The sequence below is a fragment of the Amblyomma mixtum genome, chromosome 3 (assembly GCF_055824585.1).
Source record: "Amblyomma mixtum isolate Tamu chromosome 3, ASM5582458v1, whole genome shotgun sequence".
In the NCBI taxonomy this organism is placed as follows: domain Eukaryota; kingdom Metazoa; phylum Arthropoda; class Arachnida; order Ixodida; family Ixodidae; genus Amblyomma; species Amblyomma mixtum.
In genome coordinates, this window is record NC_143014.1 from 106392948 (window position 1) to 106514623 (window position 121676).

Genomic DNA, 121676 nt, shown 5'->3' on the forward strand with positions numbered 1-121676 from the left:
TTTACATGCGTGAGTGTTAGGGTGCCTCGATGCCAGCGCCGCCTGGCATCGAGGCACCCTAGTGAGTGTGGGACCGCGGCGCCATCCTTGGGGACAGCGCGGAAGCAGTTTTTCCGCCAAAAGCCCCCTCTTGCTATACTCCTGCTCTAAGCGGCCCTCTCTCTTAGAGAGTCTCGTTAAATCTCGTACGGTGCCCGGATGCTCTCGTTTCAGCTCCCGGATGTGTGGAATTCAGGGCCCGGATGCTCGGGCTCGGCGTGACGTCACCACACTGCCGACAACAGGAGCTAAAAGCATTTCATGCTTAAAAACTGAGAACGAAAGGGCGAAAGACGCGACTTCTTGCACTGAAATACACAGCAGGCACCCGACTTCCGGGACAAGCCGTCCAACTTCCTGTGGCTTCACTCGCGCTCGTCTCGGTATAGTTTCGAAAAGCGGGAATGCGGCATCCAGCCACCTAGTGGAGATAAGTGCTATGAATTTGTTGTTGATAAACCTTTATTTTCCATCAGAATGGAGGCCCCCTACTCCCTACCTCCGGCACGCAGGCCGAGGGGCAGGGGCCGGGACCTCCGCAACTAGAGACAGGCAAGGAGCTTCTGGCTCCTCGCGGCAGCTATCGCCAGATGGACCGCTTTCTTCTGCACGACGGGGTCCGTGCTTTGCAGAAGGGTTTCCCAGGCCTCTCTACTATGAACGTGCAAGCAGCATCATTGAAGTCGCGCGATTTTTAAACTAGTTCAAGCGCGCCTGCTCCGGTTTCGTTTTGCAAAAGTGCAAGCCTTGTACAACACGACTTCTTGGCTGGCTTTGTAAAGCAGCAATATGGTGCTCCCCATAGATTAGAGAAGATTTGGCCGTAGTTTAAATGAAATAATGACTGTTCATTTTTCAAAGGATGAGATAGTAACTTCATGGCATCAGAATGGTAAACCTAAAGGTCGAGCCCCATAAGCAGCATTTCAGCGCATACGCATGCAACGACTTTTTTTTCAGTAAAACGACGCGATTTCCTGGGGCTGGTTAATGGCAATACTTATTGCGATTTGCTGCTCGAAAATTCTTCACGTGGTTCGAGATTTTGGCGGCTGTTGGTGGCGACAGCACACAGCTGGCTGTAATTTGCTGGAGACGCCAAGGCTAGCAGACGACCAGGCCTGCACTCGACTATTCATTTTGGAAGCAGCCAGTGCCAAGCTGCACTTGAACTGATGATGCACGCTCGCGGCACCGCCGCGAGCGTGCAGCCAAATCGGAGAGACCCTGAGCAACCACTGCCGCCAGACAAAAGCTGCGGTGTGCACAGATCTAGTATCCGAAAAAGAAAGAAAGACCACACCTTGGTTTTGTGTGTGCGCGTATTCACAGAAAGAAACCACGCGCAGAACCAGTAGTTCGGGAGCCAACAGCTAGAGTTCAACCCTCACGTCCTGCTCGTGTTCAAGTGAGCACACTGCGGTTTGGCCTTTTCCAGTGAAATGAAGTATTTGAAGAATCATACAAAACATTTTCGGTCAAAACTGCGGCTACGTTACTGTAGTTGGTTTGTACGTGTTACCGATTCACACCTCAAGAAATCTTGATAGTAATGAAGTGAAATTTCCTCCAAGGTTGTACAAAGACGGTGGGCCAGCCCAGCCCAACGTAAACTATAGCAACGGGCATTGTTCTGACACTGACCACCTGACACACCTAACTATAGCTGTCCAGACCGGTCAAATTATAGTTTTTATTCAGATTTATCGCCGAAGCAGATTGCCAGGAGACTAGATAACGTTTTGTCACTTCTGTTCTTGTAACTTTATCACGAAAAGCTCTGCACAGGACACCAGCGTAGACGCTTCACGACTCATCCATCTTTGAAACAAAGAATAATCTGGGACGCTACTCACGCGCGACATGATACGTTCCGCATTGCCCTGCTCCGCGTTCGAACCCAGCCGCGACGGCTGGATTTCGATGGAGGCGAAGTGCAAACAAGCACGTATGCTGTGCGTTATCAGCACGTGCATAAAGAGCATGTATAAAGACTGCTAGGCAGTCGAAATCAATCCCAATCCCTCCCCTACGACTTCTCCCATCGCCCTGTGCTGCATTTGTACGTGAAATTCGATTAACCATCACGGTTGAAACAAATCAATGAAAAAAAAAATGGCTGCTTCTTCGGCATATTCTGAAGGGGTTCTGCATGCCCAGCAATTAAATTGCTGCGAAGCTTGTACTGTTTGTTTGTTCATTTTGTTAATGCTCAAAGCTGTCGGCACTCTGCTTTATCACTTTGTGACGCGAGATTCGATTAAGTTTACCTCGAATGACTGCAGCCGCGCTCAGCTGCTTCTACGTAGTAATTGATTGCCGTAGTTACCTCCGGCGTGTTATCTCTAAACTTCTTTGACCTGTGAGCCCACTTGATGTAACCTCCACCGCTGGGTTGGTCAATTCTTTGTGGGCGGAAGTAGGCCCAACGAAGAGTTTCTTTTTGGAAGCCTTTGGATGCATTCCTGAGTAACGGACTGCTGTCACCTCTACGTTGCAGGATATTTAAGTATGGCCTGTGCAGCTGCTCTTAAAATTTGTAGGATTAGCATTAACGTACACAAGAGATGGAAGTATGTTCTGTGCAAGTGTGAAAACATACATTCATTCCAGTTTTTCGTTCGGCCTGCAATGACCGCGTCGTCTTTTTTAGCTCATAATTTAGTACTGGGAATAACTGAGCAATCATCCCCATCGATCATTCTTCATATTTTCTTCAGCTCCGATTCTTCTTTATCCCCAAGATGCGTCTTTCTTGCAGCATGCTATTATCCACTCGATCCAGGAACTCTGCGCGCACACACGTAATGATAGTAAATGGCTTCATGAAGAAGGGGCCTGTTGAATGGCATCGAATGGGCCCCTTATACTGCCCAATGCGAATAGAGAAAGAAAAGAAACAGCGCGCAGGGGCCCTTTATATCCATGTTCGGATGCCCAAGAAATGGAGATGGTGTATATGATTTTAATGGTCGGCGGGCACAGCGCCAGTACCCCGTGCAGCCGTCACGCGCCAATGCCCGCGTCGTCGTCTTCCCGGATAGCATTGTGTCAAAACCCTTACTATATTCGTTGTTGCACAGGACGCTAAATGCTTGCATTAACAAAAGAAAGCGTGCGCAGAGGCTTAATAACTAATATATTTGTTTGCTATTACTGAGTTACCAAATAAAAAAGGAGGAAATTGGCATTTTGTCACAAGGCATTCGATGTGAATCTAAGCTTCGGGCGCGCTGTTTCAAAGGCGCTTGAAAACCGCACCCCAAGGCGACACCTTTCATACGCCTTGCTGTTTCCGCCGGTCTGTTGGCCATATATGAATGATCCAAACCGCATTATGAAAAATATCTGACAATGCCAGGCGAATCTCGCGCCAGAGAAATGCATTCGATCCAGCACAGGAGGGAAGTGAAACATCCTCACAAAGCCGACGCGAGGGATCCTTCGGGGTACCGCAACCATCGGCAGCAAACAGCAACTCAACTGCATTAAAGCGAAGGCATTGATTTTTTAGTGAACCTCAGTGTACAATTATAACGCAAAGGAGAGAAGCCGATATATCCTCGGTGTTCGGCGCGCGGTCGGTTCGTTGCTAGGCGACGCGTTCAAAGCTTCCCCAGTCAACCGAAGCGACGTCGGGGTTTACGATGGCTAACGCCGAGAAGCAGCCTGTTCCGGGGACCAGCGGTGCGTCTGTCGCAAAAGGCGATGGCTCCAAGTCGACGCCGAGGGACAGCGAGCAGGAGCTCAGTTCGGTGCGTTCTCGGGCAAAGAAAGGTGGGTGCCATGAATATATGCGCACCCGCTGCACCCAGACTCATACGCGAGGCATGATTGCTTCGACTGAAGCGTTGCGTCCGCACAGTGTTTGTCCGCCTACGCCAATTTAAGAGACCCGTTGGTGACTCTCCTCTCCTATATTTCAAGAGCTCATGTGCATTTACTTCATGGGTACGCAAATTCACGCTTCATCACGCGCTATTTGGCGCGTGATGAAGTGAAACCTGGGCGAATATATGACCACGGAATAAGGCATAGTAATATCACACCATCATTTACAGTCAACAAAAACACAATAAAGGCCCTCTTGAAGAAATTTTCGCCCTTTTCCTCCAATTTAGACAAAAATTACTGTGCTTGAAAAGTAATTGCGCTCACCATGATGTCTGACATTCTTTCTATGCTATTTTTCGTCATCCGATAAACACGATCATATCCATGCGGAGGGCTTTTCTCATGGGCTAGAATTTTACTCTACTAGGCATCGATTATGCATATCTCGCGCGCTGAACGGCTCCCACGACTCGCGCTTCTGTCTGTAAATGCGCCACGTGCTTTAGTCACATTCCCGCAACATGAGCGATAACGAAGCTGAAACACCGTGCGTGTGCTCTAAGCAACTATGCACCTACACAAGCCCAGGTGACCTGTGGGAAATGTGCGGTTGTGGTGGTGGGAAGGAACCAGTGATCGTGGATGGCGTATGAGAGAAGTTTAATGAGCGTCGGCAGCCTGGTATTCTGAATCAGGGTTTTAATGAAAGCGAGCTCTGAAACGAAAGAAGGGAATGTTGATGCACCTACAGCGTCAAATTAAATGCGAACAGAATAATAACTGACCCAGGTAGAACCGAAACGTTAAAACAATGTCACTTTTTTGTTTTGGTACAACGTTAATGCAGTGTTCGTAATTTCCTTTTTTTTTCTAACGCTTGTAAAACATAGTACAAATGAACTTTGGAATAGCATTTTCTTAACTTCAATTAAGCATTTTAACAACAAGTGTGCAACTTTCGCTAAAATGGTAACGTAACCCTTCAAATCAGACCCGTCAGTGGTGACTCGCCGCAACTTCAATCAACACTCAGCAAGAATCAAGGGACGGGAAACGAGGACGAGACGCATACAATGCACGACAACAAATACATGCAACTCGCACTCCATTTTTTTTTCTATTGAAGCAACTCACGCACTCACCTTCTAAGGAATACCGTGGCTTCAAGCGTATACATGCCCGTCGTGAAAGGTGCCATACGTGATAGTAATGAATGGGCAGCATGCAAAGTTTAAAACGAAATTTTTGGGTTGTGCATGCGATATATGGCTGGAATAATCTCAGATGCTTAAATGTAAACTATGCTAGTTGAAATACATCATTATTGCAGAAGCAATGGAAAAAGTTATTTGACACAATGCATGAAAGTGATGGCAATGTTGTTTTATGGTTATATGGATTGGATTGTGAAGATTTAACGTCCCGAGTCCGCCGCGGAGGCTCAGTGGTTACGGCGCTCGGTTGCTGACCTGAAAGAGGCGGGTTCGATCCCAGCCGCGGAGGCAGAATTTCGATGGAGGCTAAATTCTAGAGGCCCGTGTACTGTACGATGTCAGTGCACCCCCAATCGGTCACAACTTCCGGAGCCCTTCACTACGGTGTCCCTGGTAGCCTGAGTCGCTTTGGGACGTTAAACCCCAGTATACTATGAACTACAATAAAACTTGGGTTGGGCCTATAGTTGGTACATGATGTTGTGAAGGTGTAGGTCGTGCAACCACGGGACGAACCACGAAGAAAGACACAGAGACACACACAAGCGCTTGTGTGTGTCTCTGTGTCTTTCTTCGTGGTTCGTCCCGTGGTTGCGCAACCTACACCTTCACATCAAATACTATGAACTAATTTAACGTCTCGAAGATACCCAGGCTATAGGGACGCCATAGCGAAGGGCTCCGGATTTTTGCATATACAACGATAAAATGGTAACTATAATACAACATTACAAATTTTAATCAAATCATAGCCGTAAAATAACCCGCCGCGGTGGCTCAGTGGCTTTGGCATTCGGCTGCTGATTCAGCTGCTATGAACATTACAATAACATTAAAATTTGTAAAAATTTCGTCTCCATCGAAATACGGCCACCGCGGACGGGTTCGAATCCGCGATCTTGGGATCAGCAGCCGAATGCCAAAGCCACTGTGTCATTTATGGTTATGATTTGAAAATTGTAATAAAATTAAAATTTGTAATGTATTATAGTTTGACATTAAAATACGTTTACTGCAGAATAATGTTTAGTCCAACGTTAAACTAACGTTTACCACGCAATATATAATTTTATTTGTGAATTTTGGCATTACCGCCTAACGTTCTAATGCAACATGTTACTGCAACTTGCACAACAAATTTATGACTTGTAGCAACATAGCATAGTTGGCGAGTTGGCATTGCATATTTAAGGAACGAAACAGCGCAACTAAAACGAAGGACCAAGCGCGTGTTCGCAGGACCAGCGCGTGTTCCTGTCTCTCTTTTTCTTGGTCCTTCGTTTTAGTTGCGCTGTTTCGTTCCTTAAAAATTTATGACATTACTCGAATGCTCGCTGCTACCTGGGGAGGCACGAACACAAGAACACTGAAATATTAGCTGCTGGAGAAATTCAGGCAGAGTCAGTTACCACTTCAGTGAAGCTTCTTTGTTAAAAAAAAAAAAAAGCCCGCTCAGTTCTTTTTCTTGCCCTCCGCATGACAGCAGGGAAAGGGGGTGAGGGAAAGCCGGAGAGCGGAGGATTCCGAGAATTCGGGAAGGGTCAACGACCTTGGTTTAGGTCCCCTCCGGGAGTCGTACCTCCTTGTGCACGTGCACGAGGGCGGCGACGAGTCATCATAGAGGTTGGTACACATGGTAGCACACGAAAAAATGCGGCCCATTGCGACGAAAATCGCAGCCGCTATTTCACATGCTAACGATTTCAGTCGGTGAGGCGCGAGCGGCTCTTCACAGGCAAGAAATGCTTTGGTGAAATAAAGTGCCACACACACTGTGCGTCTATTTTATAATCGTCAGTAATTCTGTTGAGCTGCCGTGCACTTTTAAGCTCGATAAAACATTTTAGGGTTTTCTGCGCTCGTTAACAGCTAAGCAATTACGAGCAGCCAGCCTTCCTTGAAATCCTAATGGTTGACGGCTGGGCCATTCGCAACGATCGCGCCGACGGTGCGGAAATGCGACCAACTCGTTGGAAGTCTGTCGCAAAGGGTTTGCGGCGACACTGATGAGTCGTTCTGTCGCAAAACGTCGGAAATCGCGCAGCTCTTCGGCTACAATCGCATCATATCTGCGGCTCCACCGCTCAAAGCGTAGAATGTCAAGGGCGGCCCTCTTTGATGGCCTAAAGCGCGGTTGACAAGACAGTGCCCCGCTAGCTGCAGACATGAAAAATGGCCATTCGCTAGCACAAGTCAATCACCAGATGACATGTTCATGGAATGGACACGCGATAGAAATGTTTTACTAGAGTATGTGTCCATCCGTATATAGTGCATGCAGACAGTTTGTGAGTGACGGCACCGGAATAGATTTCCTTGAAACTGTGATTACCAGATTAGCTCTTCGAGGCTGCAACAAGCCGGATCCGTGCGAAAGCGAGAGTGTTCACCAAACTCGCGGGAGGAAAGGGTAATACTATGAAATCTCGACAGTGGAGAGTGTAAATATTTGTACAGTGTTAATCGAGGTGATTTATCTTATTTCCCTAATCCTTAATTGGCTTTGTTTTCCTTTCCGCAATCCTTTATTGGTTATGTTTTTCTTCCCCAATGATTTATTGGGTGAATGTTTGTGAATTTACAAAATTAGTTGTTGTTCCCTCCAAGAAGGAGACATAGGGTTTAAAACAAGTTGTTTTGTCGGAACCAATGGCTAATTCACGCCTTACGTTCTCTTATTTTTCTCTCGACTGCGAAAAGCCTCTTCATCATACTTAGCATAAGTATATGAAACATGAAGATAAGTCAACGAGCGTGTCTAGCTAGCTTGGGTAGTCTGTGGTGGCGCCATCTTTGGAAAGTGAGGTGTTGTGCAGCGATATATATGCGCTACACCACATCATGCAGGTGGCGAAGCAGAGCCAGCTACTAACATTGTTTTGTTACGTCGAGGCCATAGCTGGGACCATGCCGTCCACTGCTGCCTTCCCTGCAACATCCTGAATGGGGCATTTACCGCGCCTTTCTTTTCCTCACAACCTCGTCCTCCTCGCCACGCACACTATTGGTATGGTGTAAGGAGGTGCTTCCAAAAGGCTAGCACATAGTTCTGTGTCACCCTATCGATATAAACCGAATGCAGTCGATGCAGGTTCAGGTGCGAATGCAGGCGCAGACAGAGTGTGCTGCATTCCTGGGACGCGCGAACAAGTTTTGCGCGGCCAAAGAAATAGTAGATGCAGCCATGCAGTCAACTTCCGCCCTTTCAGAGGGTAGACGTGCAGGATCCTTTTTACGGTTACCCGCCGTCCCTCTTTGGGAGGCACCTTGTGACAAGCCAAGACATGCACACTGTTGAATTGTTTCTACAATGGCGTCATCACTTCTAGCAAGCGGTGTTGTAGACGGGGCAGCAGGCGCTTTTCTGCGCTTTAACTTTTCTTTCTTTCTTGCAGCTCCGGAACACCAGTCCATAGACCGCAAGAACTGGCTCATCCACATGCACTTCGTCCGACGGGAGTTTGACATCTGCAAGGCACTCATTAAAGAAATGCTAGCTGAGACGAAGGGATACTGCGAATATGCTCTCTACATACAAGGTACACTTTGGTCTATAGTAAGTTGACTTAAGTGGAACTTTAAAAGAAAGTCCTCCTTAAGTAAGTGAAACTGTGTTCCAGGTACAGAATCAATGAAACATGCAAAACAATGTACCGGTGCAAATAAAAAGTTCTGTGCGGAACAGTTTCACACACGAGTATCTGGAACACCGTTCCGGCCATATTCTAAAGAGTATTACATGGAACCGTCGTTCTGTACGCACCGCCCTAGGCTTTGTTACGTCCGTCCTCCAAAGGAGAACTTTCTGCACGTGCTTTTCGACAGTTTCCTTATTCTTGTTGAGTTTTGCTGACTATAGCTGTCATATGCTGATTGCTGTCTTGGAACGGTAAAAATATGAAACGAACGCTGTGCACAGTGCCTGTGTTTTTGTTTTTTTTTTATTCTCAAGTGCAATAGTTTGCCACCTTCCTTTCGTGCACTCTAAACACAACTTAGCCTGATGAGAGTTAAAGGGGAGTAAGCTGTCCTGTAGTGCACTCCCTTTTAGGGGAAGGGTATGCTGCGCCCAAGTCCCGCAGTAGATTTCCATCACTGGATATACGTAATGCTTACTTTTGGCAACGAAGGCGTATTCCCAGCGCAAAACAGAGTAACTTGACGCAGTTAGCAATGGGAAGAGGCTTTTGAATGCGGCACCGGAGGTCTTGAGGTCAGCAAATAGAGGAGACTGAAACCGCGGTTAAAATCCTGGTAACTGCTAGAACTTCGCATGTTTTGAAGAGGGAATTTGTTTCCGTTGCCAACCGTAAGTATTCCGCATTTTTAGTAACGTAAACTTACCCCAGGGCTTGGAAATCTACGCCCGCCCCTAAAAGGAAGTGCGCTAAAGTACAGCTTACTCCATTTTCCCTCCTATATATAGGTTAATTCGTGCTTAGAGTGCGTCTGATAAGCTGTGCACGCGCGCGTCCTGCCGTGTATAGTTGAAGCCCCCGCACTTCCAGAGTGCGTAAAAGCGTCTCTCAGTGTGACGCGGCATCTTTATCACGCGCAGCTCTGATACTCCGCCACGAAGGAAACATCAGCGAATCGCTCGAAGTCTTCCAGTCGTGCGCTCTTCTCAACGGGGACCCCTCGATCCTGAAGCAAGTGGCCAGATCTCTGTAAGAACACACCTCACACTGTGCGCATTCTCCGAGGAGCCGACATCCATGATGTTGGCGACAACAGTCGGTCATCGGGGAAATTTCCACTCCATTCAATGAACTTGTCTTTCAGACAGCACGATAAGCGCGAGTGAAGTTTGCCACGATGTGCGTGTTTACCGTGTCAGTGTTCGCGGTAAAGGATGCTTGTTTGAATTCTCTCTCGTCCCTCCTTTCGACACAGGGTCACAGCCGATACTGAAGCACTGGGGATCAGGCGGCTTGGGGGTAGGAGTGGATAATTCCGCGAAACCGGGAGGAAACAATAGAGAGGTTTAGCACACCTGAGACGTACTGGCGGGGACATGTACTGGTTTTGCGTACAGAAGCTGGGCATGCGCAGTGGCAAGCACGTGGCCGGAGGACCACTGCGCGTGCGCAACAGGCGTATTAAAACCTGTATACGTTTCCGCTGGTACGTCGCTGGTATGCTAAATCTCTCTTGTCCACGTCCCCTCTGCAGCACTGCGAGGAAGTAACGAGTCGTCTCAAGCTGCGCCGCGCCCTTTTGTCCCAAGTCCACGACGCCGCAGCTCGAGGCAGGAGGAGTCTTGCTGCGATTCTTCCTATGCTCACTAGTGACAATTGTGAATTTGTTCTTGGGAAGGCAGAGCGGCCTCTATGGGCACAGTTTCGGCCGAATAATCAAGCTTAAAAGCCAAACAGCAGTTCTGCCACCACGCGGGGAAGCAGACGCGTATTAATAAAGTCTCCCTGCAGACTGTGCGTATATTTGCCTCCCGCACAGTGAATTGCATGGCAAAGATCAGTCGAGGGACGTTTCCATTGCGCCGGCGCTGCTCCTTCTCGGTGCAGTCGGCCCAGTTGCATCTGGAACTTAAAAAGAGGACACCCTACTCGTGTTAAAGTGCGCGCGGTCACGAGGAACATCTAGCGGATTACAAACGAGCGAACGCTCTGTCGGAAACCGAGGCATCGTTTACCGCTCTCTCCAACTAAATACTTCCTTGTCAGTCTAGTGCGTTAAGTGAATCCCCCATGAGGAAACAACAAGGAAATAATCTAATCAACAATTTTGAGGACGCAGTGTAACCTTTCTTTGTAGTCGCATGGCAGTGCCGTTGTTAGGAGTTCCTGCATGGGCTGTCTGTGTGTGCAAGTCGATGTGGGTTTTGTGGAGTGCACGGATTGTCCCACATTGTACCCCTGTTGTTCCAAGCAGCACGCCCCGGTGTAAGCCTACGTTTAGACGTGAAGAAATGCATCCGAGGGATTTAGCCTAGTGGAGAATACCGGATTACCGGACGCCTCCTGCGCACGCGCAGTGGCAAAGGTTAGGTGAGGCCAGGTGAGGTTAGGTGAGGCCACTGCGCGTGCGCAGGAGGTGTCCGGTAATCCGGTATACGTCTAGCTAGTGCATCTCCGTTATGCTAACTCTCTCTATTTCTGTGTAGTTACGATAATATTATAGCTGTTTTTTTATTTTTATTTTTTGAGGGCACACTCGAGGAAATCCGCTGACCGCACCAAGCGGTCGGCCTCGACTGCTCCAGTTTCCACGTTCGAAATTCGAGTACATATCTGAGTGTTTATTGACAGTGAAAACACTTCTTATGTCACGACTGCATGCAGTCGTGTACGCACTGTGGAGAAGCCGAGCAGCATAAAATACGAACAAACGATTGAGTTGTGAATGGCAAAGTTTTGCAGCGCAGAAACAAAATCCGCACCATATTTAAAATACTCAGCGACCGTACTGCTTCATTTTTTGGAGACCTTGGAAAAGGTCTAACATCTGCAAAATATCAAGTGCATACATCACAGTTGTACCCGCACTACTTTTACAGGTTTCTACTGGGACGACACAAGGCAGCGGCTGATATTTACGAAGAATGTATTAAAATGAAGGGGAAATGTTGGGTGAATATATTTACTTCTGGCGCACTTATTTTCCATCATGCAGGATCCTATGTTAATCAATTGTCTATAGTTTTAATTTCTAAACACGGATGAAATTGACGTAACAGCACAATAACCTCTCGCTTTTAACCTTATATTCAGAGAGCGAAAGCAGCGAAACAACTGGTCAGCACACTGCCTACTCAATAACTGGACCATCGAGTAGTTCGCGTAGCGCCACGTCAATTGACTACTTCATACCATCTACGCGAGCCAGCGTTACGGTTTTTCTCTGTTTTTTTTTTTTTTAGCTCTGTTAGAACGGGACATGTTTGTCTTTTCTTTTCCTGCATTGCCTCAAGCAAGCCGTTCTCCTGTCTGATATCGGTAGAATGTGGTCCAGAACAGAACAATGAATGTATTTCACTGCATTTCTCTTGTTTTCTTTTTCTTCTTCAACGAATGTAGGACATACTACACTACCTTGGACTCTGCTATACGAAGCTCAAGGATTACGAACAGGTAAATGTGCTTTAATGTTCTTGATATATGCAACGTTATATCAAGTGGGATCAAATAAAAAATCACCAGGACATCTAATCACCTTAGGTGTTGGCAATGTGATATCATGATAAGATGTAGACGTCTTACCGAAAGTGACATCATTTCCGGCTTAGTGACGTCGCTTCCCTCCAGTCGGTGGGTGAACTTTATTATAGACTTTCCCAGTATTACCTAGCAGGCGGCACTGTACTTTCTCCATGCACTTAATCCACCATGAAGAAGCGCAGGAATGACTTGAAGGCGAGGTTTCGTACTTGGTTCGACTATACTGCCGGGCATGAAACGTGCATTCAGCCGTAACAATACGACTCTTCTCGCGGCAAACCTCGAAGAAATGCTGTGAAAGTTTCCATAGCAGCCTAACACTCATATTAAATTTATTGAAGTGAGAACCGCGCTATTAAAATTACTTTATCTCTGCGCTGAGGAGAGCACCGCGGCGCACAGTGCCGCAGCTGGAGATTCAGAGACAGAATCCACGTTTTCGACACGACACTGGCTGAGCCAGATAAGAAACCTCGTCTTCCCAGCATTCCCGCGGTGGATGTATACGGCTCTTTAAGTAACTAGCATAGACGGTGGCGCCAGCTTTCCCTCAGTATTGAGAAACTCGATCAATTTTATGACTTACAACACACTGTTTTTCCGATGCGGCTTTTAATGCTATCGCATTAAGAATGTATAAGCAAACATAAAACTGCTATTGTTCCTTCCTTTGCTCTTTTTTTTTTCGGTTTTCTTGCACACTTAGGCAAGGCAGCGCTTTTCGGAAGCTCTGCAGCAGAGTTCACGCGACGAGACCTTCATCGCTCTCGGAGAGTTGCACATCGCCAACGACGACATGAAGTCGGCCATCAACGTCTTCCGAAAGGCCGTTGAGTAAGTGCTTACGCTCTTACCAAACGGCGCAAGTCCAGACGGCTGACTCGCTGGAAATGCCAATGTTTTTTTTTCTTTGTATTAGACATGCGGAGATGTCGCACCAAGCCATTCTCTTTTTATCAAATATAATTCATGTCCAGTACTCGACTTTTCTTTCCCTCCATATTTTTGTTTTCTTTTTGAAAGCTTTCTGCACTTACTTTCTTGATTGCATGGATTGAGACAGAAGCACGGCAGAATTGCAGACTGCCTTTCTCTTGCTAGCACAGAGTTTTGCTGCTCGAAGTCTACGCAGTGCACACTGCAGGAGCGATGGCACATTTTCCTTTCATTCTTCGAAGCATGCCCTCGTATCGTAAGGAATGCGCGGTCGCTATTCTTGAAGGTTTGTCGCAAGACATGGATGGCACTTTTAGCACCCATCACTCGTCATTCGCAAGACGCGCAGGAAACGTGGCTCGTGGAAAGCGCTGTCAAAAGCTTCGGATTGTCCCTACTTCCATGCGAAGCACTGCCCTCAGCTCTTTGCGGGTAATTAAAGAGCGCATTAAGGGCCGCTAATTTTCCCTGAACCCTCTTTTTCACCCCCAACGCGCATACACACCACGCAGGGCGCACGAAAGCCGGCTGCACTCGGTGTCAAAAATTTATGAAGAAACGCGAGTCTTGTCCGAGAACTCCTGTCAGCTTCAAGCTTTACTGGGTGCCGTAAAGTTTCGACTTTGGGTGTACGTGTGTTCCAAAGACACCAGAGAGGCGCCTATGGACGAACTTATGAGCCATGCGTTAACTGCTGCTCTCACAGCGCAGTGCGCAAAATGCGCGTGAGAAAGTCTAATCTGCAACCTCCTGGTGGTGAATTTCCGCCGAGCTTATACGTCTGCTTCCTACCCGGCGGCCACGCCCTTCCGCAGTTCACGGTTGGCTGCCTGACATCCGGAAACAACCATAACTTAACCGCTACCAGACGACAACAAAGCGCACACAACCAAACGCGACCCGCCCCGATTGTTCAGTGGCTATCGCTTTCGGCCACAGGGCGCGGCGCATCGAATTCGAACCCGGCCGCGGCGGTAGCGTTTAGGCAAAAAAAGCTCGTGTAATAAGATTTTGGGGCATGTTAAAGAATCTGAAGCGGTCGAAGTTATTGCGAAGCCCTATCTGTGCGGCTGCGGCACGTAAAATTTCTAGGGCGTTTTCTCTCATTGTTGCCTATGAGCTTATAGCTACGAGTCAAGAAATTCCGGCTCAACCGAAATAAAACGCGATACGCATCGCCTATCCGACTTTACTAGTTTTGAAAAGCGGGGTTGTTTCTTTTTAGTGCGAAAACAGTACTTCACTATCAATACTGAAAAAGCCGATGTCTGTCTAAAGACTCTCAGATATGCCTGCACACATAAAATATTGCCGCGACTGGGATTCGAACCCACGGCGGCGCGAACAGATCAGCTTCGCTGGCCACTGCATATCTCCGCAGCCGATCACACCTCGGGTTAAACTGCCACACACTCTCGCGCTGTGCATTGCACATCGTCTTCTTCACCACCTTCCATCTGGGCGAAAAAGTCACGAAAGGGAAGGAAATGCACATAACTGGCTCCCTGGGTCAGTGGACACCTCAATCATGCTTTGAGCTACGTGGCGTCAGTGTCAGAAAAATGTGCACTGCTTGCGTTTGCGTTGACAACGTTTCGGCGGAAACGCGGCACTGGAGCAATAGGCCGCCGGTGTTCGATGGGTTCATTGGCGTTGGCGCTGACAATGTTGTATTCTCCGCTGGTTTTGTGGAAAGGAAAGACGCATAACTGGCTCCCAGGGTCAGTGAACACCTCAATGCGCTTTCAGGCACGTGGCGGTGGTGTCCACCTGCAAAAAACTGCTTTCGCACAATATTTGGTACTTAGCAATGCTACACCGCCAGGAATTTTTTTCTCGGCACAGGCTGTTGTCGGCGCGTCTATACGCGAACTTTATGCAATCATTTGAGTGAAAAGCCAAACACCCACGTTTCTCACGTTTCTCTGACTGTTATCTTTGGGTTGTTTTCCTGTGTTTCTGTACGGGACATAAGGATTTGAGCTATTGTTCACGTTCACAAAGGAGGAGCCTTTGAACTCGCAAAGAATAAGACTTGCTGTTCTGAGCAGCAAATGAACTGCGCAGGCACGGAGCGAGCAGCAAAAAAAAAAAAAAAAGTTCCTGGGCTCCTTATCTCTACTCCTGCTGGCCATGTAGATAATGGGCCATGGGAATAACACTGGCTTTTACGCATGCGAAATATTCTGTGGTATTGCTACACCAATATACAGGCCTGTGTTTAAAATAAAGCTTTAAAGTTTTCAGGAGGACACAGGGGCGCAATAAAAGACACGGACATAGAAGTAGACAGGGACGAGCGCTTTGGACGTTGCCTCAACCAGCGCCTTCTGGAGCATAAGAACTCTTTAAAGAAGACAGGCTCCCATCTCCCGGACCATTGCCAAGAATGCACTAAGAAGACTAAGGTCGCCTGTTTTCCCCGCTTATCGGACTGTAGAGTATTGTTGAGAAGCCGCGATCAGATTGAACGGGAACTGGTGGAAGCCTATTTCATCAGAAAAAAAGGAGATAACTGCATCAGTGATTCATCTGTGATACTTCGCCGATCTGAAATGGTTTTCTTAGATAGATTTCTGTAATCGCCTACCTTTGGATTTCTTTTGGTGTTATCTGGTACCCACGTGCTTGTGATTCGCACAGTGGCGCTTGGGTAAAGCGAAGGTATTTAACGGTCTAGGTCCAATAAAGCCTGAGCGCTCGTCCCTGTCTACTTCTATGTCCGTGTCTTTCATTGAGCCCCTGTGTCCTCCTGAAAAGCTATGAACCAACACGCCCAAATACAAGTACTTCAAAGCTTTAAAGATTTCTTAAAATTAAGCAATGAGTGGTGAGTGAAATCGACCTCTGCACATAAGTTAAGCGGCTGGGAGGGCACACAATTTAAGTGACATGGTAATGGTCACTTAACGTTTTAGACTGTGTGGCTGGCGTGAATATTTATACTGAAAACATAGAGGCGCTCGCATTTATATACTACTCTATTTGGCAGAATTCTTATAGAGCAGCGTGTTTCGGAGATATTTTCCCCAAAGTTTCCACTAATTTCGCGTAACTTCGAAAGCAAGTTAGTGGCAGTCGACGCGAAACTCCTCCCTAGAGTGATGCAGCTGCTGCCTCGGGCTTCCATTTCGATTGCCGGAAGTGAAAGGGAAACCGATATCAGCTTCACCCTCCATGGCTTCACCGATCACTCTCGCCGTTGGCAGGCGAAACGCCGCGTAACGCCGGTAGGAGTTTCGCGCCGATCCTCAGCGCCTTGCATGCTCACTTACGTGGATCTAGAATAAAATTTAGACGTGAATATCTTGGAACACACTCATGCTAGGAGAATTCTACAAAATGGAATTGCGGAATACGACTGCCTCTTAGTTTCCATTATAAACATGCTCGTTTACTCAAGCAACTAAAGAGTTAATTAATTGTTATCACACTTTGTGTCCTCGTGGTCGCATAACTTATGGGCACAGGTGTATTTAATTCACTCACCGCTCAGTGCCAAATTTGAAGAAATCTGTAAAGCTTAATTTTGAACGCCCTGTATTTCGCCACACTGTGCAGAGCATGCCCGAAGTCAATTAACTTGCAAGTATCAGCGTATCTTTACGACCTCAAAAGTGTCTGTGCTATGAGCTCATGAATTTTTTGAAGCTGGAAGAATTTCGGGGACATGTCAGTGAGGATTGTTTTTAAAAAAAAAGTAAAAGAAATAGGGCGTGCACCACTGAAAGCCAGTAAGAGTCAAAACTAGTACTGCGGCCATTCATTGAACGAAAAGCTATACTAGGACGACTGACCAGTATTCGTTTCTGTCTTGTTCCCAGGAACAATCCCGACAGCGCTGAGCTCAACACGAAACTGGGACTCCTATATATGCAGGTGAGACGAAATGCTCAGCTCTTTCACGGCTGGAAGCCGCAATACAGAAGTCCAACAACTCGGATCATGATCTGAGTGCGAGTCCGGACTCACTAACGACTAAGATCATGGCCTGAAATGAGCCTGAGTGAGTCTACTTATGAGTGAGTCAACTTATGAGTGAGTCCGCCGACCTATGCCTATGTGGGTAGAAGTGCCTATGTGGGTAGAAGTGCCAAAATACTGCGGTCTAATCCGAGCTTGCCTAGATTACCCCACTGCACGAATGCATGTCTGGTGTTCAATGTTTTGGTCTCATGCATACACAAGGAACAACACTAGGAAGGTTGTCACTAAAGAAAACTTAATGCAGTCCTCGTTACGTCATAAGCGCTCACGTGGCAGCAGCGATGACGTAGCGTGTACGACACTGCTTCGAGGGCTCATCTGGGGCCGTATCATCTGTAACAGTCCATTTCCTTTCCATTCCATTTGGTCCTCTGTCATTGGTCGCTTTTGCCATTGACTTATGAGTGTTAGTGTATACGTCACGCCCGTCGTGAGCTTGATGCCATTCACTTGCATAAACGCGTCTCGAACTCGTGTCACACTGGCGGACCGACGCCGACGACCACGAATTACTAAGCACGAAGACACGTTCGACACGCCAGACGAGCTTTATCGCCGCTAATTCAGTCTGGGCAGATACACTGGGCGTCGTTTGTGCGACGAACTGGCGCAGCGTGGTCCGTGTGACTCGGCCGGATGCGACGGCTAGTTAGCGGCGGCGCAGTGGTACAGGCTTGCTGTGTCTGTGATTGGCCGTTCGCTTTCCTACCTGCTGTTGCTTTCGTCACATTGAGGTCTCGGCCTAATGAAACTGAAAATAGAATGAATCATTACAGAGCGTCTCTGCGCAAGTATTTGTTTTCAATTTCATTGACTTTCCAATAGCGTCCCGCGCTCCAGGTGAGGTCGGTCTGGCGGATGCAGCGAGGACAATAGCGTTGGCACAAGCATAATTACAGACATTTTATGCCAGCTTATGCAAAAACTAGCGCGAACGCTGCGAACGCTTGCTCGAACTCAATCACTGAGATCGCGAAGACACTCCGCCTGCAAGTTCTAGGCGTATAAAAATCTCCAAAGTTTTCAAGGAGTCTCTCTCTTTATTCATCTCGTAGAATAATGAACTTTTATAAGCGCAAAAAACTTTATCTCTCGTATGGCGTATTTTATATAAACCTTTGCTTTCCTCCTGGCGCTTTCGCTGCGTACGAAATTAGCGCGTTTTCAGCAGCGCTGTTGCGTTTCATGTCCCTCTAATTGCCAGCTGTTACGTGAGCACGTGCCCTTTGCATAAGTTTCTACTACCCGCATGCCTGTATGCCAAGTGAAAAGGGGGGAAGGATAGGGTATATGCTGCTGAAGCAGCCGTCGACGTCGTTTCGGCGGACGTGGCGATGCGGGTCTTTCAATCCTTCCTCTCGCATCTCTTTCAACTCTGCTCTTTCTGCACGCAGCAGTGATTGTGGCCCAGCTGGCGCCAGTCGACAGGCCCGTTCACTTTCCTCTTCATTCTGCCTTCAGTCACGACAGCGATAGGTGAAAGGAGCAGCAGCGTCGTGTGCTCGCGTCAGCGCAAACAGCCTCGGCGCGCCGCGTTGCCACTGCCCATACGGGCACGTGTGTTAGAATCCCACCCAAAGCCTGCGCCTTCCCGCGTGTGTTTTATTTTGTCCAGTTTTCTGGTTGTGCGGGCGGACGGGCGGACGGGCGGACAAATAGAGATGAAAATGTAGCCGTTAAGCGCATCCCTGCATTAATAATCACGTTCTGCTAAGTCATTGTCCTCTTCTCAAGAACCTACGTGTGAGATGGTTCTCGGGCTGATCTGAAATAGCTTGTGGACATAATTTTCCGCCGCACCTTAGGTTTTTCTTTTTCTCTGTAAACAACGAAAGCAGCAAAGAAGGAACTGATGACTGTTTTACAAATATGTTTGAGCATAGCTCTGTGCAGCTCAATGCGCCATGTGGGTCTGTACGCAATTGCGCGCATGCACAGATTGTGGCAGTGAAAAATTGCTGCTCGCGGTTAATCGCCTAAATTTCTCGAATAGGCAGTGTAATAATCGTGCAATCAAGTAACAATTTCTCCGAAGCTGCACTCGACGTTGGAAACCTAAAAAAAAATGACAGAATTACCCTAAATGGCTGTGTGCAAGTATGCGCTGCCAAGATGGTGGTTTTAATGAGGATTATTTACCGAGCTCACTACATAACGTTAAAAACCCCTCAGTTGCAGTATGGATAGTGCTAAATTAGTATGGAACCAAGAAACACCCTCTCAAAAAAGCTGCGATAATGCCATATACATAATTGTGCGCGCAGTGTATGAACAGGTCTGACAGATACAAGCTAAAAACCTGGGACCAATACTGCTAGCATAGACAGCGGTGCACATGCAGAACAATCACTTTACGAAATCGTCTCAACTTGTTTTTCCAGTACTATTTCAATTTTTACACGCGCAACATTCTTTCGCAGGTAAGTTACGTGGAACTAAATAAATAAATAGTGTTATGAGTGTGTGTCAATTGAAAAGGGGATAGGGTGGAGGCGAAGGAAAATACAATCTCCATGGGGAGGGTGAAGGCTTCCTTTTAGGTCCCTATAAAGTCGCGCTAACGAAGATCCAGTTAAGTGAGTGATCGTCAGCACCTACCTATGGGCAGCCATACGGCTACAGAGAAAAGCTATGCAGCTTTCGCAGAAGCTTAGTAGTTGAAGAAAACTTTCCTTCTAGCCCTGTGCTGGATTCCGCGTGGCTAGCAGGCCCCGGTTATCTTAACTGGTAGACCGACCGCCCCGCGCATGCGGTGACCCCCGGTTCGAGCCCGAACAGAAATCATTTTCTGCAACCATAAATTTTCTAAGATTAGCAATATAGCTTTCCTTCTGTAGTTGTATGGCTGCCCTCAGGTGGATGCTAATAAGTAATTACTCCCTAAACTGAAACCTACTCCACCTTAGGGGATTCTCTCAAATACTTTGAGATAACGACGGTCCAAAAACTGCGGAGGCATGCTTCTTACGTGATGCTGCAATGAAACCGAAAGTCCTGACCGCACCATTGGCGCGCTTAACGTAGCAAACATCGGTTACCGTGAAAATGCGAACGTGAATCACATCTTCGCGGGTTGGAAGCTGGGACCGAATGCTGTCATAGTATTTTCCCAATTCATTATTTCCTCTTTGCCATCCGTCAACCCCACCTATAATACAGCAGTCGATGAGTGGTATTGCTTGCCAGTAATATCAGTTGATGATGGCCCGAAAGGCGAGTTCGATCCCGTTCGCGGCGGCTGAATTTCGATGGAGGCGAGATTCTAGAGGCCCGTGTACTGTGCGATGTCAGTGCACGTTAAAGAACCCCAGGTGGTTGAAAATTCCGGAGCCCTTCACTACGGCGTTCCTCATAGCCTGAGTCGCTTTGGGACATTAAATCCCAATAAACCAACCAATAAACAAACCAGGTATATCAGTTGTGACGTCACAGGCGATAGCTACCAGTGGTATAGAGAGGGACAGAAAATAAATCGAGAGAAGGACTGTTAGAAAGTGCGGTCTCTGTTTGCTGTATATAGGTGGCACTGTAAGCAGGAAATAAATTTCTGTGACCCCCAATAATGAAATAGCGCTGGAAGAGTAATAAAGACTGAGCTCCATGTACGCGAAAAAGTAAGCGACGCGACGAGGCGGCGCGGCGACGACGGCTGGCTGTCGCTCCTTCGCCCCCCGGCCAAGCTCCATGCATAGCGACAACGCGAACGCGAAACGGAGACGGCGATCAGTGTTGCTGGCATAATACAGCGCAAAGCTGTTTGCGTTTATAACAAGAGTCACATTATTTGCAAGGATTACAATTTTGGGCAGAAAAATGTCAACTAAAACGTGTTTACAACTTTGTCATTGTATGTCATTGCATGTCATTTTATGTTATTGTCACGGGCGCCGCCATGTTGCCTGAACGTGGGGCGCACACCTGTTTGAACCTCGCGCGCTCTCTGACCTCAAACGACGCATACTCGCTAAGCCTAGCAGCACAGTAAACACAAGCAATCTGAAAATTTGGGGTGTTTTATCGCTAAAATTTTGTGGTTGACGCAAGTTCAGAGAAAGCGAAAGCTTCGTGAGCATTTAGTTTGCCCTGAACGTGGGGCACAGCGTAGCGACAACGACGAATCGGTGGTGAAGCAAGACTTCCGGCCAGAGCCAGCGCCATCTTTGCCAGAGCCGGCAAGAGGCTCGGTAGTGACGTACGCTGCCAGGTTAGCTGTTATTGGCTAATCGCGTTGGCAACTTCCGGGCGACGAGCGAAATTTTCTGTGAGTGCAGATCCGAGCGACAGGACAAGCGACACGGGTATTTCGCTTCGCGCGACGGTGCCGCTCGTCGCTTGCCGCTGTCGCGTTCGCGTTCGCGTGAGTTTTCGCGTACATGGAGTTCAGCCTTAACGCGTTCCTGTTGAGTTTGGCATCACAATATTCGACGCATGCCAGGAGAGTAACAGAACGCTGATAACTAATAAGCCAAGGCCAGAACTCCGTTTGTTCGGAAACTAAAAAGCAATCTCCCTCCCTCCCTCTTTCTTTCTTTCTTTCTTTCTTTCTTTCTTTCTTTCTTTCTTTCTTTCTTTCTTTCTTTCTTTCTTTCTTTCTTTCTTTCTTTCACTGAAATGAATTTAAGCGCACAAGAACACGTACACAAGAGGAGGAAACACACAGGACTAGCGTATTGGAGAAGCTGCTCAAGACAAGCGTCAAAGCCAGATTCGCGATCGCTCTATTGTGCTTCTTGGTTTTCCTCAGATCGGCCCATGCGTGCCAGTCGAGGAGCACTGGCCACAGCTGATATTGATGAGGAGTCTTTCTTTCTTTCTTTCTTTCTTTCTTTCTTTCTTTCTTTCTTTCTTTCTTTCTTTCTTTCTTTCTTTCTTTCTTTCTTTCTTTCCTCCTTTGTGTTCTCCTATTCCTTGTCCTTCTATGTGACTCCTCATCAATATCAGCTGTGGCCAGTGCTCGTCGACTGGCATCATGCATGGGCCGGTCTGAGGAAAACCAAGAAGCACAATAGAGCGTTCGCGAATCTGGCTTTGACGCCTGTCTTGAGCAGCTTCTCCAATACGCCAGTCCCAGTCCCGCCTTCATTATGGCCATGGTTAGAGATCGAAAGTACAGGGGTACCGACTTCGGACTGGTAATTTCTCCCTCAGCGTGTAAGCATCGGCCAATGAACTGCGAACTAGTTTCCTTCAGATGTTACCCACTGGTCAGTGCTGAAAAAAATATCTGTGGAAAAGCATTCAGGGAGAGATCACTACAGCAGCCGTTCGTGAACGTATTTAGTATATGTGAACAGGCAGGCACGAAGAATACAAGGGGCTTGATTTAAAGACACGTGCACTCACGGTCGCATGCACTCGCGAAGGAAGCAAGCAGTCTGAATCCCTAGGGGAGCATATATGCTCCCCCCCCCCCCCCATTCTTCTATAGGGGAATTCCCCTATAAGGGAATGTGTTTATATTTTCAATGTCGTGTTGTTGTTAGGGGAGGCAATTTAGACAGGAGAAGAAAAGACAACCACATGCTGGTGGCAGCCATACACTCTAAACACGGTAACCTTTGGGTAACCTTTGTAAAGGTGCACATTTTCACATTGAAGTATACCTATAATTTAAAGGTTACAGAATGTAACCTTTCCACTTATAACCTTTGTAAAAGTTACAAATGGTAAAGGTTACTTCTTTTTACGCATAGGTTACGCGACTTTTTTAGCGCTGTAAACTTTACAAAGGTATACATCATTGAGCTAGCCATAGGTTACGTGCTCCAAAATGTGTGACCTTTGTAACCCACAATGACTGGCCTAAAAATGGCAAAAATGTCGCTGCAACTTGCTGAAGGTGATGAAATACAGAGCTCTGCTGGATTTCAATTTGAATGGAACAAAAATTGGCCAAACAAGAGAATGGTTTAGAAAGGAGAAAAATGACAAACATCGGCATATGAGAGGCAAAATTTTGATTCACTGCAACATCTTCAAGACTAGAAAAAATACAAAACAACAAAACTTCCCAAATATTGTCTACATTGAAGAAAAACTAAGGAATGTAACAGATGCAGGTATGTTCAAGGCACCATTTTTGCAAAGATTTTGCAAAAAAAAATCACAATAAATGGGCATGCAAGGCACTAAAATATGGGCCCATATTACAGTATTCCTGTTGGCATGCGAAACAGAACCACGTTGAACAAGCAACTCAATAAAGCATGCTCAGATGAAGTCTCGCTTCGAATAGAGCTTGGCTACAGCATATCCCTCTTATTGCAATGTAAATAAGAAAATAGGCACTGTAATTGTAGTACCAAAAAGAACAAAATAAAAGCTCTATTATTCACGACCAAGTGCCAAGTCAACTTGACATTGTGTAAGGGATATATCAGACAAAAAATATGAATGGCAAAAATATCAGAGAAGGCAATATTTTGATCACACATTTTACCACACTTCTTAAAAGAAAAATTAAAATGACTGTACAATATGAGATCAAGAAAGGTGGTCCAAGCAGTGCAGATAAAATAAGTTCTTTTAAAACTTGCGGCCACATACAAACGCAAACAACAATCAATCGATTTAAACATCTTGGCTAAACAGCAACCAGAGATATACATATACCTAACAGCTTTCACAGGTACATAACATCAGCAAATTCAGCACAACTTGCCTAGATCATATGCACAAAAGCCCTTTGTGACTCCTCCAGTCACTTTATTAACAAAGATGCAGAAGGACATGACCAATAACTTGTAACATTAACAGTGCTATAAGCCTGACAACACTCGCATAAGTACATCAACTTCCAATACACTGTAGCGCAGCAAAAGACGAGGACACAAGAGACGAGAGACGAACACCACGAGCGCTAACTTCCAACAAATTTTATTCTCCTCAAGCATCGCATTTATACGCCAGATAACAGTAATCACACGTGCGAACAGTATCAATTTCTTAGAAAAACGAGCTCTTTATCTGAGAGGAGACTGGAAGGTGTGCTTACACACGAGCATCCTGGCCTATTTATTTTTTCGGCTGCAATGATTTCGCGCGTTATCCTTTCTCTGTTTTTCCCTATTACCAGACCTTTATCAAAGAAAGGCTTACAGGTTTTCGACTTGCATGCGAGAATGTGGTCAACCAGCGATCCGCCTTGCCCGTTTCTGACGTTGCGAGCGTTGAACGAGCGCCTAATGGAACACGCTCTCAGATAAAGAGCTCGTTTTTCTAAGAAATTGATACTGTTCGCACGTGTGATTACTGTTATCTGGCGTTTAAATGTGATGCTTCATGAGAATAAAATTTGTTCGAAGTTAGCGCTGGTGGTGTTCGTCTCTCGTCTCTTGCTGCGCTACAGTGTATTGGAACTATGTACCAACAAGCCCAAAAAGTCACGCTACATCAACTTGTGTAATGCGGTTAAAAAAAAAACTTGCTCAGTTTAGATGTAGAAAATATACTTCAACATATTAGAAAGTGAATAATTGAAACACATTTCTTTCCAAGAAATTAGAACAAATTATTCTTTTTCAAGAGCATGAACAAGCTCTTAAGTCGGTTCGTCAGTAGTCCACGTGGCACTACAAAGTGTCTGGCAGGGCAATATTCTGCAGCAGGATGAGTATGGCGGAAAATGCCGGTGGATAGTTGAGGCATTTTATGTAATATGTCACCAGGCAGAAGATGAGGGCACGCTCTAGGTTGCCGTTGCTGATCGAGATCACTTTTTGATACTTCCAGCGTAAACACTCAGCGCAGGTATATACATGAGGTGCAGTCACTTGCAACTCTTCCGGCAGTGGGATCTGTGGAATGTTAAATTAGAGCCATGTGCATCGATTGAAATGAAATTTTAAGTCTGTATTGTTTATGATAGTCTGATGCGTCATGTAAAATTTCGCACCTGAAACCGGCGTAGTTTTTCTGCAAACGAATTTTGAAGACAAGCGCTCCTCGACGCGAGCGGCACCCACTGATCGAGCAACTTCTACAGGCCACCCTGTTCTGTGACGTCACTGGCGGGGCGGCGTGTCAAGCTGGTTGGGCGCGAAAACTGAAAATTGTTTTTTAGGAAAGTAAATGACGCAGTAATGGACACCCCAACCGCGACGTAAGGGAGGAGTGAAAGAAGAAAGGAAGAAAGCGGTCCGTAGTGGAGCTCTCCGGAATTATTTCGACCACCTGTGCAATTTCGCGCCATCTCAACGTGCCTGATATGATGTGTACGCCAGAGTGATGGGTCACGGCAACTTCTGTTGTGCTGTGGGGTGCACAAATTCTTGATCTGTGACAACGGGCGTGATCTAGCGTAGGTTTCCTAGCGATAAGAACCTTCGCGACAAGTTGGTGAGAGCTGTCCGCCGTGTAAACTGGTCTCCGAGGAAGCATTCCAGCTTGTGCTCGGAACATTTCGCGCCAGATTGCTATGAAGACAGCGTATACTTCAAAGAGATCTTTGAACTCGCTAAGGCTTCGTTCAACTGGCGCTTGAAGGCATATTCTGTGTCAACGTTATTCTAGTACAACCGTCTATCGCAGCGGCGAGCTGAACGAAGCGCGGCCGTCAAGAAGAAGCGGTATGTTGGATTGTAGAACTGTAGCTGGCGTGAACTCACTTCCAAAAGCTCGCCGTCGAGATAAAACTTCGCAGAGAGGACTGTTGGGGATGCATGCCCCTGTAAGGACGTTGTGCACAGCGGCAACGTTCCGGCAGCAGATTCTTTCATCAGGCTGGGTCGGCCGGCACTGGCCACACGAACAGCTGTCGCCGGGAGCATCTCATTAACTTTTGTTCTGACGACTCTGTCACAAACGCATGCACGAGAAATGACTCAAGTAATCACTTCTCCGAGTTCAGACCGTTTCCGTGCTGCAGGTGACGCGGCATGTGGTGTGACTCAGCTGGCTCGCGCGATGGTGGATCATACCTAAAAGGCGACTCGTCCAGTCCAAAATCGTCGAATGAGTCGTCTTCTAAAGACACGCTGGTCTCGGAAAAGCTGTCCTCCGGGCTTTCAGTCATGTCGACAGCGCGGCTCAGGGTAGTTGTGATATCTTCGGGGACTTCACAGCGCGGCGAACCCGCTCGTGACGTCACAGTCTATACCGCACGAAGGCACCTCCCCGGTTTCGGTTTTGCGGTTTCGGTTTCGAGTTTTGCGTTTTTTGCTGTTTAAAAATTATTTTACGGTTGCTTTTGAAAACCTTGTATCGTACACATTACAGGAGGTTCTTAGGAACACAAAACAGCCATTAACTAAAAATGGCTGAAAAATCGCCGGAGTTGCCCTTTAAAGCATGGCTGATATTCTCACCAGAGTGAAACATGGTATACAAAGAACACCGCAGTGCCTACCGCATCGCAGCGCCGCTGCTGCGATTGCTGCGCTGTTGCTTCCGCAGTTCACTCAGGATGGCCATTGGTCAAACCACAGCCAATTTTTTAATGAGCCCATTTGTATTGCCGAAATCGTAGGGCGCACCGATCAATTGATAATCAATGAAACGACGTGCAAAGTTCCAAAATTCAGATTCAAAACAAAAGTACCGCTTCATAGTGAAAATAGCGCGGGAAAACGAGACGAGCAAAGAAAGACACAACACATCGTCTCGTTTTCCCGCGCTGTTTTCAATATATGAATCAATACTGTTAGAGATGAGCACAAATACCAAACTGGCACAAATACCAGACCTACATCACACGTTCTATGCAGATGACATCACACTTTGGGTAACCAAAGGATGCGAAGGCTACATAGAAGACACACTCCAAGCAGCAGTGGACATCATTGAGGCATGCGCATGGGAATCCGGCCTCACTTGTTCTGAGCAAAAATCTGAACTCTTCGTGATCCGTCGTAAACAAAGAGGTAGGCGTACCACGACATCCCCCCCGCAAATAAACGTCTATGTTAATGGACGATCTGTCACAGAGGTACAGACCATGAGAATACTGGGGTTGTATTTACAAACAAATGGAAAGAATACTGACACACTCACTAAGCTAAAACGCACGGTAGAAGCGACGGCGCGATTAATCCGCCGCATAGCTAGCCGCAGACAAGGGGTGAGGGAAAGAGATTTATGCCGCCTAGTGCAGGCCTTTGCGCTAAGCAGGATACTCTATGCCACCCCTTATCTCAAATTTTCGAAAGCAGAAAAGGACAAATTGGATAGCATGATACGGCAGGCCTATAAGGCTGCGTTAGGACTCCCACTAAATGCCTCAACCGAAAGGCTTATGAGGTTAGGAATACGTAACACCTACAATGAACTGAAAGAAGCCCATTTAATAGCTCAAACAGCGCGATTAGCCAATTCCAGAACTGGCAGGAGTATTCTTACCAGGCTCGGAATTAACTTTCAACCTACGAATAACGATGCTAAAGTAGACTTACCCCGCGACTATAGGACGGCCCTACTAATCAAACCACTCCCCAAAAACATGCACCCCTTACACCATGAGGGTAGAAGACAAGCACGAGCCAAAGCCTTACATAAGAAATACAGACAGTGCGCTGCAACACTTTATGTAGATGCGGCAGAATACAAAAATACCAATGCCTTTGCAATTGTGGTTGTGAACGAGAATGGTGACCACATCGTCTCGGCGACAATCAAAACGAAATCCTCTGAAACGGCAGAAGAGGCGGCTATAGCCCTCGCCTAGCACATACCCAAGGGAGCATCATCCTCAGCGATTCCAAAATGGGTATCAATAATTTCGCTAAAGGGCGAATTACAAACACCTCCCTTAGAATCCTTAACGCAACCAAATTCTCATCAAATTATTCCGAATTGATGGGTCCCAGCCCATTCGGGGAATCCGGGGAACGAGGCAGCCCACAATAAAGCCCGAGGTTTCGTCGACCGGGCAGTGGATGAGTCTGGCTCCCTGAATTTCACGAATGACTCAATGATCACATATCATGATCTCACCAATCATTTTAAATTAGAGAGGAGAATTTTCCCCCCTCCAGACAAAAGACTTACTAAAGAACAAGAGGTTACGTGGCGTCGTCTACAGACGAGATCGATACGCACCCCATCACTCCTCGCGCACATTTATCCAGATCTTTACAACCCAAACTGCAAACACTGTGGCCAACGTGCTACCTACGATCACATCCTGTGGGACTGCAAAATAGAGCCACCTCCGGGTGATCTATAGTTACAGCTCCTTCTCTCGAGCGGTGGGAGACCGTGCTGGCTAGCTCTGACCCCAGAACGCAAGTTTTGGCGGTGGAGTGGGCTGACAAAGTCGTCGAGGGCTATGTACTCTCGACCACTTAACGCGACCTCTTGCCAAGCTCTTCCCGGCGAATAAAATGTTTTACAATCAATCAATCAAAAAAATGAGCAAAACGGGAGGGGGAGCGAGTAAGAACACTCGTCGCTAACACAAATTTGTGAGAATAAAAAACGGATATATTGCAGTTACAACCTAATTCTTGTTAGCGCACTTCAATAGGGCTCACACTGTCTTACGCACGTCAGCTCAGATCGCTCGCGCACCACACACCCTGCGCTGCGCTTCCCGTCGCCAACGCTGATGAGTCGACGCGGCGCACTCGCGAAAAACAACCATCACAAACACAAACGTCATCCAGACGGCGCCGGGAAGAGAGGAAAGAGGATAGGCATGCAATGCGGTAGGCACTGGGACCGACCGGCGCACCGAGCCAGATTCACGTGATCGCTACTCGACTCGAGGAGACGACTGCCGCCGCCTCGACGAGAGTATAGCGCTGATGTGGAATTGCGTCATAAGATAGCTTACGATACCAACTCGCCCAAATCGCATCCTTAATTAAAAAAGTACCGGCGTGCGTTTTAAGCGTGCTCTCTTGTACGTATACAAAAAAAAAAAAACGCGCGCACACGCATGCAAACGATCAAGAATTAGCGCTGGATTTCCCCCGCATTATCGCACCTGACGACCCCAAATGACGTACGGCAACAATAGTCTAAAACCAATATTCTGGATAACCAAACTTATTGGCACGAAACCCCGCGCAATAGGTGAATGAGGCACTCAAACTACTGAACCAGATTTCGCTTCGACGTGCACTCAACGAGGCTTAGAAATGAAGCTGCTTTGGCAAACAAAGAAAATACGCACGTTGACAAGCATGAAATAAATGACTTCGCAGGTCGTTACTGTGCATATGGTAAAAAAAAATTACCGACGATTACGTTACTTCCTAATGCGAAATTTGAGCCCAGCAAATAAGCTGTTTCACCTTTTCGATAGTGAGTCAACCCCAGCTGCGGAGTTGGTTTCAGGGACAACGCCGCCGATGCCGACACAAACAATATGATACCCTCGCTTCCGCAGCGCTAAGAACCAGGTCTAGCCGTGGGAAGGTGGTCACGTATTCGTCGACGTGCCGGGGCCTACGTGAAATAATCGGCGCGTCGGCAACTGAAGAGCACCCTATCCGCCACACAAGAACAGGGGGGGGGGGGGGACCCTTTCCTCCTCTTTCTGCATGGCGGCGACGGTGTTCTATGCAGTCACGTTATCTTAACTCTCTAGCGGCGTCAGCGGCATCCAGCGGTATCAGTCGGTCGCTGCTAGCGCTGGGGGGATGAAAGGGGGGCGGAGCTGGTTACGAAGCCGACGACAACGCCGACGACGACGCGAAACCCAGGAACGGACGCCAAAGAGCTGCGCTCTAAAAAAAGGACACTCACCCAAGTCCGTTATTCTTCCATGAACCCCTGGAACGTGATTGCAGTAGTCGCAAAGAATAGCGCTGGGCGCGGAGCTGTCCGCCGAGCACACAATACAGTCACATTGAGGTTCGTTGCAGCTGCCGCGCAGCGTACCCCACAGGTCCCTGCTGCTTAGCGACATTACCCCAAACAAACCACTGCAGAAACGCCACCAAAAGACGGCGTGGTTCACGAACAGTTCCAACTCTCGGTTCCAAGAACAAAGCAGCCTCCGCAACGCTGCAACGTCCGAGCCTTCTCGCCGTCCAGACTTGCTGGCGTGCCTGCCGGCGTGCAACGATGCCAAGCGTTTTGAAACAGAAGCGCCGCTTTTCATTGGGTGAAGCGCCGGCCGTCTGCGCATGCGCGTCTCACGCATACTGGAGCGGCCGTCATGCCATATTTTGAGTAGTTCTTTGCAAATTAGTCGTTTCTTATAGGCGCCGCCGTTCGTACCGTGAGCGCATTATGTTTTGATTTGTGATACATATTTGCCACCTGAAATGATACATTGGAGGCGTATGCAGAGAGCCACATGAAGGGAAGTCGAATCGCGCACTCGGTGGCCTGCAAATGCGGTTACGTCCGCTGTCTCCTTCCCAGGTGCTGCCCTTCCATATGTCTACTTTTTTATCTTAATTGCGACCGTTGTTATCGCGTATCGGTTCGAGGAAGATGAGAAATAGGCTCTATCTGAGTCATCGAGAAATTACATGCAATTTGAAATATTTGTTTATTGACGTTTATTCGCGCAATAAAATCGGTACAGACCATGCTTAGAGAAGTAGCACGTTGGGTTTCTTTGCAAAGCTCATGGATAGGAATCGAACATTCAAGATGTGTTCTCATATATATTCAGCCGCAAAATACTGAATTTGCATTGCATTCGCAGCCTCCTTTGGTAAATGTGAAGACAGATATCTGATAACGCGCGATTCAATGTGGCTGCGACCCAAAACAGCAGTATCGGTCTCATGCGATAGCTTACGTTGATGTCTCCGGCATATTAAAGCATCTCCTTTGCGGTCGAAACCGCAGCCCCATTGCATCCGAAAAGCACATTCCCGCACGTAAAGCAGCATACGTCCTCTATATGTACATATCTCCTGGCTTGACGACGCATATAGGTTACCGTGCTGACCAAAAGTTACTGCGCAAAGGTTACTTGGCAATTTTTTCACCGTAACCTTTGAAACGGTTGACTTCTGGCCGTTGTAACCTTTGGGCTCCACAAAAATAAAGAAAACGTAATGAAAACATAAAAAAACATCAATTGTAACCTTTGTGACAAAAGTTACTCACGTCCAAAAGTTACTTTATAGGTTACTGTGTTTAGAGTGTACAGACGATCTCCACATATGTCGCGTGCGATGCTCTACCAACTGAACTAGGCGGCAGTTGTTTCGCTTTGAACTTTCGAAAGTATATGTGTGATTTGTAGCCTGAGCTTTCAGAGTGTTCATCAGCGCTTCAGCAAACCACAGCTGCGGACGGGGTATACGTCGTGCTATGCCCTTGCAATGTACTTGAATGCGGAAAGCAGCATGAGTGCGATGCTGTTATGCTGCCAGTAGCACAATAATAGTAGTAATAATATCAAGTCGTTATGAGGAAAGGGAAGGCGCAGTAACTGTTTCCACCGACAGAACTGAGGCATTATGCTATAAGCTCATAGGATTCATAGGAGAGTGATAAAAGATAGCCTCTTGTCGTCCTTATAAGGAGGACTGAGTCGTTTGTGTAGCGATGAATCCAAAAACAGCCGGAGGAAGAAACGTTGAGAGATGTCGACTTCCACAGAAAACGACGTGAAAAGGCGTTGTGGCGCGGAGCAAAAATAAATGGAAGAAAAACAGCCCTCGCTTTCGTGGACTTCTTGGTGCTTTGTTTTTCGGTTAGTCAGCGTACGGTTTGTGCCCAATTCTCTGTAAAATAAAATTATACACATCATTTGCCCCTCAAGGGTGTCTAATAATGGGCTAGTTGGGAGTTCGGCAACCAGTACTCGCATTTCGTTTTCACACAAAAATGCCGCCGCCGCGTCCCGCGCTCATCAGGCTACCGCTGCCTAGGACTGTCACCTGCCATTCCACTCGGGGCTGAAACGATTGCTGAAATATAATGAATGCTGAAACGGTGTTTGTGCTGCGGCTGGTCTCGTAAAATGGCATCATGGCTTCGCCTCCGGCCAGCAGTGCTCACGTATTTGCCGTCCACAGTGCAACATGTACCCGAAGGCGTTCGAGCGGCTGGGCGCCGCCCTGGCCAGCGACCCGAGCTACGCACCGGCTGTGCTGGCCGCCGGTAGCATCATGCAGACATACGGTGACTACGACGTGGCGCTGACCAAGTACCGCGCTGTCGCCTCGGTGCCCGACGAAAGCCCCGCGCTCTGGAACAATGTCGGCATGTGCTTCTTTGGCAAGAAGAAGTACGTCGCGGTAAGCGCGCTGTTTGTCCTTCTCTCACTCGCTCGTGACGACATGTTACATATTTTCTTCTGGTGCTGCAAAGAAGGGAGCGGATTGTGCCTTATTTGAAACTAGGCAGATACTTTGGCAAGCTGCGCTATAGGTACCTTCGTTGTTATGTTTTATTAAAGGTGAACACAATTATAACTTGCGAGATTATGTACGTTACCACCAGATATACGTGTTCTCTTTCCATTGCTTGCATGCATTAATGTCGGCGTCCTTTCGTTTAAAACACGTTTCATCAGAAGCCTTCATTTTTGATGCCGGAAGTCTTCCTGCCTTGTTAGCCAGCGGCACCCATGCGGTGATGTTGTCTTTGACTCTTTGCTACAGAGCACCAGAAAATCGTCAGCGCCTACTCAAGTTTCAGTTAACAGATGACTATTTTATTTTTCTTATTTGAATTACGCAGCACAAAAAAAATGTATTTTTCTTAAACAGGGCGTGACCCTTGGCAATGTCAGAGCCAAAGAGCAAAGCGGCGCACGCCATGCTACATCATCATCCTCATCATCAGCCTGACTACGCCCACTGCAGATCAAAGGCCTCTACCATGTCTCTTCAGTTAACCCTGCCCTTTGCCAGCTGCGGCCACCATATTCCCGCAAATTTCTTAATCTCATCCGCCCACCTAACTTCCTGTCGCCCCCTGGTATGCTTGCCTTCTCTTGGAATTCACTCCGTTACCCTTAAGAACCAGCGGTTATCATTCCTTCGCATTACATGCCCTGCCCAAGCCCATTTTCTTCCTCATGATTTCGACTAGGATGCCATTAACCCGCGTTTGTTCCCTTACCCACTCCTCCCGCTTCCGATCTCTTAACTTTACACCTAACATTTTTCTATCCATAGCTCGCTGCGTTGTTCTTAACTCAATGTAAAGAAGCATGCGTTACAGGCTATCAGCTGCCTGAAGCGAGCCAACTACCTGAGCCCCATGGACTGGCAGATCCTACACAACCTGGGCCTGGTGCACCTGACCATGGAGCAGTACGCGTCCGCCTACCACTTCTTCAACGCCGCCGTCCACTTCAACCCCCGCCACGGACAGCTTTTCATGCTACTCGCAAGTAGGCCACCACTGCGGCTATAATGACCTCCAAACTCACCATGCGTGGATTCATCATTTGGGATCGGACAGGCATCCCTGCGGCGTTAAGTACAATTATACTGCAGGCGGCTATAGCTTCATGTGAACTAGGAACGTAATAAAAATAGAGATCATCTGCTCAGGCGCGAATAGCAATAGAAAACGCACGATGGAATGCTGCGTCAAATGATAGCAGCCACAGATGTTTTGAAGCGAAAAGCTTCACTACGTGGGTCAGAGCCGAGCTTCGCGTGAGCCGAACTGGTGAGTTATGCGCACGCGCGAAACCAAGTGACGTCACGCGCCGCGCAGGTGGTCGCTCCTCGCCGCTGCCGCAGCCGTCGCCTCCGCCGACTCCGTCGCCCGACCTTTCGGGGCAGCCACGTGCTACTGGGCATGTGCGTCGCCTCCTCGCTGTCGCTACAACTGCGCGCTTCGCCTCCTAGCCCACCGTTTCACCTTTCGTTGCAGCCGCGTGTTGCGGTGTTGCCCGCGTCGCAGCCGGCAACCCTCCACTCCGCATTCCTGCGGGCAGTTTTAACCGCGCCGATTTCCCTCCCCTTTTCCGCCTCCGTAGAGGCAGTGTGTGGACGGCCGAACACCTCCACCGTTATCGTGGTGCTCCCAGTGCATTGTGCGCGAAATGCGACAGCCATGACGCTAAACCAAGCATAACTGAAGCTTTTCGCTTGTATATCCAGGCTTAACCAGAGCTATGCCACTGCCTAATTTTTGTTTCTTTTGCCTTGTATGAAGGACATGCACGTTTAAAAGTACGACATCCTTCAGGGACATTTTTACCTTCAGCTTAGCACGAAGCATCGCGTACGCTACTCACCAGAGGAGCTTCCATGCTCTCTGTTCGTGCCGGTGGCGTAAACCGCTGTGTCATCTAAGAGGCTGCCCGCTCAAAAGCGCGCCAACTGGATCGGTGGTGGCAACTGTCCGGATTACAGGGAACTGTACACATTCTGTGCTTCAAGTCGAGTCGACTGGACCGGACTCGGCATTTGCGGGAGGAGGAAATTATATAGCACGGGGAGCTAGCTGTGTCCGGTTCTGTGTGCACAGTCGGAGCTTGTCTCCGGGGTTTGGTGTTTGACTAGCGCTGCATGTAAATTTGTAGAACGACTAATATCTGCCTTTACTTTGAGTAGTTCGCTTCTTGTGTGGAGGCATGGCGAATCGCCAGGTGCTTGTTGCGCCGGGATTAGACAGTGCGCTCGAGGATTTCTGCGAAATACTATGGTTTCTTTCTCTCTTCCTTCCTTTTTTTTTTTCATTTTCGTCCAGCATATATGAGCTACATGTCAGCCAAGAACATTTTTTTGCATTTCATTTCGAGTAACATTTTGTTTTTCTGCTTTTAATGATTGACAGGATGCAGGCGGTCTCTCCATTGGTGTGCTGTCAAATGAGAACAAGAATATATATATATATATATATATATATATATATAAACACAACGAGTGTTTACTCTGCAGCGTTCGCTATAGGATTCCGCCCTTCAGAAACTCATTTCGTGCAAATGTAACACATAAATATTAAGTTTTTTTTCTGAATGTTTGTTACAAGGGCACGTTTTTAATTGGGTTTTGCAGTTGCGTTGCGGAACCTCCAGGACACGGACAACGCGAAGCGGGCATACGAAAGGGCCATGGCTCTGGACGAGTACGTCGTTTCAACTGGCGTTTTGCTACATCCTTGCTCCCATTTCCTCAGTGCCGAAACATGCAGTGCCTCTCTGTCACTGCATCTTGCTGTCAGTTTTATAGGCTACCTTACGAGACACTCTTGTATACACAAAACTGAGAGTAAAACAAAACTCCAAGAATTTTTGCTGCGTCCTGCGCTTCATGAGGTGGATAGGCTATAGCTGGCTAGTTCTGTGTTCTATTGAGGTTAGTTCTCGGACACGTCAAATACTCTATAGTGTGCTGCTTCACCGAGCCAGCTTTGCTAACTGTAGCCGCAAGCTGGCGTAATCTAACACTTATCTGATCTTGAACAAGCGCACGGGGTTCTCGCCGCCGTGTCACGACCAGAGAAGCGTAGCTTTTCTGTAAGCCGAGCACGTCAGACCTGGACAGAATTGATGCACCGCAGGCACTGGTCTCCCTGTCTGCTCCTGAGCTCAGCAGGACACGCCGAGCTTTCACTGCAGATGCGTCGTAAGCCGATGTAGCCCGGTATTCCTCCGAGGTTAACCGAACGCATCGGATTACTGCCGCCGCTGCGTCGAGACATACCGTGCTTGGCCAACTTGGCCTTTCCCAGCACTTAGCTGGAGCCGAACCGACTGCCGCAAACCCAGCACCAAGGCCTTAAGCTTGACCAGCCAACATGAAATGGTGCTTTATTCTCTAGTGACAGACCACCATGCGCTCTCACTCTCCATCCTACACCGCTTGTCTCCTCCTACACCACCTGCACCTATCCTTATACACCGCACCGCACCACCTCACCCGCCACCGTCACAGAGTTTGTGCCTTGCTAGGCCACCTTCACGTTAACGCCGCCGTATTGAGAAAATGTAATTCGAAGCTATCACTGTAGCAAAAAAAGAGAGAAAAGAACTAATCGTGCACGCCGACACTAGCTCCTTACGCCGAAATACCACCAATACACGTTTGAGCTGGTAAACTCAGCATCAGTAGAGGTGACATACACAGAAAAAATAAAGACGATGTTAAACTTTGCTGTAAACCAGTGCGATTGCGCACTCAACCGTTCAGAATGTCTCTTTTTCCACCCCTGCCTTCGTAATTCAAGTTCATGTAATATCTGCAGCTGCCACCAGTGTGAGGTATAGATGTTTCGACAGCATACTAATTCGAGTACGATTGACTCCGCCCTGCTTCCCCCGCCTTTGTTCACGCAGGGAACCCCTGGTGTGCCTGAACTACGCAGTGCTGATGCACGACTTGGGCGACCACAAGGCTGCGGCCAGGCTGCTCGCACAGTTCGAAGAACGGTGCCTCAAGCAGCAGCAGAACTCTGGAGTCGAAATTGACGCGGCGGTGAGTGCGCCACTCACAGTGTGCATACCCGCAGGTAATGAGTGCATGTCATGCGCGCGCACGCAATGTTCACTGACGCCCACCTCCCAATCTCACTGAAGAATAGTACGGAAAAGCTAGCTCCTTCCGACGCGCCGAGCGATGTTCGCACGAGCAACAGTCTAAATGTTCTCGAACGCAGCCTAAAGAGCGTGCGTGCGTGCGTGCGTGTGCGAGCGTGCTAAGTCCTAGCTCAACCTTATGTCGGGAAAGCTCCACGCGGGACCTAAATGTAGCTTTTGTAGCTAGAAGTGAGGAGTCTTCTGGGCTAGAGAAAAATCTATTTAAAGAAAAACGTAGGCTCTTTTTTCATCTCAATGTTGTCCATCTGGATTTGTGGATGATAGATTTACCAAGCTGAATAGTCATAATATGCAATGATTAATGCCAGAAATGAGATGTTATGACGCGTGACGTCACCGCGGAAGACGTTTTCTATACCGTTACTAATCTATAAAAACCAAGCGTCACGCGCTCCTCTTTGAATCGACTTCGTCGCGGTGTCTGCGGTGTAACTTTTAATGACAACCGGCGGTGAATATCCTCGCATTCTGTACGTGAGGAGGAGCCTCAACGTTTGCGCTGCGTCGCTTCCAGGTGACGCAGATGGCCAACAACTTGTCCAGTTCCCTGCAGTCGACCAGCACGGACAGCAAGAGCTACGACGAAGTGCCGGACTCGCCCGACAGGAACGACGAGTCTTCGCAAGAGCGAAGCGAATAAGGGTCCATCAGTGAGGGTTGGCTGGCGCGTATGTAGGGACGCAAGCTGCCCCCGTGGCCAAAAAGGAATAAATTCTTTTAACCTATGGGATTTAAAGCTGTATAGGCATCATGCTTACGACGTTCACTCTGGCAGCAGAGCATATATTATTTTTCTTCTTGAGGTTTACCCGACTGTAGTACCTTTGCAGCCACCCGAAAGGTCTCATGAAAGCATTATTTATGCTTTGTAGGTAGAACGAACGGTAGTTAATGTGTGTAAAGAATCGAACTGATGCCATATAAGATGTCAGATTCAGAAACTTGCACAAAACCAATAATGATCATCTGCAGGGCATCCACTGGAGTAAACGAAATGTGCGTCGAAAAAATACATTCGTTGTTCGCCCCACTGGAATCCCGTTTGGGACGCAGGCATTTGGATCTTTCAGGACACTCAGTATTCCAGGACACTCAGTATCTCAGAAAGCAAAAGGAATCTTCAGTGGCCAGAACTTAAAACTCGAAGAAGAAATCTGAGATTAAAATTTTTTTACATAACATTTTCTATGCCAAGACTGGTATAGACGGAACAAAATATTTGAAGCCGCCTTTCTACGTCTCGAAGCGAAGGGACCACAATTTAAAGCTTTGCAAATTTCCTTTTAAAGGTGACGTACTCCTTTATTCGTTTTTTTCTGCGAACAGTTCGCGAATGGAATGCTTTGCCGCCACATATTGTTAATGTTCTACCTAATGAAGCCCTTTTTCACGCGTTAAGTACAGGATTTCTTGTTTTTTGAATCTGAAAGTGCCCCCCTGCTGTAATGCCGAAAGGCGATGCAGGTACCAAATAAATAAATAAATAAATAAATAAATAAATAAATAAATAAATAAATAAATAAATAACTGGACATCCGTTAGACATGAGTGGTCCAGTGGGTAGTTAATATCAACATGAAGTGCAGTGCCATAAGAAGCATTTTTTTTTCTTTCTCGGTCATTCCCTCATATTGAAAGCAACATTAGTCAGTGTCACTGGTCCGTAATGCGTGTACTTTTTCCCTGCAGCGACCCGCTCCTGAGCAGGCATAGCCGTAGTACCAAATCGCCACGTGCACAGCATTTGCACCTACCCGAGAAAAAGAAAGGAAAAGGCGCCCATTCAGCATGCCGGGAAATTTTGTAGCCACTTTACCTGAGACGTGGCGAGCTGCAAGGATAGCCACAACAGAACATAACTTCACTGCCCTCCGTTGATAACAGTGCCCACACCCTCTGGGCACTAAAACTGCACGCTGCAAGTTGCAACGCTCTGTAAAGCTGCCATAGTTGCTTGAAACAGCTCGCGTTTCCTTACAGCCTCTGATAGAAGCTGCAGTGTTTTTTTTTATGCGAGAACTTCTAGATAACGCGATGGTGAATGAAGATGCACAGGGCTTATTGTGGGGCATTCTGAATATTAGGAGAGACTGAACTTGCTCGTGGGATCTCCTTCATGCATGGATTACCAGGAGAAGTTTTTCTGAACTGAAGTCATTCTGTGAGCTCATCTGCAGAAATGACGCAGCCAGGAAGGCCGCGGTGTATGTGTGCATTTTCACTGTGAAAAGCAGTTAAGTTATGTATGAGCGATTTTTATCTTTTTCTTCTTTTTTAAGACCAAGATGTTGTAGCCTCATCCATGGCCTCCAGAACCTCAGCTTCATCCAATTTTATTACTTTTTCTTTTTTTGTTGGAATGTCGCTTAGTGGCCTTGCTGTCTTTTTGCGTTTTACGACCCACAAGCTCAAGTGGCTGTCATATCAGAAACGCGAAAGTTCACCTCGCAGTAAATAACAGACTGACCATATTCTTTCTTTACTCTCAGACACAGCTTTCCAGTGCACCAAGTGCAGGCCCATTGTAGGCCCACAAAGACTGCGAATGGGCGTTGCTGCAGCGATTTGAACTGATTGTCACATTTATTAAGTCTCCACAACTTTTAGCTAGAAATTACAAAAGAATAAGCCACAAAACAAGATATGCAATGAAACAACATACACAAACACACAAAGCACGTGAACGTGACAACAGGCCAAGCTATACAGGTACAACTTGCAGGATATATGCTTGCGCACAGGTCATGGTGTGAAGACTTTGCCTTTTCGTACCCCTCAGAATTGCAATTGAAACCTTTAGGGCATGCAATGTTCGCTCGGGATGAAACTAAACTTTACATGTTACTGCGTGGCTCACAGTTAAATACTTCGTGCTCACATATGACCGTATTGCTTGGCGTCCGAACCTCAGGGACACCACTCCGTTGAAAATATAGAAGCCAAGCGAACCATACAACATGTCTGGTTGTGCGCTCTTTTGATCCCGCCTCATTTTACCCTCGACTGCAGAAAACAATACTGCGTCTCTGAGCTTGTATCGTGCTCAGTCCGTCGCCCGGAACGGCAGTGACGCAGGCGGCATATGAGTCACAGAATCAGGACTGCATGCCTCGTGCAGTGTCAAAATGCCAGCTATGGAACACCGTGCTTACTGTGCTGACGACAGCGTTTTCATAACTGTTTCCGCTCTCAGTGGCTCGTGAAAGCGCCGTTCGTCGCGACGGCATTCGCAACTGGAACCACCTGATTTGCTGAAGTGGTGTCAGCGCGGCCTGACGCAAGCCGACAGCGTCATATGAAGATGCTGTGAAGGGACACGTAATCCCGGTATTTGTAGCGGGGCAATATGCCAGGACAGACTAGTAGAGAACGCCAAGCACACCAGCAGGGTTAACCTACCGGGAAAGCAGCGCTTTGTGTTGGGTGAAACGGTGAGCCAACGAAGAACGCGGTGGAATGCATAGTTGCACTTCTAAGCTTTGCGATCACTGCAGTTTGAATGTGCCCTTTGCATTCGACTGACATGTCCAGGTTCTATACAGTACTGCTTAGAATTTGTCACGTTGATTGCTACTCATTCATCTATTTGACATGACATCGGAGCGCAGCTTGCAATGTTTGGATAGCTGATGTCTCTACACGGGAACTGCACGTGGTTAAAGAAATGCTTCGTTTGGCATTCTGAAAGTACATTATGGTAGTGATGTCCCTAGTTTTTTAGCCACAAAGCGTTAGCACAAAGGGCAGCAACCCCAGACGTTTATATGAGAAGTGAGTTTGGCTCTGACAGCTTTGGTCTAGGTCTTTCGGCATTGTTCACACAATTATATATCTTTGGTTTCTATACTTTCCTTCCATACTTCAGTGATGAAAAAAAGATTAGATGATGTGAAATAATGGAAATATGATTGGGTTAAAAGGCAACAGTGGGAGATGACCGAAACCGGACAAAAGCGAAAAACCCTGAAGTTCCAACCGAGCCCTGCTAGTCCATTAGTGTATGAAAATAAGTGTCATCGACATACAACGCAAAACGCGTTCGTGTCTCAAGTAAGCACTTCATGTTATTTCTGCAGATGTAGTGCTGCTTCATAAAGGCTTCATTCACACGTGTTGCGAGTAATTAAAAACACGTCTCATAGTAATAAAATCTTCGAGCCGTACCCATCTTCATAGCTTATTCTTTCTTGAAAATTCTACATATAAGTAATAGTGAAGACGGCGGTGGCAAAACTGTGCTTAACATTCCTCAGCATTCACCTTTTGGTGGGAATCGCTCGTCCGCTGTCTTCAAGAATTATTCGGTAAGAACCCATCACCGACGCTGGATTATATGATGAATATTACGACAGTACAACGGGGCTTAATTTTTTTACCGACAGGTCATCTCAGCGGTCGCATCCTCGCTGATGACCCTTGTACTGTCGCAGCGATCACTAAGCCGAGGCGACAGGCTCCGCACCTTCCACTTTCGAACTGCTCCCGATCGCAGAAGCACTCACTTTATCCATGATACTTGTCGCTGTCTTTAGCGTGTTGCATAGCCTTCACTTTTCACACAACACCTGTGCTCATACAAAGCAAACATTTAAAGGCCGTACAGAGTGGGGCCAAAACTCGCACAACAATAGAGCCAACAGTTGCTGATCGCGAACGTCACAATTTCACACAAAGGACGATGTGCGGCCGATGCACACGGGGGGACATACTGCGAGGCACCGATTCCCATGCAGACGAGAGGACACAGGCGCGCCGGAGGGTTACCCGCAATGGCGCTGTAGGCTGTCATTTCGCGCTGCACCTAAGTGCATTCGCGTCTTCAGGCGAGGCAGCGAGAAAGTCTAGTATTGTGTTGCGTAGAGAGAAAATGCCGTTACATTAATGGCAGTGCTAAGAAAACGAGCATGAAGTGGTAGCACGTGCATGACACACAATACCAACAGGAAGCCAAGTGTCACTGATGTTCCGAGTTACAATGTCGTGGAATGGTGGCGCTTCACTTGGGTGGCGGCAGCCTGGTCTCGTGCTTGTTGGAGGCCGCGAACTGCTGCTGCTGCTGGAAGCCGGGCACGAGCGGCGCCGCCCGCTGCAGGTCGTCCTCGGTGTGGGCTTGCGTGCCCACGCGGCCGATGTTGTCGTTGATGTAGAAGAAGTCGGGCGCGTTCGAGCACGGCACCGACTCCTCGGGGTGGGCGCACGTCAGGCTCAGCTGGTTGAACACGGTCTGGTTGCCGCAGAAGAAGGTGTACTGCTGCAGCTCTACCGAGCCGTCCTCCTTGTAGACCTCGTTGCAGATGTGGAACAGCTGGCAGTTGTTGCTGACGTCGGCGAAGTAGCCTCCCCGCTCGCACTGGAAAGTGGTCTGCACGCCGCCCACCACGAACTCTACGCCGTCAGGGAGCTCGTACGCGGCTCGCCGGGTCTGTCCGCGAAGGAATATCATGGGTATGTCAACTCAGCACGTACGCTTCACATGTCGCTGAGTTCATTGAGGGGCTGTATGCGTCTTTACTTTCGGATGGTGAATAGAGTTTTCGAGTCCGAATCCACTTCACAACTGCCTGTGTGTCGGATACGCAGTGCGTTGTCAGGACTAAATCGCTTGAGAGACCTCGGTATTGCCTCATTTGTGTCTACCATAGAAAGCCTGGCCCTCATTCATGAAACCTGCTCTACCTAAAAGCTCTGTATAATTGATCGGTGGAAGAGCGTTATCTGATCATTGTAGCCAAAGAAAGAGGCGCTGCCCATTCACGGAGTGAGGGTTTTGTGAGATCAGTTCTGACAACCCCGCCCTTCATGAACCATCTTCCAACTCAGCTCTCGCTCTTTTCCATAGTGCGGTCCACGGATCTGCAGTCTGTTGTCTTTTGCGCTCCATGTCCGCAGAGAATTATTACCAACCTTCGATACATCAACAGGTAGGCTTCGTTGTGCATTTAGGGAAAGAAATACAGAAAGAAATAGAAGTTATAACTTACCCTTGTGTGAACTTTTGCAGCCTCCGTTGCCGCCAACAAAGCTTCAGTGAAAATTTAAGAAAAGACAAAGAATGAAACGAATTAGATTTGGTCGATGCACTGTTCGCGTATAAAGGGCTTAACCTCATTTAATGCATATATTCGGCTGCTTCTAAAAAGTGAAAGATCGTTGCGCCTAAAATTGTTGAAATTCATAACAAAAAAAGGAAAAAAGTTCAAAAAGTATTATACACAACGAAGAAATGACGAAATCTGACATTATTTCCTTGCCGACATTGGAAGCGTTTCTTGTTTGCCGGTTATTAAGCTGCGTTAGGTGCAAGAAAGAAAACAAAAATGAAGCTTATTTTGTTCTTCATCAACATTTTTTTAGGATGTGCCGGAAGTTTTCAGCCGGTTAGGAAAATGTAGCCTTTCTTAACACCTGTGGTTTTCCAGCTTTGGCTAAAAAGCTACATATACATAGCAAAGGCAGATAAAAATTAGGACCGCCAGAGCGTGGTTAGATGTGTGAACAAGAAAAGCCAGCAGTGGCTATGTAAGAAATAATTTGGAGACTAGTATCTTTCCAGATAACAGCAAAAAAGAAAGCTCTGAATATGCATACTGCAGTAAGATACGGAGCAATCCATCCCAAATATATGGCAACGGTTAATGGATATCTATGCGCCAAAACAACGCCCAATCAGCCACGCCGTAGTGGAGAGCTCCGGATCAATTTAGACCACCTGGGGCTATTACAAGCAAACGAAATCTCAGCATATAGTAAAAAAGGTGTCCCAAGCAACCTGAGCCAGGAATCATAAAAAAAAAAAAAATTGGCTGTCGTTTGGCTCTGGTTAAACCTGGAGGATTGCGAAAGCAACGAGGGGAGAGGCAATGGAGAGCGCGCGGCAGCGGCGGCGGGCCCGGCACGCTAGCTATGCGCCGCTACTGCGCATGCGCAACTGGCGAGCGCGGCGGCGGCACCTCTGAGTCACCCGCGCAGCGACGGTGGCGGCGCGCCAGCTGTGCGCCGTGTGACGTCACTGCTCCTCGCGCATGAGCAGTATGGCCTTTCGTCAACTCCGCGAAATGGCTCGGCGACTCGCGTAGTGTTGCTTTCGCAACAAAAAACAGGCGCTACTTGCCGGAGTGAAACTAAAAGAAAAAATTCAAATGCTGTCAGCCACCGAGAGCAATTATGACCGTTTTCTTACTTCATAGATGCCAAATTAATCAGATATAACTCTTAAACCTCCGGCGACACGCAAAAAGCTTCACTGGAAAGCACAATAAACCACTGATTGCATAATTACGGAAAATTTAGCTTAATTTTGAACATTTTACCCCCTTGAGCTCGAAGGAAGCACGCGGAATTCTGATGGAGAACAACTCTCATAGTGGCTGGGGCACCTGGCAATGCAGTAGGACATACATGAGTCCGATGCGTCGGCCTCCAGTAGCGTGTTGCTCTCTCTAGACAGTCACACGTCTGAAACGAATTATCTCGCGTTCATAACTTCTGCTACACTGCCAGAGAAAGTCGAAAGCTATCGTTCTCGTAACTTGCGCACGCTATGTCAAATGCCGAGCGCTGGATTCTCGGGTTGCACGTTCTGGTGGCTACCATACCTGCGTTCCTGCTGCGTACATTTCGGATTTAGCTTACTAACGTTTGAGTGCGGAAAACACATTCATTCTTATACTACAGAGCAAAAGTTGCCCTCTTATTGCTTTCTTTTAACGCCCTACAACTTTCCAATCGAAAGCGTTCGCGTGTCGCCAGCTGTTTGGAAACCCGTCAATAAATATTAGCGAATTGATAAGTTAGTCCCACTTGCTTTGAGCGACCGGCAACAATACTTTTTCAATTTAAAGCTCACAACATGTGTCAGTCAACTTTTTCATAAGCTCATGACGTTGCATGAATGTAACAGCGTGCTTGATTGTATTTAACACACAATGCCATGTTCTCTTCGCCATCGGCAACGCTCAGCGCGTACTTATGCGAATGGAAATAAAATGGCTACAAACCGAGTACAATGTAGAGCTTCATTATAGCAGAGCCAAGTGAGCTGGATAGGTGAGGAGGTTCGGTCTGACTGGAATGAAAATTAAGGATCTCTTTGAAATACCCCAAAAGAAAACAAACCACGAATGTAATTCAGAACAAAAATTTTGCAACAAAAGCCAGAAAGTACAGTCGGCAGCACAAGTTTACAGAAAGCATGTGCTAGATAAAATTTACTGAAGCGCTGTCTGTCGACCTGGTATTGAAAGCAATGGAAGAATGCTGCCAAGTAGGCATTTCAAACTTGCGTGGCGGCGGAGAAATAATTTTGTTTTGCCGCACACACGCATCCCATGAACATTTGCTGCCGGGTGTACAATATGAAAAGCAATAAGTTATTTCAGCAGCGACTGGCCTAAGTTAAAGGGAGATGCGCGCACTCGCCTGTTTCGTGCAAGTCAGAAGAACGTTTGCAATCAAAAACGAAAAACTATGGTTTATGGAAATTAAGTTAAGACGTGAGAAGAAACATGAATAGTCTTTGTGAAAACTACAAATGACGATAGATGCGTTATTAAAGCTCGCGTGAACACTATAATATCTACGCTGCTAAGCTCTAGGTAATAATGCCGTCCTACGCAGTATCCACATTGTATGATGGTCACTTCTCGGCACCCCGCATGTCCGGCTACAGGGTCAAATTTTTTTGCCATAGACGTAAGTGTAAAACTAGGGCAGTAGACAGCACTTCGGACATTGTACTTGTATGCGCAATGTCGTTATTGGTTAACTATCATGCGGTGTTCAATCGCACTGGCTGAAGGGAATGACCGCCAATGTGCCGATTACTCACGAGTCAATCTTACTTGCGAAGAGCTTGGCGAATAAAGTCCACATTTTGTTTTTTTGACCCGCAGGTCCCTAACTAGCACACAGTGATGGAGGACCAATACGATATGCAAGCAGAAATTGGAGTAGAGTTATGTCGTTACAATAAAACGCTGCGAGAGCGGGGTCCCGTTAGCACCCCCACTCTCATATGTTTAACGGTCACAAGATAACCTTTCACTTCGGACCGTGTCTGACAGCTCTAAACAAAGGGAAAGAAACGCTCGAGAAAAGCTTTGTTTCCCAGCGTTCCTTTCTCCTCCCATGCCAGAAGAGAACAGCCTGAACAACTGCATTGCGGAGGATTTCAAATCGTTCTTTTGAGGGAAAAAGAAATATCGAAGAGGACGGCACTGCAACATGTCACTTCATAAAAATGGCAATTCGAAGGGGGCAGCGAGCAAAACCGAAACAATGCAGTAGGCTGTCGGCAAAGCTCAGTTTCCATTGCATGAATGCTGAGAATATGAAGAAGAAAAAGTAGAAGAGGTGGCACGAAGATTTGCAAGTCGAAACACCTAGCTGAGCTTGCAAGAAAGAAATCTTGCAGCGACCGATAGACCGAGCTTACCCCAACTCCTGCAGAGGGTAGGAGAAATCAGCGGTCAATCCGAATCCGCGGTGGAGTCGGCACACTGCGTATAGCGCTGCACTGCGCGCGTCAGTCGCCGGACAGCTGCTGCTCGGCGCTACTCGAATCGCCCGGTTCCCAACAAGGAGGCAAATGGTCGCTAAAAAGTGCGGTTCCCGGAGGGCCCGGACTATCTCTTATAGCATCCGACGGACCCGCGCTCAGGGCGAGCGGGTGGGCGGCTCGCCTCTCCTTTCCACCGGAGCTTCTCATTGGCGAGCCGCGTCGAGAACAATTCGTCAAAATGCTCTCTGCGGACGAAAGGAAAAGTGGCGTCCATTCAGCCTCGCGCAGAGATGCGCCCGGGCGAGGGTCACGGGCCAGCGGGGCCTATTTGCAGGGTTCCCCCTCGGCCGGGGGGTCGACCGGCGGAGGGGCATCGCGTTGTGCGCGTGATGCTCGGGACGCGACTTCCCTGACCTCCCCCGAGAGCGTATCTTCCTGACATCCTTCCGTCAGAGGCGGCGGCTGCCCAGCGAGGAAAACGCCGGCGCGCAGGCTTCGCGGCGATATACTGGTAACCCTTGCAAGGATGACCGCTCGCCCTGCCGCGCGGTCTTGCGCTCCGCGGTCGTTTTCGCGGCTCCGCCGGGCAGCGAGCACGGGACGTCCCCCTCCCGCCAGCACTCAGCACGAGCTTAGGGAGTCAGAAACAGCAGCAGCAACAACAGCAGCAGCTGCCCGGCTTGTTTCCTCGCTCGCCTTTTCGTTCTTCTCTTGCGCGTCGGTTTGTTTTTCTTGCGAATCGCACGTTCTCGACTCGTCAGGAGACAGCTCTGACGCGGCTCGGCCGGCCTCCCCCTGCCATGCACGATCCCTCTTCCCCGTCGTCGTCGTCGTTGTATTCTCGGCCGGCAGACTGCGGAGCTCGCCCGCGTGCCGAGACGGGCTTGCACGCGTTTTATCGCTGCTGGCGTCTCGCCCTCAGTGGTTTCTTCGAGGCTCTAGAAATAGCGAGCGCGTATCGACAAACGCAACTACGTTCCAAAAACTGCTCCAGTCATTATTGCCTTCTGACAGGAGATGGGCGAGCCCATTGGTACTACTCGGGTTGCGCGACAACCGGTTTGGCAGTGCCGGCTCCCGTCCCGCATTCTAAAATTCAACTCTGCCCCCTCGTGACCTGGCCTGTCGTTGTCTCGTTCTTCACGGTACGGCTCCCGTGCAAACTTCGGATGCATGCAGGAAGACGCGAGAGATGCCTGCGCTGCGAAGACTGGTCAACAAATCGGACATGGTGTGCCGTACTAGTGACGATGGTTATGCATCTACAAGGGATGGAAATGTACGGTCGTGAGTTTTTAATCGTGGGGCAGATGGTCACAACGTCATTCTGCGCGCTTGACCGGTTGGCTATAAAGACGGCCGAGCGCCTTTGCGTGACAGGGGTACAGCTATGAAGTTTCACAGTACTCACACATTACGTCTGAGCAGATATATGTGTCAGAGTGAAAGTAAAAAGCCTTTTTTTTTTCTTTTTAAGTGGTGGGCTTGCTGATTATGTTGTGCGTAACGCGTCGTCCCTCGCCGTCAGAACACCCCTTTATGCGACAGGTCAGCATCAGAGCAGCAAAACTCGTCGCGTCAAGTACTAGAGTGGAGGTAGAACTTTTGCACGAAAAGGATGGCTTGTAGCTCTGCAAGGAATTCGCCTTTCTAAACTTGTCTCGCCGCAAATATCTGTCTTTTCTAGCATGAAGATGCGAAACGTCCATGCCCGCACAAAAGAAATACTACGGTCTATTCTAAGGGCTGTTTAGACACATAGATTTCTTGGCTGTCCGCCGGAACCAGCCATCTGATCTCTAAAAATCTCTGGAGGCATCACTGTTTTTTATGGAAAATTGTAAGACATTACTAAAAAAACAAAGAAAAAACAGAATGCATTCCACTAATCGCCTACAACCTGTGCATTCGGCAGCTATCTCATCCAGTAGATGCAATCACCTGTAAGGAACGTAGTTCTCTTTTCGTGCACTTGTACAGCCACTATAGGTTCGAACAAAAAGTATGCTTAGCCGCTGCCGCAAGTAAGACATGGTAAGCAACCGAGGTAAGCACCGCGTCAGACAGTGAGCAAGATGAAGAGATACGATAAGGATCGAAAAGAAACTAAGATGTTACTGGTACGGCGCTTCTTTCCTGACTGTTGAAACCTTTCGGAACAGCGGGCCGCTCGACAATGCGTCGCGGGCAGCTTGTTTCAGACTCCTTCAGTATAATGGGATGAAGGAAAACCTAATAAAAATGAAATGAAGCAACAGTTCTAAAAGAATTGAGAGGAGAAAGCACGCACGCATGTACACACGCGCGTACACACAGGAAAGCTGATCCAGACCCTCAATAATCCTGACAAGCTGGCTTCAAGGGATAGAGAGCACCGAAAAGACAAATGCACGAGAGCAGTCTGAAAACACGGCACACAAATAAACACAACGAAAGGAAACAATAAAGCAAAAATAGTGGGAGTACTGCTGAGAAAGTAAAAGAAAGAAATGAAAAATATAGTGAAAACTGTACGATATATGAAAAGTGTGAAAGAAACACACAGCAAACGTCGATATACATTCGAATAAAAAAAATGAAAATGCTTAGAGATAAAAAGATGTTCAGGATAAGAAGCAGAAGTGAAGAGGCAACGAAACAAGAAAGGCAGGGGTAAGAAGGGAAGGACTGAAGTAGACAAATGGAAAGGAAACTATTTTAAAGAGGAGAGCCAGCTTGCACACTACAAAGGACCGGGACTGCTCTTCCCCTTGAGTCAAGAGGCCGACTTGAAAGAATGCGAAGGTGGCTGTTGAGGAAATTAAAATCACCCAAATCAAATCAAATCAAATCGTCTTTATTTTCTCTCTCAAAGAGAAAAAAGGGGGTGACGGGTAAAAGCCGCATAACTGCGGCTTGACAAAGCTCAGCCCCCTCTATGTACAGTTCGGTAGTAGTACTCGTACAGATTATACAGGATTCAATTTCACACTTCATCTCACATACCTAAAATTTGCACCCTACAGAACAAAAACACTCCAAATGAAAGCACATGCAGTTTGAAATACATTCGAAACACACATTCTAAAACAAGTCAGGTTTGAAACAGAAAAATTTCAAACACACTCAGATTGAAACACGTTCAGTTTAATAATTTTAAGTTTTTAAAATTCTGGAAAACAACCTTTAGCGGTAGTAGAAATAAGAAGACATTTTACAGCAAAACAAAGCATCAATTGAAAAAAATTAATAAAAGGCACCAAGAAAACACAAAACACAATCATACAAGAGAATCATGGGACGTTGGCTGTAAGGAACTGTGCATGTAGTGCTCGTAATGAGAACTTTTCCGGGTAGGTATCAATGAGCGCAAGGCTATTAGAAGAATAGCAGCATGATAAAAAATGGACTGGCGACCGTAATCTGTACGACAGTGAGGCACCGCCCATGCGTCATTATGACGTGGATTGTAAATTCAAGTGCGGGGGTGCAGGTTTAACAAATTCAGGATGCTGTGATTGCACGCCGATACGGATGAGCGATATGTACACGCTCGACGGTAAGGGTAAATGCATTCCGTGGGAAGAAGCTTATAGCGCAAGAAGTATCGGAAGTGACAAGGGATATTAGCAATAGCACGCAAGGCACGTTTCTGGCAGATTTTAAGTTTCTGTATGTTTTCTTTCGATGTAGTTGACCAGACTAAATGGCAGTAGTTAAGTGTCGACAAAAATAGTGCGTTATAAATTAAGCGTTTAACTGCTGTTGGCAAGAAGTTGCGGTGTCTATTTAGTATCCCGCAAACCTTATTAAGTTTGTTGCAAAGCGCATCAACATGCTTGTTCCAAGTTAGAGTTTCCGATAATGTTACGCCAAATGTCTTAATTTCATTAACAATGCAGACTTCTTCGCAGTCTAAAAGAATTTTGCCCTTGATGTTTACCTTTGTGTTCTTAGTACGGAAAAGAATAGCTTGAGTTTTTTTGGTGTTCAACCGCAGGTAATTTCTTTGCGACCAGTCTCTAACTAACGATAAAGCGTGATTTGCCGAGCAGGCTAGATCATCAGTATTTCCTCCTCTGAAAAACATAGCAGTATCATCCGCGTACCCAACCCACGTCACTGTGTTTTGAAGAGAAAAATGTCGTTAATATAAACAACAAATAGCAGAGGTCCAAGAATATACCCTTGCGGTACGCCGGAAGTGATGGTTCTTATGTGGGAATTGTGATTTTTATGGCTGACGTACTGGCACCTGTTTTGAAGGTATGAGGAGAGGAGACGATTTGCACTACCGCGTATTCCGTAATGCTGCAGCTTAGACAATAAGGTTACATGATGGACGCAGTCAAATGCTTTCGTGAAATCAATATATATACAGTCCTAGTACAAGTTCTTTGTGTTCAAAAGCGTCAATAATGAATTCTTTTTTTGTTAATAGTGCCAATTCTGTGGATTTGCCTTTCAGGAAGCCATACTGGTGCGGCGCGTGTGCATTATTTTCTCCAAGCCTTTTGAAAATATGGGTAGTACGGAGATGGGATGATAGTTATGTAGGGCTACCACTTTTGCAATCTGCATGTTCTTGGGAAAACTGCTGCACTCCAGAGCTAAGTTGTATATCTTATTCAGGACAGGTGCAATCAGGTCTAGGATATATTTAACTGGGGCAATCTGCATGTCGTTCACATCCTGTGATTTAGAATTTTTCATTGCCTGGAATGCGGCAATGATTTTATTCTCAGTTGTGGGGAAAAACACCATACTATTACTAACTGCACTTGGTCCAGGAAGTGGGACAGAGGACCCGCTCATCCATATTTTAAGCCTTAGAAAGAAAAGACGAGTTTTGGCGTTAAAGTTCACGATAAGCAAGTTAGCTGAAATCAGGCGCCTTTGAAAACACTCTGACCTGGTCAAGACGACTGCCTGGGACCCCGCACTGGTCGAAACAGCGCCCTGTATATTCGGAGCAAAGTTTTCAAATCGATTCCATTGCGTTACAGCATTTCAAAATATCTTAAAATGCATACTAAACCTCCCTTCCTCCGCTCTCCCCCATGTTGAAGAGCTGCAAACACTGAAAGGTGTTGCCGCTATTCCTAACGTCGCAAACCTTGCCAAGGGTCTGCTTTATACTGTCTTGTAAAAGGTATGTGCATGACGTTACTAGCGTCTGCGTCTCTGAAAAATGGAATAGCAGCTCCTATAGCGTCGTCGTTTGTTCATTGTGGAGTGAGGTTTAAGCTGTTGTGAGCTACATTTGGAATTAGCCTGGCAGAATTCTGCCGGCAGCTGCTCCACCGCAGCGACGCTTAAATAATGATTAAAGAGGATAATTCGCGGCACAGTTCTGTGAACTAGCAGAAGTCTGTCGCCATGCTCACACGCACCCACAAGAGTCTCCAACTGCCACTGTCACCATATGAAGGGCAGTTCAGCGTCCTTAAGGAATTTTAGAAGGCGGGAAGCCTGCTTCTTAACTGTCTGCTCTACCGCAGGAAAACAATGTCTTGCAGAGAACCGTGTGACACCCCTGCCTTCTTGAGAGAAACAAGCAGGACCCATCTATCTGCTTCGTGATCTGGGCTGCGCATAACACAATGATATATCCCCACTAAATACCGTCTGATGAACACAGCGGAGTCGATGTAAGTGCTGTCCTTTGCATCCACGCTGTAGTCCGAGCAGAACCCGTGTGAGCCCGTGCGAAGGGTTGGTTGCATCGTGCAGTGCTCCAGCAGGAATACGAAAGTTCTCTGAAGCTAAGCGGGCTGTTCGTTGTTAAAAAGTTAATGCTTTCTTTTTGGTTTGTCTGTGAGTGCACTGCCACATTTCTGAAGTTTTATGTTCGCTTACTTATGATGTATTAATCGAACTTGTCTTTCAAAATTAAACGCTAAGATGGAAAATGTAAAATATTTGCGGAACATATTGCTTTTTGAAGTGGATGGTTGGTGACGATCGAGGACTTCTCCTCAACCATCCGAGGTGACCTTTTGCTGCTGTATACAAGTCTTTCGTGTCAGGAGGATTGAACGTCTCTAGAGCGCACTGCTGTGCTTACCCAACTGGAGTCTTTGTTAATATCTTCCGCGCGCACCTGTCCGCCATGACTGCCATTTCTTTAGCCGCCTGCATCCACTCTCTGTCGATGAAAGTCTGTCCGACGAATCTGTAAGCAAATTTCAACTTAGTAGATGCGAAGTAATCTGGATACAGATTGTATTCCATTGAAAAGCACGAGAATAATGAAATTTCTGCAATTCGTTTTATATCGACTGGACGGCATGGGGTCACAAGCGAGCCGCTTATGTACACCGTAGAAACGGCGCCCGCCACGGCGTCGGAAGAGCATTGTTGCGACCCGTGTAGCATGGCCTGAACGGTGATGGGAAGAGGAGGATGGGAGACTGGGTTAGGAGGAAGGAAAAGAAAACTTTATACAATTATTTACATTATTTACAAAAGAGCGACTGAGAGTGACTCTCAGTGGAAGGGAACTTCTTCGCCAACCGGAGTCTACGGGAGCTAACAGGCCTCTCTCGGCCACACTCACAGCCGAGTTAAATAGGGTTCGGATTCCCGAGATCCCTGACGGGAGAATAAAGTTCGAAGAACGCTGTCCAATTGGATGGACAGATGTGGACGCTCAGTGTTACCACCCACGGCAGATGCGATGCTGGGCTGTCCTGCTCTCTCGCAGTTTTAAAAAATGCACAAGTTGACCTCGTGGTAGAAACGCCTCAGCCATCAGAAATTCATTTCACAAGCACAGGCGCAGTGGTATGTTGTCAGTAAAAAGCGCTGTCCAAAATGTCCGATGCTGTAAAGCCGCACAGCATCTAAAGCCGTGCAAACATAAAGCCGTATACCTTTATTGCAATTTATTGGTTGTGTTCACCTTGATGCGCTGCCAGACGACTCTGATGAGAGCAGTAAAGCTTTTGTAACATGCTAACCCCATCTTGTGAGACGCGGCTGCCCACTGCCGCATGCGCTAGCCATCCCCATTAGCTCCTTGGTTTCGGTGACTGTTGGTTTCCGTCATGCCAGCTTCGACAGCCTTAACAACAAAAAATAAAGTGTAAATTTTTTTTGGCGCTTGTTTGCCTTTAAACGGACACTGAGGACAACCCAAACTTTTTCCTGCCCCTCTGATTCAAATTCTGGACTCTCTGAAAACGAAATGGCCGAAAAGCGGTGTAAACTGACGAAAACGTGGACTTCGTGATTGCTAGCGGCCAGCGGTGCAGCCTAACGGCAGCCGAATCGCAAACTACCGCTGGCCGGACGTTGAAGGCCTGCACCGGATACCGCCGCTTTGTTTACGTTTGCTCCAGCGTTAAGATGGATCCCATTCCCGATCCCGACAACGAAGTTCTCGCAAAGAACTGCGGCCTGCACTTCCGCGACCTGAACCCCAGACAGCGTGCGATGCTTTTGAGGGCTCAGGTGGCGGGTCTGGCAGGATAGTCCGAGCGCCGAGGAGGCGGCAGCGTCGGCAGCAAGCCAAGCTTCTGGTGCGGCAGCTGTCACCGCCGAGCCACCACCACGACTGATGAGTATAGACACTGGTACATACGGACGTATTTAAATTCTGTAATAATAGTCCTCGTGGCGGTGGTTGTGCACCCCAGCGCCTCGGTACATTGACGAAGTGAACACGCCTTCCGCAGCGATAGTCGTTTGAGCATCCGCCTCGCGTGCGGGAGGTGCGGGGTTCGATCCCCAGTGAAGCAGGGTACCCACCGGTGAAACAATGGGTACGAGCTTTCCCCTGGTCTGGTGCTCGGCTTATTCAGGGTGAAAGGTTGAGAAATGGGCCTTTGACCTCACCTTGTTCATGTAGCCTCACCTTGTTTATGTAGCCAATAGTAATAGAGTCCACTTCTTTATGCGGATGCACACAAAAAATGCAATTCTTACAGCTTTGCGTACTTGCTTCCTTCCTACATACATTATTCGCTTGTTCCGCTCTCAAACTTCACTGAATATCACTACCTAGCTTAGTTTAGTAGTTACTAAATGCAGTAGTTTTGTAGTTAATCAATAGTTATTAAATCCCCATGCGTGGGGTAGGCAATCAGGGATCAGGGCACTGCGCCTGATCGACTTCCTTGCCTTTCCTTTTTTCTTAATCTCTCTCTCTTTCTCTCTCATGTAGTGCACGTACTATCGGGGATAAACAAGTTTAGGACACATAAGAAGCAAATGAAGCTCATTGCTCTGTTATTGGCCGGTAGGTAAATTAGATACCACACTTGTGGAGATGAAAGCTGGACTCACGTGCTCTAGTGTGTGGTTGTGAAGTGGAAGGATGAAATAAGGTTATAGTTAGCAGACAAGGGAACTAAGCGCCTATAGTGGCTTTTCGCGCGTACTGAAGACTTTTGTCCCTGATAGTACACGCGCATGGAACAACACAAAATGTGCGTCTAAATGCGCGTCCAAAAACTACAGATTGATTATCATGACGCAGTAAGTAGGAAGAGGAAATCGTTGCCGCGATTATATGTGATAAGCGTGCCTGGAATGAAGCCCTACGAGGATTCTTTAGAATTCGGGTTGACGGAACAATGTTTTTTTTTTTAATTTTTGGCCAGCACCGAGTACCAACCTGCGGGCTTTTGTAATACGATGCGGTAAACAATGGTAAAGAAAATGACAGGATAAAATACGGCGAGGGTGAAATATTTTCTGGTGAAATAAATGATTTTCAGGGCTCGATTTCTGTCGCCCAGCAAGAAATACTCACGGCAGTATAAGAAACTCTTTTGTTTTCGCTTTCCTTAACCACCTCGATAAGAAATGGCTTAATAAAATAGTGACTAAACAGTCAATCTTATTAAAGGTCTTAGTGCCATTAAACAATACTAGCTCAGCCGCATTGTAGCCAAGGTTTGAAACTGGTTCAATTTCGTCAGTGACGAATGCTGTGACCCTCCCCAGGGTTCAAGCTGGGAAACCATTCAATTAATTTCTTTTTCGCTTCGCACGATTTTAGTCCAGGAAAAAGTGTATTAATATATCCAGCTTTGGTTTGCGCGTGTCAGTTGATATATTACATCAGATGTGTTTAGGAAGACTGGCCAGGTTCTCTTCCACGCCAGGTCTCTCACATCAGCTCGTCGCAAACATGGCAGGGGTTGAACGAGCCTGTAGTGTTGCTTCGACGCGTTCGCAGAACGCATTCAAAATATGGTCTGAAAACGAAACGGATGCGGCATAAACCACTGGCGAACGAGCAGGACACAGTGCTATATTTCATGCTACGGCGCCATATTGTCACGGGTGCTGTGACCACAGTTCCGGATGATGTCATGGGCAACTGAAGGACAGGCTGGCGTGACACTCAAACTCTTGATTGGTTGAATTTATGCCCACAAAGAATGAACAACTCGTAGGCAGTGATAGCCGCAACTGCACTCGGTAACATAGGCTGCGCTTAGCTTAAAAAGGGGAACGAACGTTCGAAATAAAGCGCCTAAAACGACGACAACCATCTCGAATATGGTAGAAACTGCCGCGCCTGATTAGCATTGTTCCAGAGCCTTCTGGTAGCGCCTCGCGTAGCAAACAAAATGCTAAGGCCTCGTGCCGCCAGCGGTAAACAAATATCATATCCAAAGAACAATCATAAAACAAATAACACTCCCCCGTGATATATAAAAGTAATGGGGGCCGCGGTTAAAGGTCCTCAAGCACGAGCTCTGACCATTTCATTCCGTATAAGCGAGAGTGTGCTTCATGTCTGGAGTTTGAAATGTTGCGCTTTAAAATCAGTTTAATAAAGGAAGTGTTTCAATTAATTAATTAATTAATTAATCGATCAATCAATCAATCAATCAATTATGAATCCCTGCCAACTAGGTCCAATCTTTCCTCCTGCAACGTGTCATCTGGCTCGTGCTCTTGCATCCTTGCAGCTGTTATCTTGCAGCTATACAGTGAACGGGATTTTTCGGCAGAAAAGAAACGAGATGCTTTCACTCGCGAAAAATTCGCCGCCACCCGCCGGTCTTTCGTGCCAAATAAAGCGGATGAGGGGACATAGTGTAGGCGATGGTGAGTGACTGCCTGTCCGAAACGGAGAGCAGCTGAAATGTAAGCCATGCCTTTCCCAGTCCGTCGTCCTTATTACATATACAGTGCCCACTCGCGCTTCTTCGGCACTTCCCGTCGGTTTTCTTTGATTCTCTGGGGCTTTAAACTCCTTCTGCTGAAAGCTGAAGAGCGCGCGCTATCAGCGGCGTTTTCCGCCGGTGCATGGCGCACGAGTCACGACCGCACGCACGCGCTATAAGGGGAAGCCCGCGGCTGTTCGCCGTAATGGTGCCTGCGCGGGCACATCATCAAACTCCCCGAAGAGGCTCGTTCCATCGAGAGCACCGCGGACCCCGCCTCCTGCGAGCCCGCCCCACCGTATCACCGCCACGAGTGGGCCAAATGAGCCTTTTGTTTGGATGAGGGAGCGCATCTGCCTGGGAAATAGCGGCCTACTCCATGGTGCGCCAGCGAATGGCGCCCAGCACGCGAGCGCTGTACCCGATGGCTCAAAGGTGGAGCCGCTGTTAGTCCACGTAAGCCTCCACCACGTACCACTGCGCTTGGCGATAAGCATCTTTATATGGGAGATGTCCAGTGTAACTTGGCCTGAGGGTTGTAAGAAACTAAGAAACGGATTAAGGCGGAAGGGAGGGGCTTTCATCAAGAAATTCTAAATAAGACAAATTGCCGCTCGATTTGCGTAGTTAGGCAAACATTTTCAGTGCACGTAGCTAGTCGAAATAGCCACTTTTGGTCGAGCCACAGCGCCGAGGGTAATCGTGTTTTCGAAATTCTAAAGACTGATGTGGCTATTACTGACAGCTGGCTACAAATCTCTGATTGCAACCAGGTTCCTATCGGAAATAGTTAAAAGGTTAACTATCAGAATTTAGTTGATCACTTTAGTAGATATCACGATTCGCCTGTTATTTTACGTGCACCAACAATGGTGTTACTATGCCGCAAGAAGTTCCTCTTTAGCTCAGAAATCCAGTTTTTTTTTAAACTAGTGATCACCTTCCCTGAAACACCTGGTGCGCGAGCGAGCGCACACGCACACACACCTGGCAGGTTGCCACCAACTCGGCGGGCAGGTGGGCGCCTGCGACAAAACAGGCTTCAGATAAACAAACAGAAAAACAAACGAACAAGCAGACACATAACGGCTAAATGCCGGGAATGCCCACTGTATATGAGTGCTGTCACAAGCTATGATAGCACCCTTTTTTTCGTGCGCTAGCACTTACAGTAGCCGTTCTCCGCATTTAGCCGTTGTGTGCTTGCTTGTCTGAAGCCTGCTGCTGGCAAGTGGCAACCTGCCCAGGTGTGTGTGTGTGTGTGTGTGTGAGTGACGTCACAAGGCCACGTGACCTAGGTGGCAGGTGAGCCACCCGTCACCCCGCGCAAATATATTGCGGGGTGGGATTTGGTTGGCGATTTTAACAAAGACTGGAACAAGCATCCCAACTTTGTCGAGGAGATTGAAGATCACTATGGCATGAGAGTGCCGACCGGCATGGTTACGACGCAGTGGCGGGCGTGTATGCTTGGTCTGTGTCCGGTAGGAAAGCCGTGTCAAACTACTTTACGGACCATACGACTGTGCTGGTAAAGTTCGGCAAGAAGAGAGATAGACTGGATGCCGAGCAAAATGCTGAGCAGAGAGTCGAATAAACGTGCGTTACCATGAAATATGCTCGTTTCCCCTTTTCCTAGAAGAAGACACACCACGACAAACACCGTAGCGTACCAGTGTCTAATTATTCGAAAATTGCGAAACACACCATGCTAGCGCGCCTACTGGCATTTGGCCTAACTGCGTGAATCGGCTGCCATTCTTAATTAGCTCAAGAATTGTGCAAACAGTGCCGCTTCCTCCCCAACCTTCTCCTCCAAGAGTCACCGACAAAGCTGGCCCTGAAAAAAACTAGTGCAGGGATTAAACTTAAGCGTATTGTTTACGGTCTAATTAACGGGAGTGAATTCTACTTCGATCGATTACTTTCAAGCCTCTCGGGACACGCCAAAAGTGTCAAAGCTGTAGAGAATCACAGGAAACGTGCTAATGGCACGTTTGGATAACTACAGCCTCATTGAGGATGTATTTTTTTTTTTCACTCTCTGATATACTTGCGCGAAATATTCGAGAAGCACGAGACTGCGACTGCTCGCTCTAAGGGAAACTTCATTGGGCAAGGAACGTCGATGGCCGGCATGGTAGCTTAAAATACAAGCTCCTAGTGAGGAAAATTTTTCACGCTGTGCCCAGAGCGCGGTGAAAACTTTCGTGATAAAGCATTAAAGCTGCGAAAATTTTTCCATTCGATGTCTCTTTCTAGGCTACAAATATCTGAATAAATATTATCTTTGAGTTTCCGGCGGTTTCAGACCCATGGTGACAGCTGGCAGGGCTGCTTCACCTCCACTCTTGCAACACGTAGGGGTTTGTATAAAATTCTTGGTCCACTTTGCACGGGAAATCTCGCATGTATACATTCGTGAAAAGCGGGGCAGGAAATAGCCACCGCGTGTATTTCGAAGTTATTTGTAGTAAGGCCCGCAAACTCCTACTCGGCGTTATTGTTCCGCAGGACAGCGCGCAGTTTTGTCGCACTCTCGTTGTTGTTAGGCCGAGGCACGACCGGTAGCCCCTCCATGTTGTTAGCACCATCGTTAGACGATTCGCGCCCTTCCGGAGAGGCTCATGCGGCGTCCCGCGGGGCACGGTGAGCCGCACGTAAGCAACATCCTGCAGGGCGTCCCGCATTTGCCGCCAAAACTGCACCAGAGAGCGGGTTTTCTATGTGGGACGCAGGCCCTCTGGGGTCGCCGGCGGTGATAAATAAAGACCACCGGCGCGCGTAAAAGGTCGCGACTCGGCGACGCTCATCAAGTCTGGCGCGCGGCCGGCGTGATTGCCCGTTTCCTGGTGGTCGGCCGCGGCCAGGAAATCGAACGCTACCGGCGCCCCGGGGCCGTGCAGCTGGCCATAGAGCAACGCACAACTCGGCAAAGCAGGCCGCCACGCTCCCCGGGCCCGGCCACGCTGCCGAACCACGCGATAGCGCGGATGAAAAAGAGCCGCCATCGGAAGAAGAAGGAGCGATAAACGGCGCGCGGTGCTCCTTCTTCGAAGCCGCGCTGAAGCTTGGCGCGTGATTGACTCTCTCCGCTTCCGGAACAAGTTCGCGGACCTTCCCGTAAGGCCCCTTATTATTTTCCCGGCGAGCCCGCGCACGTATTCCGGCGCACGCGCGGGACTGTCATTTCGCATGAGCCGGAGGTGCACCGAAGCGCGTCACCCGGTGCGAAGTGACTTGAGCGAATTTGACGCGGGAGTCGTCCGACGCGAGCGAACCTTTCGCGAGCGCCGGTTTCTTTGAATATTTACGCGCTGCGTCTATAGCGATGAACGAGCTTATATGTGGAGAACGATTTATCGACTCCAGCGGCTGTATAACTCCGAGATTGCCCCAGAAATTGAGGGCCCTGCTCTGAAAGCAAGCGTAAAGAACAAAAAGCGCAGAAAAATGGAAATAAAAAGAGAAAGGACGCGTTCGAGCGAACGCGTGCTGCGTATAAGCACCGCGTGACAGCTAATGAATGCGGGAGTACGCGGAAACCACCTTTCCGGCTGTGGCTCACCGGAATAAGCGCGCGTGCGCAACCTGTGGAAGCGAGCCGCGCCGTGCGAGAGTGACCCTATAGCAACCAGATGAACGAATAACGGGTACTGCAAAGCTGAATGATTGAGTGAATATTGATGTTCTTGCAGAAACTTACTTGAGACGGAGTGCATGTCGTCCGCAGCTCGTATCTGCAGCATACTGAAAGTCAGTAAATGTTTTGATGGCGCTTGATTGTTCGCTGATTCCAACAGTGCCTTCAACGCGCGTTTTCGTTAAATCGAGTTTGGAGGCGCTACCTCTCCAAGCGCATCTCGCTGTTTGCTGTTCAGTGTCAGACTGGCTCCCGACAATACACCGACGGAACAAGCTGAGTTGTCCTGCGATAGAATTTATATATATATATATATATATATATATATATATATATATATATATATATATATATATATATATATATATATATATATATATATTGTCACGTTGTAGTGACGGCAGTCCAGCGGTCAGGCAGACACCAACCAGTCTTGGAAACGAAGCTCTTTATTTGGGCTGACTTGCGCCCGCAAAAGAACTGAATCACTCGGCGGCGGCGTAAGCAACAAACGTGCTCGTCAGTCGTCGAACTACGAATCCCCGCTGCTCGCGGCATCGCTCAATTTAAAGCCACCAAGGAAACTTCGAGGTAACAGTTCAAGATCATCTACAGTAGTCTAGAAAAACGTAGATGCAGCTCTTCATGGCTGTGATCAATCGAGATTAGTCCGGTCGCTTCTCTCGTCACAAACACAATGATAACACCCCTTTCCTGCGGCCTTGAGCGAACGGACACTACAATGATACGTGGCATTACCCCCCTCCCAAAGAAGCATCGTCTCGATGCTTTAAAATGAAAATAAACACGGAGAATGCAAACTTCGAGTCCTTTAGCGGTCATAATATGGCTTCAGGCGTACGACATGTACGACTTCCGGGCGTGTGCGGCGTCGCTGAGATGCTGTCGTGCCGTCGGGGATGACTTCATAGTCGAGGTCACCGATGCGACGGAGAACCCTGTACGGGCCAAAGTAGCGTCGCAGAAACTTTTCACTTAATCCACGGCGGCGAACTGGCGTCCAACAAATATATATATATATATATATATATATATATATATATATATCAACAAAAATTATTTATTGGCAGCTGATTGATTAATATAAGATAAAGTCACCAGAAATTGAAAAACATAACATCTAATTCACGACGTTAATTCAATTTAATTCAACGTCGTGAATTAAATCTTGTTATGTTTTTCAATTTCTGGTGATTTTATCTTTTATATATATATATATATATATATATATATATGGGTTTATTAGGGTTTAACGTCCCTAAGCGACTCAGGTTATGAGGGACGCCGTAGTAAAATCTTCCGGAAATTTAGACCACCTGGGGTTCTTTAACGTGCACTCACATCGCATAGGAAACTGGCCTCTAGAATTTTGGCAAAGAAGGACCACAAACAGAAATTGATACTGTCGTCCTGTTGAGCCCGGCCTAGTGTCTCCATAACAGTCGTTGTCGACTTAATTATGTGACATTGGTTAAGAATTTCGAGAAACGCCTTACTCATTTTGTCTAGAACAATGAGTGTGGTCCTAGTTGTCTGAAAGAAACTTCATTCGCTATGTCTGTTATAACGGTTTGCGTCTAATTGCCTTTGCCTTAGACAGTGGATCATTTATTTACGGTATCTTCTTGGATTTCGCTAAATCCTCCGATAAAGTTCCCCATTAACTCCTTCTCCTTCAGATCAGCACATTAAGTATAGAGCCTAATATCTTTAGGTGGCTCGAATGCTTCCTAACTAACCGTTTTCAGTTTGTCTGTTTTCCTTCGCTATAGTTTATTGCACCTCACCTCCTTGTAGCGCGACATCCGGCGTACCGGTTGTTTTAGGTCCTTTATTGTTTCTTATATATATCAATGATTTCCCATATGTATTAACTCCCCATTAAGTTTCGACGATTGCGTTCTATATCGAGAAATAGCAAGCAGAAATGATTGCTGTTTCCTTCAATCTGACCTTAACAGTAACTCCAATTGGTGCGATAAATGGTTAATGACCCTAAGAACTAACAAATTGTTGTGTCCCCTTATTGCTTTTGTGTGTGTGCGCCCCCGCACCCTCCTCCTAACGACCACTCGCATCCTCCTCCTAACGACCACTTGCCCTTCGTCGCACGCTGTCGCCAGATGCCCCCCCATGGTGCGCCCCCGCACCCTCCTCCTGTTCTGGGAAGCCACTCCCTCCCGTGGACGCTTCTCCACTCCCTCCTTTCTTCGGGCGGCCAGTTCGGCTCCTGCCTCGGTCGACGCTGGTCGCACCCTCATCGGCTTTAAATAAACGAAGTCTTAAAGTACCGTGTGCGTCTTTCGCTGCATTCAACACAGCGACCGGACACGACAGTGGCGACGAGAAAGTGGATTCGACCCGCGCTACGCAACGCTATTGACAAGCCATGGCTACGCGAGGGTTTCCCAATCAGATACCAGAATTCAACGGCTCATCGTGGTCATCGTGGGTTGGACGCCTTCAGTTCTACTTTGAAGCTAACAACATCACAGACCCAGCCTTGAAGAGGGCCAACCTGCTGACGCTGTGCGGGGAGCAGACCTACGATACTGTCTGCGCCCTTATTCAGCCAAGCACACCAGCGGCAGTGTCTTACGACGACATCGTAAAAGCGCTGCAAAAGCACTACGACCCAAGGCCATCCGAGGTCTACAGCCGGGCTCGCTTCCAACGACGAGATCAACTGGGAGGAGAAACTGTGAGCGCCTACGTAGCCGCGCTCAAGAAGCTCGCTGCCGACTGCAATTTTGGAACGCTGTCGACAACAGCTACCGGGCAGGAGGGAGACGCAGCTTCTTCTGCTAACACCACCATGCTTCCCTTGGACGTGATGTTACGCGACAGATTTGTGTGCGGACTGAGTGACGAGTCACTGCAGCAGCGCCTGTTCGCTGAGAAGGACCTCACATTCAGCAACGCTTACGACATCGCCGTTCGAGCGGAGAGCGCCGGTCACCAGCAGAGAGGGATTCGCCGGAACACCGAGCCGGTACACCAGACAAGCAACCAGGTGCGCAAGCCTTCTGTTGTTGTAAAATCGGTCAGAAAGGCACAACGCTGCTGGCGGTGTGACGACCAACACAACCCCCAGGGATGTCGATTCCAGTCAGCCACGTGTAATTTTTGCCACAAGCGAGGGCATATCGAAAGAGCATGCATTACGAAACGGAGACTTGCCAAGATAAAGTCACCTTCCCAGCCTAATCACAGCGTCAACGCCTCAGAGAATACGCCGCTATCTGATCTCCATGGAACAACATCAGCAACACCATCTGTGTTGTACGACCTGAACACCATGAATCTCGGCACGCGACCGAAGATTTTTACAGAAGTAAGCGTACATCACCAGCTGATTAAGTTCGAGGTGGACTCCGGCGCAGCCTGTACTCTGATCAGTGAGGACACGTTCCGAACTTCATGGCCATCTGACGCACCCGCCCTGCAACAAGACGACACGCACCTGCGAACGTGGTCAGGACAGAATCTGCCACTATTGGGCTCTGCCAACGTGCAGGTTAACTACAACGGCCAGACCCATACGCTACCTCTGCTTGTTGTGAAGGGCACAGGATCAAGCCTTCTAGGGAGAAATTGGTTTTCTCCACTAGGCGTGATGATATGCGGCATACACCAGACGCCGAGCCAGAACATGGTTGAGCAACTGCAAGAGAAATACGAAAGAGTATTCTCGGAAGAGATTCCAGGAAACGAAGGGCCCCCGGTCACACTGGAGTTGTTGGACAACGCGCAACCCAAATTTCTGAAGGCCAGGCCGGTGCCGTTTGCTCTCCGAGATTCAGTTGAAAAAGAGTTGGACAAACTGGAGCAGCAAGGTGTCATCGAGCCGACGCAGCATTCAGAATGGGCCACACCACTTGTCGTAGTTCGCAAGAAGAACGGAACCATACGCCTCTGCGGAGACTACCGGAGCACCGTCAATCTTGCGACTAAAGCGTCCTCTTACCCGCTACCGACACCTGAAGAAGTATTCAGTGTACTACGTGGCGCAAGAGTCTTCAGCACATTGGACCTCACCCAGGCGTATCAGCAGCTGAAGGTGAGCGAGTCAACTGCTGAATTATTGGCAATTAACACACTGAAAGGCTTGTACAAAGTCAAGCGACTGCCTTTTGGCGTAGCTGCAGCCCCGGCCATATTTCAAAAATTCATGGAGACAGTGCTTCAGGGCATCCCAGGAGTTTGTGTCTACCTTGACGATGTCATCATCAGTGGCACTTCCACTGAAGAGCATGCAGTGCGCCTAGAGCTCGTTCTCGAAAGGCTAGCAAACGCTAATTTGTGCATAAGCAAATCGAAGTGCTGTTTTGCGGTGCCAGAGGTGCAATTTCTGGGACACCGAATTGATGCGGAAGGCATTCACCCTACCGAGGACAAAGTGCGAGCGATCACAGAAGCACGAGCTCCAACAAACAAGCAGGAGCTACAGGCTTTTCTCGGACTCTTGACGTTCTACGACCGGTTCTTGGAACAAAGAGCTACCGTGGCCAACGACTTATACCAACTCCTTCGGAAAGATGTGACATGGACATGGTCGCCACGCCATCAGCAGTCATTCGATGCCCTGAAAGACCTGATTCGAAGATGTACAGTCCTCCGCCACTACGACGAAAGGAAGCCTCTGCTTTTGGCTTGCGACGCATCACCGTACGGAGTCGGCGCGGTTCTATCGCAAACTGACGAGCAAGGAAGGGAAGCTCCCATCGCCTTCGCCTCACGTACGTTGTCGCAAGCAGAACGCAACTACGCGCAACTTGACAAAGAAGGGCTAGCCATCGTCTACGCGGCGACACATTTTCACCAGTACATTGCCGGCCGGAAGGTGACCTTTATAACCGATCACCGACCGCTATTGGGCATTCTGGGACCACAAAGGCCTATGCCACCAACTTTGTCTCCGCGAATGACACGTTGGTGCATCAAACTCTCAGCGTACGACTACGCTCTGGTCTACCGCAATGGGAGTAAACATCAAAACGCCGATGCGCTAAGCCGTCTGCCACTAGACGCAACTGTTGACGAACCATTTCCACCAGGAGACGTTCTGATGTTCGAAGCACTGCCAGAACCTCCGCTTACAGCAGGCACAGTTGCAGCATCTACGCAGAAGTGCGCAGCTCTCCGGCTAGTTTACACAGCTGTTCAACAAGGCAACGTGCATAAACTCAAAGGGGACAACTTCGACGCTTACCGCAGGCGAGCTACAGAGTTGAGCACCCATCGCGGCTGCATCATATTTGGGTCCCGAGTTGTGATGCCGAGAGAACTACGCGCACAAGCTATGTCTCTCATCCACGCCGGACATCGGGGCATCGTTGCAATGAAAAAGTGTGCCAGAAGCTACATGTGGTGGCCTGGCATTGACAACGACATCGAAACAGTGGTGCGAGAATGCAAGCCTTGCCAGAGCAGCCGGAGCGCCCCGCCGAAAGCTCCTGTCCCAGAATGGGAAAAGCCAGACACACCATGGCACACACTGCACATTGATTTTGCAGGACCAATTGAGGGCTGCACTTTCCTTGTGGTCGTAGATGCCTACACAAAGTGGCTTGAGATAAGGCAAATGGGACAGACGACTTCGGCAGCAGTCATTGACAACCTCCGATCACTATTTGCAACGTTCGGCCTGCCGCGCAAGGTAGTGTCGGACAACGGAACACCGTTTGTGTCTGCGGAGATCCTCAAGTTTTATCGCGACAACGGGATCTCATCAGTTACATCGGCCCCCTACCACCCAGCGACAAACGGACAAGCCGAGCGCTACGTAGCCGAGCTAAAACGCGCCCTTGAAAGAGATCAGACAGGCTCGCTGCAGCGCCGCCTTGCGCGCTTTCTCTTCAAGCAGCACACGACGGTTCAGAGCACAACAGGCGAGACCCCCTCGAAAATGATGTTCGAGCGTGAAATGCGAACCCAGCTCACAGCCATCCTCCCCGAGCCAAAGGCAGAGACGTTCCGGGAAGAAAAAGCAATTCCGCGCTGCGGCACGCTTAATGAGGGGCAGCGCGTCCTCGCCCGACAGTTTCTGAAAAAGCCACGCTGGGAGGAAGCTACAATTGTCAGACGCATAGGCCTGCGCTCTTGGCTCGTCAACATACATGGCACAGTAGCACGCCGACATCTCAACCAGCTGCGTAGATTTACGACGCCGTCTGAGAGCTGTCCGCCAGCGGAGAGAGCACGTGCACCATCTTCCCACATAGCCTGGCACCTCTTCCCGGAAGAAGAGACTTCGCCCAGGACAGACCTAGGAGACACAGCGAACAACAGCCAGCCTACAAGTGTTTCTCCCCCGAGCGCACAAAGCCAGCGCGCCTCCACGCGTGAGCGCCGACCCCCTGCACGATACCAGGCAACTTCTAAGGGGGAAGGAAGTGTTGTGTCCCCTTATTGCTTTTGTGTGTGTGCGCCCCCGCACCCTCCTCCTAACGACCACTCGCATCCTCCTCCTAACGACCACTTGCCCTTCGTCGCACGCTGTCGCCAGATGCCCCCCCATGGTGCGCCCCCGCACCCTCCTCCTGTTCTGGGAAGCCACTCCCTCCCGTGGACGCTTCTCCGCTCCCTCCTTTCTTCGGGCGGCCAGTTCGGCTCCTGCCTCGGTCGACGCTGGTCGCACCCTCATCGGCTTTAAATAAACGAAGTCTTAAAGTACCGTGTGCGTCTTTCGCTGCATTCAACACAGCGACCGGACACGACACAAATGTAAGAGCATGATAATCTCGCGCCCTTATAATGCCTCTGGTGGTTCAGGATACATTACTGACAATGATAAAATGAAGCAATTTCTTTCATACATGACACGGTGTTCATATAACCAATAACTACTCGTTTCATTACCTCCAACTATCATCGTACAGCTACCTCCTTAATGAAATAAAATCTTATGCTGTCCGATTTACTCCTCCGTAGGAAAATTTGTCACCTATCACTGTTTTTTGTTCTTTTTTGCCTATCGCTGAAGGCGCTGCTTCAGGAGCTGACACGTGAGGACCTGAAGCACCGTTTCCAACGGTGCAAAATTCGTAACCAGCGGTGCACAGACAGAGGAGGGGAGTACGTTGAAGACAAGATTGCCGTGACGAGAGTTTCGATACAAACCTCATTATTTATTAGCCACACATCGTAGCCGCAGGTAAGAGGTCTTCAATGCTGCTGCGAAAAAAACAGAACACTGAGGTGCCATCTAATATTAAATACGCTAAACACATTAACGTGGTGATGCGAAAGGCGTCATTTTTTGCACTGAAAGATGCATTGGAGGGCGACTAAACTATGACGAAATATCGCAGACACTTTTAAATAAAATGCGCAAGGCCCGCCGGGCCGCAAGTGGTTTAGATAATCAGAAATATAGCAGGCAGGCCAGTCGAGATAGCTGAGCCACTAAAGACAACGAAGTGGAGATAGCCGAGCGGTTAGAGGCGCTGATTGTCACATATGAGGCGTGGGTTCGAGTCCCACCGAAGCGTATATCTTTCCGCGTATGCTTTATTTTGCTCGCGTTTTTTTGATGTGGACGAACGGACGGACGGACAAAAATCTGCGGTGAAGGAGTGCTGAAAATGTATCCATTAAAAGCAATTCTGCATCAAAAAACTACACGTAGCATATGCTTTGCAAGTAAGCTTCCATATGCCACCTGCTTCCGATTACTCGCTACGTGACGTAACGTTATTTCGCTGGGTACTATCCGGTACACAGATAACTTCTTCATAGAGAGTATGCCCATGGCCGATCAATAAATGAGGCAGAGAAAAAGCGCCGGAAGAGTCCTACTTAAGATTAATGAGAAAATAATTACAACATTAAAGACCAGCTGATCAGAGTTGGAATAATTTAGGCATAAGCTAAAGTCGTTCCATTTGATTAAGCACACATTGTTTGATAAGCTATGGCATCCGATGACATGCTTTAAATTATTTCAAAGTTATTTAGAGCACCACCTCCAATTCGTAGGCGTCTATCATAACAAATCCAATCCAGCAATGTTGCAGCTCGGCGTACCACAAGGGTAATCTTTAGGTCATCTATTCATTGCAGACGTCGAAGCATCTTTCCGCTGTCGAATGCGCGCAGATCCCAATGGCACAAATTTGCTAGAACTATGTGAGCAGCATGAGCTCTTCGTATATGTAGTGAATAGAGAAGGCAGAATGTGACGGGCAAGTAACGAACAAGAAAACTTAACGCGTTGTCGCCGAAGATATTCAAGAAAATATAAAGAAAACGAAAATAAATGAAGATGGCTTGTGCAGCTTAGGCAGTGACCACAAACAGATTACCCTCCTAAGCGGCGACGCAAGCAGAACGGCAGAGTTTGATCAGCTTGATGATAGAACCTTTTTTACCAGCAGACAAGCGGCGGACGTTGGAAAACGAGTTGAGAAAGGAATAGCAGAATCTCCAACGAAATACAGGCGCTATGACGAACTTATTGGCTTCATCAGGAAAGGAATAGGAAAGGATAAAAGAGCCACTAGAAAGGCGGAAAAAAAAATATCGCGGAACTGGTGGAATGCGCAAATTAAAGAGGCAATTCAACTTAGAAGACCTGCATCGAGAGAGCACAGAGGGTCCAAAAGAGCCGAGTTGGGACAATAAAAGGTGGATAGGCATTGGTACATGTACCGACAATGTAAGCTGCATGTCCAGGAACTTTCAAACGCGAAAATTAAAGCGGAAAGCGATGGCTGGATGATGGAGGTTAACAAGATGATTGGAGACGGCCCGAGAAAATTTTGGGGTCATATGAATTGTTTATGTAGGAAGACTGAAAACATACAATGCTATATTGAGGACAAGGAAGGTAACGATCTGAAGGGGAACACGTCTTTGCACTGTATCAATGTGGTAATTAGCGAGAAATTCGAACTGAATGGAGGGGCGCTTTCTAAGCTATGTTGAAAATAGTAGACGAAAAGTTAAGCTTGGCGAACCTGAACTGGAAGAACGTTCTGGAAAGGATCCTTAAGAATAGAGCAACTGAACCTGATAAAATTGCGATTCGCTAAGCTTGCGCCACAAAGTAAGAAGGCGCTCTTTAAAGCCATACAACATGCCTTCAACAGTACGCAGGTATCGGATGATTGGCTGCACTGTGGAAATTTCAGCAAGAAAACAATGCCAAGATTGGCTCATACAGATAGATCACGATAGCGTCGATTATATTATACAAACTTGCAAAGCAGGCTATGAAAGGAGAACTTCAAGCATGGCTAAAGAAAACTGGAATACAAGGAGTACTGCAGAACTGTTTCAGGCAGGGCAGACGTTTGGAGAACAATCTGTTCGTCGTAAATAGGACGCAAAATGGGACGCTATGACTAGTGCTTCTTGAAATAAAATGTGCAGTGTAAACCGGGAATTACTATACCGGACATTCTAACGGAAGCAGGGCTAAATATCGACTAAATGACCTACTAAGGTCGATGTACAAAGATATTAAAGAGCAAATAAACTTATAAGGGCTAAAACAAACTAAGTGATCTTGGGTGCCCTTTGTTGCCACTGTTGTTCATGATTTATATAACAAGGACTGAACGCATGCCAGAGTACAGTAGAGCTGGGTTTAATTTAGCGTATAGTCGACATGGCCGTATAACAGCCGAAATGCCTTCCGGGTTAGTACACGCCCGTGACATGGTACACTTTGCAGCTAGACAAAACGAACAAACTTCCCTCGAAAATCTGTGTGAGGGAAGCAGAAAACGCTGGATTCGAATTCGGTGTTAATCTGACGCAATGGTATCTTACGTTAGCGGCACAGGAACAGTATCAATAAAGGGACGCAATATTCTGCGCATAGAGCAATATTATCTGAGAGTGTAGATTAAGGAAGGAAGAGAATAATTAAGACCCAAGAAGAATATGTCAAGATCAAGCGAAAGAGGAACGCGGCCGTAATGAAGCATAGCCGTATGGGGATACAACAGATACGAAGTAATACGAGGACTATGGACGGGTGTAATGGTTCCGGGGCTGACATTTACGAACGCGGTGTTGTACTTGAAATCAGATGCGCTACGAAGACTAGAGATTAGCCTGAGAACATCTGGAAGGCTGGCTCTATGTTCATGGAAAGACAACAAATGAAGCTGTACAGGGGAGTATGGGTTGGTCGACCTCCAGATCTCGAGAAGCACAGAACGAAATATAGTTTGACAAGAGACTAAGAAAAATGGATGAGAAGAGGTGTGCAGTTCAGGTATTTATAAACGGACAGGCGATGGAGGACAAGGTCTAAAAAGCTTTCGGCAGAGGTATACACAGAGAACAAGAAAAAGGAACTTACCATGAACATAAAAAAGAAAGTTCGCGATCCCAGACGGCTAAACGGAGTAAAAAAATGGAAACAAAACAACCATTACGTGAATTCACAGCCAGAAAGAAATCCGGATGGAAACACTGGATGATTATTCAACAGGCAATGCCCTTCTTTTTTAGGCTAGATCAGGTTGTCTTAGAACTAGGCAATTTAGAAGTAAGCATTAAGAAGTAAGTGTTTGTGGCTCGTGTACCTAACCATCCACTCGCAGAGTACTCCATGGAGGAAGTTTCTTACATTCTTCCATCACAGTACCAGCGCCCTGTCACAACCTCCTCTGCACCATGCAGGTGCGTAGCATGGGAAATCAAGACCACAGTCCCTGGCATCAAAAGAAAAACATTCAGGGGGGCACTTTGCTGACCTAAAGTGTGGTGAGGCGAAAGCCTTAAGCGCGGTGTTGCTGCTTGTGTCACTGATGTGTGGTTAAGATGTTAAGCTTCGCTTCTAACAGTGGAACGCGACAGCGTCTTGCAACGCTGCCAGGGAGTCCACAGAACGCCATCGCCCGTTCGGCTGTACGCCTTGCTCGTCGGTAAATTTGCTTTTGAGGAAAGGAAATCTATCTCTCTCGCATATCTCGGTGGACCCTTGAACCTCGCCGTAACGGGAAGGGAGGAAGATGGGAGTGAACGAAGACACCGTATTCACTAGACGCACTTTTGTTCGTTCGAAACCATCGAGCTGGCATGGCAGACTGGTTAGTGTGCTCGTCTCGCACTCCGGAGACCCTGGTTCGATTACCCAACTCGACCAATTTCCTACTCGGTTTTATTTAATTCTCTGGTGTGACTAGAAAGGTTAATTAGGCTAATTTCTTAACTACTGTGACTCAATTAGTCATTAATTATCATGGAATTATCATAGAATGCATTAAATCGCGTTCCGATATCATTCGAATGCCATAAGTACCGATTAAGTAATGATTGGTATATGCCCATATAAGGCACGTAACCGAAACACGGACACATCTGCCGACACTGCTGCTAACGACAGTATGAGGCGTTAAAGGCTTTCGCCTTAAAACAAACACCCCTGATTCTGCACTCAAATACTTCGCTCTTGAGCACATTTATGGTTGCAACAATGTGCACCGCCACATCTACACTGACGGCTCTGTCGCATCCATCTCAGCAGGGATTGGCGTCTGGATTCCGTCAACGTGCACCACAATTCCGGCGACACTCAGTCAACACACCTCGACTACAGCTACCGAGCTGGCTGCTCTGTGAGCAGCATTTACTTACATTCTGCAACAACCGCCAACAGCGTGGTTTATCTTCAGTGACTCTCGCGCTGCACTACAATCGATAAAGTCATCAGGAAGCCTTCAGGAGCAGATCGTCGATGATTTGAACAGACTGCACACCGAGGCCTGTGAGCTACGTCACCGTGTTGTGCTTCAGTGGTTACCTGCTCATTGCGGCCTCGCAGGCAACGATCGTGCTGACGGTGCAGCGAGGTCGGCGCATGGCGACACCTCCTTGCTCCTACCCATAACTTTTTCTCGTAGTGATGGCGCGAGACTTCTGGCAGATACAACGTCATTTGAGGTGTGATCCGCAGCGTCAAATAGACCCCTTCTTCGCGTCGACCCCACTTGTGAATTTCGCATGCCACGCAATTTAGATAGACGTGATCGTAATTGCCAGCACCTAATACGTCTGGACGTTGCTTCACTACATTCTATCTTTATAAAATTGGTGCATCAAGTAGCCCTCTGTTCTCGACATATGGTGTGCGGGAGGATCTTCAGCACTTGATTTGCCGCGGCAAAATCATTAATCGCAATCGCAAGGCACTGTTAAGTGCTTTAGGACTCCGTCAGGACGGCCCCGTGCACCTGAACCATGTCCTTGGACCCTGGAGTGATGCGACTTCGGCTGCGCAAGGGACAAAAGCATTCTTAGCTTTTCTTAGGGGCTCGGGTTTAGTGGACATCCTTTGATAATCGTGTGTGTTTGAGTGCGTGAGTGTTAAGTATGCTTGATGTCACCTTTCTTTTTTCTCTTTTTCTCCCTCTTCTTTCGCCCTCATCTGGAGTAGCATGCTAGGCTCATAACCAGGCAGACCTGTCCTTTATTCATTAAAGCCTCTCTCTCTCTCACTCTCTCTCTCTCTCTCTCTCTCTCACGGAGACGATATTTGTGCAGCATGCAGCAGCAGTGCATAAAACATTAAACTTGCTCTGGTAGACTGCAAAGCTGTACATCCAGATATCAAGGCGGACATGGTAAGCCTTTCGAAGCGCTAGCTGCAAGGGATAGTGAAAGCAAAATTAACACATCGCCAGTGGAGATGGGAAGACGAGAGTATACTGGTGGCGTAAACGCAGAAAGGAAAAAAAAATGGCCGGTGGTTTAGCATTGCTTAGCACGAAATATTGTGCGAAAGCAGGATTTTGCAGGTGGACACCACCGCCACGCACCTGAAAGCGCGATTGAGGTCCGCTGACCCAGGGAGCCAGTTGTGCGCCTTTCCTTTTCCTCAAAATCAACGTGTTCTACAACGTTGTACACGCCAACGCAAGCGGCCCATTATATATATATATATATATATATATATATATATATATATATATATATATATATATATATATATATATATATATATATTTATATAGCTGGGTGTCCCAGCTAAATGTAACCAAACTTTAAAAAAAGGCGAAGTGTCCTAGCCCCAGTGAAACCAACTGAGGGTTGTTCGTAGTCGCGTGGCCTAGTCTTGAGTGTTTTTTTCGCTCTTCAAAGTTAATTACTTAGTTAAGTTTAATTACCTAACTTCTTAATTATTGACTTCAGGAAGAAAGTGTCAATGCAAAAGATTTAGATCACCTCGAAAAACCGCTAGTAGTGCTGTTTCCGTCAAGTTATGATTTACGTAGCTTCATTTATTGGCCTTAAAAGAAATTTATCACGTGACCAGCTGCTCGCTCGTATCTCTGCCCCAATGAGCATCGAAAGTCCCATCGAGGAGAGGACTTCAGAAAACTTCAAAAAGACTTTATTCTTTAAGGCGCGTCTTGGGACGTTGAAGTGGCACCGTTGTCATGTGGAAGCTTTTTCTTATTGTGCGGGTTATGGTTAAAGGCCGAAAAAAAAAACTACTTTACGTAAATATTACTTTGCTGCAAATGTCTCAGTAAGCTGTTTCTCAAAGATATCTACAACTTTTCAATTGACGCTTTGTTCCTCAAGTCAATAATTAAAAAGTTAATTAAGCTTAAGTAATTAGTCAGCCTTGAAGAACGAAAAAATTACTGCAGACTAGGTCACGCGACTCTAAACAACCCTTATTTGGTTTTAGACGGCTAGGACATCCCGTGTTTTTTAAAAGCTTGGTTACATTTAGCTGGGACACCTGGTGTGTGTGTTCCGCGGTGGTTGAATTTCTTTGGAGGAGAAATTCTAGAGGCCCGTGTACTGTGCGATGTCAGTGCACGTTAAAGAACCCCAGGTGGTCGAAATTTCCGGAGCCCTCCACTACGGCGTCTCTCATAGCCTTAAGCAAGGAACACATGTGCGACAACTTCGCCGACGCGCCGCACCGATCGTCGCGTGCGATCTGCCATCCCACTGCAAGCAGGGACACACGGAGCGGTGAGCATCGCTGCGCCGCTCTACCCAAGCTCCGCCCACAACCGCTGTCACACTTCGCCGCCGTGCAGCGGTGCCTCAGCGCTGCTTGTGATCGTGTACAAATATCCCAAGAAAATACAAGATTGCCTTGTTATCAGAAAGTCTGCTCGAGCAGCGAAAAAGCATGCCTGCTTATGTTGCGAGCTTTCGGCAACGGCACCGCTCGCGGGCGCTCTGGGCGACGAGCTCTGCTACTGCCTGGCTGCCGTGGTCGTCGCTAGGCCTATAGCCTCTTTCGTATCGAAGCCGCAGCGGCCGGCGCTTCGGAAGTCGCCTGAGCTATAATAAAAGGCCTACTCCACACATCGCTCTACTGTCAACAGCATGATCTCACAATAAAGTAATAATATGGTCAATTTCCGCGACGCCTTCGGCAGCGAAGCGAGCGGGCGACAGGCGAGCCGGCCAGCGGCAGCTGCGAAGCGGTTGTGGAAAGAAGTTTGCTTGTATCGCAGTCGTTACCTTTAGCAGCAGCTCAGTATTGGTCAGCGATCCTCAAAAATGACATATTTTTCAGATTTCTCATCCCAGGGTTTATTATTTAAGTCAAGAACACACTTTAGCTCGTTTTTATGACACCGGCAGACGGGATGGCTCGGCCCCGAGCGCCCTGAGCATCGCGCTCTACGTCATCATGACGCTGCCGCTCTCTGCTCTCGCATTGGCTCCTGCTTCCCGTCGTTGCGTTTGTCGCATGCGGCTCGTCGTTGGCATCCAGCAGGTTGGACGCATGCGACGAGCTGCGTTCGGTCGTTGCGACGACGGTCGCAACGACGCGCCGCAGCGAATCGCACGCACTTTTCGCACATGTGTCCCCGCCTTTAGTCGCTTTGGGACGTCCGTCCGTCCGTCCGTCCGTCCGTCCGTCCGACCCGACCCGACCCGACCCGACCCGACCGGACCGGACCGGACCGGACCGGACCGGACCGGACCGGACCGGACCGGACCGGACCGGACCGGACCGGACCGGACCGACCGGACCGACCGACCGACCGACCGACCGACCGACCGACCCCCCCCCCCCCCCCACACACACACACGCACACGCACGCACGCACACACACACACACCTAACCTATTATAGTCAAGCACAAGAGGGTATGTTGATTATGGAGTTTTATTCGGAATAAATAAAAAGTGATGCGTAATCCTCCGACATGGTCCAGGTTGTCGTTTCTGCTCTTCTCTTCATGGTACTCACCCTCGTTGTCTTTTGGTTGGTTGGTTTATTGGTTTATTGGGGTTCAAAGTCTCGGAGCAACTCAGGTTAGGGACGCCGTAGTGAAGCGCTCCGGCAATTTCGACCACCTGGGTTTCTTTAACGTGCACTGACATCGCACAGCACACGGGCCTCGAGAATTTCGCCTCCATCGAAATTCGGCCGCCGCGGCCGGGATCGAACCCGCGTCTTTCGGGCCAGCAGCCTAACGCCGTAACCACTGAGCCACCGCGGCGGGGCCGTTGTCTTTTGGCCTCACATTTGCCTTCAGCTGGTCAAGACCAGTCATCCACTTCAGCTAAACGTGGAAAACGCGCGTGCTCTTGTAACAGGCTTCGTTTGCGGATGGTCCGTCCCGTGGCTGCGCGCATGCGCAAGTGTTCTTCCATAGCATAAAAAGGCCCCCTTCCTCGTACAATCACTGCCTCCCACCCACCATTATAATGTACCACACTATTACAAATTATTATGATTATTACGACTGTTTTTCATTTACGCCAGATTACGAGTAAAGCTACGACCAACCAAAGCGCCTCAAAACTATTACTCAAAGTGTCTTCCGGTGACCTTTTATAGACCTTTCCGATGATGGCTCCCTGGGCACTGCAATATTGTTCACTGGACTGCAGTGAGCACCTCGCGCTAGCACGGTGGAAGCGACGGCGGAACCAGTTGCCGGCAGTCCAGAGAGGAGGCGTTTCGACAGAATGAGCCAGCATGAAGCATGTTGGGAAAACACGAGTTGACTCATGCAGCAATGGGTAATTAATCTTGGCGGAAACACTCAATTTGTGTGTTATCAGTTCAATAATTTTCTGCGTGCCCACTACGTTCCAGTTTTTTTTTTTCTTTTTTGTGGCCGCCAATGATTGTAATAGGACAGACAAGGTGCGCATTATCTCATCTGCTTCACGTTCAATAATTCCGGACAATCTCTGCCGAGGCTACCTGCACACATATACAGGGGTGTTTGCGCTCCTGTCGGGAAAGCATATGTTACACTCATCCCGTAAGCGCGCGTAAAAAACAATAAAAAATAGGCATCTTTTGCCAAGCTGACGGCGTGTATCTAGTGGCGTAAGCGAATCTTATCTCTTTCGCCATAGTCCAGCGCCGTTCAATAACAGCTGAAAGCTCCGCCAAGTCTCGCCAGCAGAGGCGGGGTGCTATTTCTAGGAACCGAAACGAGTTTTCGCGGATATGCGTGCACATACAAAGAGGCGGCCTTATATACACTGGACGCGTCGTTTTTCCGCGTAGTCCCGAAACAAGGCGGGCTTTTGTCTGCCGCATTAGCAAATCTCCGACAGCTTTGCTCTTCCTCTTTAGCCGCGTTACCGAAATGAAACGAGGCAGCGAGGGGGGGGGGGGGGGGGGGGGGCCTTCGCCGTTGGGCGCGAGGAGCTCGCAGGAAATACGTCGAATAGACGAGGCGCGCGGGCTCTATTTGGCGCGAAATTTTACCCGGTGGCCGAGGGGGCGCCTTTTCCTGTCGCGCTTCGGCAGTGACTGACATATCGTCTGTGCTCGCAAAATAAAAAGATGAGAGAACGAGAGAAAGAAAAGCGAGCGGTGGCTGCAATAGTGCGATCTGACACGCAGAGCAACTGTCAGTCAAGGGCATGCAATGGCCGATCCTGTGCCGCTATATAGCTACGGCTATAGCGGATAGGTCGGACAGCCGCTATACAGCTGCGACTACCCGACCTATATATGACAACAGAGCGGAAAAATCATCCACCCTGGGGTGTGCGTGCGCGTTAGATTGTACGCATGCATAGCTAATAAACGGAAGGCGCAGTGGCAGATAACACGTCATAGTTTATTAGGCACATCGGCGATACATGAAAGGTTGACGAAAGCTTGTACAATGTTCGCACCCTACACTGCGGGCGCTAATCGTGAATGCGTCGATTACTTGTTCGCTGCACGCACACAACTAAAAATATACACGTAGCCAACGCGCTTCTTGCTGTGGCGGTGGTGGCGGAAAGGGGGGGGGGGGGGGGGGAAGGGGACACGGAGGAGGAGAGGACGAAGGGCGACTCACGACACAGCGACTTCAAAAAATGGAACGTACAGCAAGGCTTATTGCGCAGCCCATTAAGATAATCACACTTAATCACGCTTTAAATAACTGCCGCCGAAGTGTATACTGGGCTTCTGAAAGACAGCTGGGAAAGAAAGGGTCGCCAGCCTGATTGTCAAGCTCAGCGGGGAATAGCAGCTTTGTGCTCGTCCTCTCAGCAAAACAGGACAACTTCATCGCCCACATTCATTATATTGCTTTCCAGTTGGTTACGTTAATTGTTTTTTTCGAAGACATCTGTTTTACTTTTTCTCCCTCGCATGCTTAAAGGGATGCACATAATTTGCAAAATATCACATTGAATGCATGCATTGGTTTTTTGCCTTAATCGTCAAAATGTGAACGATTTTTTTCGTTCCATATTTTACTTAATAGTTGCAATCCATCACATCTTTCTGTTGTGTGATGCCATAAAATTCCCTTCAAAAATCCCACACTCTCTAAGGTCCACACGTTTCAAGCGAAGTGTGCGCTGTATAGACTTCGGCGGCAGTGTTTAGACGTTTCGTCCTTTTAATGGCAATAAATTCCCCAAAACATATTTTCGTAACGCCATTATGAATACAGTCGCTTGTGCGCCAGTTTTTCGTAAAAGGCCTGATCTAAAAAATAACCGAGTAGTGATGTATTCGGCTTAAGTACGCGTTTCTAAGATGAATAAATAATCAGCATAGTCACCATGACAAAATGAAGACGCATTACACTCGAAAAGCAAAAACAAATATACCTTGGTGGTGAGATATTAACGTATTTTGAACCACGTAAGAACCTAATGTGAAAGGTTAATTTATACCTGCGGTCACTTGACTTCAGCCTTATCGAGGCCCATCGAATTTGAGCTCGTTGGTCTGCCTGCCACAAAACATTGCGTAACATAAACAAGAGCCAACACGGCAATAGAATGAACTACAGCGACTGTGTCCAATGTACAAAACAAGTGGATTATCGAAAGCCGCCACCAACGAGGCAGTGTTAGCTTAAAACGTGGACGGATTTTGAAAGCCTGGTCTGCGGCCAAGCATGCGAGTTTCATCGTTTACTTAAAGAAAACGTAAATGTTGAGAAAAAAATTCCCACGACTGAAATCTAACCATTATAAGAAAGGCTGTACAGTCGCCTCCGAAGGGCGTTCTGTATAGCGACCTTTTTCTTTCCTTCCCCAGGACGTCGTTTGGCAAAAGGCACGACATTTGGTACGTTCTGCTTGGTCACATGAACAACGTCTGCAAGTGGACGCCGGTTTTAGGCATTCATGGTCATGCAGGCACACGCCATACAGGTAGACAAATATTTCTTTTGCAAAAAAAAAAAAGTGAACAAAACGTGCGACTCAGCCTGCTCTTGCAGCGTTTGACGCATACACAGCGCACGCGCCCCAGCCGGCCCAGATAGGTTTCATCACGTTTGCGCGCTGCCGTCAGAGTTGTTTTTCTCTGCCTGGATGTAAGTCGTTATCTCCGGCCATTTATTCCAGACCGTAGCGACTCGCGCTCGTCTCTTTTCCGGTGAATGGCCGCCATTGTTTCCGCGCGATTACAGCTGCAATCCCGCTACAGCGCGGCTTGCCGAACGAACGAAAGGTCTGAAAAGCGTTTCGTTCACCTCCGACGTGCGACATCCCGCGAGTGCCGGTGAAGGACAGTGCAATCGAAACTTCGGCGAGGAAAATACGCAGAAAAAGAAACGCGGTACCCTGGGGAAAATGCCAAACAGGGCCCTGTGATTTCGAAGGAAGCGTTATTACGTACGCTAAATAACAATGAGCTCAGAAGAATCCAGAGAGAGCAAAAAAAAAAAATAGCAGGCCAAAAGTCCCGACACCAAACACATCACAACCGGTACTATGGTTACTTTTAACTGATGAGTGTGAGTGAAATTCACACGGAATATAAATTCAAATTAATTGAAATACAAGAGAACAAGAGAAAAAAAAGCCACCGGTGGTGACCGCGCACACAACCTCCGCACGTGACTCAAATTTAACCCTTCAGTGCTTCTCCGAAGAGACGCGAATCAACTGCCGCCTCGCGCATCATCATGTAGGAATCAATGTATTACTAGGGTTTCCTTTCTGGCGCATTACTTTACTATGCCATGGCCATCCTACCTTCGGCCTCCTGAAATGCATATAAAGAATGTCGCTGACCGCCTGAATCTACAACAATGTCTACTGATTGAGTGTTTAGCATAGAGAAAGGTGCATACAAATTTGGCACGATGTAGTTTCTCGCAAAAAAAAAAACAAAAAAAAACAAGATAGAATTTTCTGTCGCTCTGGACTGCACCATAAGATCGGTAGTTTTAAATCGTAACTTTACTCAGCTACCTTGAAAATGACTTCTCTGTTTTTCTTTGTACCAAAGCTCGCATCTTGAATCTGGCAGTGATTACCAAAACACGGCATGATGTGCGCGCGGGCGACTCAGTACGTCGAGGCAAGCCCGAAGAACCTTCTCCATTAAGCGCGACGAAAAAAAAAAGAAAAAGAAGGATACCGAATGGCCCGCGGGCATTACATTACAGTCTACACAGTGCCGTCACAAACTTGTGCGCAAAGAATGAGCTCTATAAGTACAAACGGTACATGAAGCATTCAACGAAAGAACTCCACCCCGCTCGCGGGCACAGAGCAACAGTGATGCCGAGATGAGTATGAGTGAACAGAGAGCGGCTAGTGCGTTTAACGTCAAAGCCAACAGAAGCTCGTGGTAGTCGGGCCAGGCCCAGCCACACCGAGCGCGGTCAGCCCAGCCGGAAAATTCGGACCGACAGGATGGCGCCGATCAGGTACAGGGCCCCGTTCATGATGCCGAACACCTGCGAGGCGAAGGCGCACCGTCAGTGACAGCTACGTAGCGAGAGAGGAACGCGAAACAGCCCGGCTGCCCCGTGCGCTGAGGGAAATTCTGCCATAGCCACAGTACTCTTACGTTTGCTCGATCGCGTTCCGTTCAGTTTTATTTTTTTTCCTGCGTTGGGTGGCTGGCTTGGAAGAGCCGTGATGTTCCATGCCTTAACCGAAAATACCCCTCAGTTAGACCCAAAAATCCTCATCTCTGGCTCCTTTTCCATGCAGCTCTGCAGTTAAAAAAAAAAAAGTGGAACAATTTCGGTTCTTAAAATTCCCCGGAACTCCGTAAATTCCCTTTTGGCGAAATTTCACTCCTAAAATTTCCTGAGAAAAGGGGAAAAAAATATCTGAAGGAAACACCACTGTGGCAGACGCACCACACACACACACACACACACACACACACACACACACACACACACACACACACACACACACACACACACACACACACACACACACACACACACACACACACACACACACACACACACACACACACACACACACACACACACACACACACACACACACACACACACACACACACACACACACACACACACACACACACACACACACACACACACACACACACACACACACACACACACACACACACACACACACACACACACACACACACACACACACACACACACACACACACACACACACACACACACACACACACACACACACACACACACACACACACACACACACACACACACACACACACACACACACACACACACACACACACACACACACACACACACACACACACACACACACACACACACACACACACACACACACACACACACACACACACACACACACACACACACACACACACACACACACACACACACACACACACACACACACACACACACACACACACACACACACACACACACACACACACACACACACACACACACACACACACACACACACACACACAAAAAAAAAAGAAATTCAAGGTAGCGTTTATAACTCACAAAAAAAAATGTAACGAAACGCAATTAAGGCACTTTTAACAAGATATGACGGACTCCGCACTGACGCCAGCGACCGGTGACATAATTCTGAAGGACGCCACGCGAACTACTACTAGCGAAAACTCTGAACAGCGCTAAAGCAGGGAACACTGAAAGCGAACGCTTAACCGAATGGACGTGAGTGGAGATAGTTTACACAACTCCCGAAGTGCAGTGTCCGAGTTCACTGGTATGTGTCCAGAGCGCTGGGCGGTGGCACAAACTTACAGCTGCCGCTATGCGTGCGTCGTACGCCTCCCCTCGGAAGCGGCGGTCGTAGTCGAGGGTTTTGGTCAGCAGCGTGATCCCCGCCGCCAGGTACAGGGCGCAAGCCACCACGTGGAACAGAATCTCCTGCGAAGGCGAAAAATTAATTGCATGGCAGCTGCAACCAAGTCACTACATGAATTCCCCAACATTGGCTGCAGACAGACGCGAAGTGCATGATCACGCCGCGTTCCATCGCATCTGGCCATATTTTAAGTTACAATATTCGTGAACTACATGCAGACCATGCAAGCAAGCAACTAGTGCGAATGTAAACAGTTCAAAACCTCGAAATATCGCTAAAGCTGTGGTCTGTCGTGCTGCGCACATCGCCTCGAATACGGCAAAACAAACGCGCAGGTCCACGACTGGCCTAAAACCTGCAGCACATTTCAGTTCAGAGGGGGGTTAGCAGCTAACAGAGACCGGTCTAGACACGGGTACGGGCTGTGAAGAAAGCCTGGTTCATTGGAGGTAGTTGGTGTTGCATCAGACAAACAGAACTCTTCGCACGGCATACTTAGGCCGGTAAAAATTAAATATACCTTTTATTTTCCAGACAGTTTTGCAGTGGCTAGTACACTGAAAAATTAACATGAAAACTAACACACGACTAAGCATTCAGGGGAGGTTCCGCTGGTACTTCTCGGTTTAGTAAACACAATACAGCTGCATTTAGGGATTCTCTGCGGGACAACCACCATCACAACTGTAAAATAACAACTCAAGCATTTCTTTCAATATATTTGATGGGAATTCCTGCAACTAACCATATTTTTGGAAGCCCCAGACTTAATCCCCAAAGCCTTAGGCTCTCGCGCGCTTGGGCATTCCACGGATGTAGTGCGCGCGTGAGTAGCTCGTTTATACGTGGACGGGGACAGACGCAGGTGTTCAGACTGCGGCGCTCTTCAAGCTCTAAACGGCTTCAGCGCGCTAAAGGTTCTGCAGGGCGGGCTGCAAGAAGGGAAGGTTCAGATAACCAGAAGGAAAGCGTGCTGCGGCCAGTGCGCACGCTTTCGGATTTGCATCTCTGCAAGCATTTGATCCATTCCTATACATCAGATCACCGCATGCACCGCGGACTATATGCGCTGATGATAATATTGAGCATTAGAGGAGTTGGATGTGCATGGTTATCAAACTAATGATGTTTTATGGGGCTACGAGGGACGCCGTGGAGATGGGCTCCGGATAATTTCGACCACCTGGGGTTCTTTGACGCGAAGTGACATCGCACAGTACACGGGCCTCTAGAATTTCTCCTCCAAAGAAATTCGACGGCCGCAGCCGGGATCGAACCCGCGTCTTTCGGGTCAGCAGCCGAGCACCATAACCACTGAGCCACCGCGGCGGCGCACAGTACACGGGTCTCTAGCATTTCGCCTTCATCGAAATGCGACCGCCGCAGCCAAGTCTTTCGGCTCAGCAGCCGAGCACCTGAGCCACCGCGGCGGCTTTCCAAACTAAAAGACACTGTCTAAAAGGAAACAAGTGAGGTGCCGCGCCTAGTCACTCCTTCCCTCTTTTCCCGTTTCACGCACTGCTTCCGGTTTCGGGACTCAACGGCCGAGGCGGCCCACTCACGAAGGAGGTGCGCGAGAGCAGCGATGACGAGGTGAAGGACCAGCACGAGGAGACGAGCAGTAGGAACGTGCACAGCAGGCACCCGAAGGCGGTCAGGAGGAAGTACAGCTCGTGGCCCGGCATGCCGAACAAGTCCACGTTGCCGTGCTTGGTGTAGTGCAGCATCAGGCCCAGGCAGATGGCCCCGAATACCTGCGGTGAGCACACGTGGTGTAGCATACATTTGGTACAGTGACTTCCGCTCACATGATGGGATTCACTAGCGGTAACATGTGGTTTGTTTTATTTTTTTTTTCCTTCCCTGTTCCCGCCCTATCAGAATGCAAACAACTTAGGAGAGGCATCCCCCTCTAGAGAGTGTTCTTGCTTTTTGCGTTGCATACTCGGCACAAAACCCATACAAGCTGCCTATACGAACGTTTCTTCAGACCCAAGCGCGAGGTACAACACAAAAGCTGAACACTGCTGCGGGTAACTCAGCTCAAAGCACGGGCATACCCTTTAGTTTTCTCGATTAGATTGAAAAATTTTAATGCTCAGGTACTCTCCACGGCTACTTTGTCTTCGCATAATTTCTTATTGCGTTCAATCTTCTCCGATCGTCTTCAGTAAATAACCGGAACGTCTTCCAAGAGGGACTGTTCCCAACAATAACCTTTCACCGAAGTCAGCATACTCCATGCTTGCCAGCGCAAATTATTTCAGATGCCGGCGTCAGAGATACGGCAATATTGTGATTTTTAAAAAGGCCGTGACATGAAATTTTAGTGATCGACGGGATACGCGGCGTTGGTAGCAGTGACATCATTGACGCAACAGCTCGATCTGCATTTAGAAATCTGGACTCTGCAATCTATTGCCAAAGGCGGACGCTGCAAGGCAGCTTCATTTTCTTTTATACGATGTCACGCTTCCCCACAACACGCCGAGGATTTCGCGAGCAGTCGTTTACGCATTACTGACCCTTCCCCTGCGACTGCAGTTACCGCGCAGGTTGCAAGAAAACGTTTCTGGGCCAGATGAGGCTGAGAGTGACCGTCACGAACGCGTACACGTTCCGGGTTGGGACTGCTGAACACTTCATGTGCGAATGCCGCCAGTGTGAAGATACCGCCGTGAACGTCCTCTGTCTGATTTGGCATAAGTCAGGGGTCTTTCATGGGCAGTATTACACTGACTGACACTCGATCGGCCGTTTACGGCAGCCAAGATTCCTGGACCGTGTGTTCAAGTGGCATTGATGATGAGGGTGAATTTTACTGGCGCAAGGGCAGCTTTGGCCAAAGAGCGGCATGGCACAAGGTGTTTTAATTCGAAAGCGTTACTATAGTCCCATTAGGAGAAAACCCGGCGGGGTGTGCACTCGCAGATAGTACAGAAAATCCCAGCGATGGCAAGAGGAACAGGGTGACGCCATCAAGATGCCGTAGGACGCACATAGCAAGCCGAGCACCGCCACTTCGGGCAATTATACATATGTCGTTCGTCTATATACTGTATATACCCATACTGGTTGACCTCAATGTGGCGCCAGTTTTCCCGACTACAATCGTACCGAAATTGCGACGAAACCGTTTGTCGCACAGCGCTGCGGGTGGTGTCATGCGAAGTCTCGTTGCGTATAGGATACTTCCTTTAGTTAAGGTGGAGGCTAGCTCTCGACAGGTATTCGAACTGAGTGACCAAGTGTTTCACTCGGATTCAGAGTTTGTGGAATCAGCGTTCGGAGGCACGTCTTCGTTTTATTTCTCAGTGCGCAACCCGCGCCGAGGTCGAACGCTCATAACGACACATTGTTTCCTCCTTCACAGGAGGTAAGCAACCTTAAGTGCCCTCGGAATTTTTTCCCGTCTACTCTACAGTCGGATACAACTCAAGAACGAAGCGGCAGATGCCCCTCAAAGGAGGCCTTCCAGCCAATGGCGTCGACCACTTCTCATGACGCCGTGGTTAATCCGATTAAGCCATCTGTCAACCCCTGCGATTTCACACTAGCAGGCCACGACGTCATGAGGATCAGTCGACGATACAGCAGAGGACCTTCGAGGGGCATTTGCCGCTTCATTTTTGAGTTGTATACGACCACAGGTGGGTTCATAGGCCAATTTTTCAAGCATTTCACTCCAGAATAGCCAAGCACCAGGCCCGAGGAAAGCTTGTACTCATTGTATCACCGGTGGGTACCCGGCGGCAATGGGTATCGAACCCAACATCCCAAGCAGAACAGGACTGGAAAGCCGCTTCTTGGGCATTTGAAAGCGACAGGGTTTGTTTTGAGTGACGTGCATGGCTTTTATACCCTTTCTTCCATCATTATTTCCCTTCATGACACTTCCCCATGTGTGGGGTAACCAACCGGGCGTACGACTGCTCATTCCTCTCTCTTCCTCCTCCTCCTCCTCCTTGGGAGCTGCGACGGATATTCGCAGGCTGACAATACACCTCGGCTTGTTCACAGGGTGTCGACTGGGTTCGGGAGCTCGCTTAATGAAGTGATACACTTCCAGTGATGCCATTGAGGTGATGTCATGTATCGGATGCGGCTAATGCCGTCCAAAATTTAATTACGCTGCAAAGGCAGCCCCACCCTGTCTAGAAGTGCGAAAACGCCCTCCAGCGACAGACACCGCGCAGTTACCGATAGCGAAGAGCATCCACCCACCGCCAGGAGCAATCATTGGCCTAGTATATAGCAGGCGCCTGTGATATTGTCGCGATACATGTTGCTCTGGAGGGTGTCTGATAAGAAAAAGAAACACATGTCGCATTCTCGCACACATATCAATGTCCTCTCGAAACTGACGCCCTCAAACACGTTGATCCTAAAAATAAAGCGCCGCTCGTACACCTTTTAGCATTACCGATGTTTTAAATAAAACGCGAGAGACAACACCGCACAGAAACACGTATTCACAGATCCCTAGGCATGTGAAGTCTAGTACTGCATACTGCATAATGGTCTAACTCCTTATTTTGTTCAGCAAGCAGACAGCGTCAGGGGTACCCTAAGTACACACGAACGAAAGGCACAGGAAAAACCTTCAAAAGAGGCTTTCGAATTCAGCGTATTGGTTAAGATAATCAGGTCGGAGAGCAGCTGCTGCAAAAGGCTGGGAAAACGCTCTGCTCCGAACAATAAATCCATTCGCGGCATTGAGGGCCCGCTCCAAACGAGCCGCATTCCGCACACAGAATTTGTTCAAAACGTGGAGTGGCTCAGGAAATCGTTGAAGAGGCTGCAGTAAGAAGAAATGTTTTGTCAAACTAATAACGCGAATACAGTAGTACAGATAAGTGTCGACAGCTACGAAACACGCTCCAGGCACAACCGTCTGTTCTTGAAGGAGTCAGCATCCGCTTGGTGATTCACCTGGCGGAATTCCTGCATCGCACGCTCACAATTTGTACCAAATTTTTTCTATGAAAGGACACTTCGTAAGCATGTCGCCGCGAGAGGTGCATACAGCTCTGATGTACGAATATGCGGTTATTTTCATAATAAATGTGCGCACTTTCCATCGTCTGTTTTGCGCACTTGTTTCACGGGTCACTACCCTGCGAGTTTTCAGAGGGCACACGCTGACAGCATCTAAGAAACAAGCAAAAAGGAAGCACCCTTCAAGAAAACAAGTTGCCGCCAGCACTCTAAAACTCCGCACTGCCGATGTACGGAGGTATCGGTTATCGCTACTCGAGCAGCTTATCCAGCAAGCAAGCTTCGAATGGACAGCTCGAGTTCCCTGTAACGAGGCCCTTCCCGGAATACATATCTTTGCACGGCTGCTTGTATCGAGGCCCGGAGGAGGTATAGCGTCCGCTATCCAGAGGGACAGTTATCGTTCTAGCAGTTGGGTACGCTGTGCTGCGAACAGTTTTCTTGGCACGCGCAGCTTTCCATTTTTTTTAAGCCTGCAGGGCAGTCATCTAAGCAGCAAAACTACAGCTAACGCTACAGAACTTTAGCATAGAGGAGATGTGCTGCCGTAGACGTATATCGACCCAGCCGGGTGCCTCTTGCGCATGCGCAACGGCATGTCGCCCGTTATGCTAAAGCTCTGTACTGACAACAGCGCAGTGGGCGAAAGCTGGCAGGCGACCGCGTCAACCAGAAGTGCACATGGGCAACAAGGAAGTTCGTCCACGAAACTTCTCCCTGTGGCATGCATGCAGTGGCGATCACGATCAGAGGGAACGCCTATTAAGTGACTGAGTCAGAGAACAGCACTCATTTCACAGCTCTGCTTTCGGGTGAAAAAGTAGCCAACAAGGCGCCTTTGGCAGATTATGGAATAAACAGTTAACTTTGTCGGCGTTTACTCCTCACTCGAAGCTCAATATGCGCTTGGATACCGATAATCGGGAACTCGCTGCTAAGCCTGATCACGATAGCTGCACTCAACGCGCGAGTGCGGTCAAGCGTCGGTTGGCAACCCGGTGGCGCACCTCACATGCGCGACGTCGCCGGCGACGCTTGCGCAACGAGCCGGGCCCGCAGCCAGCCGTAGCATTCAAGGTTGCCAGCGGCACGCCGTCGCGCGCACCACCAGCCCGCCCACGACACCGGCAGCGCGTGCTAACAATAGACGTGACGAACCACGTTGCCACCACGCTTTCGATTAAAAGTTGCCGTAGCAACAGCCTGGTCGCCCCCAACAACCCGCGCGCAGGCAGTGCGGCGCGCGCCCGGCGACGGAACCAACGGCTCGGACGGTCATGCATGGAGAGCCGACGACGCCGATTAAGCCGAGCCCGGGAAGCGCGGGCGAGAATGACAGCAGGGGGAGGCTTCGCGACGTTGCATAAGCGAAAACAGGGCCAGCCCGAGAGAGCGGGAAGCGAGCGCATTGCGCGGTGTTGCAAACGGCGGTACGTGTGCCCCCGCCGTCCGCGTACCGCATCGTCTCCGTCTCTGTATTGCGAGGCACGCGCGCGACAGCGAGGAAAGTAAAATGAGAAAAGTGGAATCAGCCCCTGTAGCTGTAGCTGTAGCTGAACGATTACGGCACCGGAAACACCATGCGGCCGAATATTGAGCGTGACTGCTGCATATGAGTAACTCGCTACACATTTCCCTCGTTGGTATAGCTCACCGCTATTTATACCCTATAGACCCCGCCCCGACAGACGGCACCGGTGCGCCTTCTTTATGCCAAGATTCCTGCCATTTGATATTGCGGACAAGTTTCATAGTACACCGCGTATAAAAGTGCTTTCGACAACTGAGGTGAAGAGCTCCGCAAACAGAGGAAGCTCATGCGCCCTGCGCGAACCAGAGAGTCTCTGTCGAGAGGAGGATCATCGATAACGCACGCCATCATTAAAGAACAGAATGCTGTCCGCGCAGTCTCAGGACGAGAACAACCATAAACCGGGGCTGAAAAATAGCGTTTTCCTTTCTTTCTTGCACAGCACGCGAACTAAGCGGCCAATGAACCTGAAAGCAGTACCTGTTTAGAAACCCCAGATGACACCATGCTGACAGTTTCTATCAGTAGGTTACCCTTGGAAACAGACACGTTCGCTTTTGCATTCGACGCCAGATAGATTTCACCACAATCCACAGTCATGTCATGGAAGCCAGCCGCGAAAGGGAAAGATAAGAAGGAGATAGTTACTGATGAAGGTATAGTGATGATTTAAATTAAACGAGCTTCGAAGGGGAATTGTCATTCCTTCGTTATATCCATATTTCGTTATAACGATGCTCGACTTTGGCCCTTAATTGTATTGAGCGCCTTTTCGAGCGTTCTCACATACACAAGTTTTCAACTAATCGCGCCGACCCAACGAGTAAAAAAAAAGCTTGTTCGTGGGCAGCTAGCTGGTTCGCGGGTCAATCGTTCTGCGGGCCGAAAGGAGCGGGTGTTCTATTTGAGCAGAAGGGTGGCGGAAGCGGCGGGGACGAGAAGCCAAATGAGCGCGTTTTCCGGATTCCGCCAGTGGACGAGCGTGGCTCATTCGCTCGCGAGCTGGTTCCTTCGGAGTTTCCTCCGCAACGCGCCCGGCCTAATGCGCCCGTGCACGGCCTTACAAACGAGACCGCGCGAGCACCCCGCGGAGGATCGATCCTTGACCCGGTCAGAGGACACACCACACTTTTCGAGAAAGAGGCGAAAAAGGGAAAGGAAGTGCCCCGATGGCCGCCTCACGCAGCCAGCACGCACTGCGACGACGCGCAGAACGCGGAACCAGACCGACATGTCCATGAATGGCGCTTACGCGACGCCGTGGCTGGCCAGCTGCCCGTACGAACACAGCCTCGCGGACAATGCGCACATCCGCGCGGTAAGTGCTCTCTCTGGTCGGTCGCTCGGGGAAAAGGCGTTGGAACACCGAAGAAGGGGATCGGGGGAGGAGAGGCTGACGATGCCGAAGCTTGGACAGGCGCTCGCCACAGTCGAAGCAATGCATTGTTCTGTCGTACAGGCCTGGAGCCCAGCTCCACCGCGTGTATAAATATACACTGAAAGGCAATGCCCTGAGCTTTCTTTTCGGCGGTGAGGGACATTTCGCCCGCCCCCGCTGGACACAAAGAAGGTTAGAGCGTCCGATTCAGCGCGCCCTTCACGATTACATTGGCCGCAGCTCGGTTTAGGAGCTGCGAAAGACGACAGTCGAGAATAACAAGCGCATTTCAACGACTCAGTTATAAGCTGCCATGTTCTCGGCACTGCCACGACGCAAAATATCTCTGCATGCGTTCTCGCTGCTGACCTCAGGTAAGCGGCAAGGCAGTGTTGGCGGCAGCGCATCTATTCGAAAAAGTTGCAGGCGCATCCTGTTCCGATGCATTTGAAAACAACTGCATGAAAAAGCAAGCAGCAACAGCAGCATACAGCCCAACAGGAAGGAATCAAATTTCGAGCCTTATCCTGATGAGCCCAAGGGATCTTACTGATTTCAAGAAAGAAAGGACTTGTTGGTACCCGGGCCGTACTTACGTGCAGTGCGCAGAAAAGTGCGGGGGAGGGGGAAGGTAGGAGAAAACGAGACCGAAGAAAACGACTGGCTTCAGCCCCTCTCGAGAGGACACCGAGTGTAGGATTTTACACGTTCAGGTAGCCACGCTGGCAGCTTAGTACAAGTTGCATGAACACCCCTGCGCATTGCTGGTTACACTCTCGGACATCGCGCGCGGGAAGGGTCCTCGTTATCGGCGCACAAGAACAGGCTTGCGATACAGTTACTACCAATTCAACCATACGCAACGTTAGTCGCAACATTAGTGCGCACTTTTTTTTTTCGACGAAGAAAGTTCTAAAGATGCAATGCGCGAAGGGATTTTTCATAAACCCTCATTTGTTACATTAGTTTTTAATTGCGCACTTCCCAATGCGCACAATTAATGTCCAATATGTGAACATCCCGATGACCCAGATATCCCAGTCATTCGAAATACATATTAAGATTGAATTTAAAAACTACGGCACTCATAATGAAACACGCTGTCTCGGTTATGACTTGGTTACGACTAGGTGGTGCCAAATAGAACAGCCTTTGCAAAACGTATAACACCCCGAGATGTTTCGCTCGAAGCCGTGCAGTGACTTGAAAGTTCTGAGCTCCACAGCGCCGAGGACGACAGCTCCCCTCACCTCTGAGGAATCCGGAAAGCTGAAGATTCAGATAAATACACACTGCATGACCCTGAGGCAAACCCGGTGCTCTGCATACTATCCTTCACAAAGGCTCTGCATTACGAGAACTGAAGAGAGGCCAGCGCTGCAACCCCGGCTGCGGTGGCAAGTAGATTACGTAGGCGGTGTAATTACAAGATGGGTACCCAAGTCCTTATTTTGTTAATCCTGCTCCGTCGTGAGCCCTACGCTGCGTCTAGCCTTGCAGTTGTGCTCCACGGCTGGTCAGGCTGCACGCCACAACTGCACGGCCGGCTGAGAAGCCCCCACACGCCGGCGCAGAACAAAGGCATCTGAAGTGCGGCAATTATTCCGGACATTCACGCGGTCTGCGCAACGACAGAAAACCATTCTGCAGACGAAAGGACTGCGAACAGCGCGTGCAAAATGTTCGCGAGCGTCAGGAATTCTCGCGCATTATTTTCTAGTTGCTGGCACGTGGGCCCGCGGGTGCCGCTGACGGTGTCACTGCGCAGCTTTCAGCGGTCAGCTCCACTGGTTGCGGAGACCTACATCGCCCGCGTGTCCGCAGGCGGGCGGCAAAGCGAGACACATTCGTAACGGGCGACGTGACCGTGTTCCCTGCACCTCAGGGCCCATCCCACGTCCCACAGAGGCCGGGCAGCTCCGGTGGAATAAAACGGCCGACCGTAAGCGCCGGCCATTGAGGTCAATTACCATCACCCCCCTCCCTCCCCCTCCTCCGGCCTCTCTTTAGGCAAGTCGCTTACGCGGAAAATGGAACCGTTTTACGTCTCCCGGCGGAGTAATTGATTACCGCTGACAAGTCATTCAGCGGGACCTGAGCTGGTAGAGCCGTCGAGCTTCCGGGGGACGGAACCAACGAGGCGTTCGCGGCACGCGCTCCGAGCCTACCGGGCCTTTATGCGGGCGTTCGTACCCCAGGGGCGTGCGCTAGCCTGACCAATATTGCTGAAGAAAAAAAAAATGAAATAGTGGGGCTCTCATGTGTAGAACAGGTTTCGAGGCACTCTTACCGAGGGAATGCTTTGAGGACGAGCTTCGTTATTCGCGCACACACAGTTTCCTCCTGCAAGCGTCACGCACAACGCGGCCGAAACCGGGAGAGAAAATGTTGACTCGAAGTACTAAACGTCCCGAATGATGCAAGATCGAATTCTCGTTCGCAAAACGGTGCAAAGAATCGCCTTTCCTTCCTCTTTTCCTCGGTGTCGCAACGTCGCCTGTAAGATGTAGGACTAAATGTTGTAACAGGAATAACCTCGTTAGCGCCCAGCATGTGTGCGGACAGTACCGAGTTTGTTCATTAATTTTTCTTCTCACTTAGAATTCTGCCACAAGCAAGGACGCGAAAAGTACCATACATATATGTGGCTCTGCATCGCCGCACAAACAGTACAAGAAAAAAAAAATTTTTTCTCGGATATTTCGTGACAGACGCACATAGTAGTGGTGTAAACGATGTCGAGTGCGTCGCTACCTAGTTCATTCGTGGAGAAAGAGAGGGGGGGAACGAGAAGGCCGGGAGGCGAGAGGCCGAGCGGACTGTGCCCTTTCCCAGAGGTGAGTACGAAGATTTTTTGCGCTGTCGTACAGCGGCCTGTTTGCGCACGGAGCGACCCCGCCCACTGAATATAGAAGAGGAGCCCGGCCGGAGGCGCGACGATGGAAGCGGCGACGGATGTTTTCCAGTGAAGCTATACCGTCGGAGACTGCGCGAGCCTCCAAGGCCTGTTTATTCTGGAAGAAGAACAAGCCGCGCCGGATGCGCCGCTCTCTTTTGGTAACGGCGTCAGGCACCGCGCCCTCAGCCTGCCCGCGTGCCGGACACCCGACTCCGCGGTGACTCGCCGGCGTTGCCGCAGCCTGCGCTAGGGCCCGCGAGGGGCAGGAGCCTTTACACACTGACGCACTCGCTCGGCAAAACACTAATAGACACGCTGGCAGGGCCCTTATTCTTTCTTTCCTTCGGGGAGGGCCGAAAATGCATCAGTCGAAGAAAATGTTTTCGCACCACACAAGTTAGCCAAAGCCTCGCAGAGGCGTTCAGAGTTCCCTTGTGTATTGTTCTTAATTTGAGTGAAAAGCGGCTAAGTGGATAGCGGCACTATACTAGAGGCATTTCAGATTTTGCGTCTGTTGTTGGACGTCACGCCTTTGAATCTTAGTACTGTCCCAGGGACGCCGACAATTTCGTGGTGTCACCCCTCTCACACTATGACTGAGCCACACAGGCAATAGAGAATAGGAAAGATACGGGTGGCGCTGCGCGCACAAAATAGAAAAGGCTGGGTACTAGAAAACGGTCTCTCCGTGTTAACCACAACGGCGCGCTGGGCGTTATGTCCCGAATAGGGAGTTAGTAGAATAGGTCAAACCCTATCGATTAGGGAGATATGGGAACAGTGAGGCGCCAGGCAGCATGCGCAGAACAATAACTCCCTTCGGGTTATTGTCCTGCGCACGCTCACTGGAACCCCGCAATTCTATCTCCCTAACCGGGAGGGTTGTCCTATTCTAAAACTCCCCAATATCAAGCTACCGCAACAATCTGGCTACGCGCGGAATGTATCGGACTCTAGTCTACGAGAAGACCTGCAGCATCCAAGACCTCGTCTGCATCCAAGAAACCCGAACATGATTTATGTGACTAAGACGGGCTGTGACATTCGTTGAGCCTTACCTTTTGGACAAAAAAATGTTTCTTCTGTGGATATGATACGGTGGCATAATGGTGAAAATTAGCACTTATAGCCATCCAGCGTGTAAATTTCTGAAGCCTCTTCATATATATCACTGTGATTAAGAAATACGCATAGATTCTGTGTGTAGTAAAGAGCAAACAAAATGGCACTCATCAGTGTCCTGTTGTTTGTTCAGTTTAGTTTAATCCCTCACTCGTTTAGCATATTCCCGGTAGCGTCAGAAGAAAGCTACTACAACTACCACCTTACGCATAAACACAAAAAGACTTCACCGCTATGTTTGCGAATTGCGCAATCAAGCATTGCAAACGAAGGTGAAGAATAAACTATGTGAGCAAAAACAGCCCACACTGTACCAAACTTCGACTATAAGCATAAACATGCAGGGCGAATTATATGCGCACTGGACATTTTGAGCGCAACGAATGTTCTATCTGCACTGCGAACACCCGGGGCACGTAATGCCGCGAAAAACGCAAACCGCAAACGCCGCAAACCGCAAACGCAAACCGGCCTCGAAACGCAAATCGCGCGCTTTTGATAGAGCGCGGACGTGTTTATGGAATAGACTGTTTAAAAAAAGGGAGCCCAAAGAAACTGTGCATCCAAACAAACGACTTTTCGTTTTCTTTAGGTAAGCCCCCCCCCCCCCCCCCCCCTTTTTTTTTTTCTCAAGGGAAAGAGTAAAACCAGAAAAAAAAACAGCCCAATGACGGAAACAGCAGCCTCTTTGTTCTTTTTTCCGCACGCGCTGAAAACAAACGATGGAACAAAGAACTCTTAGTCACAAGGGAATGTCCTTTCCTGACACCCCCTCGACATTAAAGAATGAGAGCGCCACGGCGGCTGGTCGTAACAAAGCCGCTTCGAGCTTCCCTGCAGAGCACCGAAGTATTGTCAGTTCACGCGCAGCGCCCAAAGCGGACCAAACGGGGCTGCTCCGATTTCACGGAGCCCTGACCGGGGAAGCCAGAATGAGCGGCGGTGGACGCGGGTCGGCCAGCGGGGAAAGTCCCCGGCCGACTCGCGGTCACCGCCACAGCACAGGCGCTGCCCCACGCGGGGCCCGCCCCTCTCGGGGGCCCCAGAAAGGAAAGAGCGCCGCTCACGGTCTCGGAGACGCGCAGCAGGCCGGGGATGCTGCAGCAGTCCTCATTCTTGACGCTGATCCTGGTCACGGTGCGTGTGTGCGACATGTCGGCGGCTGGTGGTCTCTTCTCAGTGGCGTCCTGGGTACGGAGTCTGCGACCTGGGTCGGTTGCTGCCGATGCCGAGAGCGAAAACGCTCGTGAGCGACGAACAAAACACTGCGCCCACTTCCGCAAGCAGGTCCGGTATGGAGCGGCAGGCGCGAGGAGGCGACGCGGCAACGCCTCGCCCGGTGCGTGCCCTCCTCTCCCTCAGCGGGCATTTCGCAAGGGGCGGCCATTCAAGGGATGAGTGCGCGTTTTTGCTTTCCCACCCCGGGGGCCCCCTTCCTCCCGTATACGGCGCAAGAAGGTCAAACGTCGGAGGAGACCCGTGCATACGCGGCTTGCGAAACTCGGCGCTATGTCGCCTCCTCGCCCGCTCAGAGGGGGCGGAATGAGCTACGCTTATTGTTTCTGCTTCGCAGAAGAGCGCCCCACGTCGGCGCCATGCCTTTTCGCCGTTTGCACGGGCCGCGGGCCTGACAGCGCCCGCCCGGACATCTGCGGCGCACCTGGCACGGAGGCCTCGGGCCCGCGCGACGCCGTCGAGACCCACTCGGCGGGCATCTGTCTGCGCCTCCGCGACGGTTCCCGCGCCAGCCAAGATGGAGGGCTGGGAGCTGCAGTGAGACACCGCTGGTCACGAAGACAACACCTGGCAGCGTCTGCTATGGCTAGCGTTTCCTACGTTCGGGTGTGCGACCTGTTGACAGCAGCCTAGTGCAGAGACTCCGGGGTTTCCGCTGTGAACCACATTCACAACAGGTCAGGCTCGTTATAGGTACCTCGAAGCGCTGAGAAAAGGTGTTCGCAGCCACGGCGGTTAATATTAAGCTAAAGCAGGAAAGCTGGAACGACGCCTTTAACATTTCCAGGTATTTGGGACAAATTATTACGAAGCCTGGAGAAGACAAGGTTATTCCACAAGCCTACGGTACCTCTCCCCGAGCCAACGAGTGCGTATTCAAATATGGGCTTGAGGTTCTTTTCTACGAGCGATAAAAGGGGGGGTCAGTGGTTTAGAGGAGCCTGTTCCATTTCACATAAAGCAACGTGTGTGGCATGTGACAACCGAAGTCTTAAATGTGGTGACTTCCTATGTCTGCTGGCCTGGCATCTTCGTTGCCAAGCGTCTAAGAGCATTCTAATTTGCTGAAAGGGGATGCAAAAAGTATTTTAACGATACCAGGGTGCTTTTACCATACTGCTAAAATAGGCCTCGGTTAGACTCGAAGAACTTTGATGGGTAATTTTTTGACGAAATAAAAGTGATGGGATCAAGATGCTGCTGTCGCTGATCCACGTTCTTTTTGTATGCTTAATACCGAAGCGGTGTGCCGTCACCCTGTGGAAGTGCCCAAGTTGATGATGTTTTCGCCCGCTATGCCAGTAATGCTGTAAACGTGAATGGGCAAAAGAGAAATACATATTTGCTTCCCACTATAAAGTCAAGCTTAGCGGTGTCTCGCTTTCGCTTCTGTGTCAGTCCTAGCATCAAGCTACTTTCTGCGATGAAAGAATAATAGCTACCAGCCCAATCATACGTTTCGGCCTCAGGTGAATCGACGTCCTCGCCCTATCGTTGTCGACACTGCCATTGCGGTTCTTTATAGCAGATCTGTACCTGCAGCACGCAGTAGCTGCTTTGCTCGTCGTGCGGTATCCAAATTCAACTTATCGCTGCTCACAAAACGATAATTTCGTTCCCACTTTAAATGGCATGCAAACGCATTGCTAGGCGATTACATATACGTTATACCTTCATGACCGCTTTCCTTACTTTGTCTTTCCCTTCTAAGATACTTTCTTTTCACCTTGGACCTTGTGCTATTGTTCACTGGAAATCCCAAGCTCTTATCTCCCTCGCTTTCGTTTCACGAAGAAAAAAAAAGGAAATGCGGCCCCCATTCGTGCTAGAAATTTGCGCGCGAAGTCCCACGCTCAGTCTCATTTCGACGCGTGATCTCTCGACCTTTCCTTCCAAAACATGAGCGCTCCTTCCGCGAAGCGAGAACAGAGAAACAAAGAGGAGCAGAAGCATTTGCCCCGTCGGTGCGGTTCGCTCCGAGAGAAGTTTCCCAACGACCCGCGTTGGAGTTCGCCGAGATCCCAGTGGCAACAACCGGGGCCGCGGCCGTATCGACCGCCCGGCACAGCGCATGCAGTGCGCCCTCCCCAAAGGGGAAGCGCGATGCCTGCAGGGCGTCGGCCCGTCCCCCGCATGGATTCGCCGGGAGGGCGCGGTGCGCGAGCGGCTACGAGCGGCCATCGCGATGCTGCCTGCGCGGCCTCACTGGCCACACCTGCTGCTGTCAGCCCGTTCCGGAACGACGTGCGCGCTTTTTTGTGCATTTGTTTTCCTCTTCCGCTCGCGCCTCGGTTCTCGCGCGGGCCCGCTGCTGTTCCGCGTTGCGGATCGCGCCTCCTCCCTTGACCTTTCGCTCCGCTCTCAAGGACAGTGGAGCACGCACGTCCCCCCTGACGCCTTCCATCGCGTAACGAATGGATGACGAAGAGCGAAGCGTCATCGCCGCGGCGACGCTTCGGGATACGATGCGGACACGGAGTGGCCCGCGAGGCGCGTAGTCCGAGGTGCCTCCCTGGACGGCAGATGCTGCTCGAAAGACGCGGAAACCTTCCAGGGTGGCTCGAGTGCGCGGACACTGTGTGCGTATGTCGTGTGATCTCGAGTGGCGCTCTCCAGTTTTAGGCGCTACAGTTCCGCGCGAGATCCCGGCTGCGATGCGCGTAGCTACGCCAAGCGTGAAAATAAAAAAAATCGAAAGGCAGACGCCAGCTAGCTATGTCAGCGGCAGCTGGCTGCCGCAACATCAGCGTTGTACTTTTTTAATTACTTATCACCTTGCAGCCTTTTCAAGATTCTCACGCACGCGCACGCACGCAGAGCAGTGCAATACGCACATTTTTTTTATTGCTGTTCTTTGTTACGAACACGCTGAATCTTTCTCAAATCTAGTCATGAAAACTACGCAACGATGCAGTACACGTGCCCCCGTCACGCAGCAAGCATCACCGTACGTATTACATCGGCGAGGCACTCGTTCTTGAAGACCGACCTGTGTCGCTCCAATTAGGCCGCCGCTGCTGGCGTGATAAGGTGGAAGAAGAAAGCGCACAGTATCCGGGGCAGCTTGGCGCTTCTGAGTCACACAGTGAACGGGAGAAAAGCAGCGCGCAGTCGTGGGCCGAACAGCCTTGAGCCACTTTTCCCTGCACAGTCAGCGGGCAAATAACGGGACAGTGCGCAATCGACCGAACGCGTTAGCCGTGAAAACAGAACAGCAACTGGCGGCACTGTCTCGCGAAAATGTGCAATTGGAAGTTGCTGCAAGGTGCCGAAGAAGGGTGGTGCTGATCAGAGCGTTTTTTTTTTAAATTTAATTCGTGCACCGGAGTCAGTCAGTTGGTCCTCATCATTTCCGATTGAGCTGCCCAAGAGGTCACTAAGGAATACCGAGTCAGTATGGGCGCGCGGTGAGGGCCTCGGCATGGGCGCGCGGTGAGGGCCTCGGCGTCTGTCTGTCTGCCTGCGGGATGCTCAACATACGCCGCCAAGTTTCGGCCCTCCACGACCGGGACCGGCGCGGGGCAGGCGCTTCCCGGGTAAGGGTCGCTGGAGCCGCGCCCGAAGTTGCGCACGCTCGGCATCACCCACGCGCGGACGCGCGTAGTCGGAGCGCGTGGGAAGCGCGGGAGGTGACGGCAGCGCCGGCTCTGCTGCGCTCGCCCGCCGTTCCTCGAGAGTCGGTCGCCAGCGAGAGCGAAAACGCGGCCCAGCGAGACCGTTGCAGAACGCCCACGCTGAGAGTGTGGCTGAATAGCAGTAACAATTACAACAAACTATGATTAGGATAACCCGCCCAGTGACCGGAGAGTCGACAGTCGTCGCGCATATCTGTTGCCAGCGCAGTATAAACGAAACGGCGAGCGCGGTCGGATGCAATGGACGAGAGTAATGCGGCTCAGCACCCCGCGCAGCCAGCCTACCCCGAACGAGGGCGTCAATCACTACGCGGCTCCCCTGCCCTCTCCCGGCCTGTCAGTTTCGGTATAAACAGGGCATCAGCGCCACGGTGCCTGTTTGTATCGATTGCAGCTCGCGATAACAGCGAGAGGAAGGCGATCCTCGCTTGCAACTGCACGAGGAGCGAGGCCAGTGAGGCGCGCCTTCGCTCTCCCCATACACCAGCAGCAGTTCGTACACAGTCGTGCCTCGTTGATGCGACCCCCGTTTATATGAACGACTCGAATTATGGACAATTTTGGGGTTTGGTACCAAACTTTTCCAATTCATTTACGCCTCGTTAACATGGAAACTCGCTGTCTGGACAACGGACAGATGGAATAAGCACAAAGCCCATTGGGGCCCATGCATTTTTGCCGCGTAAATACCAACAGCGAGGAGAAAAAATCTACTGCCGCAATCGGATGTCTCAATTTCCACATTTTGAGTGCAGAAAACCAGAGTAATGCAGTGGAGAATTTCGAATTCACTTCTTGAGGCCCTTTCCTTTCCAAGTATCATGCTTATCATGCTTTACGATGCAAAGTTGCCGAGTAGACGCCCCTTTCCATTCGCCATATTGCATGAATGGGTGTAAAGAAAACTCCCGGCAGTATGTGCTACATAAGCCTATTCAGCAGCTGCCAGCCTTCTGAGTCGTGGGAAGTGAACGGTTAAATTGGGAGTTAGGTCATCTAGCGATGGTTCGCCGTGAAGCGTCTCACACATAGATCAGTGGGCGCATGAAGCTGCACCACATTATTTGAAGCATAATGGCGACCACGATAATGGCCTTGGGGCTCCCAAAACTGTGTTTAATTTCAACTTCACTGACCACCACTGTGCAGACAAGCAGACCCTATTCATAGCGTGTTATTTTTGTTTGAAAATATATTTTTCTCGGAAACCCGAGTGTCCATATTAACGAGGCACGACTGTACTCTTCTCTATCGGCCCTCCAGCATTCCCCTTTTTTTACTGCAAAGCATGCGTGCGACCAGCTCATTTTTTTTTTTTTTGGTTTCCTATGTACTCTTGACAGAATGCAGCGTATTTCAGATGGGCACAAAAGATGAAGCAGATGAAGCTAAAATATACAAGTGGGCCTGGAAGAAGGAAAATAATCGGTCGGGGTGATCCCTGGCTGACTGTCCATCCAACGGTTTGCAGTGCTCGCTGAGTACCTTCAAGAGAAACCTACTGTTATGGTATTATAAGTGGGCGCGCCAGAAAGCGAACGCCGAAATGAGTCACCGACGTGCCTTGAGGAAGGCGCAGCAAGAGGCGCCGCCTCGTACACCGACAGCGCACGTTGCTTGCGGGAGTCAGATCTCTGGCTCCTCTCCCTGAAAAGCGGGGGAGCGTTTATTACCTTTTCGATCCTTTCCCTTTACCCCGTGCATCTGGGTTTCGTTGCTTTGGGGAATCGTCACATCATTGCGAATGCTGAGCGCTCGGAACTCCCTTGGTACACCCCAAAAAGACAGCCACATTTTTCTTCTTAGGCTGCTCTGAAGCGCGCACAAACACGCACAAAAATGCGGCTCTACTTTTCGCTGAAATTAAGTAGGAACGGAATAAGTGGAAACTTGCGGAACAAACGAAGCCTTAATAAATATGCTTGAAAGTGCAATTACAACACGGAGCTGCGGACCGTGCCTCACGTTTCGCGGAAAGCCACAGGAGCGGCGTCCAATGTCTCCTGAAATGCCAAAAAAGGTTGCGTGATCGCGGGTGCCTCTTTGACTCTCCTCCCACTGCCTTTCGCCAACCTTACGGCCGTGCATTCCGACAACTGCCACGTGGAATACCTGCTCAATCTCCGCACCTATACTGTTTCTTACTTCTCGACTGATTTCCAGCACTCTAGGGCCATCCCGATTCCCTCACATACACGCAGTAATCACCGCTGTCTCGTTCGCGTCAAATCGTCCATTATCTCCCTTCTTTAGCATCTACAGGCACCAGCTTGCACTACTCTTTAGATTCAACAGTATAACATTTTCTCCACAACACCCGCCACCCGTCTAGTGACTTCGTCGTTGAAATCAGCATGCAACGCATTTACGGGACGGTAGCCACGCCTCCAACGCACCTTTCCTGCCCATTGTCACAAAGGAGCCGAAGAAGCAGCGAAAATCCGCGCACCTTAAGCACGATTTTATGAGTGCCAAAAAATGAGTACACAGAATGGTTGCAGTTAAATTGCTTTCTCTCTTTCTCATTTTTTTTTTTGTTTTCGCGCGTGTGCGTGATTCCCATTCTGTGCGCCCCATTCTCTTTCAGTTGCGCGTTGGGAATAGACACATTCTGGCGATTTGGTCACCGGTCAGTGATTGAAAATTGTACTACTAGCGGCAAGAACAACTTCAATTTTATTCCCAAAAAGAAGTGCACGTTATTACAGTGATATGAGGCTCGGAACCATATATAGCCATTCCACATATTTCTCTTTATTCTTCTGAGTGCGCCCAATTAAAGGCGGACACACTGCAAAAAAAAAAAAAAACACCGCTCTCCGATTCCTAAACTTTAATATCCACCAAACCCTGGCCAATCCCTCACCGTTGGTATGTGCCATCGCTTAAGGCAACAACAACTTTAATATCGCCTCCCCCCTTCCCACACTGTTACAGATGTATTTCAGAACATCCGAGGCTATGTATTTCATGCTGCGCTCTCGATCTTCTTTTCTGTCTTTCGTCAGATTATTCTTTTTTTTTTTTCCCCCGACTGTTGCCGCAAGCAGACCATCGCGCAAAGGCGATAAGTGGTCTAAGATAAATGCCCCTCTTCTGTCCAGCTCATCGCTAAGCCACGGTCACGTCCGTCCGCTGAACCGGTCTTCTTTTTTTATACTTTGCAAGCGAGATAAAGATGGAAACGATGTGCGAATCGCACAGAAGAGGCGACGGGTGACGCAGTTGCCGCCGGTGGTACGCACGCCGATTCGAGCAAGAAAATGTAGAGCGAAAAAAAAAAAAGGCGCTTTTCAGGTGCCGAAATTTTCGCGGAACAAGAATGTAACTTTTATTAATTTAACTCACATCGCGGTGTCCGGAAATATTTGCAGTCTATTCTAAATTACACAGGGCAGCACCACAGCAAAGAGTATTAACGCATAACGGTTCAACAAGCAGCAAGGACTCTAGGCCGGCAACGGACATAGCGATTAAGAAAACAGTTGTTTGCGGCAGCACACAACTGTCTCCTTGGCCCAGCTCCTTCAGCGCTGCGACGCAAGCAAAACTTTTCGGGTGGCGCAAATAACCAACCAGCAGCGCAACGCTCCGCGAACTTTTGTCATAACGCACCGGACGGCGACGCCGACTGGCTCAAAACGAGTTGAGCACAAGGGCAGCGCGCTGCCGCAGAAAGCAGGTAAAATTACACCTATTGCTATTGGTCATTTTGTGAAAACAAGCACGCGCGCAGCCTTCGTGACGCAAATTTCGCACTTGTCCGCTCTAACCGCAAAGTTCTTCAAAATGAGCGAGAACTGGCAGCCAGAGGCGTCCGGAGAGGGTCAGCCTCCCGAAGTGGTGCCAGCTCTGGGGCTCCGGCGCGTCGCGAATCAATTCCGTACCCCAAAGAGCGCGCGCGCGCAGGCGATGCGCTCCACTTTTCGTCTGCTAAAAATGGAAGCAGACGAGCAGCCGTTCCGCCGTTCCGCTGCGTCCGACGCTTCACTTGACCTTTCGCGCCCAGCATATGCCACACCCCGCCCGGCTTGCACCGCGCAAATTCCAAAGCGCGGTTAACTGGCTCCGTCCGTAATGCGTAGCAGCTTCGCAAGCACGCCAGCGCGTTGAGTAAGGAGAGTCAAAGAGTCCGCTTTGACAAGCAGGCGACTACATCCTCAAGAGCCACGCCTCAACACGTGACCATATTGCTCCCCAAGCAAGGTATTGCATTTCCCCTGCTAGTCGCGTTGAATGATAAAAAATAACATTTTTTTTTTTCGGTGCGCTGGTGGCCAATGAGAGAAATCTTTTTTTTAAAATGCGCTGCTGCTAAGGCTGAGTTTCTCTTTCGGTTCAGGAATCTCGTTCAGGGAACGCCTCAGCACGCCGAAAATTCAGTGCTAATGGACCTAAGATACATATAAACGGTGTCCAGCAAGAACTCACTGTTTCGAGGATCTTGAGGGCCCCTTGGATATTACAGGCATATCCCGTGTTGATCACCATTGGCGAGCTGCTTGTGGTCGTCATTCTCGTCACCGTCACGGTGTGCGACATCTTGTCCGAGAAGTGGAAGGAGCGACGGCGTTACGTAAGGGGAAAAAATAGAAGATCGTGGGGCAGACCAGCGTCTACTGCTGCTCAAGTAAAATAGGGTGCGACCGAGATTCACGTCGGTTCAAACTCCCCGGTTCCTCCTCGATTTAGACCCGCTCCGAAAGCTCCGCCGGCCGGCGACTGGTTTCTCTTGCTCGTTCACTGGCGCGAAGCTTCGCGTTTGTTTTTCTGTCTATGCGCGCTTCCGAGCGCCCCCGGTACCCTCCTCTTTTTTTTTTTTTACTTTTTTTTTTTCCTGCTGCTTTCTGACCGTTGCGCGCTGCGTGGCGCTCGTACGAGCACACGCGCCCTCTCTGGGCAGAGTGAGCTAGCGCCTTCGCCCGGCCGCCCACGCAACCGCACAGCGGCATTGGGGAAACCAGAGCGCAGCCTCGCGTCGCCGTTGACAGGTGGCCCCACACTACGTCCGCGGCCTCGCGCGCTGCCGGTGTGTGACTCACGACAAAAAGCCGCCCGCTAATCGCGTCACCGACGCTACGGCAGATGAGCGCGCCTGCTGACTAGTCGACGTGACGAGCTTCCTTGCCGGCGCGCGGTCCGCAGGAAGGGGAAGGATGACTCGCACGGACGGCAGTGCTCGAACACTTCCGTCGAGCACCTACATCTACACGAAAGCCGCCGAGAAGAGCGAAAAGGGAAATTTGAGTGAAAACGGAAGAAGGGAGACGCATGAATGAATTTTGCAGTCAGGATCAGCATTTGCCGCGCACATTCTGTCGCGCAAGGCTTACGTCGAGATGTGTCAATTCGTGTCGGTGTAAATATCGAAAACTTCGTACTCGACAGATATCGTCGTATATCGTTAGATGTGCATTAGTGGGTGGCCAACATCGCGTCACGCGATAGCGGCTGCCACCTTGCTATCGAAAGGGGAGGGGCTGTTTGCTGAAATTGCCCTTGAGCTGTGCTTGTGAGGGTCGAAGACGTAAGTTGGGCATTCCCGGCCAGTTCTTGGAGAAAAGTCAGAAGTGTGGTATGCGACCCTTCGGCCTTTTTTGTTTTCCTTTGTCAAGATTGTAAGTCTCGAGCGAGTGGTGGCATGCGCTCGCACAATAGCCATCACTGTGTTCTTTGCTTTTAATGGTACACATTGATACTTGGCGGAAAGCCTTTCCAACTTTATTGCTTTCATGAAGCACACATACATTAAACACGCAAAAACGACTGATACCTCTGACCAAGCTGCGGGCTTGGTCGCCAAGCCAAGGTGGTTAAAGTGCTGTTTGCCCTAGTATGTGAGGAAATACAAGAAATAAAGAAGAAAATAACCATGCACTGCTCACAATTGGTGTTTGTCCTCCGCGGCTTGTAACTCATGTAAAGCTCTCACCCGAGGGCCCTTGAGGTATTTTTAATAAATAAATAAATACAGTATGAGGGCGGTACAGCTTTAACTCACTGCTAGCCCATGTTGTGTAACAACAGCCTATTCTGTGTCTGCAAGATTACATACTGTGCTGATATGCATTCCTGAGGAAAGACACTTTATTCTGGAGGCACATTTTAGTTTAGAAGTTTGCGTTTTACACTCTCCCCCCCGTACCCCCCCCCCCCCCCCCCCGCCCCCATGAGTGTGACCTGTCAAAAAAAAAAAAAAAACTATCGCCGCGGTGGCTCAGTGGTTGGGCGTTCAGATGCCGAGCAACGGTCGTGGGATCGCATATACCAGCCGTGGCGGCCACATTCAGATGGAGGCGAAATGCAGAAGCGCTTAGAAAGTACACTGCGGTGTCAGTGCACGCTAAAGAACCCCGGGTTGTCGAATCTGATCCGCAGCCGTCCACTAGATTGTACCATAGCTCACGTGCGGCTGCTGGACTTTGAAACCCCCATGTACGGCCGAAAAGAAAAAAAAAAACTTTCTTAACCTGGCGCCACACAGCACGCGTAGACTTCCCAAATGGTCGGGGGTGCAAATTCCCGGTAGAGCTTGATCTCTGCCATGCTCAGCTTCAAACTTCGCGCGCGCTCCGTGCCTTTGGTAGTTATGCAGCGGTGGTAGTTCTGTTAAAGTTTGCGCGTTGAGCTGAGGGACGATTTTCAGGACTTTTGCGTTGCATATGTGTACCCCTGGACAGAAAAGGCGAATGCGCCCCGTGTTGCATATCGAAAATGTGGTTAATTTTCCTCCAGCGGATGGACAAAGTTGACAGCGTTCGAGCCCAAGTGCGGCTGCATTGCTTTCAATAGGGCAAATGGCTAAAACTGTCTTGGGAAACAAGCTTGAACTTACTCAAAACAACAGCGAAAAGAAGTCGTAAAGAAAGCAGGCACATACTCATTGCAGTTTTGTGGCTGGTTCGTGCTTCGGTGCCTCGTTCGATTGTGTGTGCTCAGGTTCGTTAGTCTCTGCACTTTTTTAGTGCGCAAACACCAACATCCCCGCCTACCGATTTCGCCGCTGTCTCTCTCGCCAATCTTGACCTAGTGGGCCCTACTACGGGGCCGGTGGGCCACCTAAGTCATGTGACCTTGTGGCGTCATCACAACCTGCCCACGGAATTGAGAGCAAAATGAGCAGCGTGGCAGGTGGCAGTTCAGTTAGCGATTAGTCGCAAGAGGTTGCTCGGGAAGAGCAACCTGGGTCTCATGAGCCCCACGGGTGGCAGCACCTGCCATCGCAGGGCAGTGGCGCATTGCTTAACCGCTGCACCACTGCGCCAGGAGAGAGATAACTCCCAGCGGTTTATGAATATAAAGCAGAGAATGACCAATTCCGCGTATGTGGGCATTAATCTATTACAGTCGAGCCCACTTAAAACGAACCTGATGGTTGTGTGGATTGCGTTCGCTGTATCTGAGGATCGTACTAAGTGGACTTCCCATGTTGCAGCTAAAAATACAAAGTCACTCAGTGTAAACCTGTTATGCGCGTGTGTTTATTCAAACTTACTGCTGCGCTTTCCAAGCTCCCCAGAGGATTTACATGCTCATTGGCAGCGCTGCTGCCCACAAGATGCTTTAGGGACATGACATATATACCGGGTGTTTCAGCGAACACTTTCAAAAACTCCTGCAAATAATGGGTACATTATAGCAAAAAAAAAAAAAAAATAGGTGTAGGATCACACTCTCTGCCCAGGCGGACACGATACATGCTGCAACACCCATCTAATTATTCAGGTAATTAACTAAACCCCACTAATTAACTTTTTAATTATCATAGCTGGGTGGTTAGTCCCAGTTGGGAGTTTGATGCCGTGAACAAGACGATGTCATCTCAATTTTTGAAACGAAGAAAAACTCAATTTCTAGAGCGCTGCAGCGCGAAGAAATCCGATGCTTATTCCCGCACGCGATCGAAACTATAGCGCTCGAGGAGCGCCGGAAGTATGGCGTAAGCGGGGCGTCCGCCATACTTCCGGTGACGAAAATAGTGACGAACAGCTGCACACGCTTTCTCGGGGTCAATTTTAAGCATTTACAGGTGCCCGCGAGTGTTGCCGCTGAACCGCACTATGGGCTCTATGTATGTTAGTTTGTGATGAACGGCCTCTTAACCTGCACAACAACTGAGATACAGTAATAGTTGATACTGTAAAATACAGCCGAATCGACAAAGCTTCTCCGAAAATCATGCAGTCTACATTAGATAGCGCAATCGGTCTGCAGCCCGCTATAGATCACAATTTCTTAGCTTTCTGAAATAATTAACATGAATTCTTCTGGAAGACTGTGGGAGAATTTCAATAGTATAAAGCTGCTGGTGAGAATGCTAAGTTGAACACCTGAAAGTCCCTCAGGTCCAGGTGTCTTTGAAAGCCGCACTTGATCAATGGCACATTCCAGTTCTGGTGAAGTTAAATACCCACTTATTGCCGTGCACTCATCCCCTAACAAGAACTCAACAATTACACGAAGCGCCCTTCCAGCTCGGCATCAGAGATGCGGGTGGTGGCGGCAGACACGTGCAACATTTTTCGAACTCTGTTATAATTTAACTTTTACTTCTGCCCAAGGCACTATCGCAACATAGATTCGCATGGTAGCCTCGGGGCGGCTCTACTCAAGCAGGGTCTGTCTAATCGGTTCCCCAGAGTAAGACGCGACGTTTGAGAGACTGAGCACTTTCACATCAAACTTGAAGGTGCCAGCTTCAAAAATTTTGCACGGCACCTTTTCTTTCATTGCATTTATACTCATTTAATTTCAGCCCTGAAACCGCTCACGCTGTGCATAATCAGGTCGCATTATTGCGATCCCGCCAGGACATTTTCACGCCACCCCTGTGGCGTGAAAATGTCATGTCCGCAAAACGTGTCAGCAAAAAATATGCCCGAAAAGAACTGCAACATGTGACGTCACAAGTCGACGTCATGCAAAGTCACGTGATCGGTTTAATATGTCGTGATGAAGATGGTGACGTCACAGCATTAATTAACGCGAAATAACATTAATAAATTACCACTAATAAGTACATCTAATTAGTGTAATTAGATAACACAAACACTAATTAGTGTTATCAGTGATGGCATCAGATGAATATGACGTCATATCAAGTCGCATGACAAGAATGCAATGTGACGGCATCCAAAGTCATGTTACAATACTGTAATGTGACGTCATATGAAGTCACGTGACATGATCGCAAAGAGTTCAGGCCACGTGACAAGTAAGCTACACGCCCCAATCCCTCCCTCTATTCCTTCAAGGCATAGAGAAAGGGATTCATAAAGAGCGGACACTTGGAGAAATCTGACCCCAGGTACTGCGTCAGAGATCAGTTAGTAACCCGTCTTTTTAGTGGCGCCGCCATCGTTAGCGTGCGGGTGACCGGATGACCGGGGACCCTTGGACCCGCAGTCCCCTGGACCAGCGACCTCCGGGACCTGAGCCTCCGGACCCGCAGCCCCCTGGACCTGCAACCTTCTGGACCTGTGACCTCCTGGACCTGTGACCTCCTGGACCTGAGCCTCCGGACCCGGACCATGACAGCAGGAACGACGCAAACGCCGACTGCACCCCCCCCCCCCCCCCCACTCCCCCTCCCCACGTCCCCTCTTCCCGCCTCCCCTGGACGCTAAGAGTGATCCGACGACTAAGGGTAACATAACCCGCGTACAGTATCCTCTCCCCAGAATATCCCAAAGCAACCACCACCCACCACCTGACGGGCAGACGAGGCAGGCGAGGCAGAACGCAACCAGGAGACGGTCGGCTGCGCCTGTGAGCGTGTGGCGTCTGTCTTTTCGTGCAGACTCAGTGTTTTTATGTCTGTGTTCGTCTTCGACGCGGAACTCGTGCGGTTTCTGACGACGGCAAGGTGATAAATTTTTTGCACAACTACTGAGCATTTCAAGCCGTTTCCGCTGGCCATGCCGGCCGGTGCCTTGAATTTCGCAGTTCCTGAAAAGGCGCGCACGCTTCGTGGCCTGCCTGCTGTTCGGGCGCGGTTCGTGACACTCCAGCTGTTTCCGACAATGGAAAGGTGAGAAACTTTTAGTTTTTGCCAAACTACGCTGCATTTCCAGCAGTTTCGCTGAGCACGCCGGCCGGCGCAATATGGCGGAGTTGTGACAGGCACGCCTACCTCATCGTGCTCGCGCCATGGCGCGAGCGCGCCGGTCGGTGCGGAGTTAGCGAAGGGCGCGCCCATGCGTTGTGCACTTTGCCTAGCGGGTAGTTTCGCACGGTTGGGCGTTGAGTTTTATGGGGACGAGAATTTTTTTATGGCCCCCAACAATACACAACTTCTTGGTGTCATATCATTTCTCTTTGCATATAGCTTACATGTTTTAGTCAACTTGGAGACTAGCTTGTGACAGCGGATCGGACCGATGACATATGCACCTTCAGTTGCACGCTTTAAAGGACAACTGCACCACTTTTTGAGAATTTGAGAAGAAGCATGCCAAGTTTGATTAAATTTTGCGTTTCTCCTCAAAGCACCGGAGGTGTGCGGGAAAGTTCAGTGTGGCGTCACGGAAGGTATGATTTCAAATCACCGCTGCCGTCAGCGGTGTCTCGCTTTCGTGCCTCGTTGGATGCTGCCAAACAACGTTCGGCGGGCTTTGCCTTCAGTGCCGTTGGTTTTTTTTCCTTCAAAGCAGGCGTTTATGCGTTGGAAATGTACTCATATCTTCGATGACGTCATCATGCGCCCCCCAGTTGGCGTTGTGCGCTGCGGAGAAGCATGAAGGCCGTCGCGATTGGAATCGGAGATTACGTCAGCGTTTCAAATAATAATAATAATAATAAAAATTATTTATTTGAAAAATTACATAGTACAAATACGAGCCTGCCCAAGCCAACAATGGGCTTGTGGGGCAGTGCTCGGCAGAATGGAGCAAGCCAGAGAACGGCACAGTTAATCAATACTGCACAAATTTAGAATGAAACTAAGGAAAGGCAGTGAGAAAGGACGGGAAAAAAAGGAAAAAAAAGAAAAGAAACAAAATTACACATACAAATCAAAGATAGCAGATTTCACTTCTTTCCAAGTGCTGAAAGATAAAACATTATCTGGCAGGTCGTTCAACACATCAGGTACATAAAAGGCACGGCCACGTTTATCATATCTTGTCCGTATTCTGGGCAAGGTAAAGCGGTCGCGTGGACGTAATGCTCTGGCGGGGACATACGGGAGGCAGAACTCATTGTTCCATACATACATAAGGATCACAGTTTCTTTGAATAATAGCCTGAACGAAGGCATGTGCGAGCATGAAAAAAGGTTGGAATTATTAGTAATGTGCACACCATACACCACAGCCCGAATTATAGATTTTAGTAAAGAATTCACTTTGTTGCGCCAAAACACTGAACAAAAATAAAAAGAACAAATTCCATATCGCAGCACACTGTACGCCAATGCATGTGCTATTGTTTTCCTTATGTAAATTGGGCATAGTGCTTTAATAGAATATAGCAGGCAGGCTATTTTGCGCAACCTTTCACAAACGTTAGCCAAATGAGTGTTCCAGGACATGTTAGAATCGAAATGGACACCGAGATAATTGACACTTGAGAGGTATGGATTAGGAGAGCAAGAGAAATTGTTACACAGACGAGAATGAAGAAACACTGGAGTGATGACAGAGACAGATTTCAGCGGATCGTGAAAACAGACTAATTTAGTTTTATTTGGTTAATAGAAATTAAGTTGTTACGGTACCAACTGATAACATTTACAGTGTCAGTTAGTAATTCAGCCACGGCTTGATGGTAATTAGTATGACGAGATACTAAAAGCGTGTCATCTGCGTATTGAAACACCCGACAGTGAAAAATTGCTTGACTGAGATCATTAACGTACAGCTTGAATAAAAGGGGAGCTAAAATCGACCCCCAGCGGTCAACTGTCTAGGTTTGCTTTTAATATTTCCGAAAACTACTACTTGGATTCGACCGTGCAAATAATTCTCAAGGTAAGTTAGGAAGGGCCCTCGGAAGCCATGGCTATGAAGTTTATGATGTAATATTTTATGGTTTACGGAGTCAAAAGCTTTTGATACATCTAGAAATAATGCACAAGCGAATGCACTACTTTCGAGAGTAGTATTAAGGAAATCGGTTAATTCATCTAATGCTAACCTAGTGCCACGCCCGCAAGTAAATCCGTATTGATTAGGCGACAGTATGTTGTGCGCATCAATGAAGCTCTGCATTATGTGAAAAAATATGTTTTTCAAGTATCAGAGCAATGCACGAAAGTATCGAAATGGGTCTGTAGTTTGTGACAACATTAACCTGTCCGCTTTTGAAAAGAGGAACTACAAGCGCTTCCTTGAGGCCAGGCGGTATTACTTGTGTGGCTATAATGTTATTTATAATTGCTAAAAGAACATTCTTCAGGGCCTCGAAATTTCTGCGAAGGACGTCCACAGACACACCATCTAATCCAACCGACTTGCGCTGTTTGAAGTTGAATAAGATATGACGATTATCATCTTCAGTACACTCAGGCAGGAAGGCAGACTCAACCACCGATTGTGGCATACAATAACTAGCAGTATTACCGGAGCAACTTGTTGCAGTAGACGAGAAAAAGGAATTAAATTGGTCTGCTAACGTTATAGATGGTGGACCGAAATTCTTAGCAATAGTTTGGTATGAGCCTTTCCGGGGACGACCCCTTAATTCGTTAACCACAGACCAAGCCTTGGACGGGTTATTTCTAAATTCAGAAAATTTACCTTGGAAGTGCTTTCGCCTGGCACCTCTAAGCACAGCAGTGACTTTATTGCGAGCCATCTTATAAGCTTCACGAAGATGCTGATTATTAGGGGAGCGACGACAACGCGCCCAGGCCAGTTCTTTTTCAGCTATCGCGGTTAGAACATTTCCATTTATCCACGGGCATCCCGGCTTTCGTTGCTTTAAGACGACTACGTTTTTGCAAGAGTGCACTGTCTGCGTATAAACGGTAATAAAAGATTCATACACGTGACTGGCAGGAACTTTTGCAAGGAAAGATTTCCAATCATAGCGTTGCAACAACAAGTCCAACTTTCTTTTATCAACAACCTCTATCTGTGATACCGGGTTGTTAGCCGCAGCATACTGAGACGATAGAAAGCTAACACAAAAGGATCCGACTTCGCATGCTTTACCTGCAAGTTTCACACATTCGACTTTTTAAGCTCGTCGATTTCTAAAACCTATAGGCGCGGTTGAGATGTCCACCGAGATGCGAGAGCTACTGCGCCCTTTTCTTTCCTCAAAATGCATGCTTTCGCATTCCTCCACGTAAGCAGACTTAAAGGGACTATGCAATGAACTTAAAGTCACTTGTAAATGTTTTCAATACTTAGAAATGATGCGAAGAAGCATTCACACCAAGTATGAGTCTTCGGAACTGAGCCGGCAATTTCTTATGAATTTTTAAAAACCGTGTTTTTTAACACCCGCGGGCCGATTGGTGTCTTTGTAGTGACCGATCTTGAAGCTAAAATTGGGAAGATAGACGTCACTAGTCCCGTGACGTCGGCAGGCCACCACACGCTGTCATTCGCTGGAGCCATGGCAGCCACGGCGTCACGGACACGCTTCCGGTAGCCGTGAAAATCGTCTGCTCGAGCCGCCGCGCGACCCCCTCGGGCAAGCGTGAGCCAGGGCATTGCCTTCGCGCATATGGTTTTAGTTTACCTCTGCCGCCTCTTTCTGTCGGGAGTTCGGGAGTCACTCGCAGTGCCTTTGTCGCAGTGACAAGCAAAGAAATCCGAAGCGCGCCGCAATCCAAGAAGGCGAAGGGAGACCGCTGAGACCCTGCCGACGCTGCTGCTGGGATGCTGGGAGCGACAACCGGAAGTCGCAAGCCGAACGTCAGCGAATGACGTAATCATGGGCAGGGCCCAGTCCCAGAGCTATTTTCTTTAGCTGCATTCGATTCAGCCGTGGTTCTCTGCACCGCCGGAACCGGTTCACGGTGCGCTGCACCCCCCCTGCGCCCCCTGCACCACCGTCCGCGATTGATTTTGGCGCAGTCGTGGTGCCGCTTCGGTGCAAACATGGAGGAAGGAAAGAACTTCCTTCCTCCATGGGTGCAAAGAACCGCGGCACCCTCAGAGACGGAGGTGCAGGATAGTGGTGCACGTGTTTGACGGCGTAAGCAGACGACGCGCGCAGTCGACGTTTTGCTTGTTAACATCAATGGCCAACTAAAGGAAGTTTTTCCCGTTTCTCGCGACAGCCTGAACAGCCTCTTGAATTCGAAGCTGAAATACCTAGCTACTACGCTTTCGTAGTAGTTGGGGATTCTGTTGCGGTCTGTCCGAACTGTGTTGCTGCAAAAGAAAGCACCACGTCGGCTTCCTCATCTTCGCTGTCTGAAGACTCAGAAAATTCCATAAAAGTGGATTCGGCGATGTCGTAGTCCATGACTCCACGAGGCACGAAAAACAGACGCGACGCACCGCAACACAACACACCACGACGGACGAGAACCGGATAGCAGACGACAAGGCCTGTGCGTGCACGCGCTCGATTGAAAATCTCAGCACCAGTGATTTGTGACGCTGCTGACGCGCTGCACCTGCACCAAGAAACTGGAATTGCACCGCGCCGGCACCAACGGAACTTTTTCAGAATTAGTGCAGAGAACCAGTTCTGAATCGAACAGACCTTTTATTTTTTCCTGGTGCTCCGCGTGTACGAGTTGAGGGGGAGAGGAGGAGCGTAATTTTTAATCATCTATATCTTCGTTGTGATTGATGCTAGCTCGAAAATTCTTGCGCTGGGGTGACGAGTGATTCAATGATTATCTCTCCTCTTCTTTACGTAATCTCAATTAATTTACTGCATAGTCCCTTTAAGTGCCCTCAGAATTTTTGCAGTGCTGTCGGAAAAGAGGGAGTCGGACATAGTGACTGCGCATGGCAGCCTATTTCGCGGCTCTTCCAGAGGCTGAACAGTTCTTTGAAGACCATAAGGTTGCAAGTTGCTCTAGTGTTTTTCTGTGAAGGCATAAATAGGACGCTGCATGACGTGTTCTCAGCGTGCTTTGTTACAGTCCTGCTTGAAGATTTCCTAGAAGGGAACGACATTACGACAAAAGGCGAAGGAATGATCAATGACATCTGGCTGATTACAGAAGTGGCAGTTCTCAAACCTTAACACAAACGCGGCCGCCGCGGTGGCTCAGTGGTTATGGCGCTCGGCTGCTGACCCGAAAGACGCGGGGTATGATCCCGTTCGCTGCGGTTGAATTTCGATGGGGGCGACATTCTAGAGGCCCGTGTACTGTGCGGTGCCAGTGCACGTTAAATAACCCCGGGTGGTCGAAATTTCCGGAGCCCTTCACTACGGCGTTCCTCATAGCCCGAGTCGCTTTGGGACGTTAAAACCCCATAAACCATGTAGCACAAACGTATCTCTAGCGCCCTGTAATCTTTTGAAAGGTAATGTCTGATGCATGAGCTTGAAAAAAAAAAAAGCTTTTCGCAGCAGGCTGAATACGCATGTGGCTTTAGCGCACTCTTGTCAAGAAACCCTGGTTAAGGCTGCTTTCCTTACGGCGAGTTTGCTATTGCTTCGTTCACATGCGTACGCCATCAGCACGCTGCCGCTTGCGCTTATTTTGGAACCGAGGTTGGCGCCTATACGAAACGTGGGCACGGCACAGGGCAAAAAGAGATTCCCTTTTCCTTCACATCACATCTCGAAGCGTTGTAATTGGGCCGTGCTGGGTGCGCTGCCGCGCTGCGGGGTTGAAAATTTCGCTTAAACTCTTCTGCACTTCCTTTTGTCCTTGTGCACTTTCTTTAAACAATTGATTTTTAACGCGCTTAAGCTACGCCTGGGACATGCGACACACCGTGGAGCGCGGGCTTCGGAGTCCTTCCTTTCATCTTGTTTCCTCGCGAGAATGCCAGCACTCGACGAACGTTCTCACGTTTGACCTCCATCGGAATGCGGTCACCGTGGCCGAGAAACAAAAGTTCTCAGTAGAAACTCGTTCTCAGCAGAACAGAGCCATGGTGACTATGCCACCATAGCGCATTAATTCGGGCGTAAGATAATTTGTCAGCCGACGAGCATGCGGTGGTTACCGATGCTCGTGAAAGGTGAATGGTGCGCGCCTTGCGACGCCAGGGAGCCGAAACAAGCGGGGATGCTTCCAGACGCATCAGTTTTTTTTTTTTCTGTACGCGGACACGCCTTTTGTTGTCACTTTAGGGGAGCACAACACACGCTAAGGAGTGTGCGGAGACAACTAAGATTGTGCAAAATAGAAATCGGCAGGAACAAAAAGGAAAACTTTGTGTTGGCTCGAAGCCAGATTTGAAATTTGCGGCAGTATGCAGTTGTGCACAGATCAGAACAATAAAATTAACCTATGCAATAGGCCACGATAAAAAAAAAGAGAAGCGAACAGCAGTGGCAGCATATTTAGCAGTTGGTCAAATGTTTAGGGGAATCCCCCAAGGTGGAGTAGATTTGTAATAAGGGAGTAATTACTCATTGGCATCCACCCGAGCGCAGCCATACGGCTACAAATGAAAGCTATACAGCTTTCTCAGAAACTTCGTAGTTAAAGAAAAACTCGTCCTGGTCCGGGTATTACTCCCTTATTACAAATCTACTCCACCTTGGGGGATTCCCCTAAACATTTGACCAACACAGTTCCCACTTCGAGTTATTGATCAATTCGCTCTCGTCCTACCATAAGCTTGCCGTCCTGGTTAGCTCAATTGGTAGAGCGACTGCTCCGGTGTAGCGGTGGTCCTGGGTTCGAACCCCGGACCAGGACGAATTTTTCTTCAACTACGAAGTTTCTGAGAAAGCTGTATAGCTTTCCTTTGTAGCCGTATGGCTGCGCTCGGGTGGATTCCAATGAGTAATTACTCCCTTATTATATTTAGCAGTTGAGAGTGATAGTACACTAAAGTGTCCAACTATGATGTTCTAATATTTGAAGGAAGAACAAAAAAGTAAACACCTGAAACAGCAGCCAACGAGGGACAAGCAAGGAGACCCGTGCGTTATGAATTATAAACCAACTAGCTCAGATCCAGATTATCCTGCGAAGTAAGCAAAATATGCAGAAACTTAAAACGAATGAATGCTTGTGAGCGTTTCCTGCTTTGCGTGCACGTTTTTTTTTTTTGTTTCATGAACTGGATTCAATCCCGCGAGTTTTGACCAGCAGGTGAACGCCAAAGACATTCAACCGCCGCGGCCGGTCGCGGCGTTGTGACGTTGCGAAGCTTCGAAAAAAAAAAAAGGTGCCACCGCGATGCAAGGTGCCTGACATTCATTTTATACAATGGCGCTAGTACCAAAGAAACCGCACTCGGCCGAGACCGAAGTCCGGCAAGCGTGAAAGGCAATAGCCCGGCCATGAAACGGAACACTTCCTTTTCCATATGCTTTTTTTTTTCGGGACGTTTATTTCAGTACGCATTAGGAATTTGCAAGAATATTCAGGTAGTGGTCCCGTAGTTCCTGTAGTTAGTAAGACTGGGGCCTCCTGCACTTAGTAAAAATGGAAGATTTATAAAACGTACTGTTCAAAATGGAAGATTTGTAAAACGTACTGTTCAAAATGGGCAGATTTAAGTATGCAACGCTATATTGGATCCAGACCTGTAAATGCACAGGACATAAATTCCGCAGGTTAGAGCAACATTTCATTTCTTTTTCGTCTCCGAATTTGTAAAGTTACAATGAGCTGCAAGTAAAAAAAAATGATATAATACTGTCAGTTCACGGCAAGAGGTAGGCAAGAGGTAAAAATTGTTCGTTGTAGTTGCCGGGGACCGTAATTGAAATGAGGTTGTCTTTTATTGCAAATTTTTGCTATTAACGAGAAAATCACGCATTGCAACCAATGGGACTTTATTACCACGAACAGCAGAAGACAATATTAGAGACGTCAGAATTGTGTTTAAGGTCAGCTGAAAATACAAAAAAAAATAAACAAGGGTCGAGCGGAAGCCTCAGTCTGCTAGCCAACTTTTCCACAAGAGGACGTGTATTTTGGGAGTGTGTTTTAATAACGGCGCAATGTACTTATTTTCAACATATGGGGACTTCGGTTCTTCGCCTTAGAAAATTAATCTGAGAAAACTGGAAAACCGACCTGCCAATAAAATGCAAAAAGGAAACGTGCGAAGGGTACAAAAAACAAACAGGAGTGTACGCACGCGTCCAGAAAAAGTAGAGGAAAACAAAAAAAGGAGGTCATATAATAAGCCATGTCCCCGCCGGTTTTACATGCTCCATCAGTGACAGCTCAGTCTCGTGGAGACGACTTCGTGCACAAAACGTCGACTAATTCTCGGACCCCACGATCCGAGTGATAATCAAAGACCTCGGCGCACTCAGCTCCAGAATTTTTTGGAATCTGCTCCAAGTACACTCAAAACGAGCAGTGTCTGGAATTTTATAGAGTATTTACCGAATAACTGCAATCTGATTCCTGTGGCCAGTATCGTATGCACCTTCGTTTTGTCTAAGTTCAGCCAAACCAATTCCGCATGACGTTATAACAGCAGTGCAGGGGAACCTGGCCGAAGAAGTCATTTATTTAGTACGGATGCTTGGTTTATTGGGGTTGAACGTCCCAAATCGACTCGGGCTATGAGGGACGCCGTAGTGAAGGGCTCCGGAAGTTTCGACCACCTGGGCTTCTTCAAAGGGCAGGTGCACCACTTCTTGAGAATTTTGCGATATTCCGGGGTTCAAATCTATATAGGGTGTGGGTAAAGCATGCCAAGTTTTTTTGCACTAGTATATAAAATAATCACGTAATTGACGATTGAATTTTGCGCTTCTCCTCAAAGTTCTGAAGAAATGCGGGGAAGTTTAGTGCGGCGTCACGGAAGGTATGATTTGAAATTACCGCTGTCGTCAGCCACACCCTGCATTGCCTTGTTGGATGCTGCCAAACAACGTTTGGCGGAATTTGCCTTCGGTAGTGTTGGCTTTTTTTCTTCAAAGCAGGAGCTTATGCGTTGGAAATGTATCGATACCTTCGATGACGTCTTCATGCGTCCCCCCACTTGGCGTTGTGCACTGCGGAGAAGCTTGAAGGCCGTCGCAATTTTAATCGGCGACTGCGTCACCATTTCAAATGCTAGCCCGAAAGGACTTCGCCTGCTTTACCTGGAAGTTTCACACATTCGACCCTTTTAAGCTCATCGCTTTCTAAAACCTATGCAGTTGCCCTATAACGTGCACCGAAATCGCACAGTACACGGGCCTCTAGAATTTCGCCTCCATCGAAATTCGACCGCCGCGGCCAAGATCGAACCCGCGTCCTTCGCGTCAGCAACCGTGCGCTACGACCACTGAGCCACCGGGGCGGCGCCCATTTAGTACAGATGCAGTAACGCAAAGAGGTATACGCTATTCGTAATTTTCTTAATGGGCGCAAGTTTAGAGGGCTTTACTGCGACGCATTGCAAAAAATGCGTGTGCAGTCTCAATTTCGATAAAGCCAAGTTTTAAGCTCACGGATTACTCGGTTAGAGAAAATATTTGCGCACAAAACAAGCAAGACTATCTGCGTGAATAATCCGCCTTCCCTGCACGAGACAGAAAAGTCATTGAAAGCGTGCGACACAAGTAGGTATACAGCTGGTCTGGCGTCTGTAACGGAGAAATGCATTCTTGCCATCCACCTTTTCATTTTAGAGCCAGCGAAAGAGCTATCCGGATTTCGGACACCAGTCTAGAACATACTACAGTGGGCCTGGTTGGTAGGAATAGGTAATAAAGAGGAATGATTGGTGGCCATTAAGTTTGAAGGCAGATCTCTCTCTTTGAGAATCGTCATTTAATTTTGATTGGTGCGACGGGAAACAGTGAGCGACATTGAACTTGTGCTTGCACGCTCTGCCGAGTCGCACGTTGGAAGGGCATCGCTGCCATTGGTTTATCGTATGCAGAGCACTGTACCGCCTAGTGTGGGCGCTGCCCAAACGATGGAATAGGACTCCTCCGGTGATGCGTGGCTGATTTACGCCCACTTTTCCACGAATTTTTTCGTTCACATTTTCGCTCCAGCAAAGGGTGCCCGCGTCTTTATAAAAGCGTATACGTGGTGTACATCACATATAGGCAGGTTAGCCATGTAATACCGGTGAACTTTTAATAGCAAGAACAAAAGGAAGAATGTAGCTTCGACTGAATAGAGGTGCTTTTGCGAGCAACCTGTGGAAATGATAGTATCGACCTGTTGCACTCACACTCTTAGAAAAAAGGTACTACGGTACTGACTAACTTTGGGTAGTAACTGGTTGTCTCATATGTTACTACCCTGTTAATAACTGCAGTAAGTAATGGGAAGCCTTTAGTAACAGTTACTAATCCACTGAGTGAGTAATGGCTGCTACCCGCAGTTAGTAATGGGAAGGTTAGTTATGGCTGCTACGTAGTCACTAGCTGCAGTCACGAGTCACTTAATATTCATATTAGGGTCACGTGTCTTAATTTGAGTTGGAGAGGGGGTTAAGAAAGGTTTGGTTTGGTTTATGGGGGTTTAACGTTCCAAAGCGACTCAGGCTATGAGGGACGCCGTAGTTAAGGGCTTCGGAAATTTAGAACCCCAGGTGGTCGAAATTTCCTAAGCCCTTCACTACGGCGACGCCCCATAGCCTGAGTCGCTTTGGGACGTTAAACCCCCATAAACCAAACCAAACCAAACCTTTCTTTACCCCCTCTTCAACTCAAAGTAAGACACGCGACCCTAAAGTGAATAATAAAAAATTGCAGAATTGATCTTAGCTACATAGCTTATTAAGTAGAAATTAAAAATACTTTGAGGAGCGCCACACGACGAGAAGCAATATGTCGTTGGTTTCTCCCAGCTCTGGTGCGCCACTCTTTTTTAATCCTTGGTACAACTTACGGGAAACACCCTGCATATTACTCTCTTAAGAAAGGTAGGAAAATTCACGAAGTAATGTTGTGATTCGAGGCCCAGCCAGCTGAAACCGGCGAGCCAGTCAGGCGCCATCGGGCTACCGCGACCGAAAGCGCTGCTGTTCGGGGGATACGAAAGACACTGGCGTGGGGCAGCTACTGGCGACGGCGTGAACAAAGGCGTCTAATCCCCTTCGCCGGGGATGCTGAGTGCGGTGTTTCTCTCGGACTGCCCGTGGACAGACGGAAGAGACCCAGTGGCGGCGACGGCGGAGGCGACGGTGGCGCCAACCCATTGCCCGCGTGCGCCTTGAGCGGCCGACAAAGTGGGGGTGGTCACGGCTGATTTGTCCCTTCCACCCACCTGAAGAGGTCACCGGTGTGAGCCGTCAGCTCTCGCGTCTCCCACGATCAGGATCGTCACACAGCAGCTAACGACCTTTGGGCCTGGTCGGCCCGCGGCAAACCAAACAGTTCGCGACTGAGAGACGCCAAGTTCCTCCTTGCCAGTGTGTGTGTCTGTGCGGTGTGCGTGGTCACGTGGGAAGAGGCTCAAGGCCCATTGGACCCTCGACCAGAGTTCGGATTCCCTAGCTAGGGGCCTGGGGAATGTGAATGGGACCGCAATCTGTGCTGTCACAGAGCTTCTTCCCTTTTCTGACTTTTGGTCTCCTTGCTATTTTGTAAATAATGTAAATAAACCTCCAAGTTTCCTGCTTCTCCTGAAGACTTCCCCCCGCAGTCTGCCCCTTCATCCTCATGCGGTGAAGCCCACGGTCCAGATACACCGAGCACATCAGTAACTACTAACCAGTTACTTATCGCACAGATCACTACCATCTTAGTAACAGGAGGACGTAAAAGTAGAATTAGGGAAAGTTTCTACCTGAGGGAGCTAGTGAAGAGCACTACAGTCTGAAACAAAAAGCTATAGCAACATTTACGAAGAAAATGAGTGGAAACTTTTCACGTATGTTGCTAGGTTCTTCATACGATGTGCTGGCATGGCTTGTTAAATTTTTGCATAATGGAAAAATAAAGCAACATGGTCAATTAGACAAATTCCCGAAACCAGTCAGAGCTATCAGAGCGTGCTGGTCATAAATCACACATCTAGGTTTAGGCTTATTGTGCATTACTTCTAGAAACTATACGAGGTGATGAGATCGAACGACCTTACCTGTCACACACAAAGGTCCAGAATGCAAGAAAAGCACATACCGGAAAGGATCACACACGCGTGACACGCGCACTGCGCGTGCACAAGTAAATCTTTCTCGTCTTGCACACTCCGTAGATCTGACAGTTACAGGCGAGTGGCTCTTATCCGTGAGCTAAGATACCACCGTTAGTTATGAAGTTGAAATTGTAGAAACCGCTTAGTCTCCCTAACCGCACGCCCCTGCAGAAGTGTAATTGCAAAAACCAATCAACAGTAGGTGTCAGTTATATTCTTTGACTTTATTTTAGGGTTAAAGGAGCGGTAACTAACTAGGTAGTAACTAGCGACCATAGTTAACAAGGGCTACTTTTGCTAACTATACCTTCAAGGTAGTATAGTAAATAGCAAAAAAGTATAACGAAGCCAGTGTCAGTAACTGCAGCACTTAATACCTTTTTACTATTTTTTAAGAGTGCAGCTTCAGCCGTTTCACGTGTGAAAACTGAAGGACAAATGACATCTCTGCACGGTTACTGTCCTACGCTCCGCACATTTTCATTACTGACTGGGACGTCTGCGAGCGTCCTGTGTTTTCTTCCTGCGGCAGAGGGTATTAGGATCGGGTGAGCGTGGTCGGGCCGGAGAAGGGACGAGGAAGGCGGGAGACGGGGTTACGAGTAGAAAACAAGGAAGGAAGAAGTTTATGCAGGAATATTTACATTATTTACAAAAAGAGAGCAACTGAGAATGAACCTCAGTGAAAGAGAACGTCTTCAGGAATCAACAGGAGTGCTCTCGAGTCCTCAAAACAACTCCCGTTAAATAACGCACGGATTCCCCAGATCCCTGTCTGGGGAATAGTTCGAAGAATGACGTGTCCAATCAGGCGGACCGTTGTGGATACTGTTGATACCGCCCACGGCAGGGGCGGCGCTGGGCCGTGGGGGCACTCTCGCAGCTCGGTCGGTGGGAAAGGGTAGAGGCTCAGTAATTAAACACTGCTGTCTTTCACTCAGCACACCACCAGTCTGTTCGTTGACCCGAGGGTCGACTCGGCCACGGAACGCCGCCATCGTCGCCGCATCTTCGGCCTTCGGCGGTCTTTGACTTCGCCGCTGCCACCATGGTCCCACGGTCCTGGAAGGTCGCTGCCTAATCCACTTAGGCAGCAGGGGAACCGCGAGCTGCCTTAATCCACAAGGCAGGGGGGGGGGGGCATCCCAAACCCAACAGCACCCCCGCCACCAGACAATGCGTCCGGAAGATGAGCCGCTCCTACGCAGCTCGGCTGACAGGACGTGCAAGAGGGGGCTCTCGTTTTCTCCAGGCCTCTCTTCATCGGCTGTCGATGTCCGGCTCTCGGAATTTCTCTGGAAGGCGAGTCAAACGGAACCACGAACGCCAAGCCACACACAGCAAAAGCAAGTGCCGTCTGTTGCCCACTCGCC

At 48.8% G+C, this 121676-nt stretch overlaps 3 protein-coding genes and 1 long non-coding RNA gene across 6 annotated transcripts; 2 read left to right on the forward strand and 2 right to left on the reverse strand.

The window, feature by feature from the left end:
- Nucleotides 1–3664: 3664 nt before the first annotated feature.
- On the forward strand, nucleotides 3665–37332 carry BBS4 (Bardet-Biedl syndrome 4). The gene is made up of 12 exons (XM_089580552.1): nucleotides 3665–3816; nucleotides 8483–8626; nucleotides 9646–9754; nucleotides 11605–11677; nucleotides 12125–12178; nucleotides 12972–13099; nucleotides 17026–17080; nucleotides 32116–32337; nucleotides 33269–33440; nucleotides 35062–35131; nucleotides 36342–36480; nucleotides 37117–37332. Exons 1-12 carry the CDS (start codon nucleotides 3687–3689, stop codon nucleotides 37240–37242), a joined length of 1422 nt encoding a protein of 473 aa, XP_089436678.1. The 5' UTR covers nucleotides 3665–3686; the 3' UTR covers nucleotides 37243–37332.
- A 1936-nt stretch (nucleotides 37333–39268) lies between these two features.
- LOC149351267 (U-scoloptoxin(01)-Er1a-like) lies at nucleotides 39269–60124 on the reverse strand. Of its 3 annotated transcripts, XM_089580554.1 has the most exons (5): nucleotides 59914–60124; nucleotides 52148–52255; nucleotides 44600–44667; nucleotides 42584–42624; nucleotides 39269–42024 (listed from the first exon to the last, which is right to left on the reverse strand). In XM_089580554.1, the coding sequence occupies exons 2-5, from the start codon at nucleotides 52219–52221 to the stop codon at nucleotides 41599–41601; spliced, it is 609 nt and encodes a 202-aa protein (XP_089436680.1). In that variant the 5' UTR covers nucleotides 52222–52255; nucleotides 59914–60124; the 3' UTR covers nucleotides 39269–41598. The 3 variants fall into 3 exon arrangements, with proteins under 3 accessions (XP_089436680.1, XP_089436679.1, XP_089436681.1); XM_089580553.1 differs by lacking the exon at nucleotides 59914–60124 and having other exon boundaries at nucleotides 52148–57369; XM_089580555.1 differs by lacking the exons at nucleotides 52148–52255; nucleotides 59914–60124 and adding an exon at nucleotides 46036–46090.
- A 16753-nt stretch (nucleotides 60125–76877) lies between these two features.
- LOC149351268 (uncharacterized) lies at nucleotides 76878–103133 on the reverse strand. Its single transcript, XM_089580556.1, has 4 exons — nucleotides 102588–103133; nucleotides 82920–83111; nucleotides 81294–81419; nucleotides 76878–79982 (listed from the first exon to the last, which is right to left on the reverse strand). The coding sequence occupies exons 1-4, from the start codon at nucleotides 102696–102698 to the stop codon at nucleotides 79908–79910; spliced, it is 504 nt and encodes a 167-aa protein (XP_089436682.1). The 5' UTR covers nucleotides 102699–103133; the 3' UTR covers nucleotides 76878–79907.
- On the forward strand, nucleotides 102105–120053 carry LOC149351269 (uncharacterized). The gene is made up of 3 exons (XR_016290564.1): nucleotides 102105–102362; nucleotides 107562–108186; nucleotides 119122–120053. It is a non-coding gene; the product is annotated as an uncharacterized LOC149351269 (long non-coding RNA).
- Nucleotides 120054–121676: the final 1623 nt, after the last annotated feature.

Excerpts from the sequence above, each read along its gene's own strand:
- BBS4 (XM_089580552.1), top strand. The coding sequence starts at position 3,687 with ATGGCTAACGCCGAGAAGCAGCCTGTTCCGGGGACCAGCGGTGCGTCT. Across the intron at positions 33,441-35,061 it reads GCTTTTCATGCTACTCGCAA|TTGCGTTGCGGAACCTCCAG; the intron begins GTAGGCCACCAC and ends TGGGTTTTGCAG. Across the intron at positions 36,481-37,116 it reads GAGTCGAAATTGACGCGGCG|GTGACGCAGATGGCCAACAA; the intron begins GTGAGTGCGCCA and ends CGTCGCTTCCAG.
- LOC149351267 (XM_089580553.1), bottom strand. The coding sequence starts at position 52,458 with ATGCTACACGGGTCGCAACAATGCTCTTCCGACGCCGTGGCGGGCGCC. Across the intron at positions 42,625-44,599 it reads GAAGCTCTACATTGTACTCG|CTTTGTTGGCGGCAACGGAG; the intron begins GTTTGTAGCCAT and ends TTTTCACTGAAG. Across the intron at positions 42,025-42,583 it reads CTGCAAAAGTTCACACAAGG|ACCCGGCGAGCCGCGTACGA; the intron begins GTAAGTTATAAC and ends CTTCGCGGACAG.
- LOC149351268 (XM_089580556.1), bottom strand. The coding sequence starts at position 102,698 with ATGTCGCACACCGTGACGGTGACGAGAATGACGACCACAAGCAGCTCG. Across the intron at positions 81,420-82,919 it reads TGCTCTCGCGCACCTCCTTC|GAGATTCTGTTCCACGTGGT; the intron begins GTGAGTGGGCCG and ends TCGCCTTCGCAG. Across the intron at positions 79,983-81,293 it reads ACGCACGCATAGCGGCAGCT|GTGTTCGGCATCATGAACGG; the intron begins GTAAGTTTGTGC and ends TTCGCCTCGCAG.